Source organism: Ceratotherium simum, chromosome 35 (assembly GCF_057802395.1).
Source record: "Ceratotherium simum simum isolate JZ-2026a chromosome 35, ASM5780239v1, whole genome shotgun sequence".
In the NCBI taxonomy this organism is placed as follows: domain Eukaryota; kingdom Metazoa; phylum Chordata; class Mammalia; order Perissodactyla; family Rhinocerotidae; genus Ceratotherium; species Ceratotherium simum.
Genome location: NC_141934.1, coordinates 21,244,962 through 21,384,873, shown reverse-complemented (window position 1 = coordinate 21,384,873; position 139,912 = coordinate 21,244,962). Strand labels below are relative to the sequence as shown.

The window sequence follows — 139,912 nt, the reverse complement described above, 5'->3', positions numbered from 1 at the left end:
CAAGGAACACTGTCTCATTAAATGAGTCAGTCTTCACATTCAGTGAGGTGGGATTCTTGTTCCCGTTTTATGGATGGGTAAACTGAGATTGGGCGTGGTGAAGCCACTGCCCCAGGCCACTTTTTGTCACTTAAATGCCACACTGTCCCGTGACCTCAGGATGCCCACAGACCAGAGAGGAGACAAGTGTCAGCTACCCTATTCAGGGTAAACCCAGGGGGGCCAGGTGGATGAGGGGGCCTGGGAGGATGGAGCTGGAGATGGCCTCAGAGCAGCTAGTGGTTTCCTAGGGCTGAGTCTTAGCTTGGGAGGTGGAAAAGGAGGAGGAGAGACTTGCAGCCTAGGAGATGTGGAGGCAGATTTCTGCCTTTGAGGTGGACAGGAGGAATTTCTGCCTAGCAAGAGTTTAAGGATCTCTAAAGCTGGCATCCTTAGCTTCCAGGAGAACCTGGAACAGCTCTCGTGCTTGAATTTAGCTATGGCCTTCCGATTATTCGAGGCCTTGAAGGAGGCAGTGGTGAAGTGAGTAGGGCTGTGGGCTTCTTTTCCAGTCTTGAGATGCCATTCCCTGCTAAAAGGGCTCCTTGGAGGAATGGCTGGTTTCAGGGCTGGAGCGAGATGTACAAGATGAGCCTGGGGCTTCTGGTTGGACCAAAAAGCAAAGAAGGGGTCACAGACCTCTGAAGTCACATCAGAAGGACATCCCCCCAGGGCCAACATGAAGGGGCTCCCCTGCCCCGGTTGTGACCACCAAAAATGTCTCCAGACATTGCCAAATGTCCTCCGGGGACACAGTCACCCACACTGGGAATCACCATTTTAGAGCTGCCCATGAAAGTGTGTGGGGCGAAATGACACATTGGCTGGAGTTTCTTTTGGAATCACATAAACAGGAAAAAGACGTCGAGCAAATGTGGCAAAGACTTCTACAAAATCCTCTCTTCTTTTGTGTAGGTTTGGAAACTTTCATAATAAAAAGTGTTTTTAAGTGAATTAATTTATGGAGAAAAAAAAGAATGTGGATTTGGAGTCTGACTTCCTGGGGTCAAATCACCACCCTGCCTTTCCTGGCTGGGGGATCGCGAGCAGGTGGAACTTCCCTGCACTTTCGTTTCCTGGTTTGTAAAGTGAGGAACCAGTCCTGGTTCTTGCCTCTTCCTGGCTGTGTTACTCACTTTCCTCTCTGAGCCTCACCCACGTCTGTAACTGTGTGTAACCACATCAGGTTCTTCCCTGTTGTAATCGAGATTATATGTGTCAGATATTTGACAGGGCATCAAGCACAGAGCAGAGACTCCGATAATGTGAGTTTCCTTCTCAAATCGTCCAGCTGGCAGCTTTACAGAAAGAGACACTGGTCAGACAGGTCTCAGAAATTCAGTGAATCATATCACAGTTTTGTATTGATCCTGGGCAAAAGTCGTGAACATATGTTCTGCAAACCAGAATTTGTTTCACCTGCAGTTTTAATTTTTTTTAATGTTAGTTGCCAACATTTAGAAATCATGGATTTACATATAAAAATTGCTTTTCTTGACAACTCAGACCTGGCTGCCCTGGGCCCTCATTCCTGCATGGCATCAAATGCCGGGAGCTGGGTGGCCACAGTCTCCACCCAGCCCACTTGCCTCACCCAAGTTGCCTGCCAGCCTGTGTGGGCACTAGAATTGGAGAGTGCGGAATTCTGAGTTCTTTCTTTCTTCGTAGGGAGGCTCCTCAGGCCGGGGCACGGCTCTGAGGGGTGGCTGTGATTCTGAACTTGTCATCTTCCTCGACTGCTTCAAGAGCTATGAGGACCAGGGCGCTCAGCGTTCAGAGATCCTCAAGGAGATGCGGGCACTGCTGGAATCCAGGTGGCAGGACCCGGTGCCCGGTCTGAGCCTTGAGTTTCCTAAGCAAAACACGCCCGGGATCCTCCAGTTCCGACTGGCATCCACAGACCTCGAAAACTGGATGGACGTTAGTGTGGTGCCTGCCTTTGATGCCCTCGGTGAGGGGCGCCTGGCCCATTCCAGGGTTGGGGGCAAGATCATTAGGAGCAAGACAGGGCTTCCGTTTCTTGTCCTCCACCAACCTGCTGTGTGACCTTGTATTTTACCTTAAAAGCACTGATGTGATTTTTGCATTCTCCTTCATAATGCACCCATGCTTGATTTCGCTTAATAATATGCCCCAAGTCCACATCTGTAAAATGAGGCTAATAATAATGGGATGATAGTAATCTGTCTTACAGAGTTGTTGGAAAGGCAGTGTGCATATATACATGTAATGAACTTGGAACAGAGCCTGGCACCTGATACGGCTACATGAGTCTTTGCTTTTATTTCTATTATTCTCATTACTATTTTTTCAATCATTATTATTATGGACCATGATGCTCTGGGAGATTGCTATCTTGAGTTTGTCCAGGGTTATGATGTCCTGACAGACAGCCTCACTCTCCCACACCTGGTATACCCACCCTCTGGGTACCCATATATTAATCGCAATAACTACTACTTATTAAATGCTTAACTATTCCAAGCACATGACAGGTTTCATCTTATTAACTCCTCAAAACAAATCTATGAGGTCAGTACTGTTTTATCTTCCATTTTACCAATAGAGGCACAGAGACGTACAGTAACTCGCCCAAAGTCACACAGCAAGTAAGTGATGTCAGGAACCTAGAAAATTATGGAGAGTGTTTATTTTCCCAACCAAGCCCATGGGAAGTGGTGGAGGAAAAGATACATACTGTAAGTCAGCCGGCTCTGAGTTCCAATCCCGTCTCCGTCACTTGCCAGCTGTGAAACATTGGGCAGAGCGCTGAATTCCTCTGTGCCTGTTTCCTCTGCTATAAAATGAGGTGAAGGACTGTACTTGCCTCAGAGGGTTCTGGTGGGGATACAGTGAGGGGATTCGTGTCAAACTTGCAGCACAGTGCCTGGCATGTAGTAAAAATGTTAGCAATCCCTGCTAAGGAATCAGAACCTCTCGCCGTATATTTCTCTGGCATCATGCCCTCCCCCCACAGCACTAATTAATTAAAGAGATGTACAGTGGTCCTTGAGTACTGCCTGAGGGAGCCTCAGGGAGGAAAGCATTGCCATCTTCTAGAACTGCTGACTCAGCTGGAAGCACCGTTCCTGTTTAACCATCTTGGAATGAGGCTGCTCTTCTTCAGCCCGACCCCTGGAGGGTCTAGAGCTTTCCTCCTTGCCTCCTGAGAAGTTCCAGGCTCACTTCCTCATCCTCCGACCCCGATGCGGGTGGATCCCCCGCAAATTCCCCCCACTGTCTCCCAGTGCCCCAAGCTGAGCTCCGCACCAGCACTGCCCTCCATCCTGTGTCTTCAGCACCCTTCCTGATCACAGAACTTCACACCCACAGGACAGCTCAGCTCCAATGTCAAACCCAGGCCCCAGGTCTACTCCACCCTCCTCGACAGCGGCTGTCAGGGGGGCGAGCACGCGGCCTGCTTCGCAGAGCTGCGGAGGAACTTCGTGAACACTCGCCCGGCCAAGCTGAAAAACCTCATCCTGCTGGTGAAGCACTGGTACCGCCAGGTGAGGCCTCTAGCGAGGGTCGTTGCTCCAGGCATATGACTGTTTGAATTTCTGCTTCCATGATAGAATAGTTTCTTATGTTTAGTGGCCATTCGTGTTTCTCTTTCTGGGAATTGCCTGTTGATATCATTTGTCCATTATTTTCTACTGGGTTGGCTGTCTTCTTGTTGATTTGTTGGCACTCTTTATATATTCTGGGTGCTAATTCTTATTTAGTTAATATAATGCAAATCTATTCTCCCAGTCTATGGCTTATACTTTCACTTTGTGTATAGGTCTTTTGTCACAGGAAATGGTTGAATTTTAATGTAATCAGATGTGTTCATCTTCTTCTTATGTGATTTGTGCTTCATGTGTCTTATTTAAGAAGTCTGCCTATCCTGACTTTCTCAAATTATTCTCCCATGTTTCCCTCCGAAAGGTTTTAAGATTTCCTTTTCATATTTAGGGCTTTGAAACTATCTGGAATATTTGATGTATGGTATGAAGTGATGTGGAGTTTGTACACCTCCCACTCCAGCCTCAGGAATGTCCCCCTGCACTGTTCATGCTTGTTGATAGACTCTTGTGTATCGGGGAAGGGGTCCCCAGCCTGTGCCTGGAGGGGAGTGAACAGGCTTCCCAAAATCTTAGGGCACATGGCTTGGTTCTTCTTTTGGACCACTCATCATAAAGCAGGTCTGGTATGAGGAGCCCCTGGATTCTGATTCTTGCTCAGCCACCGACTTGCTGTGTGACCCTGGGCAAGGTCACTGGGCAAGGTCTGTCTGCTCCCCCCTCCTGGGGGCTTGACTCTCATACTGCTCCCTCCCCCCCGAATATGAGCCAACTACCTTGCTGAAGCCCCAGCAGTGAGGGCAGATGAGAAACACCGGATTCCTCTTGGCACAGCCTTGGAACACAGGCTCTCGTCCCAGGCTCAGCCTGCGGGGTCCTTGCCCCAGAGACTGAGGGATCCAGCAAAGTTCCACAGAGATCTAGCTCTCCCCTGGCTCCATCCTCTGAGCCCCTGCCCTGCCCCCTCACAGGTGTGCCCACAGGAGGTGAGGAGGGAGACGCTGCCCCCCGCCTACGCTCTGGAGCTGCTGACTATCTTTGCCTGGGAGCAGGGCTGCGGGAAGGAGGCCTTCAGCCTGGCCCAAGGCCTCAGGACCGTCCTGGGCCTGATCCAACAGCATCAGCACCTGTGCGTTTTCTGGACCCTCAACTACGGCTTCGAGGATCCGGCGGTCAGGCAGTTCTTGCGGCGCCAGCTTGAGAGACCCAGGTACCTCCTAATACCCCGCCCGTCCTCCTGTGCCCGGGCCTCGGGGAGATAATTAACATTGACAAAACAGCTCACACCCACTGAGGGCCTGCGTGGGCGCCAAAGCCAAACGCTGCACGTGCACTTTCTAGTTCAGTGGGTTCAGCGCAAGATGCAAATTAGAATCACTTGGGGAGTTTCAGTATATTACATGTTTTGTGCGTGAACGTTTTAGTGACGTGTAACATACACATCCAGAGTGCACATTTTGATGACTTTGTATAAAGTGAACAGACCTGTGAAACCACCACCAGATCAAGGTAGAATGTTCTAGCAATCCGGGAGCCTCCCTTGCACCCCTCCCAAAGGTAACCCCATTCTGAGTGTTATCATTACAGTTCTGTTTTTAAAATCATCTCACTGGCATCATACAGCGTGTGCTTTTGTGTCTGGTTCTCTCTCTCAACATGAAGTCTTTGAGATCCATTCATAAAGTTGCGTGCAGTTGTGGTTCATTCTTTTTCATTGCTGAATAGTGTTCCATCGTGTGAATTTATGACAGTATGTTTTCCATTCTGCTCATGGTGGGCATTTGGGTTGTTTCCACTCCGGGGCTATTACAAGTAGGGCTGTTATACATAGTCTTGGATGTGTATTTCAGTGCATATGCATATGTGTTGGATATCTATCTAGGGATGAATTGCTAAGTCATTGGGAATAACTCAGGGTCTTCAGGGAGCGGGGGGCGGGGGGATCCTGCTATCCTATGATTCCAATGTGCAGCCAGAGTTGAAGACCGTTGCTGCAATTTAATCTCCACAACAGCCCCTCAGAGCAGGCACGGTTGTTGTCCCCATTTTGAAAATGAGGAATCTAAGGCTCAGAGAAGGGAAGTTGTCTGCCCCAGGTCACACAGCTGGAAAGGAGCAGAGTTGGGATTGGAACCAGGTTCTGATCTTGATCTTGACCATCTTGCTAACCAGAACCTTCTTGTCCCTCTGTATTTGCAGGCCTGTGATCCTGGACCCCGCTGACCCCACGTGGGATGTGGGAAACGGGGCAGCCTGGCACTGGCATAGGCTGGCCCGAGAAGCAGAGTCGAGCTACGCCCACCCGTGCTTTCTTCAGGCGGCAGGGGACCCTGTGCAGCCCTGGGAGGGGCCAGTGAGTGAGGGGCTCCCCGAAATCCTTGGGTTCGACACCTAATTTATGTGCTCAGTGTTTCCTGAGCATCTACTGTGTGCCAGGGGCCATGGGGTGTGGACAGAGTTGAGAAGGCGAGGGCACCAGGCATGTAAACAATCTAACCGCCAAGGCAGGCCTGCCTGGAGGAAGGAATGCCCTTGTCTTCGTGGAGTTAGTGTCTGCTTACCAAGCTGTGTCCGCCTGCCACAGGGGGACCTTCTTATAATTCACCCCCTCTACAAGGGCACCTTTTTCTCATCTGCACGAAGGCGCCACATGGGCTAGCGGTGGCCCTCCCACTCCCCCTCTCAGCCTCAGTCGCCCTGACTGTACAAATGGGAGGGGGCTGGTGAGAGAAGGGGCATAGCAACCTCGGTGCGTGGGTAAGACAGCTCCTCCAACAAACTTCCAGGGCCTCCCACGTGCCGGATGCCCGGGTTTGGACCACCCCATCCAGCGAGACCCTGCCCAGAGGACCCCTGCGGACAGCGGGAGTCTCAGTGGTGTGCACCCAAGGATAGGGAGCAGGCAGCCCTCATGCCCCGCTCCTGGTCCCTCGAAAGTGGTCGGCATCGCCCCCGCTACCCCGGAGATGGTCTCAGATCTGTCTCAGATCCCTGCCCCCGAGCTGGACCGCTTCATACAGGACCACCTGATGCCGAGCTCCCAGTTCCAGAGGCAGGTGAGCAAGGCCATCGATGTCATCTTGCGCTGCCTCCGTGAGCGCTGTGTCCACAAGGCCTCAAGAGTCAGCAAGGTGAGTCGGGCAGGTGGAGACACGGATGGGACCTATGGGGGACCACAGTGGGGAGGGGACGGAGCCACAGCAACGCAGCTGAGGGCAGACGGGGGACTGGCCATCTGGGGAGGGGCAGTGTGCTGGCCAGAGACATATATTTAAGTGCCAGCTTTTTTTAAATGATACATTAAAAAAAAAAAAAAAACAAAACACTGTTAAACCGTAATCAGACCACTTCCCTCCTCAGCTCAAAGTCCTCCATGGTTTCACAGAGTAAATTGCCTCAAGCCTGTAGGACCTGGCCCAGGTCTCTCTCTGACCTTGACTTACTCCACATTGGCCTTCTGGCTGCTTCTGGAACTCACCCGGCACACGTCCCCACTGCCTGTTTTCTCTTTCTGGAATGCTCTTCCCCCATCCACTTGGCTCTCCCCCTCCCCCCCGTATGTCTGCAATCCAAGTTGCCTTCTCACTGAGGCCTGACTGCTCGATTTCACATTGCAGCCTCCACTCCCAGGCCCCTTCCTGCTCCGTGGGCCTTCACACAGCATCTGGCACTTTCTGGGCCTATTGTTTGCTGACCGTCCCTCCCTTCCCCTCCCCCTCCCCCTGCTAGAATATCAGTTCCAGGAGAACAAGTAACTTTCATCCACTCGCATATCCTGGTACATGTAAATGCTCAATAAACATCTGTTGAATGAATGAGTGAATGAATGAATGAATGAATGAATTGATTGACACAGGCCAACAGAACATACCTGCTGGCCTCCTGTGGCCCTGGGACCTCCACGTGCAACCTGTGGTCCAGATGTGCGGTGGTAGGTGCTGCAGTTGTGTGCCTGCCGTCTTTGGTCACGGCTCCCATCACCCCCCCACGTTATCTGCTGCTGCGTGTTGGTCTGACTGTGTGCGGCCTTCCCGGGTCAGAAGGCTGTGCAGGCAGGCACGGTCTGACTCACTGCCAGGCTTCTAAGAGTCAGAGGTCACAGGGCTCTGCTGTGGTGGCCCTGGACCCAACATCCACGAGAGAGCAGTTTCAGGGCTGCAGAGAGGATGCAGCTGGTGGGGTCAGAGCCTGACTCCTGGGCTCCCAGAGGGTCATGGCTCTGAGATGTCCTTTCCCCTGCAGGGGGGCTCGTTCGGCCGGGGCACAGACCTAAGGGGCGGCTGCGATGCCGAACTGGTCATCTTCCTCAACTGCTTCAAGGACTACAGGGACCAGGGGGCCCGCCGTGCGCAGATCCTTGATGAGATACGGGCACAGCTGGAATCCTGGTGGCAGGACCCGGTCCCGGGCCTGAGCCTCAAGTTTCCTGAGCAGAGCGTGCCTGAGACCTTGCGGTTCCAACTGGCGTCCACGGCCCTGGAAAGCTGGATGGATGTTAGCCTGCTGCCCGCCTTTGATGCCGTGGGTGAGGTGCCCAGCCTGTGCCTTGGAGAATTGTGTCTTTATAGATGATCTGTGTGTGTGTTTGTGTGTGTGTGCGTGTGTGTTCGTTTTGTTTTGTTTTCCTTTGCAGTAGCTATTAAGACTTTCTCTTGGTTCATAGTAGTCTTCAGTATCTGATACGTCTGCGTGTGGATTTCTTTTTATTTATACTGTTTGGAATTTGTTGTGCTTTTTGAACCTGAGAACTCAATTCTTCATTTAGTTTTGGGAAAATGTCTTCCAATCTCTCTTGGAATACTGCCTCTGCCCTATTTGCTCTAATCTCTGCTTCTGGAATGACTATTAAATGGTGTCTCCTTTCATTCTCCGTGTCTTTCCAACTCTCTCACTTTGCCCATCTCTATCTCTCTCAGGGCTGCCTGCTGCACCGTTGTTCAAATCTGTCTTCCAATTTACTAACTCTCTTCAAATGCGTCTAATCTGCTACCAAGCCTTAATTTTTTATAAATTTCAGTGACTTTATTTTTCACTTCTAAAAGTTCTATTCAGCTATTTCTTAAATCAACCTGTCATTTGTTCATAGGCTTCTGTTCCTTCATTGTGGCTTCAGTTCCTTTCATTTCTTTCATTATTTTAGTCTCTCAGATTGTCCTCTTTTCTCGAATTCTTGAAGTGCTAATTCTCCTAGTTGTTGTGTTGCCTGACTCTCCCTCGTGGTGGATCATTTCCTCGCGTGGTCTGTAATTTTTTATTGTGAGCTCGTCTTTGGAATATGTGGAACTTTTATCTTCTCTCCTTCTCTTACCTTCTCTCCTCCCATGGACATTCCTTCTGCCCTGGGTTGGAGAAACATCCTTTAGGGAACCAAATTTTGACTTTCCTTCTAGCTCGGCTTCGAGAGTTTCACTCCTTCTCAGGCCAGTTTTACATTAACAGCCTGGGACTTCATCATCATACAGATACTGTAAATTTGGACTTCTAGCATAGGATTGGACCTCAGTTTCTTTCTCCTCCCACCCAGAGCCCTACAGCAAGCTCTCTTGAAGCCTCTCTGTTAGTGGGTGACCTTTTTTAGTCAGCTTTTACGGAGAAGGCATCTATTCCAGAGCGCCTTCTCCGTAGGCGGACTGGGACAGAGAGGGAGGGGACTCAATTCCAGCTCCTCTCCACACCTTGATTTTCTCTTCTGGGAGATAATAACGTTAATCATAGCTACCGTTTATGTTTATTGAGCACATGGCATATTCTAAGCACCTTACATGTGGATTTCACTTCATTCTTACAAGAGCCATACGAGGGGAATGCTATTATCCCCCTTTTACAGATGAGGAAACTGAGACCAAAAGAGGCAAGGTCACACAGCTAGGATTGGAACCCAGGCCCATCTGTCTCCAAAGCTCATTCCCTTAACCGCTTTGCCACACAGCTTGTCAGAGTCAAGATTATCCACCTTGCAGAGTTACTCAGTGGATTAGTGAAAATTATTTAAAAGCATACAGCGCATAGTTGGTGCTAAAAAAAAATAATAGTCCTGCTTGTTATTCTCTTATAGATTGTGTATGATTGACGGCAATGTTTTATAATTGATGTTGAAGTATTAATAAAGGCTGGTGAGTGGCTGGGTTGGGAATGCTGCTGTCTTCAATCAGAACTGTGCACTCAGAGTGCTTCGAACATCCACAGGGCAGCTCAGCTCTGGCGCCAAACCCGAGCCCCGCGTCTACTCGACCCTCCTCGACAGCGGCTGTCAGGGGGGCGAGCACGCGGCCTGCTTCGCAGAGCTGCGGAGGAACTTCGTGAACACTCGCCCGGCCAAGCTGAAGAACCTCATCCTGCTGGTGAAGCACTGGTACCGCCAGGTGAGGTGTCCGTACCACTCTCTCCTCCCAGGATGCAGTTGCTGTCATGGCAACTGCCTCAGCCAATCAGCTTGTCCCCTACACAGACATCTCCCCTGCTTCACTTCTTATTGGCCATCCAACTGGAAGGACCACCTCCTCCATCCTACATCCGTTTCCTGCCCAGACCTGGAAGCCCTTGGCTGAAAGAGAATCTTTTCTCCACTGAGTCCACAAGTCCTCGTTTCTTGATTCACCGTTTGTCTCTCGCTCCTCTGTTTCTCCTCTCTCCTCACGCTGCTAATTATTTCCCTGTGCTTTCTCACCTCCAAGCCTCTGCTCGTGCTGTTCCCCCATCACCATCTTCTTTGCAAGTTGTGCTAAATCCTCAGCACCCTTCAGAGCTCCCTCACTAAACACGCCTCTGAGTGCCGGCTCGCCTGCCTTTATTCAGCAAACGTCTACCGACCACCCATCATTGCTAACTGTTGTGATGGATGTCGGGATACCAAGACGAATACATCGCAGCCCCCATTCCTATACAACCACCCCAGACACCCTTTGAGGAAAGACTCTAGGCAAAGACCAAGTCTGAGCCTCTTAGTCTCACCATGTGACCTTGGACAAGTCACTACCCACCTCTGGACCTCAGTTTATCCACCTATAAAATGAGAAGCCTGAGTCAGACCACCTCCAAGTTTCTGTTCTTTCTGTGGTTTTGTTTTTTATATCCCTCTCCTCCTCCAAGTGCGTAGGGCCATCTTAGCACACAGTAGGTGCTCACACTCAGTGACTCTTTGATTGGCTTTGGGTGACATAGGTTGCAGCTCGTAAGAAAGGAGGGCGGCCAGCCTGTGCCTCTCTGCCCCCAGCCTACGCCCTGGAGCTCCTGACCATCTTTGCCTGGGAGCAGGGCTGCGGGAAGGACCGTTTCAACACTGCCCGAGGCCTGAGGACCGTCCTGGGGCTCGTGCAGCAGCACCAGCATCTTCTTGTCTACTGGACGGTCAACTACAGCTTTGAGGACCCAGCTCTCAGAAAACACCTTCACGGCCAGCTTCGGAACCCCAGGTGCACACTTGCTTCCCCACTGCCTGCCCTGCATCATCCCTCTCCTCCCCCCCGTCACCTGGAGTCATGGGACCCAGGAGGGGTCCAGGGTGGGGTTTGGGTGCCCCAACCCTGCTCCTCACTCCGCTTCCTTCTGCACTCTGCTGAGGAAGCCTGGACACAAGGAGCCCCAAAGAAAACCAGGGCCAGTTTTATTAACACAATAAAACACCATTTCTCAAATTAAGGGGCCACCCAATAGCTTCCTGACAGAGGCGGCCAGGCAGGGATCCTACAGCTCTTGGGCAAAATTGGGCCAACCTAAGGTCCTGACAGTCTTCTCCATCTCCCCAGCCCTCACTCCTTCCCAGTCTCTCCCACCCCCCTGCTCCTTCACTGATTCCCACCTTCCCCACCTGCCTGCCCATCCACTCTGCCCCCAGGCCCCTGATCCTGGACCCTGCCGACCCCACCTGGAATGTGGGCCAGGGCAGCTGGGAGCTGCTGGCCCAGGAAGCGGCAGTGCTGGCGACGCAGGCCTGCTTTACGAGCAGAGAAGGGACGCTGGTGCAGCCCTGGGATGTGATGGTAAGAGGGGGGGTCCCCGGGGTGGCGGATGCTGGTGGCGCTCCCTCCCAGATCCCCTTTCCCGGCCGGTGTGCACATCCCCAGACATTAGGAGTGTTGGCTGCTGACAGCTTACAGCTGAGGCACAGATGGTTCCGTCCTGGCCAGGGCTTGAGTGACACGGGTACAAAAGGCCCACCCTTGTTTCAAGGCAGGACCAATTCCATGATGCAGCTCATGCTCCAGAGCCCCCTGTGGGATCAGGAGAAAGCTCTCTGCAGCTGAGCCTGCTTAGCTCCTTCCTCCGCCCTGTGCTGCTTCCCTCACTCCCTTCTCCTGCAAGCGCTCTCCCGCTTAATCCCGTGCACGAGAACCCCCGTCACGGCTCTCCTCCTGGGGCACCCTGCTTAAGACGATAGCCATTTGTGGCTCCCAAAGGGCTATGGCGCTATCGCATTTGCTATTTGGCAGCAGGATCTCGTAACCAGTGCTTAACACTCAAGACAATCCAGTGAGGCATGGGCCTCCTTAGTGCCCCCATTGAACATTGGGGAAACTGAGGCTGTGTGGTGGGGATGGAAGGAGAACTTGAACTCTGGTCCCTGTGACGCTGGGACCTGCCAAGCAGTTGAGAAGAAGAAAAGAGGGGGTAGTGGGAGCCTTGTCCTCACAGGATATCAAAGGGCAGGGCCCGGCGTTCATAGGGAATGCTGTCTCGAGCTGGCCCTGCCTGGCTTCTCTCTGCAGCCCGCTCTCCTTCACCAAACCCCAGCCGAGGACCTGGACAAGTTCATCAGCGAGTTTCTCCAGCCCGACTGCGACTTCCTGGCTCAGGTGAAGAAGGCTGTTGATACCATCTGCTCGTTCCTGAGGGAAAACTGCTTCCGGGATTCTCCCATCAAAGTGCTCAAGGTGGTCAAGGTGAGTCCCCAGAGAGCTGTGGGCAGAGAGGGGCCTGCAGGCTGGTGATGTCTCCCAGGCCCAGCCCGGACCTGACCCATTTCTGTGGCCATTGTGGCAACCAGCGCAAAGCCAAGCATAGAGCAGAAAGCTGGACGTGGTCATGGGTAGATGGCAGAGGGTGGGCTCAGATGCGTCCAGCAAGTTTCTTTTGATTGCTCATGACAGCCAACTCAAAAGAAGCAACAAAAAGTATGTATTGGCTGATGTAAATGAAAAGCCCTTGAGTAGATCTAGCTTCAGGCACAGCTAGATCCAGGAGCCCATGCAGAGTCATCAGGGCTCAGCTTTCCTTCCTACTCTTGGCTCTGTCTTCTTCTGCCTTTGGACAGGCCCTGTCCACATGATGGTCTTTGGCATCTCTAAGGTTCCAGAAAGGGAAATTCTCTTTTCTCGAAATTCAAAGAAAAGTCTTGGAATTGAGTGTCATTGGCCTGGCTATCCATCCCCGAACATCCCCAGAGCATGATGGGGCTAGCGAGACATCATGCTCTGACTGGCCAAGCCTGGGTCTCATGGTGGATTCAGCCACACGTGGACATCATGGGCTGAGTGTGGGGGAAGAGTGAGTCCCCCAAGAAAACCAGGATGCTGACCCCAGAAGGTGGAAAGGAGGCCGGGGGTGTACAAAAATTCACATTATCCACTGCACCAGATAAAACCTCAGCTCACAGCTGGAGTCACAGTGAGACCCGGGTCAGCTCTGGAACCAGCATCAGCATAGAGTCAGCCAATGAAGAGTCCCAGGCCTGCTGATTTGCTGTGTGACCCCAGGCAAATACCCTCCCCTCTGATCCTTGCCTTCCTCATCCATAACACTTGAGGCCGGTAGCCTGACTCACTGTGCTCAACTGTGGCTTCCCACAGAATCACAGGGAGGCTTTTAAAAAATATACTGACGGCCCGGTCCCCTCCCAGGCAGATTAAATCGGTCTCAGGGGCGTAGGAGCCAGGCATCGGTCAGACAAGCTTGGGAACCGCAGTCCTGAAAAAAATCTCTCAAATCCCTCCCAGCCCCCAAACATGATGGAATGAGAAATTTTGCGTTTGCTGAAGGGTTTGAACTTGTGTCTTGCACACTTCTTTTTCTCACAACTATGCCACGTATTAACCCATGTTAAAGATGTAGGACAGAGAGGTTAGGTGACTTGCCCAAGGTCACACAGCGGGTTCCTGACTCAGAGTGCAGAGCCCAGAGGCTCTGGCAGGAGGACGGCAAGCAGTACTTCGGGGTCAAGCCACCTGCCGTGTCCTCCCCAGGGCGGCTCTTCAGCCAAAGGCACAGCTCTGCGAGGCCGCTCAGACGCCGATCTGGTGGTGTTCCTCAACTGCTTCCGCCAGTTCGCCGAACAAGGGAACAGGCGGGCCGAGATCATCTCAGAGATCCGAGCCCAGCTGGAGGCTTGTCAGCAGGAGCGGCAGTTTGAAGTGAAGTTTGAGATCTCCAAGTGGGAGAATCCCCGCGTCTTGAGCTTCACCCTGACATCCCAGACGATGCTGGATCAGAGTGTGGACTTTGACGTGCTGCCAGCCTTTGACGCCCTAGGTGAGGTGCCCAGGCATGGTCCTGAGAAGGGGAAAAGCAGAGGCAGGGCTGCCATGGCCAGTTGTAGAGCTTGTGCACTGCACAACAAGACCCACCTGTTCTCATCGTAGGCATTGCAGATGTGGATGTTTATCACATCTGTCCTGCAAAGGGTACATCTTCCTAATTCACACAAAGGAGCTAAATGGGCTGACAGTGGCCCTGAGCTGGGTTCTGGTCCCAGCAATTCCACCAACGTGCTGGATGATCTTGAACAATGGACTGCTCGACCTTGAGTCCGTGTTTTCATCTGACAGTGAGGACACTGAAGTGTCTCAGAGCATCCCCAGCTTTGAGTATTTGTGTACCACTTCCCCCCCCCGCCACAGACCCACTTGATCAGTCCACTCAATAAATGCACCTACTCTGTGCCCGGACCCTTCCGGGGATGGAGGACAAATCCCTGAATGAAACAGATGCAAGTCTGTCTGTATCTGTTCAGCTCTGAGTTTGGATAGGAGAGTCTGCAGCAGAGGAAATCCACTGTATCTGAATGTATCTGGTTCCTGAGGTTTGGAAAACAAGTAGCAAGGGAGAGATTCATCCAGAAATGTATCTGAATCTATTCAGTGTGCAGTTCAGCAGCGAGAGCTGGGGATCAGGGGTGACTTTAAGTGCCAGGGAACCAGAACAGTGGCATCGGCTCTGACCACATCCAGTTGTGTGAGCTGCAGGAGGCTGTAAGGGGGAGACTCTCCCTTTCTTAGAGAGACATGAGCAGGTGCAGAGAGCATTAAAGACAGATTAGGTCCCAGGCGAGACTTGCTCCATGCTGGGTAAACAGGTGGCTTGAAAGCAGGCAGAAAAGGGAATCAGATCCTCACCAGGGGTGTAATGCGGGCCACGACCCGTCTGTGTTCCACCCAAAAACACCCTGTGGCCTAGCTTCGGGTCCCGGTCCACCCCTAGGGAGATGCCAAGCAGGAGATCTCGAGAAGTCCTTTCTGAGTCGGCCCCGCCGCGACTCTGGGAAGTGAAGTGATGGTTTCCTTCTCCCTGTGCGCAGGCCAGCTGGGCGCCGGCTCCAGGCCCGGCTCTCAGGTCTACGTGGACCTCATCCACAGCTACAGCAACGCGGGCGAGTACTCCCCCTGCTTCACGGAGCTGCAGCGTGACTTCATCATCTCGCGACCCACCAAGCTCAAGAGCCTGATCCGGCTGGTGAAGCACTGGTACCGGCAGGTTCGGCACAGGGACGCGGCCGCCCCCCGGCGGCCCTGGGCGCTCCCTCTGGAGCACTCTCCTGGGAGGAGGCAGGGCCCCACCCCGGCCAGAACCCTGGGCTAGGGGAGCAGGAAGAGGGCTATTTCCTAGCTGTGGGGCCTTAGTTTTCTTATCTGAGAAATGGGGCTGGCAGAACCATGTCGCAGGATTTGATGGGCTAATGCACTGTGACGCATCCGGCATAGGTAGGTGCTCAATAAAAGTTTGGGGTGGGTCTGCCCACTCTGGAAGGGTCCCTCCCATTCCTCTTCACTGCCAGTAGGGACCAACACATCTCCTTTCTCCTCGTTCCCCAGTGCAACAAGATGCCCACAGGGAAGGGCTCCCTGCCCCCCCAGCACGGGCTGGAACTCCTCACGGTCTACGCCTGGGAGCAGGGCAGGCAGGGCCCTCAGTTCAGCATGGCCGAGGGCTTCCGCACCGTTCTGGAGCTGGTCACCCAGTACCCCCAGCTCTGTGTCTACTGGACCGTCAACTACGGCAGTGAGAACAAGACCATCAGGGACTTTCTGGAACTGCAGCTTCGGAAGCCCAGGTTCAGGCCCCCCCTCGCTGTCCCAGATCTGGGGTCACTCACTCCCTCCCCGCCTCCCGAGGGCACAGAGCGGAGACAGGAAAGTCCTCTTTCAGGAACTGAGCGCCTTTCTAACAGTGACACTTAGCATGTGAGGGACAGGCAGGCAGCTTCCTGGTCACCAGTAAATGGGAAATGCAAGATCCAAGTTAAATCTGAATGTCAGATAAACAGCGAATAACTTTTTAGTATAAATGTGTCCCGTGCAGTATTTGGGACATACTTATGCTAAAAACAAAAACAAACAAACAAAAAAAACTAACTTACTCATTTACCCAAAACTCAAATTTAACTGGGCATCCTCTAATTGTGTTTGTGGAATCTGGCAACCCTATCTGGGAACCCACCAGGTAACGTACGCATGTCTCGTTCTTGGGGGTTTTGCTACCTCTGAAATGGTCCAGAGACAGCAGAGGTGTTTTCACAAGTTCATGATGCATCTCCAGGCAGTGGACGATGGCTCCTTAGAGTGATGTGTTGAAGAAGACTCTGAGGTTGCGATTTGGCTCAGCTGAAAAGAGTAGCCTACTCAGTTAGTGACGCCTACCACGGATGCAGGAAGGGAGAGTGGTGGAACCAGTGCTGTGATTGATTAACAGTGCCTGCTTTATGTGCAGAAGGGGTAAGCGTGGCCTGAGCACTGTGGTTGATTGGTAATGTCTGCCCTGGACGCAGCAGGGAGAAGTGGTCCATGCGTAGCTTATTTTCTCTTCCTGCCCTGGAGTGGGTGCCTGGAGCACAGAGGAGTCTCTGAGCCCTGCCCCTGTCTCCTGCAGAGTGTTGGGTAAGGGAGGAGAATAGTCCAACCAGTCCCACAGGTGAACACCTAGAAGTTTCCAGGAATAAGACTGACCCTGGATGGGAATTGCAGGCCCATCATCCTGGATCCAGCTGACCCGACAGGCAACCTGGGCCACAATGCCCGCTGGGACCTGCTGGCCAAGGAAGCTGCTGCCTGCATGTCTGCCGTGTGCTGCACGGGCAGGGATGGCACCCCCATCCGGCCGTGGCCAGTGAAGGTGAGAGATCTGGTGTGGGGGGGGCACCCTTTGTTGGGGGCAGTGTGATCAGGAGAGGGGTGTGAGTCCTCCCAAAGGGGCAGGGCCCAGTCGTGGCCCCAGGTGTGCCCCGTGCCTCCACGTCCTGTCTGTCCATGTGGTCAGCTTCTCCAGGAAGGTTAGGGGTAACCAGTATCTTCTATAACCCTCCCCCAGGCTGCCGTGTGAAGCCCAGAAAATCAGTGGTCATACTGGATGGACAGATGGACACCAGCCCTTGGCATGGGGAGACTCAGGGTCACCTGCCAGATGTGTGCGTGTGTGTGTGAGCGAGAGAGAGAGAGCGATTGATTCAGTGTATCTGTCTCCTCCCTGGTCCAGCGTCCCGACTGATATCCCTGCCTCCCAACCCTGCCCCCTCCTCCAGGCAGCCCCTTCTGCTTTCCCAGCCCAACTGAGCTTCACTGACTACCACCTCATATCAGATGGGCACGTCCCGGCTCACACACGCCTCTGCCCCCATGGCCTGCACACTGGCGTCCAGACTCCATGGGTCGGCCCCAGCCTGGGTTTTCAGCTTCTCCATCATCCTCATGGCTTCTCTTCTCAGACAGCTACTGCTGCATCCCACACTGCATCCCACCCCTGCCGAGACGGTCCTCCTCCCTGACTCCTCTCTGCCTGTCCACACTGCTCACATCCTTCCTCCTGCTGAAACCCTCCCTGACCTCCCAGTGGCCTCGCCCTCTTCCCCAGTCCAAGAACTTTCCACAGGGATGGCAGAGTTTTCATCTCATTCATCAGCCACAGTCAGTTGGTAGTGGCTGCCTGGAGCCCTGTGCTCTGAAGGATTCTGAAGAATGGATACGTAGCTGGGAAGAGTGACCTAATCGATTGGTGATGTCTGCCATGGATGCAGTATAGGAAAGTGGTGACATGAGTGCTACGATTGATTAGCAGTGTCTGGCCTGGATGCAGGAAGAAGGTGCTCGCAGGCCTACAGTATATTTCTGGGCTACTGAGGAGCTCTCTGAGCTCAGCCAGTAGCAGGAGAGCAGGCACAGATCAGCTAGCTTTGTCTGCCACAGACACAGAGGGAGTGGGGGCATGCCTGCCATGAAGTCCCTCTCATTGGACACCTAATTGGATGCCTTCTCATTGGAGGCCTCCTCTTCTCCACCCTGCCTGTTTCACTCATTCTCCCAGTTTGCACGTCTTGATGCCGTGCCTTGTTTGTATTCCTGAGTTTTTACTGGGTTCCTGTCTTCTTTCCTGACCCACTGGAATCCTCCGCCCATGGCATCCTCCATCCACAGAGCCTAAATGTGAGCCAGTGCCCGAACAACAGTGCTCAGCCTATTTCTGGGCCTCCAGAACAAACCCACCAGGTGCTTGCAGGTGGCACTCCTGACCTTCAGTCCAACAACAGGGTCCCTCTTAGTCAAGGCTGAGCACGGAAAACAGAAAGCACTCCAGGAATCATGAGCAGAAAGGGACTACATCTAAATCCCTGGATGGGCTGGAGGAGCAGAAGGCAGGGGCCACCTCTGGACTGTTGGTTTCAAGATTAGACCGCCGTGGCTAACTCAGAGGACAGGAGCTGCTGCTGCTTCTGCCCACACCACTGCAGCCGCCCTCTCTGCCTCACACCCACAAAGCTGGGTCCAGACCCTCGAACGTGGCCTCCGGCAGCCACGAACATCTCTCAGGACTTGCCAGCTGCCAGCGCTGCGCGGAGATGGCTTCTGCCTCCGTCCTTTAGCACAATCTAAAGTACAGCTGGGATTCTGACTGCTGGGGAGTCTGAGAGGTGAATGTTTCGTCTCCCACGCCGTGTAGCACAGGGAGGAATGGATGCCCAGTGCCTGGGGGGCAGCATCCGGGACAGTGTCCCCAGCAGATGCACCGTGAACGTCTGTTGGGTGGGTGATGGAGTGGCCCATCCCAGAGGAGTGGACCAGGGGACAGGGAAAGAGCCACTACTCATCCCCTCTCTGCCCCCTGAGTGTCTTAGACAGTCTGACTCTCTGTGGACCACTGCTGGGCACTGCCTGTCAGGTGCTATCTTAGTCCATTCAGGCTGCTATAACAAAGTACCACAGTTTGGGTGGCTTATAAACCACAGAAATGTATTTCTTAGAGTTCTGGAGGCTGGAAGTCTGAGATGAGGGTGCCAGCATGGCCGGGTTCTGGTGAGGGCCCTCTTCTGAGGTGCAGACTTCTTGTTGTATTCTCCATGGGGGAAAGAGAAGTAGCCAGCCCTCTGGCCTCTTCTATAAGGGCACTAATCCCGTTCATGGGGGCTCCACACTCCTGACCTAATCACCTCCCAAAGGCCCCTCCTCCTAACAGCATCACCTTGGGATTAGGATTTCAACATGGGGGTTCGGGGGGACACAGACGTTCCTTGCATTGCAGGGATGCAGGACAGGGGACCGGGGAGGAGGAGCTTCCCCGTCGCCATCATCATTCTTGGAGAGAGAGCGATGGAGAGCTGTGCCTCTGCTTCAGTCCCCTGCCTTCTTCGGCTCAGCCCGCAGGGACTAGAGCGGGTGAGGCTGAGGCAGAGCCTCCCACTACCTGTGCCGTGTTGGTGCCTCCATCTTGTGGTGTTCTTGCTGCTGAATGGGTGTTAATAAAGTCTTCTTGGACTCACCTCGATGGCTGGCTGGGAATCCAAGTCTGGAGCTCTCAGGACCCCAAGTTACACCTTCTGGGTTGGCCCTGGCTGCTGCAACACACAGTTCCTAGAGCTCTTGCGGGCAGCAGAGACCTGCCCTGCCAGGTGTCCAGCAGCAGATGCGGACCTGGCCTGGGCATTGAGAGCCATTAGTTCTCATCCTGGGTGGAGTCGGTGGTGGGTCCCAATTTGGTAACTCCCATCCCCACCACATGGACTCTAGATCTCCCTCTCGAAATGGCTCTAGAACTAGGATAACTGTGAGCTGGTGGGAAACGGGGCAGCATGGGTGTGTGGGAGGTGAGGGGTGGCTGTCATGTGGGCCCAGTGGAGAGGAAGTCCTGCTGATCCAAGCAGGGGCGTATTTTATTCGAGCCCCTGGGTCTTTGTCAGTGGCCACCTGGTATTGACATCGTGGCCCCACTGTAACTTTTGGGGGCTTCCTGATGCAGCCACACCCTTAGATAGATGCCAGTTCTCCCTAAGTTGACTTATACATTCAATGATCACCCATAAAGTACCCACATGCACTTTTCTCTGAAACTAGACAAGTTGCTACTAACGGTCTTATGGAAAAATACACGTGCAAGAAAAACTAGGAAAATGCAGAGAAAAGAGCTTTGAGGAGGGACTAGCCCAATATTAAAACATACTGTGCAGCCTCTAGTATTTAAACAGCATGGCAGTGGCCTGTAGATAAACAGGCCAGTGGATTTGGGTGGCTACTGCCACGACGCTGGGGGAAAAAATAACAAAAAGATAAATGTGATCCATCAGCAATTGAAAGCTCAGTGTGAGAGCCTGAGGGGCCTCCTTGGTTGCATATGAAGAGGCTCTTCCCATCTCCTGCAGCCAGAAGGCAAAGGAAAATGAGGACCTAGCCCAGAAGTGAATTGCAAGGGATGCAGGGCCCCAAAGAAAGTGTTGGGGTTTTTTTTTAATTTTCAATTTAATTTAATTTCTAATTTTAAACATTTTTTATTGAGATAAAATTCACGTACCATAAATTTCCCCTTTTAAAGTGTACAATTCAGTGGTTTTAGCACATTCACAAGGTTTATATTTGGTATATTCACGAGGTGAGCCATATCACAAGGTGCACTCATCATACTAATTCCAGAACATTTTCATCACCCCCAAAAGACACCTGAAACCCATTAGCAGTCACTCCCCATTCCCTCCAACCCCTTCCCCGCCTAGTCCCTGGCAGCCATCAATCTGCTTTCCGGGGGCCGGCCCGGTGGCTCAAGCGGTTAAGCGCACGCGCTCCGCTGCAATGGCCCGGGGTTTGCCGGTTCAGATCCCGGGCACGCACCGAGGCACTGCTTGGCAAGCCATGCTATGGGGGCATCCCATATAAAGTAGAGGAAGATGGGCACAGATGTTAGCCCAGGGCCAGTCTTCCTCAGCAAAAAAAGAGGAGGATTGGCAGATGTTAACACAGGGCTGATCTCCTCACAAAAAAAAAAAAAAAAAATCTGCTTTCTGTCTCCATTACAGATGTTTCATGTACATGGAATCCTACAAGATGTGACCTTTTGTGTCTGGATCCTATCACTTAGCACAATGTTTTCAAGGTTCATCCGTGTTACAGCATATGTCAGTGCTTCTTTCCTTTTTGTTACCGAATAATATTCCATTGTATGGATATGCCACATTTTGTTTATCCATTCATCCGTTGATAAGCATTTGGATTGCTTCCACTTTTTGGCCACTAGGAATAATGCTGCTATGAACATTTGTGTACAAGATTTTATGTGGACATATATTTTCATTTATCTTGGGTATGTACACCTAGGAATGGAATTTCCGGGTCATATGGTAACTCTATGTTTAACCGTTTGAGGAACCACCTTACTGTTTTCCATAGCAGCTGCACCGTTTACACCCCCACCAGCAATGAACGGGGTCCCAGTTTCTCCACTCACCAACACTTTTTATTGTCCGTCATTTTGATTATAGCCATCCTAGTGGATGTAAAAGAAAGTTATATACTCTCAAAATAATCAGGTCTGCTAAACAAGGTCAGACCCTGCTTGGGGAAGAATGGGACCCTGACACAGACTGGGCATGTAAGGGTTGAAGCCCCTGGAATTCTTGAATCCCCAGATTCCTCTGAACCTTCAGAGCTGCAGAAATAGCCCACCCATCCACCTTGTTAAAAGTTACCACCTCCCACCTTGCATGGAGACCCTGCAGAGGCCTCTCTTCCATAAGACCGGTGCCCACCTTCACTCCTGCCCACTAGGCCTATGACTAGGGTTAAGTCCCAAAATAACCCAGCTGAGGACGTGCTGGGCCTGATAAGGGAAGGAAGGACCTATATCCCAAATAGCCATAGAAGTGTCATCATCATGGCAGCATGGGAGGTTCCCTTTGTCTCTCTCCTTCAATCTACAGTGACTAAAATATCCATAACCCAATAAAGGCCACATTGCCCAACACACCAGGATGCTGGAGAGAGCGACACATCAGTACATATAAAGGTGGGTGGATTGCAGTACAAAGAGGAGGTGAACTGGAGGAAGAGCAGAGGCAGCACCCAGGATCCTGGACCCCCAGCGGCAGTGGCTGAGGCAGCCACCCCCAGCCCCAGCGAACCTGGTGGGCAGCAGTGGAGGCACAAGTACAACTCCAACCTTCCCATCACAGTGGCACATACGGCCACAAGGAAACAAACAACAGCAGAGGCGGTGCCTGTGAACCCAGCTCCCTCCCCCACTTCTCCCCCCCACCCCCACCACCGCAGTGGAGCTTCCGACCCAGGTGATTCTGGACAGAGGTGGAGGAGCATCAGCCATCACTGTACCCCCAGGAGCGGAGCCAGCGACCACAGCAACACCAGCAACAGCAAGGCATCAGTGATGAGAGTACCCCCGACACCCCTAATAGAAGCAGTGGAGGGTGGGGTGGAGGGTGGAATGTGCTGATCCTCAAATATAGCCTGAGGCAGTTAAGGGAAGAGAAACCAAAAACTAGTGCTATAGTGTCACCTACTGAAAAACAAAGAAAGGCCTCTAATCTCCATCACCTACTGAAAAACAAAAGAAAGGCCTCTAATCTCCAATCAGTTAAATAGTTAGAATCAAAACAAACAAAGCTATACCTAAATAAGAAAAGTGTTCACTATGACAAGGGATCAGCAGAGGAAGAACTCAGCAAGCACCACAAAAAATTATGGTAACACAGCATCACAAAAAGAAAATAACAATTCTCCAGAAACCAAACATAAAGTCATGGAAGATTGTGACCTAACTGATAAAGAATTCAAAAGAGCTGTCATGAAGAAACTCAGTGAGCTACAAGAAAACTCAGAAAGACAGTTCAGTGGGCTCAGGAATAAAATCAATGAACAGAAGGAGTACTTTGCCAAAGAGATTGAAACTCTAAAAAGGAACCAAACAGAAATTCTGGAGCTGAAGAAGTCAATGAGATGAGGAATGCATTAGAAAGCACTGGAAATAGAGCAGACCATATGGAAGAGAGAAACAGTGAGCTTGAAGATAGAAAACTAGAAATTTTGCAAGTAGAAGAGGAGAAAAAACTAAGATTTTTAAAAAATGTAAAAATTCTATGAGAATTATCCAACTCCATTAGAAAAGACAACACAAAGATAATGGGTATACCAGAAGGAGAAGAGAGAGAGAAGGGAGCAGAGAACTTATTTAAATAAAGAATAGCTTAGAACTTCCCAAACCTGAAGTAGGAACTGGATATACAAATCTATAAAGCTAATAAAACACCCAATTATCTCAATGCAAAAAGGCCTTCTCCAAGACACAAGATAATAAAACGGTCAAAAGTCAATGAGAAAGAAAGAATATTAAAGGCAGCCAAGGGAAAAAAAACAATAACCTACAAGGGAACCCCCATGAGGCTATCAGCAGATTTCCCAGCAGAAACTCTACAGGCCAGGAGAGAGTGGAATGATATATTCAAAATATTGAAAGACAAAAACTGTTAGCCAAGAATACTCTATCCAGCTAAGGTATCCTTCAGATATGAAGGAGAAATAAAGGCTTTCTCAGACAAACAAAAGCTGAGGGAGTTCATCGCCACTAGACCTGCCTTACAAGAAATGTTGAAAGGAGCTGTCCTACCTGAAATGAAAAGGCAAAGGTTTACAAAGCTTTGAACAAGGTGATCAATAGACAGACAGAATCAGAAAATTGCAACTCTATGTCAGAATAGGTTAGTAAACACTTAATCATAACAAAAAGGCTAAAAGGAAAGAAAGCACTAAAAATAACTACAACCACTTCAATTTGGTAAAAAATTCACAATACCAAAAGGGATAATTTGTGACAAGAAAAATATAGAAGGGGAAGAGGAGAAGGACAGAACGTGCATAGGCTAATGGAGATAAGATGCTATCAGCAGATAAAGGACTATCTCATCTATGAGATCTTTTATACAAACCTCATGGTAACCACAAAACAAAAATTCAAAGAGTCATAAAACATAAAAAAAGAGGAAACTGAGAAACACATCACAGAAAACCACCAAACTGAAATGGCAGGTGGAAACACAAGGAAAAAGAAACAATAGAAATATAGAACAACCAGAAAACAAAAGATGAAATGGCAATATTAAGCCCTCATATATCAACATATATCAATAATCACTCTAAATGCAAGTGGATTGAATTCACCAATCAAAAGACACAGAGTGGCTGGATGGATTAAAAAACAAGACCCAAGAATACGCTGTCTCCAAGGAGACTCATCTCAGCACTGAAGACAAACACAGGCTCAGAGTGAAGGGACGAAAGATGATACTCCAAGCAAAGGGCAACCAAAAGAAATCGATGTAGGCATACTTATATCAGACAAAATAGACTTCAAGCCAAAAAAGATAAGAGACAAAGATGGACATTATATAATGATAAATGGGACAATCCACCAAGAAGACTTAACATTTATTAATATCTATGCACCTAACATAGGAGCATGAAAATATATAAAGCAGTTATTAACAGACCTAAAGAGAGGTGTGACAACAACACAATAATAGTAGGAGACTTTAATACCCCACTTACGTAAATGGATAGATCACCCAGACAGAAAGTCAACAAGGAAACATTGGCCTTAAATGAAACAATAGACCAGATGGACTTAATAGATACATAAAGAACATTTCATCCAAAAACAGCAGAATACACATTCTTCTCAAGTGCACTTGGAACATTCTCAAGAATAGAACATATGTTGGGAAACAAAACGAGTCTCAATAAATTCAAGAAGATTGAAATTATATCAAGCATCTTTTCCAACCACAACAGTACGAAACTAGAAATTGACTACAATAAAAAAGCAGGAAAAGTCACAAATATGTGGAGACTAAACAACATGCTACTGAACACCTATTGGATCAGTGAAGAAATCAAAGGAGAAATCAAAAAATACCTGGAGACAAATGAAACCAAGTAGCCATAAGACCCAGCCAGCGAGTACCAGCAAAAGTCGGGTGGGTGTGTGTGAGTGGAACCAACGATGCTTGATCAAGGGCTGCAGTGTAATTGGATGGGGAAGAGTTTATTGATTTGGAAGTCCCCCCCCGCCCTGGGATTCAGGACTTCACACCCTGGCAAGGACCCCAGGAGAAGGTGCAGACTTGCTGCCAGCAAAGTTCCTAGAAGGATGGGAGAAGTGAGAGCCTGTGCTGAGTGAGATCAAATGCCAGTATTGCCATGGGGATGGTGAAAGATGGGGTTAAAAGATCAGGGAAGAGGGCATGCTGGGATGGGTGTGCTATATAGGGTCAGAAAAGTCACCAAATTCTCTCCCGTGGAAAAGCAGAAAACGCACCTTTACCAAGGCCATAAGGAATAGGCCTGTGAGAAGACCCAGCATCACTAAGAAACTCAGGCGGCCTCCTCCATAGGAAATGCTGTTACAAGCTCCCTAACGGCACTGGGGATGGTAGAACCCTGAAATAATAGCAGCCACGAGACAACGCTTACCCTCAGATGGACACAATTCTCCTAATGAGTGGTGGGGTGGAGGGGCAGCCAGGAAGGTCTGACTCACAGAGAGTTAAGGAGCTGGTCATACAATATAGTGTCCCTAGGGGCAGACTAGATGGGCCACAAGCCAGGGAACTACTCAATCTGCACATCAAAATACTTCAAGGATGGACAATTAGGACACAGGGAACTTCCTCCGAAAAAGTCACCATCCCTTTCCCAGTGGCCTCCCAGGAAACCCATCTGTGACATATGACAGCTAAATGTAACATATGATCCTAGATTGGGGAGAGGGAGGATGCTGTAAAGAACACCATTAGAACAACTGGTAAAATTTGAATATAAGAATATATTCATTATATATGCTATGAGAAATGAGAACATTGTATCAATGTTACAATTCTGAATCAGATCATTGCTCTGTGTTTATGGAACAAGATACCCATGTTGTTAGGGGATACATATTGAAGTATTTAAGAGTATGGGGTATGGATGATTATGGTTTGACCATGTAGGCTCATCAGTTGTAACAAATGTATCCTCTGGTGGGCAATGCTGATAATGAAGGAGGCTGTGCACTGTGGGGGCAGGGAGTATATGGGAACTCAGTAATAATAAAACTGATAAGAAGTACCTATAGGGAGAATGAGGCACAAAGGTGGTGAAATGGATACAAGGATACAATGAATACAACTTCTTTGTATTCATCTTGCAAATTTTCTCAGTGTTTCAAATTATTTCTAAATAAAGTGTTTAAAAAATAATAATAAATAAAGCACGGGCTTTGGAATCAGGCAGTGTTGAGTTAGAACCTAGCCAGACAACTTACTAGCTGTGTGACCTTGAGCAAATCTTCCCACCTCTCTGAGCCTCCATGTTTTCATCTAGAAAAGGAGGCTTATGACCCCCGGCCCAGCCTACCTCTAGGTTTTGTGGTAAAACGCAGATAAGGGCAAGGAAGGACCCATAATGGGCAGGTGTAGTAGTCAAAATTCTCCAGAGAAACAGAGCCAATAGAATGTAACTAGATTGAAAGAGAGAGAGATTTATTTTAAGAAGTTGACTCACACGATTGTGGAGTCTGGCAAGTCCAAATTCTGCGGGGTAGGCTGGCAAGCTGGAGACCCAGGGAAGAGGTGATGTTGCAGCTCGAGTCTGAAGGCTGTCTGCTGGCGGAGTTCCCTCTTTGTTGGGGGAAGTCAGTCTTTTTTCTATTAATGCCTTCAACTGACTGTGTTACCAAATTGACCTCACTCCCGTGGGACTCCAAGCCACATTCAGAGGAGCTCCAAGGAGGGCCCCATGGGTGGGCCTCATACCCACAATCCATCCCCTCCCCGGAGGGTTCTTTTCTGTTCGGAGTCGCGGATTTGAAATGAAACCAAAGCTGAACAGTCAATGTCACAAGCTTTTATTCAATGGCCAAAGAACGGAGAAGTGGCAGCTGGGTTCACAAATCAACTTCTCAGCTCACCGGGCACATAGGCAGCTGTTATAAGGGGTCCAGGTAATGACGGGGAGAAAAATTCATAGTTTTCAGAGAAATGGGCAGAGTTTTCTGGGAATCAAGGATGCCACCTCTTTTCTTTCCTTATTTGGTCATATACTGCCATTGCCATGGCAATTGGAAACAGTCATGGCGCTGCTGGGTGTGTTACGTAGCAGGGTAACAGATTACAACGAGTGTACAATGAGCCGTGGGGTCTATGTCAGGTCAAGTCAGACTGCCATGTTGCCTTCAACTGGTTTTAACTGGTTTTGACTGTATGTCTCAGCCGCCTCCTCCTTCCTCTCTTGATGGTTTCCTGGAAGCTAAAGAGAACATGTCAGGCTTGTCCGAGCAGGGCTGCGGTTACTGGTTTATGGCGTCGGTGGGCCAGGTAACAACTAGATAAGGCCCACCCATATTATGGAAGGTAATCTGTTTTACTTAAAGTCTACTGATTTAAATGTTAATCTCTTCTTTAAAAAATACCTTCCAGGGCCAGCCTGGTGGCACAGCGGTTAAGTGCGTGCGCTCCGCTTCAGCGGCCTGGGGTTCACAGGTTCGGATCCTGGGCGCACACCAACGCACCGCTTGTCAAGCCATGCTGTGGTGGTGTCCCGTATAAAGTGGAGGAAGATGGGCATGGATGTTAGCCCAGGGCCAGTCTTCCTCGGCAAAAAGAGGAGGATTGGCATCGGATGTTAGCTCAGGGCTGATCTTCCTCACAAAAAAAAAAAAAAAAAAAGTTCCCAGAAAGATCTAGAACAATGAGCAAATTTCCAGGTACCGTGGCCCAGCCAAGTTGACCCACAAAATTAATCATCACAGCAGAGAAGGACCCTTCTTCCCACACCTTAGGGATCTCTGCCGTCTGTATTTCTTATTACCGCTAGACAGAGGCAGCCCCTGGGAGCCCTCTGTGAGTTTCATTTTCATAGCGTTGCACATCTGTCTCCCTCCAGCCTGTGCTCTCCTGGGCCTATTTTCCATCCTTGCTGGGGGGTGGGAGGGTGGGGAAGCACCTGATGAGGCCCTGCAGGTGTCCACACGTGTGCTGAGGAACTGGGCACACAGAAGCTCCCCTGCACTGACCCCTCCGGGACCTATTCGCCCAGTGGCAGAACTGAAACCTGAGTGTAGCTCAGCCCTTGCCTTGCTGCGCGTCCCTGAGCAAGTCACTTCCCTCTCTGGGCCTCTTTCTCCTCGCTGCTCTCATTGACTCTGAGTTTCCAGGCCACTGAGGACAGGGGAAAAGGGAAAGAACCTCCGAGAACAAACTTCGCCCCTTGTAAAATGTTAATTACTTAACAAACACAAAGCATTCGCCCATTCTAAGCGCTCTGCAGGTGTTACGTAATCCTCACATTAATCCTACGAGAGAGGTACCATTGTTATCCCCTATTTAACAGGTGGGGAAATTGAGGCACAAAAAGGGCAGGCAATGTGCTCCAGCACACAGGTCTGGTGTGTATCGAGCCCCCACCATCGGGCTCCAGAGGCTGCGAGTTGACTCAGAAGGCTTCTGGGAACCGCTGAGAGGCTAACCCCAGCTGCGAGGGCAAACTCGAAACCAAGGAGATGGAGAGCTGGGTGAGTTTCAGTTTCCTGGCTCTCAGCACAGGAGTTTCTCTTTCTCTTCTTCCTGCTCAGCCATTAGCTGTCAGCCCAGCAGCCAGCAGGAGCCATGGGAAACTGGGAGTCCCACCTGTACACAGTGCCTGCTCATAAACTGGACGGGCTCATCCGGGACTCGCTGAGGCCCTCTGAAGACTGTCAGAAGCACATCGACAGCACCGTGAACACCCTCTGTGCCGCCCTGCAGGAAGCCGAGCCGCTCTCCCTGGAGAAAAGTGTCGCCAAAGTGAGTCGCGGGCTGGGCTCTGGGTTTCTGGGAGCCGGGAGATCTCACAGCCACTGGAAGGCAGAGAGACTTGGTGCTGAGCAGCTACGGTGTGCCAGGCTCTGAGCACACAAGACATCAGCTCGTGCTCCCCACACTCGAGTGAGCTGATGGGAGATGATGTACAGCTTAGGAGCACGGGCTAGGAGCCGGCTCTGTCTCTTCCTCCTGTGTGACCCGGTGCAGGTTGCTCACCCTCTCTGCGCCTCAGTCTCTGAATCTGTAAAATGGAGGAGGAATAATACCCACCTCGGGTATTCTTAGCACAGAGCCTGGTACATAGTTAGTGCTCAATAACTTAGCCGTGATTACTCACTGTTATTGTTTCCCTCTGCCCCATATCACAGAGGAGTAAACTGAGGTTAGGAGACTTCAGTCAAACTACCAGAAGTTGCTCTGTGGTTTCTCAACAGCAAGGAGGCGGGGAGCTCTTATCAGTCAGAAATGTATGGTGCTGTGGCCACAAATCCCAGGACTGAGGCTGATGATTCGGGGTTAGAGATCTGCGCCCCCGCCCCCCACCCCCCACCCCACCCGCCCCATGCTCTCTGGCACCAGCTTCCCTCTTCTCAGCAGACATGTGTCTTCTGGCCTCTGCCTTTAGGCACACTCAGGATCTCTAGCAATAAAGACACCTGGACACTTGGTGGCCCCCCGCCCTGGCCCAGATGGGCAAACTGAGGCATGAGGAAGTTATTTAATAGCTGTAATCAGAGCTGGAATTTAAACCCAGGCAATCTGCTTGGGAGCATGCGCCCTTAACCACTATGCCATCCTGCCTCTCAATATTGTTAACTTTTTTCTAATTAAAATAAAACATACAAAAAGAAAAGTGCACAGATCTAAGTGTACAGCCTGGTGGATTGCCACACACAACATACATGTGTAACCTGCACCCAGATCAAGAAATAAAACATTCCACCTGCCAGAGTCCCTGGACCCCCATCCGGTCACTACCTCCAACCCCAGGCAACTGATCCTGACTTATAACAGCATAGATTCATTTCGTTGGGTTTTTAACCTTTCTAAATGTAGGGTGACCAACCGTCCAGGTTTGTCCGAGACTGAGGGGTTTTCTGGGACATGGGCCCTTCAATGCTAAAACTGGGACTGTCCCGGGTAAACCAGACAGGTTGGTCGCCCTCTATAAGTGCAATCATGCACTGTGTGGTTTCTGTGACCATCCTGTTTATGAAATCTATGTTGTTGTGCGCAGGTGGTGTTTATCATTGTGTTGTTGTATGTGTCTCCACTGTGTGGGTACACCACGTTTGTCCATTCTATTGTTGATGGCCATCTGAGTTGCCTCCAGTTTGGAGCCAGTATGGAAAGTGCTGCTATGGGCATCCCGATTCAGGTCTATGGGTGGACGAATGGACGCCTGGTCACTCAATTTTAAGAAATGGTGACATTTTGGACTTTTGCTTGAGTTGAGAAATACTACTGCCTGCTGGGGTGCCCTGTGACCCCAAAGGACCCAGAGTCTCACATCTTTTTCTCTATCGCTGGCAGGGTGGCTCCTATGGCCGGAAAACGGTCTTAAGAGGCAACTCCGATGGTACGCTCGTCATCTTCGTCAGTAACCTTGAAAAATTCCAGGATCAGACGAAAAGCCAACAGGAAATCTTCAAGAAAATCTGGGAGTGTCTGAGAGCCTGTCAGGTCACAGGCCTGGAAGCCAAGGTGCAGATCCAGAGGCCCAACAGTGGGCTCACCATCCATGTGTCCTCAGGATGCCAAAGCATCACTTTTGAGGTGCTGCCTGCCTTCAATGCGCTGGGTGAGCCCTCCTGGGTGTATGGGGGTGGGTTCAGATCTGGAGGGGTTTGTTGAGAGAGCAAAGCCAAAGAAAGGGGTGGCAGACAGCCATGTGGGTCCTCTAGGCTGGGGATGGGATAGATACCACTGGTGCTTTCCAAAGTGGGGGACCATAGACCTTCAAGAGAGGAAGTCTCTCCTACCTGGGCTTACTCTCTTCTCTAGAACTTTTCTCTCATCTCTTAATTGACTTTGGCGAAAATGTTCTAGATTCTAGACTCTAGAGAAGAGCTTCTCAAACTGTGACATGCCCACAAATCACCAGAGAACCTTATTAAAATGCAAGTTCTGATTCAGGAGATCAGGGGCAGGGCCTGGGATTCTGTATGTCTAACCTGCCGTGATGCTACTGCTGCTCTGTGGACCACACTTGGGGATTTAGACTAGAATAAACATTGGTTAGAGGAAGAGGATGAGGCAAACATCTGGGAAAAGTTCAGCTGGGGCAGGCATTTGGAGTCTGCCTTCTGACCAGGTCAACATCAAGGCAAGGACCATCCATGGGCAACTGGTTGGATGAATGGATGGATGCGATTGTTGGATGAATGGATGGATAGTTGGATGGATGGATGGATGGATGGATGGATGGATGGATGGATGGATGGATGGATGGATGTTTGGTTGGATGGATGGACAGATGAACAGAGAGATCATTGGATGGATGGTTGATTGGATGGATGGATGGATGGATGGATGGATGGATGGATGGATAGTTGATTGGATGGATGGACAGATAAGACTCAGCATACAGTTCAGTCTCAAGCCCAGGTCCATATATAGTCACAAACTTAAATGCTAGGGCTGAAATTTAACCTCTCATTAAACAAATGGGGAAACTGAAGGAAAGGAATATTCCCAGGGCCACTGAGCCAGTTACTGACACAACTAGAATAAAACCCCAGTTCTTCTAAGCCCCAGGCTAGGGGTTCCTTTAAGGTGGTGACACACACACACCTTGATGACTCATATTCACAGAAAAGTGACCCAGTTCAGAGAAAAATGCACCAGTTTTGAAGGTAGGCAGCCCCGAGTTCTTACCCTGGTCCCACTACTTACCCACTTTTGCCAACTGTAAGATTAGACTAGAAACAGCTAGCTTGCAGGGCCTTTAACATGATAAGGTTTAGAGTAGGTGCCTGCCTCAAACCAGGGCTGGAGTCAAGGTAAAGAGACAAAATGTGACTCAAAATCTTTAGGAAATCCTCTCCTCTTTTTCAGAGCGGGGCGTTTGGAGACTAGGCCAGAGCGCCCTCTGCTGGGTGGGTTCACCCCCTCATACAAGGATGGTGTGAGCCGGAGAGATAAGCTCCTCCTTACATGTAGTATCCAGAAGCTGCCACCAGATGGTAGTAGAGCTGCACATGCCAAACAAAGATCCCTTTTCTAGAAGGAAACAATAATAGTTGCTTTCTGAGAAAAATAACCTACTGGGGAATTCTTAAATTACTTTCTTTACTAAATAGTAGCCTAACTGGTCTGGCCTGCTCTCCACACCAGGTCCAGGCAGACCTGCTCCAACTCCACATCTCTTTCCACTGCTATGTGCCACCGCTGCTCTCTCCCCAGGGTCTTTGACCCCAAACAGGACTCTTCTATTTACCTGACTTCCTGGTGTGTCAGCTCCCTCATCTGTAGATTAGCAGTTTATTGCAATAACCACCCAAGAGTAGTGGGAGGCTTGTCTATTTCTCTGTACCTGAGGGGTTTGAAAGTGCCTGGCATGGGAGAAGCACCCAACAAACGTTAGCTACATTATTACCCTTATTGAGGGGGACAGGATGCTCTTTCCCTCAACCTCCCTGCATGCCAAGGGCCCAGAACTGTGTCAGGCTAATAGTGGAAGTCAGTGAATGTCTGTCGGGTGAATGAAAAGAACAAGCTGGCTACTGTGTCCTATTGTTTACCTAAATGTGTCTGTGAACAGTGGAGCTCAGCTAGCAAGAATGGGAACCCTTAGATTAAATTCTGTGACCTACTGACATCTCCCCCATTGCGTTTGCTTCCTCACCCCCATACCAGTGGTTCTCAAACTCCCGCGGATAACAGAATCACCTGAGGAACGTAGGGAACAATACAGAGGCCCAAGCTCTCTCCACTTGGGTATCAGATCTCCTGCAGAGAGGATCTGGAACTCAGAGGCCTGGGTTCATGGCTACAGGAGGCTCCTGGGCCTGTGTTCCTGATTACGTGTGCAGGATTCTGACAGGCACCCCAGTTTTGAGAACCACTGTGCTGCGTCACCCCACATCACGGGGTCCAGCTCTGCAGAGCGTGCGCCTGCCCACTGGGCTCCATCCCCAGCCTCCAGGGCCCGGCCTTCCCCTGGCCTCCCTCCTCCAAGTGCCTGTGTCCTGGACTCTGAAATAGAACATTCACTGGATGGGCTCAATAGCAGAACACATTGTATGTGATATATAAACTTTATTTTCTTCCAGGTGTATACCAGCTGTGCCAACACCATTGTTAAAGAAGCCATCCTTGTCCTACTAATTTGGAACACCCCCTTTTTCATTCATAATTGTGTTTCTCATCCCTCCTTTGGGTTCTGCTGGTCTTGTCCTAAGCCAGCACCGTATCGTTTTCATGACGGTCATTTTAGACTACATTTTCTTGTCTAGCAGGGCAAGCCACCCCTGACCTTTCCTGTAAATACACCAGTCCTCGTACAGATGAAGCCATAGGTGTGGGCCATCAACCCCCAACCGACCTTCCCTGAGGTCACTGAGGCCGGGTGACATGGATACCAAAAGTTGTTTCTCTTTCACACCAGGCTTAAGTGAGAATCCCAGCCCCTGGGCCTATCGAGAACTCAAAAGATCCTTGGATATGACAAACGCTCAGCCCGGTGACTTCTCAGTGTGCTTCACGGAGCTCCAGCAGAAGTTTTTTGACAACCGTCCCAGAAAGCTGAAGGATTTGATCCTCTTGGTAAAGCACTGGCATCTGCAGGTAATTTTCCAATTGTATGTCTATTGCTGTCATCCCTTCCTTTACACTGGGATCATTTACATTCAATAGAGTACAACAATCTTAAGGACACAGCTCAGTGCATTTTTGTATCCTCTAAAGCAACACCCAGATCAAAATAGGGCTCATTTCCTGCACCCCAGACACCCCACAGCCTCTGCCCACTCCCGGTCAATACTTCCCCCAAACGAACCATCATCCTCACATCCGCCGCCACAGAGCAGTTTTGCTTGTTTTTAAACTTGATATCGGTGGAATCGTGCTCTATGTACTTTGTGTGTGCCGTCTTTTGCTCAACGTGATGTCTGAGAGATTTGTCCATGTTGCTGCGTGTAGTCGTAGTTTTTCATTGCTTTGTCGTATTCCATTGTATTAATATACCACACATTTATCCATTCTACTGCTGATGGACATTTGGGTCATTTCCAAATTGGGGCTATTGTGAATTAGGTGACTATTGATATTCCCCCACAAGTCTTTTTGTGAATTTAAGCACTTTCCCCTTTCCCCTTCTCTTGGGTAAAGGTGCAAGAGTGGACCTGCTGGGTTATAAGGTATCTGCATATGTATGTATACGTGAATACATATGCACATGGCATATACATGTATGTATATGTGTGTACATAAGGAATATATACATGGATATATATATTTTTTTTAACTTTAGTAAGTACTGCCAAATAGCTTTCCCAAATGGTTGTACCAAATTACACTGCCGTCAACCACATATGACAGTTTCAGGCACTCCATGTCCTTGCCAACACTCAACATTGTCAGTCCATCAAATTTTAGACGTGGTGTCATTTTAGTCACTGGTGGAGGACAGCGACTTTTTATAGACTCTGGTTTCTTGATTTCAGACCCCTGGCAGGGGAGGATCTGGGTCCCCAAATTAGCCACTACCCTTTTCTTCTCCCACAGTATGTGATAAAGCAGGACAATTTCCCCCTGGCGCCCTCATATGCTTTGGAGCTGCTTACAGTCTACGCCTGGGAACAGGGGTGTGGAGCAGAAGACTTTGATATAGCTGAAGGCATCAGAACAGTTTTGGGGCTAATCATGCAGCAGAAGAAGCTGTGTGTCTATTGGACAATCAACTATAACTTTGAGGATGAGACTGTCCGGAACATTCTGCTGAGCCAGCTCCGATCGCGGAGGTACAAACCTTCCCGTGGCCCTCTCTCTTTACCTCTTCCTCTGCATGCCAGGCTGTACCCCCTTAGAATGAGGACTCAGCCCTGTCCTTTCCTGCCAAGGATACGCCAAAAGAATGCCAGCAGCAGGGGCCAGAATGCCAGGAGCCTGATCAATGCCGCTCACCTTCCAAACTGTTGTCACATTTTGTCGCCAAAACAAACACTAGTTAGGTGCTTCCCCTTATAGAAGGAAGGGGCTAAGAGAGAAGAAGGGGTTGGCGGGAAGAGGAGACACTTGATTATGTTATTAATGGAACATCGCTGTAAAGCAGAGAACCAGCAGGACCAGAGAAGCTAGACATCTTAGACGAAGCACCACAGCAACTGAGAGCACCCACAGGAGTTAAAACCCAGGTTACCAGATGCCCGGTCTAGGCCTCTTTCCCCAAAACGGATTTCTTCTCCCACAGGCAACCCAACTGATTTTTTTTTTTTTAATCTAACGGAATTCATAGGCCAGTAATCTTGGATCCAACCGACCCAACCAATAATGTGAGCAGAGATGATGTGTACTGGCAACAGCTAAAAAAAGAAGCTGAATGCTGGTTGTCTTCTTCCGGCCTGAACGAGCCACCTGGACCATCTTGGAATGTTCTGGTGAGAGGGTTTTCGAAATATAGCTTGTGTCATGCTGCAGGGAGGGTCCCGCTGACATGCAGACTGCCGTCTTATCCAAGATCAGCAGGGGTTTCCTAGGGCTGCTGTGACAAAGTACCACGCACTGGTGGCTTAAAGCAACAGAAATTTATTCTCGCACGGTTCTGGGGGCTGGAAGTCCAAGAGGAAGGTGTTGGCAGGGCCGTGCTCCCCCGAAGGCTCTCGGGAAGAAGCCTTCCCTGCCTCTTCCAGCTTCTGTGGGTGCCAGCAGTCCTTGGCTTGCGGCTGCATCACTCCAGTCTCTGCCTCCAGTGTCAGGGGGACTTCTCCCCGTGTGTCTCCACGTGGGCTTCCCTCGGTGCCTATCTGCCTCTCTCCTCTTCTTGTAACGACACCGGTCATATTGGATTAGGGCCCACCCTAATGACCTCATCTTGATGACATCTTGCAAAGACCCTACTTCCAAATAAGGTCACATTCACAGGTCCTGGAGGTTGAGACTTCAACATATCTTTTAAGGGGACACAATTCAATCCATAACACACCATTAGGGGCCTCCCCTTCTACTAAAATGACAGCAAAGGGCAAAATGGAAGAAAAAGGATGGGGGCACCTGAAGATGAGAGATTTCAATTAATTTCTGTCAGACAAAAAGCCGATGAGAAGGTGATGACATGAAATGGAGCAGAGCCCAAGAGGAAGGGGGTGGCAGTCACTCCTGCAGGTGCCAGGACAGGCTCTGAGCTCTGCCCAGGCAGGTGTGGGGACAAGAGTGAGAAGTGGGCTGGAGACAGGAGAACCAATCAAGGGACCAGCTGTGCACCAGGTGCATCTGACCCCCCATCCCCCATCCCCCAAAGAAGAAGCAAACCTGTCCACGTGGAACCCCCTGCACTCTCAGAGCTGGTTAGAGGAGGGCAGTCCAGCAGGAACATTCTCAGGTTAGACCACCGAACCCATTCAGCTTTCAGAGGGGGTCTCAGAGTGGAGTGGGGGGACAAATGCATCATTTGAGGCCAGATGAGTCAACCAGATTCCACATTTCACAGACACGGGACTAATTTATATCCCAATCATGGGAGGCAGAGCTCCACATTCTATTTGCACAGAAATTTGCGGGCCAATTTATCAGAAATCTAGGATGTAAATATAGATGTCAATGAGCTTACTCAGTTCACAGGGCCCTGGAAGTGACTGCACCTGTGAACAGGGACATCCCCTAATTGGATCCAGAAGGAATAGGATGCTCTGAGCAGTTACCCTGTGCCCCCCGCCCCTCCTCTCACTGGATCCTGGTCTTTGCTCCCTAAGCCCAATTTTCCTAGCTGCCTAAGAAAGCTTTTTGAAAAACTATTGCCCCCAGTACGGGCCAGCCCCATGGCGTAGTGGTTAAGTTCACGTGCTCTGCTTCGGCGGCCCGGGGTTCACAGGTTCAGATCCTGGGTGTGGACTGACGCACCGCTTGTCAAGCCATGCTGTGGTGGCGTCCCACATAAAGTAGAGGAAGATGGGCACGGATGTTAGCCCAGGGCTAGTATTCCTCACACACACACACAAAAAAAACTATTGCGCTCCAACATTTTATTCTGAAAAGCTTTCACATGTATAGAAAAGTTGCAAAAATGGTTCAGTGAACTTCTGTGCGCCCTTCCCCTGGAGGCCCAAATGTTTAACATTTTACCACATTTGCTACGTACAGTCTCTGTGTGTGTGTGTATACACGCTTATCATCACCGTCATTACTATTATTGTTATTGTTTATACTGAGCCGTTTGAGAGTCGGCTGCCAGATATCTCTCCTCTTTACCCTTACGTGTTGTCATAGGCATCTCAGAGAACAAGGACATTCTCTTAGGTAACCGCGAGCAGTGATCAACTTCTGGAGATTCAGATTAATATATTGTTATTGTCCAAATACAATCCGTTTTCAGATTTTGCCAATCATTCCAAGAATGTCCTTTATAGCCATTTTTTCCAACCCAGAAGCACACACTGTATTCAGTTCTCATGCCTCTCCTACACTATCTTTTGTTTGTTTGTTTTTTTTTGTGAAGAGATCAGCCCTGTGCTAACATCTGCCAATCCTCCTCTTTTTTTTTTTGCTGAGGAAGACTGGCCCTGGGCTAACATCCGTGCCCATCTTCCTCCACTTTATATGGGACGCCGCCACAGCATGGCTTGCCAAGCAGTGTGTTGGTGCGCACCCGGGATCCGAACCGGCGAACCCCGGGCCGCCGCAGCAGAGCGCGCGCACTTAACCGCTTGCGCCACCGGGCTGGCCCCTCCTACACTATCTTTTGATATGTGCTTTCGTCCTTTTGTCTTGCAACCCACCCCATCAACCTTTATTTCCAGATCTATGAAACCATCCCTCTTACAACAGCTGTTGGAGGCAATCCCGGCCCAGGAACCGCTACATAAGGGGGTTCAGGCGCTGGAGGGCGCATGCACACACACATATGCACACACACACGCGCACATGCATGCACACACACACACCACAACATTCCGCCCAGTGGAAGGGGCAGTACTGGCAACGAATCTGCCTTCAAGGGGACACTGTCCTCAGCAACTGTGAGGTCCACTTACATCTGGGGGCCACCAAGGTCCACCTTCAACTTTCAAGCTGAGCACCCCTCCCCCGCCCCCAGGTGAGCTGGCCCGTCTTGTCTGTGCTCGCCAGCAAAAAGACAGCATCTGCGTAGAGCCGTGTGTTCATTTCCTCTTACTGCTGTAAAAAGAAAAAAAAAGCCACAAACTTCATGGCATAAAATAACACGAATTTATTATCTTACAGTTCTGGAGGTAAGCCGTCCAAAATCAGTCTCATTTTGCTGAAATCAAGCTGTCCACAGGCTCTAGGGGAGAATCTGTTTCCCTGTCTTCTCCAGCTTCCCGAGGCCGCCCACAGTTCTTGGCTCGCGGCCCCTTCCTCCATCCTCCAAGCCCGCAGTGCTGTGTCTTCTCTCCGTCTGCCCCCTGCTTCCCTCTCCATAACGGTGACACTCCTGCCTCTCTCTTATGAGCAGCCTTGTGCTGACACTGGGCCCACCTGGATCATCCAGGATCCTCTCCCCATCTCAAGAGCCTTAATTTAAGCACATCTGCAAAGTTCCATTTTCCATATAAGGTAACCTATTCACAGGTGCTGGGGGTTAGGATGTGGACATCTGTGGTGGGGGTGTCACGATTCTGCCTACAACAACCAAGAAGCAGACTTCCTCTGCAGACTGAGACCTTCAGGGAGACCAACCATTAGCAGGCAGAACAGGGAGCGGGGTGTCATGACCTCATGGTACATGGAGCGGACCCCACCATCTGAACTTTTCTACTGAAGAGGAGACAACTGTGCTTCTGTGCGGGTTCGGACCCCATTTAGAAATCTGAATGTGGTTTGTTTCCAGAAGTAACCGCAGGTGCAAGAGAGTGAACAGGTCCCACCCTCCATGGTCCCGTTTGATTAGAGAGCAGAGAATTGGCCCTTCAGACTGAACACACAGCCCCTCTGGACCCAGCATAGCCCCTCTTCAGCACACTTAGAGAGAGCAGCATCCTTGGGGTAGTGAGTTAAATAGTGTCCCCCAAAATTAATGTCAACTTGGATCCCCAGAATGTCACCTTCTTTGGAAATAGGATCTTTCTGGTGTCATTAGCTAAGATGAGGTCATCCTGGATTAGTGTGGGCCCTGAATCCAAAGACTGGTATCGTTATAAGAAGAGACACTGTGACACGGAGAGGAGATGGCCATGTGACAGCAGAGGCAGTGATTGGAGTGATGCTGCTACTTTGGCGGGAGCCACCAGACACTGGAAGAGGCCAGGAAGGCTCCTCCCCTAGAGCCTTCAGAGAGAGCATGGCCCTGCCAGCTCCTTGACTTCAGACTTTCAGTCTTCAGAACCGTGAGAGAACGAATTTCTGTTGTTTTAAGCCCCCCAGTTGTAATTTGTTATGGCAGCCCTGGGAAACCAATCCACCTGGGCCCCGTGTGTTGAACAGAGGCTGATAGAACCTTGAAAAAGGGATTATTGTGATCATCAGAAATCCACAAGGCTACAGTAGAAGGGAAAATAAGGAAGGAGCAGATGAGTAAAAGAAGCTAAAAGGTGCTGGACATGAGCAGATGATGCCAAAACTGGCAGTGGAAACCAGAGAGCAATTCAGTGTCAGGCATTACCAACCCATCGGGAGAAGAATCTAGGTCTCTCCTAGGACGTAAGGAGGAGCAACTAGGAGAGGTTTTGTTTCTGGCAGGTCTTGGGTATTCACCCTAAACTCTCAGGTATGTTCTTGGGATGTGTCAATGCAAGAACTAAAGATGACAAAGGTACCAGCAGGAGGGTTGGAGAGTGGGAGGGAGAGGCAGGGCAGGGGCCCCAGAACAGGCGGGGTCGCTCACAGCGGGCTCTTGCATCTTCCCCAGCCAGCCCCGCTCTTCACGACCCCAGGCCATCTTCTAGACAGGTTCATCATGGACTTTCTCCAGCCCAGCAAAATCTTCCTAGATCAAATCAAGAAAGCTGTTGACATCATCTGTACATTCCTTAAAGAAAAATGCTTTCAACATTCAACGACAAAGGTTCTGAAGGTTGTCAAGGTGAGTACAGGTCCTTCTCTTAAGGGAATTACGGGCAGGGAAGGTGAGTACAGGCCCTTCTCTTAAGGGAATTACGGGCAGGGAACTAAGTGGTGACTGTACCTCTAGAAGACTCGTCTTCCATCAGAAGGTAGAGGGCAAAGGGATGAGGGAGGGAAGCTGGGGAGATGGGCAACTAGGACCTGATGTTCAGTGGTGGGTGATAAAGCACTGCTTATGTCACTACAACATGCTTCTGATTCTGTATGAGCTTCCTAGGGCTGCTGGCAATCCTTGGTGTTCCTTGGCTTGTAGGTGTGTCACTTGGACCTCTGCCTCCATCTCCAAGTCACCTTCTTCTCTGTGTATCTTCTCCTTTCTCTCCTCTTCTAAGGACACTTGTCATTGGACTTAGGGCCCACAGATCCCTAACTTAATTACATCTACAAAGACCCTTTCTCCAAATAACGTCACCTTCACACATTCCAAGCAGACATAACTTTTGGGGGACCACCATTCAAACCACTGCAGATTCTGAGCTCAGTGTGACCTGAACCAAAAAGTGACCTCTTTCCTGTTTCAATGACTAGAGCCCGATTCATCCCATCAACTGAGATAGAGATTCAGTAGATTGGACCATTCATGTCCATGGCTCAAAGGCCACAGGCTGACACGTTTCCCTCCATCTGTTGAAGACGAAACTCTCTGCTCTGGACTCAGCCCTAACTGGACCCTAACTTGGAACCTACCCTTGGCAACCTCATTAATTAGCCCAACTGGTAGAGCCCACAGGGCTGAGAGGCTCACGGTCTAGAAACCGCTGTATCTCAACTTGCCTTTCTTCACCAGGGAGGGTCGACCGCCAAAGGCACAGCTCTGAAGAGCGGCTCTGATGCCGACATCATCGTGTTCCTTAACTCGTTTAAAAACTACGCCTCCCAAAAAACCGAGAGATGCAACATCATCAAGGAAATCCGCAAACAGCTGGAAGCCTGTCAGCAGGAGAAGGAGTTTGAAGTGAAATTTGAGATTTCAAAATGGAAGGCTCCCAGGGTGCTGAGCTTCTCTCTGAAATCCAAAGTCCTCAATGAAAGTGTTGACTTCGATGTGCTGCCTGCCTTTGATGCGCTAGGTAAGACTCCCCAGACCTCAGCCTCTGGAGGAGGAAGGCGGCTTCTGGAGGGATGGGGGAAGGGGGTGGAGGGAAAGCCATGTGACTTAGTAACAGGTCATGGGTCCAGCCCCCCCTGCAGGGGGCGTGAATAATGGCAGCGATACCTTACACCTGTATCCCAACGACGGCCAAGACCCACATCTTCCACACCCGTGTTATCGTTCACAGTATCTGTCCAAGAATCGGGTACCCAGGAGTTCTGTACGCATTTATAGATAAAATGCCTCAACTATTAGTGGAAGAAATTAAAGAACAGACTGTGGGAGGAATTCTGAGGAAAATACAGGAAATCAGAGTGTTCACCTTCAATCTTAGGCAAAAATCTCCTTTAGAAATTCAATTCATGGGTGACAGATTCGTAAGGTATATTAAAAGAAACCAAGACTATTTCAGACATTTTCCAAATCCAAATCAGGAAGATATGGTACCGTCCCTCTGAATGGTTCTTAGTGTCTCTCAGAGAGGAAATAACAGTATTGATTGTGGGTCGGCTATCTTTTTTTGTAAAAGGTAGGATAGCAAATATTTTCAGCTTTGAGGGCAATAAGGTATTTGTTACAACTACTCGACACTGCCATTGCAGCCTGAAAGCAGCCATGGATAATACATTAACAAATGGGCACGGCTGTGTTCCGATAAAACTTTATTTACAAAAACAAGCAATGGGCCAGATTTAGTCTGGGGGCCATACTTTGCAAACTCCAGATCAGCACTGTCCAAAGGTCTTTCTGTGATAACGGAAATGTCCTATAATCTGTGTTCTATATCCATGGAGTACTTGAAACGTGGCTAGTGCTACTAAGGAACTAAATTTTTTATTTTCCTTTAATTGATTTGAATGCAAACAGCCACATTGGCTGGTGGTTACCATATTGGACAGTACAGGTCTAGATAATACTGTAATAGTACCACCTGGACTCATATCGATCATATTATCTCATTACTTTGGAGATGCTCTCAATATCTTAGATGTCAGTAATTCAAACACACTAACAGAGTTCAAAATAATTTCCCAGAATTTAATTATATTTGTCAACAATGTTTTGAAATCTGTTACTTTCTATATATATTAAGGCGTAATGTAAATATCTCCCCCATACTAGGTCAACTGAATTCTGGCTCTGCGCCCAGCCCCAGGGTCTACGCTGAGCTCATCCACCTGTATAAATCCTCAGACGCCGTAGGGGGAGAATTTTCTACCTGTTTCACGGAGCTGCAGCGTAACTTCGTGGAATCCCGGCCCACCAAAGTGAAGAGTTTAATTCGCCTGGTGAAGCACTGGTACAAACAGGTATGAGAGCTCTTGTTCCAGACGTCTGGGTCTTTTTTTGGTTTTTATCAGGACTCTGTGACCATGAAACCAGCACTTCTGGATTGCTCCACGTGCACGCAGTCTCCCATGTTGGGGGCTGAGCCACTTTAGGGAATCTGCCCAATCTTTATTCCCAAGTATCTTGGTGGAATTCCCATCACCCACCCCATTAAGGTGAGTCGAGTGTAGAGCCCCTCCTACCGTCAGAGCTGCTACACGTGGTTGATTTTGCCTTTGCTCTGACCAAAGAATTCTGCAGGAATCCAAGTTATCCTGCCTAGGAAGGGCAGGTGAAGATGGGATTTGCATGCCTACAAGTCACCGGCCTGGTTTATCTGCTTCTCGGTGCCCCTAATTAGTAGACACAGATGCTATCTCTTGGAAGGCAAGTTGAAGCCACACGCGGGACCAGAGGCTGCATTTTCTATATTGGTTACCCTCCCTTCACTTCCATCAACGGTCTTACACACAGAATGTTCTCAGTATTTTCAAGACAGCAAACATCCAGCACAATCTCAGCTCATTCTTGAGATGTCTCCTTTCTGTGTCCAGCTCCCTGAAGCCTGAGATGGAGACTGAGCTCTCTGGTTTCCATCCCAGAAAATCAGAGAAATGGCTCTACACCCCAGGGTGCTCAGAGCGTTCAGGGCTATGGCGTGACCTTGAGCATGTCACTTCACCTCCCCAAGCCTCAGGTCTTCATCTAAAAAGGCAATCTCTGCCTGCTTGGTAACTGTTGGAGGATTAGGAAGGACATAGGTAAACTGTCTGGCCCCATAATTAGCACGCAGGGGGGTTTAGTAAATGGCAGCTATGTTATAACCTGGGGAAGTCATATATGGCCAAAGGAACCTGCATGGGCAGCCTACGAGCTGCCAAGTGAGCACCCACAAACCGGCCTGCTCAGACCTCCCTCGGACCAGTCCCGCCAGCGCTGCATCTCGTGACTCAGTTTCCCAGCTGTGACCCCACCAGTCTTTGATGTGCAGTCTCCGCGGTTCTTGCTGACCTCATTGTACCTCCCTGCCTTAACCAGTATCATCTGGTGTTCCCGTTCTTTCCTCAGTGTGAAAGGAAACTGAAGCAAAAGGGATCTCTGCCCCCGAAGTACGCCTTGGAGCTCCTCACCATCTACGCCTGGGAGCAGGGCAGCAAGGTGCCGAATTTTGACACGGCCGAGGGTTTCCGGACGGTCCTGGAGTTGGTCACAAAGTATCAGCAGCTCTGCATCTTGTGGACGGTCAATTACAACTTTGAGGATGAGACCACGAGGAACTTCCTCCTGACCCAGATGCAGAAAACCAGGTGCCCCAAACCGACCCACCTCCTTTTCGTAACCTGATTCCCTCCAACAGAATGTCAGCGACCTGGATTCTCCTCCCGTGGGGTCAGGACTCATTATTCCTCACGTGACCCCGAGGGAGGACCGTGCTCACCACCAGAGCCTCCCAGAGTCTCCAGGGATAGAGTCCTAGGGAGGGGAGAAAATGACATCCAGGAGGAACAGGGAAGGAAGGACCAAGGGGCTGGGTCACTGAGTTGCTTTCGTCTTTCTAGGTTGGAAGGAAAAGCATGGATTCATTAGCAGGTCTAAGAGCTGTGGGAGTTGGACGTGCGTTCCTGAGAAATAACGCTGTCATTCACAACCAATTTAACCCACAGGGTTTTTATTAGATCAGCTTTTATCTACCCTTTCAGACCTGCATCCCACAAAACCTTCATCCTTCAAGTATAGGAAGGAAGGGACCGGCCCGGTGGCATAGCGGTTAAGTTCTCGCACTCCGCCTCCGTGGCCTGGCGTTCGCAGGTTCAGATCCCAGACGTGGACCTACCCACAGCTAATCAAGCCATGCTGTGGTGGCGTCCCATATAAGGCAGAGGAAGATGGGCACGGATGTTAGCCCAGGGCCAGTCTTCCTCAGCAAAAAGAAGAGGATTGGCATCGGATGTTAGCTCAGGCCTAATCTTCCTCACACAAAAAAAAATAAGAATAGGAAGGAATCTTAGTGTGTCTGCTCCATGCCACCAGCAGGGGACAAAAACAATGGAAGCAGAAGAAAAGACAGGAGCATTGAGAAAGAATAGAGAAGAGGAAAGAGACAATAGACGCTGTGGGTTGCCTACCGTGGGTGTGGCTTGCTTAAAGTTATAGTTGATTAAATTATACATCCTATTTCAGTTGGCCTAGTGGAGGAGATGTTTATATTACACCTCCATGTGTATAATAATTAACAGCTCTCAAAACTTTTTTGACAAATATAATTTAATTCTAGGAAATTACTTTGACCTGTATTCATACATTTGAATTACTGACAACTCAGATATGAGGGCACATTGTTTTACTGCTGAGAATAGAATGGCCCCCCAATTCTGAGGCCACTGGTTCTAAAAAGCACCCCTCTAACACCTTCTAATCCCTCATGTAGGCCCGTAATCTTGGACCCAGCTGAACCCACCGGCGACGTGGGTGGAGGGGACCGGTGGTGTTGGCACCTTCTAGCAAAAGAAGCTACCGAATGGTTGTCCGCTCTCTGCTTCAAAGACGGGAATGGACATCCTGTACAATCATGGAAAGTGCCAGTAAGAATAATCTAAAAGAAGTGTCGTCTGGAGATTGCCCTGTGACAGGCTTAAATCAAAGAGCTTCTCCTGCTGTAGCTTGAACTTGGGATTTGTTCAGCCACAAATAATGAAAAACCCAAGTCACAAGCTTGCACAATTGGTTTTTTCTGCTCATTACAAGAAATTCTAAGGCGGGCAATCCAGCACTCGCACAACAGCTCCATCCAGCTTTCTCCATCCACCACAGCACTACCGGCATTTGGGGCTGGAGAGTTCTTTGGGGGGGGGGCTGTCCTGGGCAGGGTAGGATGCTGAGCAGCATCCCTGGCATCTAGCATCCCCACTAGATGCCAGTAGCACCCCTGACCCATGTGACAACCAAAACACTATGTCCGGATACTGCAAACTGTCCCCTGGGGACACACTCATCCCCAGCTCTTTCTGGTTCCACTCTCTTTAGGTATCAATTTTAGTCCTCATGGCAATGAAAGTGGCTACTGCACCTCCAGGTGGTGGTTCTGGGTCCAGGCAGGAAGAACAAGAAGGGGGAGGATACCTATTAGAAGCCTCATGCAGCAAATTCTCTTACATGTCATTGCCCAGAACAGTCACATGGCTACCCATAACTTGAAAGTGGCTCCAAAAAGGGGAGTGAAGACACCTGTGGATGGGGGTTGATCAGCCAACCAAGTGTCTGCCACACCTGTCCAAAGCTCCACCTCCCACCAAGATACCTGCGACCAGGTATACGTGGTTCTCCCGCCAGGTTCTTTCTCAAGGTTCTTTCAAAGTAGGTTTTCTCAGCCTCAGCAACTATTGACATTTTGGGCCACATAATTCTTTGTTTGGGGGGCTGTCCTGTGCATTGCAGGATATCAAGCAGCATCCCCAGTCCCTACCCACTAGATGCCACCCAGTTTGACAATTAAAGATGTCTCAAGACATTGCCTCTTGTCTTATGGGGAGCAAAATCGCCCCCCGGTGAGCACTCCTGCATTAGAGGGACACCCCGCTCCAACTCCGGGGTCAGCTTTAGTTACCAAGATGTTCACTGTCAACAAGCACCCAAAAATTGTCCCTGGTAATAGTTACCCTCTCAGATACACTTCCTTCCCTTTTTTTTTCTGACTCTTTTAACCAATGGTTTTCACTGCTTAGGATACGTATTATTCTTGCACATGTATTTTTCTTTCTAGACAGCTCAGACACCAGGAAGTTGTGCAGCTGGGATGCATCCTATTACCAATGAGATGTTCTCACTCAGAAGTCGTAGAATCCTGGCATAATAATGCTAGGAGAAATTTCTAGAGGTCACCTGGCAATTGCTTTTAAAGAATCAGTTCACTGTGTAAAATAGTAACCAGATCCATTCTTCCATTGACGGTCTGCACAACCCCTTCCCATGTTTCTTCAACTCCTCTTAAAATCAAGACCACCGAGTTCTTTTAAAGTCTAGCCTTACTGAAGTCGCACTCCACGAGGGACCTGACTTAATTGAAAATATTTGCTTTCCGGGCTGGCCTGGTGGCATAGTGGTTGGGTTTGCACGCTCAGCTTCTGCCGCCCGGGGATCACGGGTTTGGATCCCGGGCACAGACCAGCGCACCGCTTGTCAAGCCATGCTGTGGTGACGTCCCATATAAAGTGGAGGAAGATGGGCATGGGTGTTAGCCCAGGGCTGATCTTCCTCAGCAAAAAGAGGAGGATTGGCAAAGGATGTTAGCTCAGGGCTAATCTTCCTCACACACACACAAAAAATTTTTGCGTCATCTAGCTTTATGGGCACCTTATTTCTGTCAACCATTCTGTATTTAGCTCCTTCCTTTTCCTTCAAGTCTTAGAAGCGCAATCTCTCTATTCCCAAAGTGAAGCCCCTTACCTGCCCCTTGGTTCCCATAATTCCACGATCTTGCTCTCAAACTCCTCCACCTCGCCCACCTCCCATCTCTTTCCCTCTGTACACAAAACCCTGTCTGTCCTTGCCCAACTGAAGGTCTCCTAAGCCAGAAGTGAGCCAACCTCTTCTTAGACCTGCAAATTCTCTAAAGGCTTGGATTATAACTGTTGCCATATGTGTATATACATATATATATCTCTCTATGTATCTATATAGATATTAGCCTGTTGTCTTTCCCTTCTGAGCCTACCTTTTTACCCCTATCCATGAGTATCTTCTTGCCAAATCTAAAGGCTTTATCCTCTGGCTTTAGCTTAAAATATACTTGAAGGTCTAAGTGTTTTATCCTCATATATCCACTTAACATTTTGTTACCGCCACATATACCAACTGTCATAAAATCAAGAATATATCTGGTCTTTGTCCCCAGTTCCTGGCACAAAGCTTCAAAAACCTTTGGAATTTCCTGATAGGAGGGTCCTTTGTATTCATAATGAGCCCCTTCCAACCGTCCCTGAGTTTATGCCAGTGAGGTGTGGGCCCTTAAATAGTGTCAAGGGAGGGGTTGGCCATGCCAGAAATGCCAAGCATGTGATGAGAGGGTTGCAAATTTCAGCCCCACTCCCCAACCTCGCAAGAGGAGAGGGAGCTGGAGAGGGAGTTCAAGGCCACGGCCAATGATTTAATCAATCGTGCCTTTGTAATGAAACCCCAATAAAAACCCTGGAAAACAAGGCTTGAGGGGCTTCCTGGTTGGCAAACATATCAATGTATGGCGAAGATGGCACTTCCTGACTCCGAGGGGATGGAAGCCCCTGCACTCAGAACGCTTCCAGACCTCGCCCCCTATGTTTCTCTTCATCTGGCTATTTATCTATAGCTTTTATAATAAAACGGTGATTGTAAGTATAGTGCTTTCCTGGGTTCTGTGAGTTACTCTAGTGAATTATTAAACTTGAATTTGTAGCCAAGTTAAACAGAAGTACGAGTAGTCTGTGGACCCCCCTGTGACTGGCATCTGAAGTGGAGGCAGTCTTGTTGGGACCTTGCCCTTTAACTTGAGGGGTTTGCAGTAACTCCCCGTGGTGTCAGAATTGAACTGAATCGTTGGACACCCCGTTGGTGTCAGTGAGTTGGTGTTGGAATGTATCCCTACGCTTGTCCAGAACAACAACAAAGGAAATAGCTACGACTTGGGGTTGAAGAATGAAAGAATGACTCTATGTTCATGTTGACTCAGTCTACATAATTACCAGACCCTTCTAGATGCCCAACTTGCACTAGATATGTAGATAGGAAACTATAAGCCACTGGCCCATCCTCACAGGGCTTATGACGTACCTAGAGGAATCCTAAATCCCTTAAAGAAAAATGAAGGGCATTTACAACCATGTGCTAAGTGATATGTATGTAGCGGACTAAGACCAGTAAGAATGAAGTGAGCAACTCAAAGACAGGAAGGGACTATTTCAGTCCCTTTCATTGATGTCTTCTCAGTATTCAGTAGACATTTAAGTTCATTAAGAGCAAAGATAAGAGAAAGCTCACAGTGATCAGGAAACGTGTGGTCATTGGTCATCACTGGAGGGAACTAGGGCACCAACCTCTTTTTCAGAAAATTCGCAAATAACAGCAATGAATTGGAAAAAATTAAACCCACCCTCTCTTGTGCAAACTATATTAACGAACGGCCATAGCTGATAAGGAAAAAAACTTTTTTGACAGAAGAATTCTACTTAATAGATGTTGAAAGGATGACAAAATAGAAACATCACCCTTTGCCAACCTCTGATGAAATAATGATTTAGGCAGAGATAATCAACGGGTGAAACCGTTAGATGAAACGCGGATGGGGAACTCTATAAAAGAAGGGGGACAGACTGTCACCTCCCAGATCCGCGGTTTAATCATAGCCTCAGTAGGAGAGGGATGGCCAGACATGGCATGCCTGCTGGTGTGGGGCGGTCTGGAGCACACAGCGCCGTCCACTAAGTAATTTTGCCAAATAAAAAAAAAAAATGGCTATAAGTAACAAAAGGAATTGAGTAAATTCCAGAGAAAATGTGTAGGCCAGAGAGACTTCATAGGAAGAGAACAACAAAGTCAGGAGACACAAGGACAAAAATGTGGAAGGGTGGGCATTCTTACAACCCCAAAAAGGAAATGAGCCAATTCAGTGGAGTTAGCGGTCAAGATGCGAGGTCCATAGTCCACCCCGGTTACCCTGGCAACAAGGTCCCCACATCCATCAAAGGAATTAAACAATGATTAGAAGCAGGGCTACACTTGGCAAGTGACCAATCACTTGGGGGAGTTCGGGAAGAATTTGAGTGGCAGACCGCGAATGAAGCCACCAGTGGGGAGTATTTGTGGGTGAAAGGATTATCTGGAGCCTGCGTGCTGGAGGGCTTCAGCTGCTCTGACCTGAGGCTTCTCCAGCTGAGTCTGGTCAAATCTGAGCAGGTAAAATGTTATCACTCATTGGTTCTATTTCTTGGCATCAGCGTCTGGGATGACCCTCCAACAAGGAAAAGGTGAAAAGCTCTCCCTGTGGGAGCTGGCCTGGATCCACCTGGAGTGGGGTGTAGACCTGTGTGAGCCAGCCTGGGTCCACCAGAGTGGGCTATAGACCTAGAGAGAAGAAGTTGGCACAGGAAGTAGGATGTGAGGATCCCAGTAACCCAACCCAACTGAGAGGTTCCGTCCAAGCACCAACGGTGCCTCACATGCTCACCTTGGATGGGGTTCCTCAAAGAGGTGCCAAATCCAAGCCACGCTCCCTTTATTGTAGGGCCAGGCTGTGAACTGGAAAGGAGAACGTCTCGTGTTCTGAGGAACCAGGCTCCAGTGGACAGAGCAGGAAGTTATCACCAGGAGAAGCAGAAAGGCTCCGTTGTTGGGGGCTGGGAGGTCAGGAAAAGGGATGGTTCCCAAGGCTTGGCCACGGTGTGGCCAGAACAATGGGAGAATGAGATAGCCAGCAGGTGACCACCGTGAGCTCTGACAACAGGAGAGAAAATGCCAGTAAACCCACAGGAGGCCTGGGAGACAAGAAGGGGTGTGGCAGGCAGAATGTAGCCCCCAAAGATGTCCACGCCCTGATCCCCAGAACCTGTGGATATGTTACCTTACGTGGTAGAAGGGACTTTGTAGATGGGATTAAGTTAAGGATCTTGAGATGTGCCGGACAGCTCATCTCCTGGGTGTCTCGGGGGGGTCCAGGAGCCCTTAAAGCAGAGAGCCTTTCCCACCTCACGTTGGAGAGATTCAGCTGAGGAAGAGGCAGCAGAGGGACCCGAGCTGCTGCTGCTGGCTTGAAGATGCAGCGGGCCATGAGTCAGGGAGTGTGGGCGTCCTGGAGGAGCTGGAATGACCCCCAGCTGACAGCCGGCAAGGAACCAGGGACCTCAGTCCTACAGTCGCGTGGAACTGAACTCTGCCAACAATCTGAGTGAGGCTGAAAGCGATTGTCCCCCAGAGCCTCCAGTTAGGAATGCAGCGGGGCCAACACCTTGGTTTCAGCCTCATGACACCCAGAGCAGAGAAACCAGCCAGGCCCACTGGGCCTCTGACCTTCAGAACCGTGAGATGATCAACTTGCACTGTGTTAAGCCACTAAATCTGCGGTGATTTGTTACAGCAGTGTACGGCTCACAGGGGCAGGTGGCGATGAGCAGCTTGGGGACAGGGCCCATGGGGGAGTCAGCCTCCCCCACTCCAGGACCACAGTCGCTCCGTGCCCGCCCAGCCTGTGCCCAGGGAAGGCAACTCACATGTGAAAGGGGAAAGTCTGTTTTTCTCCTCTGACCTCAATGCTTCTGACACCAGATGTGGGGGGTGGTTCCCCACACTGCCCGATTCTCCGACCCCAGCTGGTTGTCCTACAGTTCAATGCAATTCTGATGCTATCTACCTGGAGTGAGTGTCAGACCCCGCAGGTGAGGGGCTCAGATCCACAAGACCACCCCCACCTCCACTTCAGATGGCCAGTCGCAAATCCAGGCCTCCGGTCCTTCTAACCAACCAGTTACAAGTCGGGGGCTTCCCATGACCCCCTCCTTAGGTTAAGCAATTTGCTAGAGTGGCTCACAGAACTTAGGGAAACAGTTTACTTCCTAGACTATCAGTTTCTCATAAAAGGCTGTAACTCCAGAACAGCGGTGAGGGCTCTCTTCCGGGCTCGCAGGTAGCTGCCTTCTCGCTGTGTCTTCACATGAACGAGAGAGAGAGAGAGAGAGAGAGAGAGAGAGAGAGAGCTCTTTGCTGTCCCTAAGTTCCCCACGCTTCCTCTATTCCCGCTGTTAAAGGGAAATACTGGTTTCCTAACAATTTCATGTATATCTTTCATGTATACAATTTCATGTATATCTTTCATGTAATCTTACTCTGAGCAGGTCAGCCCACCCGCATGGGGTGGTTTCGCGCCCGCAGTCAGTCCCCCGGGCCCGCCGAGTGTGCGGCTCCAGGGGCCCCATTCACACGGAGCTGTGTCTGTCCTGCTCACCCCTTCATCCTTCTTTCTCATTTCTTCTCCCCCGTCTCCCTCCTTTCCTTTCTTGCTCCTGGCCTTCTCTTCTACTCCTGCACTCTTTACGGCCCGCTCTTGCTGCCACCTTGTGGTATTCGAGAGAGTGAAATTAGCCTGAGCAGGAAGCATGAAAGTCCTAGAAGATGGTGAGGATGCTTAAAGCCACTGTAACGTGATTAGGGGAGGGAGGTTCATTTTGAATCATGATCCACGCGATAAGGCATCTTGAAGCAATTTGGTATTTCCACCTACTGTTCATTAACTAGTCACTATGAGCAGAGAAGGAAAAGACGACCAGTGGCTCTGAGACAACTTTTTTTCCTTTTAATTCGGCTTTCCAGAAGCCTAGGGACACTGGACAGACTCTACTGAATTAATCTACTGTGGTATTTCTGAAATCATTCTATGCTGTATATTCGAGAAACAGGTCTTTCCCATTGGCCTCAAATTTAACCATCAGGTATTCAAGTCTTCGAGTTCTGTAGGCATTCCCAGTTTTAAGAATCCCCTATTGGGGCTGGTCCTGTGGCATAGTGGTTAAGTGCATGTGCTCTGCTGCTGGTGGCCCGGGATCGGATCCCGGTCGCCCACCGAGGCACCACTTGTCAGGCCATGCTGTGGTAGCGTCCCATATAAAGTGGAGGAAGATGGGCACAGATATTAGCCCAGGGCCAGTCTTCCTCAGCAAAAAGAGGAGGATTGGCATGGGTGTTAGCTCAGGGTTGATCTTCCTCACTAAAAAAAAAAATCCCCTATTAAAATGTTAATGCAAGAGATCCTCAAAAATAAATGGAACTGTGTTCATAGATTGGGAGATTTAATATTGTTGACAATACTATCCAAAGCGATATACAGATTCAATGCAATCTCTATCAAAATCCCAATGGTATTTTTTACAGAAATGCAAAAATTCATCCTAAAATTCGTATGGAATTTCAAGGGACCCAGAATAGGCAAAACAATCTTTAAAAAGGAAAAAAAAAAAAAAAAAAAAACAAAGATGGAGGACTCACATTTCCCAATTTCAAAACTTGATACAAAGTTACACTAATCAAAACGTGGTATTTGCATAAGAATAGACAGCTAGACCAATAAAATAGAGTTGAGAGCCAAGAAAGAAATGTTCACATCTACAGTCAACTGGTTTTCGACAAGAGTGCCAAGATCGGGGCCGGCCCCGTGGCTTAGCGGTTAAGTGCGTGTGCTCCACTGCTGGCGGCCCGGGGTTCGGATCCCAGGCGCGCACCGACACACCGCTTCTCCGGCCATGCTGAGGCCGTGTCCCACATACAGCAACTAGAAGGATGTGCAGCTATGACATACAACTATCTACTGGGGCTTTGGGGAAAAAAAAAAACAATGAGGAGGATTGGCAATAGATGTTAGTTAGCTCAGAGCCGGTCTTCCTCACAAAAAAAAAAAAAACAGCGCCAAGATCATTCAGTGGGGAAAAACTTGGTCTCTTCAACAAACAGTGCTGAGAAAACCAGAAATCCACATGTGAAGGATGAAGTCAGATGCTTACCTTACACCATACACAAAAATTAACTAAAAATGCATCAAAGACCTAAATTTTAAGAGCTAAAACTATAAAACTGTTAGAAGAAAACACAGGGGAAAATCTGCTTGACCTTGGATGTAGCTATGGTTTCTTAAATATGACACCAAAAGCACAGGCAACAAAAGAAAAAATAGATAAATTGGACTTCATTAAGATTAAAAACTTTTGTGCATCAAAGAATACTATCAAGAGAGTGAAAAGACAACCCACGGAATGGGAGAAAATATTTGCAAATCACATATCTGATAAGGGGTTAAAATCTAGAATATATAAAGTCCTACAACTCAACCACAAAAAGAAAAAACTCCAGTTTGAAAATGGGCAGTGGGGGCCGGCCCGGTGGCGCAAGCGGTTAAGTGCGCGTGCTCCGCTGTGGCAGCCCGGGGTTCGCTGCGTCGGATCCTGGACGCACACCAATGCACTGCTTGGCAAGACATGCTGTGGTGGCGTCCCATATAAAGTGGAGGAAGGTGGGCACAGATGTTAGCCCAGGGCCAGTCTTCCTCAGCAAAAAAAGAGGAGGATTGGCATGGATTTTAGCACAGTACCGATCGCCTCACAAAAAAAAAAAAAAATGGGCAATGGACTTGAATAGACATTTCTCCAAAGAAGATATACAAATGGCCAATAAGCACATGAAAAGATGCTTAACATCATTAGTCATTAGGGAAATGCAAATCAAAACCACAATGAGATACCACTTCACATCCATTAGGATGGCTATAATTAAAAAAAACACGGAAAATAACACTTGTTGGCGAGGATGTGAAGAAATTGGAACACTTGTACATTGCTGAGATCACAAAATGGTGTAGCTGCTGTGAAAACAGTTTGGCAGCTCCTCAAAAAGTTACACATCGAATTTCCATATAACCCAGCAATTCTACTCCTAGGTATAGACCCAAAAGAATTAAAAACAGACACTCAAACAAATGCTTGAACAGGAGTGTTCATAGCAGCACTGTTCACAACAGCAAAAAGGTGGAAACAACCCCACTGTCCATCAACAGATAAGTGGATAAACAAATTGTGGCCTAGCCACACAATGGAACATAATTCAGCCATAAAAGGAATGAAATGCACGTCCTACATCATGGATGAACCTTGAAAACGTGATGCTAAGTGAAAGAAGCCAGACACAAGAGAACAAATATTATGTCATTTCACTCATATGAAACATCTAGATTAGGCAAATTCAGAGACAGAGAGTAGATTAGAGGTTACCAGGGCTGGGGAAGAAATAACAGAGAGTTATTGCTTACAGGGCACAGAGTTTGTGTCTGAGATGATGAAAAAGTTTTCGAGGGCCGGCCCTGTGGCTTAGCGGTTAAGTGTGCACACTCCCCTGCTGGCGGCCCGGGTTCGGATCCCGGGCGCGCACCGACGCACCGCTTCTCCGGCCATGCTGAGGCCGCGTCCCACATACAGCAACTAGAAGGATGTGCAGCTATGACATACAACTATCTACTGGGGCTCTGGGGGAAATAAATAAATAAATAAAAATTATTTAAAAAAAAAAGAAAGAAAAAGTTTTGGAAATAGATGCAGGTAATGGTTACACAGTATTGTGAATGTAATTAAGTATAACTGTACACTTAAAAACAGTTAAAATGGCAAAGCGTATATATATTTTACCACAATAGAATAATAATAATCAAAAATAAATGGAACTGGGAAAAGACCAAGAACGAAATTCTTCGTTCTTTCGTTCTTAAAACAAGAACGAAAATTGTAATAATAAATGGGGACAAGAGGACAGGCTTGATTATGGAAATATCTTTAAAAATATCAATAAGAATTATGAAAAGAAGCTTATTTTACATGACGTTTAACACGTCTTACATTATGTTCCAATTAATTAATAACTCTCAAAATAGAGACAAGGGGCCCGCCCGGTGGCGCAAGTGGTTAAGTGCACGTGCTCCGCTGCGGTGGCCCGGGGTTCGCCAGTTCGGATCCTGGGCGCACACTGACGCACCGCTTGTCGAGCCATGCTGTGGCGGCGTCCCATATAAAGTAGAGGAAGATGGGCACAGATGTTAGCTCAGGGCTGATCTTCCTCACAAAAAAAAATATAGAGAGACAAAATCAGGTCTTTCTCTTTTCAATACAATGGTATCCTTCACTTTGAAACACTTTGAAACACGCAAGGCTGAGCACACACATACGTTGAAGTATTTAGGGAAGTTTGAATACAGACTAATTTCGTAATGGTCAGTTCATTAGGGAATGATTTTGCATCCTGAGGCCTTTTGCTTCCCAAAGATCATAAATATATGGGAAATCAAGGATACCCTGGATAGCCGCCTTAGCACCAATGGGCAGTAGACAAGATTGGCTCCATAATTTGCGAAGACCAGTGCAAAATGAAAATGCAGCGCCCTTTCTACAAAAAGCATTAAGAGTTTCAAGACCGTGACATCAGAGCATTAGACCAAGTACACTGCTGAGTGAGGGGCCCGTGATGCCGGCCCTGGCACAGCCGAGAGCTAGCAGGTGCCGGGCAGGAGCTGGGAATCTGAGTTCCCGGGGGGATGTACAGAAGAGACAGAGGGAGGTGGAGGACCCCAAGGTGTCGGTGGGCTGCGTGTAGCTGAGACAGACATCGGCGCTGACTGACCCAGCAGCCATTCCCAATTCCTCCTCTCTTGCTGCTTTGTCACTGCTGAAAAATGGAGACTCTTGCAGTCTCCACGCTGACCAATGGGACTTAAGAAATCTGCTGGGGGCTTCAGAAACTTTTTCTTCTCCTGACAAAAGGGACAGCCTAGGTTGACTAGCACCACCCAGGTTTCCCCTGCTTTGCCTCGAACACTCTGTCAGGTCTGTAGCTGCAATAGCCATTTAGCAAATCTGAAACTGAGGCTCAGAGCAGCTCTCTCGCCTGAGGTCGCTGCTCGGGTCTTGACAAAGAAGCACCCCCATGCTCTCACCGGGGACTCCCCAGGAGGAGACTCTGGACTCACGCTCAGCTGGGTGCCAGGGAGCGTCACTATCTTCCCTCGCCTTCACAGGGCTCCTGCCAGCAACTGACGGCTCCAAGTCCTTCTTCCCCCTCCTGCTCTGCGTCCTGCAAGGCTCCCGCGGAAAACAGCCCAGACAGGCCCGGTGCCGAGGCAGAAACTCCATTAGCAAATCTTGTTCTAGGGGCACTGCCCGGCCCTGCTCTTTCAAAGCTGCTCTGAGTCAAAATGTCCCCATTAATAGGCAACCCATGCCCCACTGCTCAGCTTGCTTTAGAAGCCCCGAAGCCTGGAAGCCACCTCGCTGCAATATAACAGCTGAGCAAACAGGGAGGGCAGGGGAGGGACCTGCTGCTGGCTCCAGTCTGGCCCAGGTGAGAGGACGTGATATGAGCTGCTACTATGTTCTGAGCACTCACATCTCAGGCCAAGAAAAGGGGTAAGTGCCCTGTCGCCCTCAGTCCTCAAAACTGCCCTCTAGGTGGATACCATTGTTCCCACGTTACAAATAAGGAAACTGAGGCTCAGTGAAGTCACATCCCTGGCCCAAGGGCCTGCAGACAGTAAGTAGCCTGGTGGGATCCTACTCTGGGCCTCTCTGCCTCCAAATTCTAAGCTTTTAACTCCTTAGCTATAAGGACTCCTGAAAACCCGGCTTTGGGGTCTAGTGAACCATAGTGGATCCCGGCTTGCCCAGAGAGAAGCTTCCAATGGCCACGGGTATCAAAAACAAAAAGATCCTCCTTGAGTGATAAGAAACCTCCCGAATACTCCAGCTGAGTCCTGAACCAGGCTGCAGCCCCCCACCCCACCTGGCCAGGTGATCCTCACTGCAGCTGTAATGATCTGACCCCCGAAAAAAGACCCTCACCCACGGGGGTCACCAGTCCCACCCAAGAGCCTGGCAAACTCATTAAGACCCCTCAGCTGCAGCTCCTCGGGGCCCCCACCGATTAACCCAGCCTTGGGGCATTGGTTAAAATGAAGCTTCCAGTCTAATACTATCATGATTTCCCAGCAGTGATGAGTAAAAGACATTTTTTGAGATAAGGAAATGTGATACGAAATGATCTACTCCTTCTCCTGACGCCACGGTGTCACACACTACAGTTACCACTGTGGTTTGTTGCCTGTGTTCACAGTGGAAGGAAATGCTACATTTCGGTTAAAGGTTGATGAGAACAAAGGTATAATTTTTTTCCATCCAAGTTCAAGGGGTCTGTGGACCCCAGGTTAAAAACACTGGTTTACAGGGTCTCCCGACCCACCAAATCCTCAAGAACTCACCCCACTCCCGCCCCATCCTTCTTTCTCCAGATTAAACCCAGATTCAGTTTCTCGCCCTGAATGTTGAAACCTGCACCTCCTACAAGGGTTATCCTCGGGCCACACCAGGATCATCATCGGCAAGTTCCTGTTCAAGTCTCCGGTGGGTGGACACCTCCTCCCTGAAGCCTCCCAGACCCCTCAGGTTGCATCAGGTGCCTCCTCTGTCCCTCCCCAGACCCCACCTTCCACCCCAGCACTGACCACCCCATCCCGGGGCTGCGCCGGCCCAGTTCCAGCCAACGGACTGGGTGAAACTCACACATCACCTCCGAGCTGAGTCAGTTGAGAGCTGGTGTTGGGAGATGGAGAGAGCTGTTGCATCTCTGTCTTCCCCGCCACACTGATCCTGGAGGCCACGTGCTCTAAATGGAGGAGAACTGCCTGCCCTCGCGAGCCTCTAGGTGAGTGAGAAACCAGACTTGACCGTGTTAGCCACTGCGACTCCAGGCTTGTCTGTTATGGCAGCTGGTGTTAAATATCCTGACACATTCAGACCCCAAAGTTAGAAGAGAGGAATACAATTTGGTAGATGGTAAATGATGGAATGTCATGCTTTCAATAAAAAACAAAAGCTAGCTAACGTTTAATGAAGGTATTATGGACCAGAAATTATTCTAAGAACTCAACATTCATTAAATCACTTAATGCTCATACTCCATACCTGTGGGACAGGTATCTATTATCATCCTTCCCATTTTACAGATGAGAAAACAGAGGCACAGAAAAGTGAAGTAACTTGTCCAAGATCACACATCTGGGAAGGGTTGAAGCCAGGATTTCAGCTCAGACAGCCAGACTCCAGGGCCCACGTGGTCATTCCTTACCTAAAAATGGCAAGTGCAAGACCCACTGAAACGCTGCTGCAGAGGTGTGCACGGCACAGACAGGATCCGTCGGGGCCTGCAGCCACAGTGAAACTGTGGAAGGGAAGCGCAAAGGGGCAACGGAGGGGCTCAGAAGGTCTCAGTCACTCCTCAGCTAGGGAACTGTGACAGGCTGAATAATGGCCCCCAAAGATGCCCTCGTCCTGATCCCCACAGCCTATAAGTATGTGACCTCACATGGCCAAAGGGACTCTGCAGATGTGATTAAGTTAAGGATCTTGAGATGGAGTGATTATCCCATTGACGTTAGCCCAATGTCATCACAGGGTCCTTAGGAGAGGGAGACAGGAGGTCAGAGTGAGAAAAGGTGATGCGACAATGGAAGCAGAGGGGGAGGTTGGAAGATGCTACGCTGCTGGCTTTGAAGACAGAGGAAGGGGCCGCAAGCCAAGGAATGCAGGTGACTTCTAGAAGCTGGAAAAGCCAAGGAAACAGATTCTGCCTTGAAGCCTCCAGAATGAACGCAGGCCTGCCAACACCCTGGTTTTAGGACTTCTGACCTCCAGAACTGTAAGAGAATAAATCTGTCTTGTTTGAACCCACTACGTCCGTGGTCATCTGTTACAGCAGCAGGAAACTCATACAGCGGTCTGGGGCAAGGCCCATTGACTTTGTGGGCCTCGGGGGCCTCATCTGCACAATGAGGAGAGTGATGCCTGTCTCCCTCGCCTGTGGGGAGACTCAAACAAGATAATAAAGTGAAAAGGCTTGGAAAGTGTCCGATGAATTTCAGTCCATTTCAGCGTGTCCTTGACCCCTTTCTGGCTGTTATCTTTGGGGTCAAGTGCTCCTCCTCCTCCTCCTCTCCTTCCACCGCCCTCGGTGCTGGGGAATCTCGTGGTGTGTCCTCTGTGGTCTCCCCTGCAGACTCAGCTTCTAGATGAACAGAAGGTGACGGCCAGGGGTCAGTGGCCTGGCCAGAGCCCAGGCTGGGAGGCGAGGGACAGAAGCAGACTGCCACATTGGAGAAGACAGCAGCTCGTGGTGGCCACTTCCTCCTCTGCAGCTGGGCCGCCCTGTCTACCTGCCCAGCTGGGTCCCCCAGGTAGCCTGTTAACCACCAAGGGCACTGGGCAAGCCAGGAAAGCTAATCCCACGAAGGGACTCAAGCCAACTCTCTGCACACTTGCGTTTCTTTACGGGACTCCTGCCTCTACCGAGGTTCAGTCAACCACTTGTTTACTCCTCAGTATTTGAGCAGCATGGAGCACAGGCCCACACTGTTTGCCTACCCGGAAGTCATTCCTCCCTTTTTCCTTGCTCCCCCAGATCCACCCAGGCCCAGGGGGTGAGTCCTGATTGGTCTAAGCCAATCCTGGCATCCCGTGCCCTTTGCCAGTGATGGGTCCAGAGGTGGATGTGTGACCCAGTTCTGGCCAATTAAACAAAAGAGAAGTCTGTTAAGGGATTCTGGGAAGACTGTCTTCCTATTCAGAGAGAGATGGGCAAGGAAAATACCTTTTTTATCTTCTTTCTCCCCTCTGCTCTGGACACTGATGTCTGATTGTGATTTCTGGAGCTTCAGCAGCCGTCTGGAGACCTTGAGGTGACAACACTAAGGCTGAAACATCAACGTGTCAAGGATGGGACAGCAGAAGGATGGGACAGCCTTGATAGTTGAGGTGTTCCCTTGAGTAGACTATGGTGCCCAGATGTTTGGTCAAATACCAGTCTAGATGTTGCTGTGAAGATATTTTTAGATGTGATTAGCATTAGTAGACTTTGAGTAAAGCAGATTACCCTCCATAATGAGGGTGGGCCTCATCCAATCAGTTGAAGGCCTTAAGAGAAAAAGACTGAGGTCCCCCAAAGAAAAAGGAATTCTATCTCCAGATTGCCTTCAGACTTCAGCTGCAACAGCAACTCTTCCCTCAGTCTTTAGCCTGCCTTGCAGATTTTAGGTGTGCCAGCCTCCACAGTCACGTGAGCCAATTCCTTAAAATAAATAAACAAATAAATCTCTATACACACATACATCCTGTTAGTTCTGTTTCTCTGGAGAATCCTGACTAATACAATGGCTTCAATGGGACTGCCGACCTTAGAACTCCTTGTTACGTAAAGAACAAGTGTTCTCATGGTCTGAGCCACTCCGAGTTGGATTTCTGTTACTTGCAGCCCAGAGCATCCTAGTATCCTGGTTGGTGCACATTGTCTATCAATTCTATTGCTGCATGAAAAACTACCCCGAAACTAGGTGAGTTAAGGCAACAGCCATTGATTATTTCTCATAAATCTATGGGTCAGCTGAGCAGTTCTGCTGATCGTGGCTGGGCTCACTCATGTATCTGCCTCAGTTGGTGGGTTGGCTGAGATGAATGGTCTAGAATCACCTCAATGCCCTACATGAGCCTGGGATGATGATTATTATTATTATTATTATTATTATTATTATTATTTTCTATCTATAGAGGACATTATTGGGACAGTTGGCAAAATCTGAATAAGGTCTGTAGATTAGATAATGTATTGTATCGATTTCCTGATTTTGATAATTGTGCTGTGGTTAGGTGGAAGAATTTCTTTGTATCGAGAAACACATATTGATATTGTAAAGGAATATCAAGTGTGCCACTTACTCTCAAATGTTTCAGAAAACAAACATATACATGTTTCAACTCACTCTTAACTGTTTCAGAAAAAAATAATAGAGGGATAAAACAAATATGGTAAAATGTTATCATTTGAAAAGTCTAAGTGAAGGGTATACAAGAATTATTGCACTCTTTGCAACTTCCCTGTAAGCCCAAAATTAATTTAAAACGAAAAATTTAAACCAAAAACAAAGGTGGCAAGGCAGCCCCGTGGTGTAGTGGTTAAGTTCAGTGTGCTCTGTTTCAGCGGCCCAGGTTCGCAGGTTTGGATCCCAGGTGCGGACCTACACCACTCGTCAGCCATGCTGTGGCAGCAACCCACATATAAAATAGGGGAAGACTGACACAGGTGATAGCTCAGGGTGAATCTTCCTTGGCAAAAAACAAAAACAAAAACAAAAACAAAGGAAAGGAACCAGGGTTCAAACGTGGTTTATCTAATGCAAATACCTGGCCTTTCCGTGAGAGCCCAGCATTGGAGTTCCAGCTCCCGGGAGCCCAGAGGTTACCTCAGGTCAGTCACAGGCCCTCTCCTACTTAAAACCAGTACCTCCTCGACAAAAGTGGTGTGAGGATTAACCCCGCTGAGCCGTGAAAGTCCTTTGCAAACAGTCCAGCATCCCATACACACCAGGAGAGTTATGGTCGCAATGCTTTTATTGCAGCAAATCCTCCCTCATTTTTCCTTTGGGAGAATTTGGATTTTTGTAGGTGGGATTTGCTTGAAGCTATGTGTGCCCATATGAAGGCAGAATAGGACGCTGGATTCAAATGCTGGCTGTGCCATTTAGTGGCCGTATGACTTTGAGCAAGCAACTTGAGTTTTCTGTGCCTTGGTTTTCTCATCTGTAAGATGGGGATAATAATAGTACATATCTCATAGGGTTGTTACAAAGCTTAAATGGGTTAAAATAGATATAAAAAGTGGAGGACAGTTCCTGACACAAGGATAATGCTCCATAACCACTAGCTGTCATCATTACCACCATCATCACCAAGATTAATAGGATTTCTGTTAAGATCCTGGGCTGTAGAGAGACACACAGCCAAGTTTGAACCCTTGACGGACCTAGCACTTACCAGCTGCTGACACTAAGTTAGTTACTTGTCCCTTCCACCCTCAGTATCCTCTTCTGTGAAATGGGGATGATGCTAACACTTTCACCATCAGGCTAACGCAAGGATTAACTGACAGCAAGTACGTGACGCACTTAGCCTGGGGCTGGGCACGCAGGAAGGCCCCACCGAGTGGTCAGGAGAAGAATTACCCAGAAAATCCATTAGGATGGCTACTATCAAAAAACAGAAAATAGCAAGTGTCAGTGAGGATGCAGAGAAATTGGAACCCCAGTGCACTGTTGGTGGGAATGTACAATGGTGCAGCTGCTGTGGAAAACAGTATGGAGGTTCCTCAAAAAATTAAAGATAGAATTACCATATTGTATTAGTCAGCTCAGGCTGCCATAAGAAAATACCGCAGACTGGGTGGTTTAAACACAGACATGTGTTTTCTCGCAGTTCTAGAGGCTAGTTATCCGAGATCAGGGTACCGGCGTGGTTGGGTTCTGGTGAGGGCTCTCTTCCCGGCTTGCAGACGGCTGCCTTCTCGCTGCCATGTCCTCACATGGCTTTTTCTCAGTGTGTGAGTGAAGACAGGGGAGGAGACAGACACAAAACTCTGTCTGCTCCTCTTTCTATAAGGCCACCAATCCTATCAGATTAGGACCCCACCCTTATGACCTCCTTTAACCCTAATCACCTCCTAAAAGCCATGTCTTCAAATGCAGTCACATTGAGGGTTAGGGCTTCAATGTATGAATTTGGGGAGACACAATTCGGTTCATAGCACATACAATCCAGCAATTCTACTTGTGGGTGTACATCGAAAAGAATTGAAAGCAGGTTCTCAAAGAGATATTTGCACACCCATGTTCATAGCAGCACTATTCACAACAGCTAAGAGGTGGAAGCAACCTAAGTGTCCATCGACGGATGAATGGATAAGCAAAAAGTGGTGTATACATACAGTGGAATATTGCTCGGCCTTAAGGGGATTCTGACACAGGCTACAACATGGATGAACCCTGAGGACATTATGCTAAGTGAAAAAAGCCAGTCACGAAAGGACAAATACTGTATAATTCCATTTATATGAAGTATCCAGAGTAGTCAAAATCATAGAGACAGAAAGCAGAATGGTGGTGGCCAGGGGCTGGGGGAGGGAGGAATGGGGAATTGTTTAATGGGGATAGAGTTTCAGTTCTGCAAGATGAAGAAGTTCTGGAGACTGGTTGCACAACAATGAGAACACACAACACTACTGAACTATACACTTAGAAATGGTTAAGGTGATAAATTTTATGTTATGCATTTTTACAAGAAAAATGAATTATCTGGAAATCCCTCCAGCATTAGAGCCTCAGCCCAAATATAGGCCACCAGGGGGCGGTGTGCACCCACTCCCATTTTATCTCACAGCCCTCCCCATCTTCCCCCCATTGACCGAGCTGGCGGTTTCTAGAGGGAAAAAAAGCCCTAGGGTCCTGGAGAAAGTTAGAGCTCCTCCTCCTCCCTGCCCCCTCCCCAGGCGGACCAGCTCTGCGTAAGCCCCCCGGCTGCACCGCACTCTCCTCATCCCCATCACACCTCTCTGAGCCCTGTTCTTTCTCTGGATCCCTGTCCTCTGTGCTGGGGACACAGCAAGGGCCGGATGGAGTGCACCCACTTTGCCTGGCTGCCCACAGGCCTCTGGATTGCCCAGAGGCCGGAGAAGATGGACAGGCAACAAAGACTCACCTGCCCCCAGGTTACCCAAAGATGAGGGGACACAACAATGGAAATGGATCAGAGACCTCTCATCCCAGGTGCAAGAGCTTCAAGGTCTACCAAACCTGGGCTTTTCCGGCTCAGCTGCTCACCATGTATGTCATAACCTCCCTGGCCCTCTGTCTCTTCATCTGTTAAATCTGTAATAATACCTGGGAGGATTGAAAGAGCTTTAAAAATCCCTGATGCCTAGAAAGCACTCACTGAATGGGCTACTTCCCATTTCATGCCCCTGATCGGATGCTGGCCCGGGTCTGCTTCCATCTCCTAGTGGTTTCCTACCGCACAGCATCCACTCTCTGGTTTGCACTTTCTCTTAAGAGACCTCTCTCGAAGAAACCAGCACCAGGACCTTCTGGACACAGGGTCAGTGGTTGAGCCAGTTAGGACTCCCTAGGTTTCGAGTCACAGAAACTCAGTTAAACTGCCTCAAGGCAACTGAAGGGTCTCATGGAATCTAAGGAAAAGTGGAACAGCAAATCGCTGAGAAGAGCAGACTCAGGATCTGAGCTCTTCGCGGAGCCCTGGAATGTCCTCCCTCTCCTTCCCCATCTCCCTCTCCCCCTCCCCAATCCTGATTTCTCCCTCCCCTCCCTGCAGGTCATCTCCAAGACACATGCCCCCACTCACTCCCTCCAGCCCCTGACCCCCCCATTCTTAGAGCATGCCACGCACACTCCCACCTCAGGGCCTTTGCACTTGCTGTGCCCTCTGTCTGGGACGTTCTTCCCTAATCTCCCCCACTACCTCCCTCCTTCGAGCCATGGCTCAGGTGTCACAGGCTCAGTGGTGCCTTCCTAGACCAACTGATTGAAAATTGCAACCCAGCCCCAGTGCCCGCATGCTCCAGCCCCTCCCCTGCTTGCTTGCTTTTCTCCTTTAACCTTGGTTCACAAAAAATTGGGTTAATTATAATCCTTGCTTCATAACCCACTCTCATCAGCTTTTAATGATTAATTTTCGTAATGTAATAAACACCTGTGAAACCACTGCCCAAAACAAAAACTAGAATCTTGACAATGACCTCCCTCTAACTATATGGTCCACCCACCGCAGCGTCACATCCCCCACCATGATCCCCCTCCTGAATCCCGTATTTAATCTTCCCGTGTTTCCTTCTTAGAGTTGATTATTGCATATGTGTGTACAATTTTAGTTGCTTTTAACTCTGTATTAAGGGTGTCATGTTTCGTCATGGGACGTTTTTCACTGGCTATTATATTTTAGAGATCCGTCCGTATTGTGGGGTGTGGCTCTAGCACCTTCGTTTTGACTGCCATGTAATATTTCATCATGGGAATTTCTTCATCTGCTCTCCCATGGATGGGCATGTGGGTGTTTCCTAATTTTGGCCACTGTGAACAGAGCCCTGTGAATACCCTTCCACACGATTCCTGTGGTCGGCGGGCAAGAATTTCTGCAGGGAACATATTTTGCAGTAGAATTGCTGGGTCATAGGCCGTGCACATGCTCAGCTTTAGGAGATAAAGCCAGGCCGTTTCCAGCCGGGCTGCCCCAATTCACATCCCACCAGCAGTGTTGCGAGGGCTCTATTTTTCTCTATAGCATGCACACTATGACTGACTATGTATTTTACTTATGCACCTGTTTACTATCTTCCTCCACCCCTCCCCCGAATGTCAGTACCAGGAGGGCAGGGACTTCTGTCTCTCTTGCCCATTATTGTATCCCCAGTCCCTAGAACAGTGTCTGGCACACAGTAGGTGCTTAATAAACATTTTCTGATTGAATGAACAAGTGGACAGCCCACACGAGACCTGAGAGCTCATAGGATGTACTATCGGCCCAATGACTTGGAGATGGGCTCTCATTCAACCCTCTCCCAGTTTCTATCCCCCAATCCAGGGAAAGCACCATTGGCTAAAAGCTACTGATACCTGGGCCCTCAGGCCAACTAAGTCAGAGTTTCGGAGGGTGGGGCTTCCTCTTGGTAACTCCCCATGGCTCTTAGCATGAAAAACTCAAACCCGCGCTGGGCTTACAAGGCCCTGCATGGTGGCCCTGCCCACTTTGTCTTGCCCCAAGCTCACCCCTGCTCCATTCTCAGTGGCCACTCCAGCCTCCTCTTTGTTGCTGTAACACACTAAGCTCTTTCTCCCTTCTGGGCCTTGGCACACCTCTGTTCCCTCTGTTCCTCCTCCCACCCTGCTTAGCTGTATTAAGATTATGGATCCTTCATGGAGTAGCTGAAATGTCACCTCCTCTGAGAAGTCCTCTCTGGCTCCTGAGACCTGGTGGGACCCCTGTTAAAGACCCTCATGGTATCCTGAACTTCTCCTTCATGGCTCTTGCAAAATTGTGTAATCACACTCTGTGTGATTCTTTGATTCATGTCTCACCCTCTCACTAGACTCTGAGACACAGGAGAGCAGGAACTATGCTGTTTTGGTTATCTCTATGTCTCAGCACATAGTCCAGTGTCTGGCACATAGATGGGGGCTGGTATTTTTTGGATGGATGGATGGACAGATAGATGAGTGGATAGATGGATGGAGGGATGGGTGAGTAGGGGGAAGGAAGGGAGGGAAGGAGAGAAGGAAAGAAGCAAGGGAAGAAGAGAAGAGGGAAGGAAAGGAGGGAGGGAGGAAAGATCATTTGCATGGATGAATGTATAGATGAATGGGTGAATAGATGCATGCATGCATGGATGGATGGATGGATGGATGGATGGATGGACGGATGAATGGATGGATGGATGGATGGATGGATGGACAGATGAATGGATGGATGGATGGATGGATGGACGGATGAATGGATGGATGGATGGATTGTTGGATGGATGGATGGATGAATGGATGGATGGATGGATGGATGGATGGATGAATGGATGGATGGATGGATTGTTGGATGGATGGATGGATGGATGGATGGATGGATGGATTGTTGGATGGATGGATGGATGGATGGATAGATGATGGATAAGAGAACAAACAAATAAGTTCATCTCTTTCCACCATGTTTCCCTGCCACCATAATGGTGCACATAAACATCCTGGCCGATGCTCTCAAGAGCGTCAATGACACTGAGAAGAAAGGCAAACTCCAGGTTCCTCTAGGTCATGCTCCAAAGTCATTGTCTGGTTTCTAATTGTGACGATGAAGCATGGTTACATCGACGAATTTGAAATCATTGATAATCACAAAGCTGAGAAAATCGTTGCTAACCTCACATGCAGGTTAAATAAGTGTGATCAGCCCCAGATTTGACATGTAACTCAAAGACCTACAAAAGCGGCAGAATAATCTCCCATCCCATCAATTTGATTTCATTGTACTGATGGCCTCAGCTAGTACCATGGCCACGAGGAAGCAAGACAAAAACATATGGAAGAGAAAACCCTGGGATGCTTTTTCTAGGGATACAATACACACATACAAATAAAAAAAAAAAGAGAGAGTTTGTGTTTGATGGCTTTTGCTCTCTTGGCTTCTCCATTGGTGTTTGAGCCATCTCCCCAGTGGATTGTGGGCTCCTTGAAGGCCAAATTCCTTTCCCCTCCTTAGAATCCCTTTCTCCCAGAGGGCCCTGGAAGCAGGCCTTTGCACTTCCAGACCTTCCAAAGCCCAATTGAGAGGGGCCATTAGGATCCGCACCAGATCCTCAGCTGGATGCCATTCCAATGTCCCCAAACAAACAGCAGCAGCATGGTGCTGGGGGAGGTGCAAACGGGTTTGGGATTCAAATCCCAGCTCTGCCACTTACTCCCTGGGGGAACATGGGCAAGCCACTTAACCTCTTTGAGATTCAGGAGTTTTTTACATCTGTAAAATAAGACAATATCACCTACCTTGCGGGGCAATTGTGCAGAGTAGTGAGTACTATGTAAGCGGCAGGTAACAAGCACTCAATAAACGATAACCTTTATGTGACGAGCACCAGCCTCACCACACAAAGGTGAATAAGACAGGCCCTGATCTCATGGATATCTCACTCTAGCACGGACAGAGTCCACTGAAGTGGCCAATGGCAACACAGGGTGTCACATCCAAGTGTGGGCAAAGGAACACGGGAAGATGGGATGAGTTCACAGAAGGCTTCCTGGAGGAGGTGACATTTAGTTAGACCTTAACATTACACAGTGTGGAGTCCTGAGTTCTTTCCAACTTGCTGCTAAATTTCCATGTGACCCTGAGCCAGCCTCTTCCCCACTCTGGGGTCCCCAGATCCCCTTCTGTAACATAAGGTTGTTGAGCAGCAGCTCTGAATTTTTTGGGTCAGAACCTCCTTGGAGAAGAATCTCTGAAAGCCAGAGCCCTCTTCCCAGATAAATGCAGACACATAAGTTTGTCTGTAACGGGGAAGGGGGCTTCATGGACCCCCGGAAAGCCATCAGTGGACCCTAGGCAAAAATCCCAGAGCTCAGTGATCCTTTTGGAGCATTATCCCTGCAGAACTGGCCCTGCCCTCAGATGGAGCCTCTCGCTTTAGTCTGCGGCAGGCGCAAGCAAGCCGAATCATCGACCCAATCTGGAAAGCCCATGAGGCTGCAGGACAGAGCAGGGGCCCGGGGGGGGCGGAGGTCGCTCCAGCTGGCTGGGGAACCGGAGTTTTGGTTCTGGGAAAGCGCCCTTGAGCAGCCTGCCCCCGACCCCGCCTAGTTTATCACCATCTGTCCGGGGGAGGAAGAGGAGCGTGGGCCGCTCTGGGCAGGCTCCCAAACAGACCGCTGACCCCCGTCTGCCGCCCAGGCTGGAGTTCCCGGACGCATCCTTCATCTTCCCTAATCTAAACACCCGCAGGCCGCGGGTGGTCCATCCCTCTCCCAGCTGATGTGTGTCTTCAGCTGCATCCAGCTTGCCAGAGCAGGGAGAGCTGGCCATCCCATTAACGCCTGAGCTGCTGCCCCCACCTGCCTCCCTTGCCATCCAGCCAACCCTCACCCAGCATTTATTGAGCACCTATTGTTTACAGGCTTCTGTGAATGAGATGGCAGAGGGCCTGCCTTTACCGGCCTCCAGGCCTAGGTCCCTCCCACCTCCCTGGGAGGCAGGATGCTGTTGCTAGCCCCCTCACCTGAGCAGGTGGGTGCTTGGGGACTTGGGCTCCAGGTACTGGAGGAGAAGCAGCTCCAGGCTGGTGTCTGGCCACTGGGCTATGCTGCTATGTGATCCTGGGCCTGTTTCTTACCCTCTCTGGGCCCTGGTCTTCCCATATGTACACTCGGATCCATGATTCCATTTGGCTCTGAAATGGGCCTTGCCTGCCCCTCCTCACCCTTCTCCTTCAGAATAGTGGAAGGAGAAGAGAAGGTTGCCCTAGAATGCTGTAAGATCTTTCTTCAGACAATCTCTGGATCTTATTCATTCATTCAAGCATTTATTGAGCACCTATTGTATGCCATGCCCTGGACTGGGCAGCTGGAATGCAAAGAAGACTAGCATTCAAACAGGCGAGCTGCTTGAATAGACACCCCACTCCACGCCTTGCGCCCTGCTTGGGGTCGGGAGGCGTCCTGGGGTTTTGGGGCGCCCCGGGACTCACGTGGCGGCGCCAGCGGCGCTTAGGGCCTTCATCTGTCTCCTCCCCTTCCTCCTTCCCCGCCCCCACCCCCTCTCCTCCCCTGAGCGCGGCCGCGGCCGCCTCCCACCCGCGGGCTCCCGGCGCCCGGCAGCCGGCTCCTGCGTCCGTCGGTCGGCGGCGAAGTCTGTCCGCGCGCGGAGAGCCCAGCGCCCCAGCGCGCGGCGGCCGCCGGGCCTGGGAGGGAAAAGGCGCGGAGGCGGGACGGCGGCTCCCTCCCACTCTGGAGGGAGCCCAGGAGGCGGCGGTGCTGAAGCGCGAGCCGAGAAGGAGGCAGAGCAGAGGACAGGCGGTGAGAGCGCGGGGGCTTGGGGACCCCACCCCCGGCTCCCGCGGGGGACCCGCGCGCGCTTCGCGGAGGTCTGGGCTGGGGAGGGGGCGCTGTTACCCCCAGGGCGGGGAGGCAGCGACGATCCAGCTCCCGGCCTCACCTTCTCGGTGACGCGACCCCCGAGGGGCCTTGGGCCGCGCCTGCAGCGCCGCGCATCCCCGCGCATCCCCGCACGCCCTGCATCCCCGGCCGGGCGCGGGCCCCAGGGGAGGGGAGCGCTCGCGGAGCTGAGGAGGGGGCGCCGCAGGTGAGGAGTCTCGGCAGATCGCGCCCCCAGCCCCAGCCCTCCCTTCAGGCCTGCCCCAAGGGAACGTGGCCGGGCGACCCCCTTTAGCCCCCCTTGCGCCCCCCCCATCGGTTCCCCATTGTTCTCAGCCATCGCTCTCCCGGGAAGGGGGGAGGGGGTGCCGCGCTCTATTCTTAAAGGGCCCTCTCCCCTTCTTGTCTCCAGGCAGGTCGCGAGCACGAGTGGGGTGGGGCGTGCCCACGGGCCCCCGCCCCCCTCGTCCCCTCGCCCAGCTCCGGAGCCGCAGCCCGGCCGGCGGGCCGGAGGTGGGCGCCGCACCCCTCCCCGGGCGTTCTTCAGCCACCAGGCCTTCCAGGACAAGGGGGACAGGGACGCCCCCTGCAGCAGGAGCCGTCGGGGAGGCGGACCCGAGACAAGGCAGGCAACCCCACTGGAGCCAGGCGCAGGGTCTGGGACGCAGCTGGGAGCGCAGAGGGCTGGCTGGGCGCTGCGGAGAGCAGCAGGCTGGGCCCGGCCTCCTGGGTGACAGGCCCTGCGCGGCCGGCAAGAAGGACGGGAGACCAGCAGGGAAGAGACTGGACCTAGAGTAGAGGCCGCTGCCTGTCTCCCTTATCTGAGCTGAGGGAACCAAGGAATTTAGAGCAACGTTTCCCCCGTTATAAGAAAGACTCTTGCTTTCCGGAACAGCACCCTTTATCTGAGCCAGCTCTGCTGGGAACAGATCCTTGTAGCCTGGAACACCCCATACTCCTTTAACTGAGGCCTCTGGGCCTCCCAGAGGACCAGGAGTTAGAAAGGAGGTCGGACAGTCCTTGCTGCCCCCCTGGGGAGAGAGGAAGTTCCCTGCCTGCTCCCAGGCCCAGGAGGAGCTGGGCCAGTGGTAGTGGGGTCCTGGCCCCCGAGGCAGCAGCGGCCATGTCACGGCCAGGCCAGGGTGTCATGATGCCCGTGAACGGGCTGGGCTTCCCACCGCAGAACGTGGCCCGGGTGGTGGTGTGGGAGTGGCTGAACGAGCACAGCCGCTGGCGGCCCTACACGGCCACCGTGTGCCACCACATCGAGAACGTGCTCAAGGAGGACGCCCGTGGTTCCGTAGTCCTGGGGCAGGTGGACGCCCAGCTGGTGCCCTACGTCATCGACCTGCAGTCCATGCACCAGTTTCGCCAGGACACAGGTGAGCAGACTCGCTCCCCGCCCCGCCCCACCCCACCCGCCGGGCCGGGCCGAGACACAGACACCACTGCCATCGCTACCCCACCGCCACCTTTCATGATCGGACGCTGAAGTGCCCCCTCCATCCCTGGGAGGGAGCCTGGACCTGCCAGAAGGCCAATGTGCTGATCCAACCTCCCTGCCCCCAAAAAAGGGAGAGCCTAGCCTAGTCCAGCGTACGACTTGGGTTCCAATCCAGCCTCTTATATTAGTTGTAGGGCTGTGGGCAAGTTACATCACCTCTGAGCCTCAGTTTCCTCATCTGCAAAATGGGGGGATCAGTGTCTCTCAGCTGTGTGAGGAGTGAACAAAATTGTGCTCATCGAGAACAGAACCTAGAAGAGCATTAACACTCAGTTATCGTAGTTAAAGGCTCTCCATGCATTTCCTCATTTGATTTTTTCCAATCCCAGGCAGTAAGTCTTAGTATTGTGTTATCATTATTAGTCCCATTTTGCAGATGAAGAAACTGAGTCTTACAGAAGCTGAGTGATTTAAACTCAGAGCTGGAATTGAAGCCCAGGCAATTGAATTTCAGAGCCAGAGCTCTTGACTGGTATCTTAGCCTGGCTCCAAGTGTTGGTGGTTTTGGGGGCGTGTGATGATGGGGGTGGTGTTGGGGGTGTCTGATGGCGGTGGTGATGATGGGGGTGGAGGCGGGGTGGTAACGATGGAGGAGATAGTGTTGGCAGAGATGTCAGTAGTAGTATTGATTGTGGCGTAGGTGGTGGTGGTGTTGATGGTGGTGTTGGTGGTGGTCTTGGCAGTGGTGTGACGGCGTGGTAACGATGGAGAGAATGAGGTTGGTGGCAGTCTTGGTGGTTGTGTGATAGTTGACGATGGTGACAAAAATGGGGAGGGCCCACTCAGCATTTTCGTTCGCCATCCCTGTGGCCATCTCCCTGAGTCACTGTTCCCTGGTGGTCTCTGTGACAAGCCTGGTGGGCAGTGGAGGATGGTGAGGTCCTGCCTCGTGGAAGCTGCAAGAATCCTTGGCATGTTTGACCCCAGGGACCAGCTGATGAAGGTTGGGGCAGTTCCTGTGAATCCTTGGATGACAGAACTGCATGTAGGCCTTGGACTCAGTAGACACTTTCTTTCTCTCTAAAGCTGTGCCGTCCAGTATGGTAGCCACTAACCACAGGCAGCTATGTAAATTTATGTGACTTAAAATTAACTAACATTTAAAATTCCATTTCTTGGTCCCACTAGCCACATTTCACATGCTCAATAGCCACGTGTGTCTCCTGGCTACAGTACTGGACAGCAGAGATCCAGAACACAGCTTTCATTGCAGAAAGTTCTAGTAAATAGCTCTGCTCTGGAACATTGCTTGGTGCCTCCAGAGTGGTCACCAAGTGTGGAAACACAAGCGAACTGATAACAAATGGTTTATTGATGTTGCTTTTCAGTACATCTGTTTCCATAGCTCCCAGCACTGACTGTGCTCACTCAGTGCCAGTCATTCATTCATGCCATCATAGGGTCATTTATCAATCTCCTGCTGTGGGTCAGACCCTGGGCTAAGCACTAGAAGACTGCAAGGAGCAAGACAGCCAGGGTCCTTAGTAGAGGTCTAGTACTGGACGACCTATGCTGGAGACCTCGGTGTAGTCGGGGAGCAGGCAGGCGCACAGTCACACAGGTAACCAGTTGCAGGTCTGAGAACACAAAATACACCTGGTCTGGGGGTGGTCACAGAAGGATAATCTGAGGAAGTGATGATTGAACAGAAATCCGAAGAATGAGTGAGGGGGGCAGTGTTCCAGGCAGAGCGAACAGCCAGTGCAAAGGCCCTGTGGTGGGAAGGAGCAGAGTACATTCCAGTCTGTTGTGTTTGCAGTGCAGTGAACAAGGGGAAGGCGGTGCAAGTTGAGGTTGGAGCAGGGACCAGACTGACAGGCCTGGACGGCCATGTAAAGGGCTTTGAATTTTATCCTGAGTAGAGGAAGTCACCATTGAGTCCTCGTGCCCATTCTCCCAGAGAGGCACTGAGTCCCTGACGGACAAATGAGAAGTGCTAGGCGTCGCCGGCCCCATTCTCTCTGGTTTATCCCAGAACCTTCTCTGGTGGAGGGCTGGGGCCTGACAGCGGCAGGAGGTGGTTTCCTCCTTGGCTCCAGGGTTGGCATTCTGCAGGCTCGGAGCTAGTGCGGGGCCCGGCTTATGACCCTTAGAAGCAGGGCTGCCCCCCACCAGGGTGCCGAGTTGGCCATTTCGCCTTTGATTCCCCCCCACCGTTTGGGGCCCCATTTCTATTCCCAGCACCCCCACTTGGGTTCCTAGCACCCCAGACTCCCTCCATTCCCCCTTTCGGCAGGCCCCTATTCTCGGCGGCACCCCTTTTGTGCTGCAGCCCTGCTGGATCCCCCAGAAGTTCAGCTTCGCTCACTTCCCCACAGCCCCTCCCCGGAGCGGCTCTCTCCACACCTGCCCCCTGTTTACCGGAAAAGGGAAAAATCCACTCATCCCTCCTGGGAGCCTGCCAATACCCCCCAGCGAGAGAGGAAGGCCTGGAAACCTCTGGGGCTGGCAGGGGACCTGGGACTCCCGGAAAACTGCCAGAGGGAGGGGCAAGGTGCCTCCCACCAGACATGGTACAGGGTGCTCCCCCACTTCTCCCAGGAGCAAAACAACCTCGAGAAAGGAGATCTTGTCCTCACTGCTAATGGTCCAGGGAAGAGCCTCGGGCAGGCGTCCTCCCCTCTCCAGGCCTCAGTTTCCACATCTGTGAAATGGGCAAGAGCATCGCTTTGCTAGCAGGGTTGTTGGGTTGATGGAGAGAACCCAGCCTGTGATTTTATCCTACAAACCTTGACTCATCACTTGCCATGTGCCTATCCTGTGCTGAACACTACGGAGGTATGAAAGATGAGTAGGAGACCCTAAATCTTGAAAAGACTGTGGTTCTGTCACACACACACACTAAAAACAATAGAAGGTTGTAAAACCCAAAGTTCGCATACATGTACTGAAATGAACACAGCTTCTATCTAGATTTGCCCGTTGTAAAATTCTTGATAAGTTCATTGAAGCTGAACTTTGATTTTGGGGGGAAGTAACAACATGCACCGGCTTTGCTAGTGCTCTGACATAGGAGCCGGCAGACTTTCCGATAAGGTCAGAGAGTAAATATTTTCGCTTTTGTGGGCCCTGCAGTCTCTGTTGTAACTGCTCCACTCTGCCATTGTCACGTGAAAGCAGCCATAGACTTTATGCAAATGAATGTGGCTGTGTTCTAATCAGACTAGCTATGGACGCTGAAATTTGAATTTCCTATAATTTCCACGGGTCATGAAATCTTTTTTTTTCATTTAAAAATGTAAAAACCACTCTTAGCTCGTGAGCGCCGCATAAAGCAGGCGGCGGGCGGATTTGGCCCGCGGGCCACAGTTCGCCAGCCCGTGCCCTAGCGTGTCTTAACCTGCCCACGGGTAACACAGCGCTGGTGCCACGGCACGCCCAGCAGGTCGTATACTGAAATACACACCTCGTGGCGTGTGCCGAGGTGCACCTGGGTGTGCGTACACGCACACGGCACCAACCCGCATGTTCGCGGCTGACACACAGATGTCTTGTCTCTGTGCCTCTCGTGCAGCCAGCAGAAGAAAGCCCAGGTGTCCGGCCAGACCGCAGGGGAGAGGCCGGCCCGGTCCCCTGGGGGCTGCTGTTTGTTCAGCTGGTGCCCCCTCACCTCTCCCCTGCGGGGCTGTTTTCATCGCTCCCCGCAGGGGGTGAGGTTCCCTTTGAAGCCCTGCAGGTCCAGAGCCCACGTGGAAGGGAACACTGTGACCCTGGGCCACGTGATGTCAGATCACGCCCTTCCCGGGCATGTGTGCCGCGACAGCCATGGTGTCCTCTGTGGTGGGCCCCGTGCTGTTCCCCCAGGCTCTCCTCTGCTTCCTTTGTCTCCAGCCGTCCCTACCACAGGCAAACCCAGATTTCACAAATGGGAAAGCCAGGGCTGAGGGGCCTGTGGGCACAGCCGCTGGTGGCGGAGCTGGCCTAAGGAGCCATTGGGGTCTGGGGGAGGGGGTTGGCTCCACCAGCAGTGGGGGAAAGATTGGGGAGCCGTTTTCCGCCCCCTGTGAGGCCCCAACTTCCCTGAGGGTCCCTGGGGCAGTGCTGTGGGGGCCTCGGAGGGCCTCACCCAGCCCCTGGATCCAGGCCCCACAGCTGGACAGGAATGTGACTTAGCTACTTGCCAGGCAATTTCCAGATTCCTCCCCGGACTCACATGGCTGGGGGTAAAGGGGGGGGGGCACCTTTCTGACTGTTGTCGCCCGTTCTCCTCTCGCTCTGCTGCTGGGGGCACCATGGCTGCCATCTGCCCATTCTGCAGATGGGAGAGCTGAGGCCAGGGGAGGCCAGGCTGGGGACTTCCACAACTGCTGTCCCCGAGGCTGGAGGCGTGGCTGTGCCTAGCACTCCCAAGCTGGCGGGCTGGAGCGACAGGTGGCAGCTGGTTTCAGCCTCCCCCAAGCCTACATCATCCCTTCTCTGGGTGGCTGGGGCTCCCCTCAGCCCTGGTCCCTGCCCTTATGGGAAACGTCCTGTCTGGGGACACGCTTAGGCTGTTGGAGACCAGGTGGGGCCACCCAGAGGGGGGAGCAGCCATCACCAGAGAAAGCACCATCAGAATTTACACTCCTAGGCAGGTTGTTCAGATGGAGAGACGGAGGCCTAGAGACGGTGAGTGACTTGCCCAAGGTCACACAGACAGTCAGTCCCAAGCTGGAACCCAGGCCTCTCAGATAGGTCTCAGGGATGGAGAATGAGGTGACCTTCAGTGCCCCGGTGGAGAGAGTCCCCTCCCCCTTCTCCCTGGAGAGCTCTGCTGGGGCTTGTTGTCAGGGTCTGTACCAAGGCAGGAACAGCCTGTGCAGCCCCAGAGGCCTCCAGGGCCAGCTCCCTGGTTACAGGACCCCTTGGGACCTGTAACCTCCCAGCCCATCTGGGAGGCCCCTGGGGCTGGGCCTGACAGCAGGGGCAAGAAGGACGATGTGCATTTGGGCGGGGAGGGGTCCATCCTGTGGTGGTGGCAGGTCCACCTGATCCATACGTGGCTGCCACCCGTCACACTGCCTATGTTTCCACCACTACAGGCCCACCCTGCTGGCCTCTGGCCACTTGTCTGGCTCCAGGAGCCTCTTCTGATACCATAAACTCACGGTCACTTTGATTTCACAGTCAGTAGTGCCCGCTCAGTAACAGGCCCTGGCTGGGTCCTGGGGACTCAGAGAGAAGGACAGGGCCCCTGCCAGATTGCTTTCGGAGTCTAGTGGAGGCAAAGGCAGATAGATATAGAGGGAACAGCTGTTGGACCCTCCAACTCAGATATGGATCTGAATTCCAGCTTGGCCCTTTGCTGGCTGTGTGACCATGGGCAAGCCCCTTAACCTCTCAGAGCCTCAGTTCCCTCCTCTGAAATGAGAATAAGAATAGTCCCTACCTGAGAGGCTGTGGTGAGGATTAAATGAGATAACGTAGGTAAAAGCATGGAGAGTGTTGCTTTGCACATAGTTAGCACTCGTGCTCAAGGAGGCAATAGATTTCAGTGCCTCGTAGGAGGAGTACAGGTTGCCTTCGTCCAGGTGATGTGGGCGGTGTGTGCCTGGGGGCTCTGAGCAGGGGCACTTCCTGGAGGAGGAGTCCTCTGAGAGTCTCTGTGGTTTGAGGAACACTTCCAGGTGGAGGAACCAGCATCCGCAGGGTCCTAGAGGAGACCCCAGGCCTGGGTGGAAAAGGAAGGCTGTGACAGAAGAGAGGGGAGGCAGGGAGGGGGTAAGGGAGGCCTCTTGGGTCCCACCGGGCCTGGCTGGGCTGCCAGCTGCTCTCCTTTAGCAGCCAGGCCCCGGGGGACCCACAGCTACACTACGCTGCAGGACCAGCCTCATTAATCACGGGCCCTGGAGGCCAGAGCTGGAGCGGGCTGGGTGGGGGCTGATGCAGGCATCACCTTCCAGTCCGTCTGGGCTCCCTCCACCCGGTCAGCAGGCATCACCCCATTTTACACACAGCAAAGCTGAGGCTCAGAGGCTGGGGAGCCACCTGCCCAGGCTAGGAAGAGAGGGGTCCGAGATTCAGATCCAGGTCTGCAGCGCCCGCCCCGTGCCAGGCCGGCTGTGGCAGCACCTTGGACAGCGCCCGCCGGCGCCCTGCCTGCTCCTGTGGGGGTGGGGGTGGGGGATCCCAGGTCCGATCCTCCTCAGAGCCACCCCCTTCCCTCTCCTCCCGTCCCCTGCCCCTCCTGTCCCTTCTCCATCCTTTCCTGCTCTCTCCCAACCCCCTAGCCTCCTCGTTCTAAGGGAGCTGCAGAGTCTGACTGAGAGATGAGGGAGGTGATGGAAGCTGTGATGGGGAGGTGTGGGGGCTGGAGTTGGGGGGGTGACGGGGAAGGTGATGGGAGCTGTGGTGGGGGAGGGGACGGGGAGGAGAAGGGGGAAGGGGGCTATGCCGGAGCTATTAACAATAAGGTGGAGTGAGGGGCGTGATAAGGGGGGAGGGGTAATAGCGGCTGTCACGGGGGAGGTGATGGGGGAGGCGATAGGGGCGCTGTGGGGACTGTGATGGAGGACGGTGAAGAAGGCAAGGAGTGAAGGGGGAGCCACGGGGGTGCTAACGGGGAGGTGATAGAGGACGTAATAAGAGGTGAGGAGGGGCCAGGATGGCGAGGTGATGGGGCAGGACTGGTCACAGTGGAGGCGCCCTTCAGGCCGTGGGCAGTGGGGTCCCTAGCTCCCTCCCAAGCCTCCCTGCGTCCACCTCTGTGTCTCCCTGGGCCTCCCTCCTGCTCACTCCTGCATCAAAGCCCAGGACAGCCTCTAGGCCCCAAGACAGTCACCCCCTTGAGCCCACCCAGCCTCCTGGTTGACACAGACACCCCCACCTGCCCCTGGCTGCCCCTGGCTAATGCCAGCCACGAACATGGGGTCCAAAATCTGGAACTGGCAGCCTCGATGCCTTGTTGGGGGGCCCCTACTCCAGATGCCCATCCCAGAGCCTCCCTGGTAATCGTGGGGGAGGGGGGCTGTGACTTTGGGTAAACCACACTCCCTCTCTGAGCCTCATTTCGTCCTCTGTCATATGGGCCAACAGCAGGACCTGTCTCATGGGATTGCGGTCAGTATTCGTTCGTTCCTTCACTCAGCAGGAATTTAATGAACACCTACTGTGTGCCAGACACCGTCCCAGGCCCTAGGGATGCAGCAGTGAACGGGACAGACACAGATGCTGCCCTCAGGCCCTTCTCTCTGGTGGGGGGTGATGGGCATGATACAGGAGGCCAGACACTGAGGAGGTCCCGGGATGAGGGGCTGTTCCTGACCTTGGGGCCCCAGGAGCTGCCAGGCTGGGGGCTGAGTCTCCCCCAGGGCCTGTGTGGCTGCGACCTTGCTCTGCCGCCCTGGCCAAGTGCCTGTCCCTCTCTGGCTCCTCCCACTGTCCCTCTGGAGCTGCTCCAGGCTGCCACCTCCACCTGCACGGCAGTAGTGGCAGGCGGGTGGCGGGGTACGGGAGGGCATGTGGCGCCGAGCCCTGGATCTGAATGCCCTGAAATGCAGAACAAAGGAGGCGGCAATCAAAGGAGGCAGCGCCGCGGCCAGGACGGTCCTGCCAGCAGCCGCAGCACAGTCACCTCTTCTCCCGGTGACAGGCTGGGCCCTACCTCCGCCGAGCCTTTGTCCCCTCTCCCTCCGACTGCAGGCAGAGCTCGCCAGGGGAAGCATCGAGTTTACCCGAAATTGCACCATTATGGAGCCCTCCCCATGTTCCTCTCTTCTAGGGAACAAAGGTTCCTTCACGCCAAGGTGTTAGTCCCCTGGTCCTGTGGAAACAGAGCCAAGGGGCCTGGGGTCAGGAGCTGTCTCTGCTTTTTAACAGATTTGGGCCAAGTGCCGTCCTCTCTCTCTCAGGCCCAGTTTCCCCATCTAGACAGAGGCTGAAAATTCAGATGCTTACACGGCCTGGGCAGCTAATAGAAGCATGTGCAGTGGCTGGGAAGGCAAAGGTTTCAACTGTTGTTCTCTAGGGCCTGGTACACAGTAGGTGCTCAATAAAAACTTGAAAACATGAAAACACGGCTGACCGTGACTCAGCTTCTGCTAACTGTTGCCAAGAAATTGTGGCCACATCTTTGGATATTGGGGGATTTTTGAAATCCAGACTTGAATGAATGCACCCCCAATTTTTAAATGCCTGGTCATCATATTTTTAAATATAAATAACACGTGGTCCAAAACAAAATCGCATCCACCAACAGCTCGCAGTCTCCAGCCTAGCCGTTTGTAGCACTCGGTTAGGTGTGTATTTGGTCATTCATTCATTCGTTCAGCTCGCATTTTCAAGCACCTCCCTCCCTGCGCTCCTGGCTGTGGAGGGATGGTGAGTGAAAGGCTCCCAGGCTGGAGGGAACACAGATGCCTCAACATTTAGCGAGCGGTGTGCTTTAACGGGGGTACTGCAGGTACGCAGTGCCATGGGAGCCCCAAGGAGGGAGTGATTCTCCCTGAGGATGGCAGAGAAGATTCCAAGAGGACGGTGCTCGAGCTGAACCATGAAGATTGCTTAGAAACTCAGCAGGGAGGAAAATGGTGTGGATGGGTGGAAGGACATTCCAGACAGAGGGAGGAGCATGTGCAAATATGCAGAGGCATACCACACATGATGGGTTCAGAGAATAATTGGAAAGTTTGGTGTGGTTAGAGTGTGAGGCTGTGCAGACAGCTTGTGATGGGCCTCAACGATGAGCTAATGAGCTTAGACTGCTTCCTAAGGGCACTAGGGAGCTACTGACGGTATTGGGCAGGAGTGATATGGTCAGACTTGAGTTTGTGAAAGATCCCTCTGGCTGCCACGTGAGGATGCATTACAGGGTGCTAAGGGTGGAAGCTGGCACACAGGGCAGAGGTTACTGCAGTCCTCTAGGCAAGCACTAACGGTGGCCTGGACCAGGGTCATGGCAGTGGAAGTGGGGAGAAGTTCAAACCGGGCTGGGTTAAATCCTGGCTTAACGACACAGCAGCTGTGTGATTTGGGGCAAGCCACTTCCCGTCTCTGTGCTTCTGCATTTGTACAAGGCAAGCATAGTAATGGTACCTGCTCTGTAGAGTGCTGTGTGAACTAAGAGTCGGCTTATGTAAAGCACCTAGACAGTGCCTGGCACATAGTAGGCCCTCACGAGTGTTCACCACTATGATGCTGCTGCTGCTGCTGTCTATTTCACAAGTGGGGATGGAGAGGGAGGGTCAGGTCACTTGCCCGGGGCCACCAGGGGCCCCAGGAGATGGAGGACTGTCACTCCTATTCTCTACCCCCCATTTCCCACTCTCAGCTGTTGCTGCTGTGCCGGGGGGTCTGAGCCTGAGTGTGTCAGAGCCAGGTGACCGGGAAGCCCCCCACAGCCCATAAAGCAGGCACAGCCAGCTTCCAGCTGCCTGCAGCCTCTGCGGTGATGGCCTCTTGAAACCCATTTGAAGGTGGCAGCCGCTCCGCGTGCCATGCAGACCCTCAGCCTCCCCCAGGTAGGCTGGAGACCCCCTCCCCTCCGCTCCCCGCCCCCCCACTGCCCTGGCCTGGCTGCCAGCAGACTCTGGGGAGCCCAGGCCAGCTTCAAACATGCAGAAACCGCTAATGGGCCGCAGCTGAGCTTGACGAGTCCCCTGGGAGAGTTTGGAGGGAAACAGAACACTGCGGGATTATTGATCACAGGCCAGGAGGGGGAGGCGCCGGCAGACTGCAGTTCGAGTCCCCGCCCGGCCACCACCCCCAGCCGGACTTACCAAGGAACCTCAGTTTCCCCCTCTGCCAAATGGGGCTAACAGTGCACAAAATCCCCAGGGCTGTGGTGAGGACGGATGTACATATAAGCCCTTAGCACAGCAGCTAGCACAGCAGAAGCCTTTGATAAACCAGGATGGTTATCGCTATTGCTGTCAGAGGGAGTGGGCCACTCCCCGAAGGGGAGTGAAGGGAGAGGGCCACCATCCCGGAAGGTCACATGGCTGTCTGGGTCTGGACCACGCTGTGTAACCTCCGTGCCTCAGTTTCCTCCTCTGGAACATGGGCTAGTGGGAGCAGAGCAGAGCAGTAAAGAGAATGGACCAGAGCCGGCAGCCTGGGATGGCCTCTGGCTGGGCCACTTACTCGCAGGTTACCTGGGGCGTGTTCCTAACCCGCTCTCTGCCCCCTTCCCCTCGCCTCCACAATGGGGAGTAATATCCCACCTCACAGAGCTGTTGTCAGGATTAAATGAGTTACGGAGCCTGGGCCACAAGTGTGTTCTCTGCGTGTGAACGCTCGTTATGACTTCTTCTGGGTTGGTGGAGGATTCAGTAAAGTCCCTCCCTGGGCCTGGCATCCAGTGGGTGCGCAATTCACACCCAGCCCACTGCCCAGTCTCCAGCCACAGGCCACAGCCTGCAGCGGGACTCCCCCAGCTGACAGGATATCCCATGACTGCCTCCCACGGCCCCCCTTCCTGTCGGGGCCTGGGTGCCCCCAAACTGAGCTCACTTCCCTCCAGGAAGCCACCTCCAGAGGGAGGGGTTCCCTGCTGGGCCTCGGGGCTGGCCCAGCCCAGGGAGGAGCCCTTGGGAGGCTGAGGGGCAGGCAGGAGGGCTCAGGGCTGTCCCCTCTCTCTACGGAGTCAGCTTCTTCTTAAGGCCAAAAGCTGGGGGCTGGGACACCCACACACCCCACCTTCAAACAGGGGTCATCAGACCAGGACACACTCTCAGGGCAGAAACCTCTTACAGGGAAACCACTGAGGGCAAAGCTGAGGTAGTGAGTTCCCCGTCACTGGAGGTATCCTAGGCTGGGCTACCACTTAGCTGAGTTGAACCCCTGAGAACTAGTCCAACCCGGCCTTTCCTCTACTCTATGAGTGGAGCAGCATTCCTAAGCCCTCCCAAGATGTCACTTCTCTGGGCCTCAGTTGCCTCATCTGTAAAATGGGAATAATTCTAGTCCCTCCCTGGAAGGAACCATGTGAGGATAAAATGAGTTAGCACACAGAAAGTGCTGAGCACACCTCTGACACAGAGTGAGTGCTCAGTAAACCTTCGCTCTATTGTTATTGCTGAAGCTACTGTCTGTCCCCAGCGTCCCTCCTGTCTGCTCTCCTGTCTCTTGGCCTTGCTCTTTTTTTCTGTTGTTTCTTTGTCTCTCATCTCGTTCTGTCTCTCTGCCCCAGCTCTCCCCGTATCTGCCTCAGCGTTTCCCATTTTGATCCTGGCCTCTGTCTGGCAGTCTCTCTGTGCCTCTCTCCCCCTGTGTCTCCATCTCTCTCTCGTCGTCTCTGCCCCGGGCATGAACTGGTCCCTGGCTGCAGCGCCGTGGCCGCCCCCACCCCCGGTCTCCGGGGCCCAGCTCCTGCCGGCCTCCAGCTGACATCTGGCCAAAGCCCCTTTCCCCGCAGTTCAGCTGGAACAAGATTGGAATTTTTCAACCAAACATTCTTAAGAAACTAAGGGGGGTTTGGGGGACGGACGACAAAAGCAGATGCACAAAAACAGGCCCAGGGGACCTTTGACACGGGTTCCTAACTGCCATGGGGCGCAGAGCCTCGTGGGCAGCGCAGCTGGGTGCCCGTGAGGCCCAAGGGGGGATCGGTCTGCTCAGGGAGACCCAGCAGCCTGGGTCGTAAAGAAAGACCAGCCGTGCCCTCGGGCCCCCAGCCTGAGACCCTTCCCGTCTCCCAGGCTGAAGGACCTCCAGCCCATCTTGGACCCATTGTTCTGGCCGCAAATCTAGGCCAAGGCCGCAGGGGAGGACAAGGCGTGTTTCTGCTGCTGCTCCCTTGGAGATCTTGAGATCGCAGCCCAGGCGGGTCACCAGGGAACCAGCCGGCGCCCTCGGCCTGGTCCACGGCCAGTGGGAGCCAGAGAGGTGGACGGCTGGGCAGGCAGGCAGCAGTGGGCGCTGCGGGGTGCGGGGCCCGGCAGGGAGGATGGCAGCTGCCCTGATTACGCCAGCTCTCCGGGCTCCAATCTCGCTTGAAAAGGACCCCAGGGATGCAGCCTTTAATAACTACCAGTAAACAGGCAGGAAAATCGATCCCTGGCAAATAGAGCCCTGGAGAGAGGGACGCCGGGGCTGGCCGGCCCCGACCTGGCCCAGAAAACTCCCAGAGTCCTCTGTCGCAGAGCTGGCCAACGCTGAGCTTTGGAACTCTGTCCCCACCCACCCCTAGGACCCCGTGTGCCCCCTGGCTCCTGATCCAGTCTCCCCTCCCTCTCCATCAAGACCAACCCCTGCTCTTTCCCACTCCTTCTGAGCCCCAACCCGTGCCAAGCAGGTTGCCCATTTCAGTTGCAGATGCCTCCTTGGTGCCAGCCTTTGTGCCTGGTGCTGGAAACACAGACGTGGATCTGACTGGGTCCTTGTCCTCCTGAAAGTCATCATCCAGTGAGGGAAATTAAGAACAAAAACGAATAATTTAATGACAGTGCAAGGATAGACAGGCAATAAAAAGCTGCATGTGCTAGCTATAGCTGCAGAACAGAACAGCACTTCCTGGAGGCGGCGGGCATGTGGAGGGTTTTGTTGGATGAATAGGAGTTTGCCAAGTGAACAAGGGCTGGGAGAGGGTGAATGTGGGTGATGTATGTACTAATAACAACCGTCTTAGCTACCATTCATCAAGCATTTACTATAACCAAGTGCTCTGCCAAGCCCCTATGACGTGCATTATCTTCCTTTGTCCCACAGTAATTCTCTGGTGTGGGTATTAACACCCTCATTTTACAGATGATGACACAGAGGCTATATCTAGAGCCAAGATTTGCACATGGCCTGTGAGACTGCTGAGTTGTTTCTCTCAACCACTTCATCTGCACCTCCCACCCCTGGCCCTGCCCTGCCCTGTTAGAGACTTGGCACATGGAGGTAGTTAAGTAAAGCAGCCTCCCCTTCCTTCCCTCCCATCCAGGGTCACACCTTCCAGGTAACACAGCACCTTAACCCTCACCAGGCAGCTAATGATGGCTCTTCAGGCACGTGAGACCTGAAGACCATCTCTCAGGAGCTCTCATTGTGCAGAGGGGGAAACTGAGGCCCCGAGAGGAGAAGACCAGCACTCAGGAGCAGAGCAGAACAGCTTCCAGGGTTTTCCCCTTAACTAACCCCCTCTCAGCCTGCCCTGGAAGAACCATCGTCAAGGAAAAAATCAATGGGCACACACTCAATTAAAATGATGAGTCAGGCATCAGGATGAGGCTGCCCCGGAGGCCCCGGGGAAGTTTCCATATGATTGGCTGGGATGTTACAGGAGCCCAGGGACCCTGCCCCACCCTGCCTCTCTCATGTCGACAGCTACAGCTCTGTGCCTCGATTCCCCCAGCTCTCGGGGTCTGGGCAGTTCACGGGGGCAGGTATAGTCCAGAGCCCTCGGGAATCTAACAGAGGAGAGAGCAGAGGAAAGCTCTGTCAGCCTGGATAGGGACCCAAGTGGAGGACAGAGAGTCTGTGGTTGGGAGAAAGAAGCCTGAGCAGGCCAGGGAGGAGGGGATGGATCCTCAGGAAAGACTGTGGTGGGCCCACCCATCTGGCCGCAGATCCAGGGCCAGGCACCCTGAGGGATGCCTGTTAGCAATGGAAACCCCCTCCCCGTACTCACAGCTGCTGCGTGCCAGGTTCTGTGCCAGGCGCTGGGGAGACAGCAGAGAGCAAAGAAAGTGTGAGGGTTAATGCGTCGCATCAGAGAGTGCAGACTGCCAGGAAGAAGGTAAAGCAAGGTGAGAGGATGGGATGGAGGGCAGCCGTGGGAGAAGGGCAGTCTGCCAGGGTCTTTCCAAAGAGGTGACATTTGAACAGGGACCTGAGAACAAGGAGGGCGGGAACTACAAGAACATCTGGGGGTGGCTAGGTGGTATTCCAGGTGGAGGGAACAGCCAGTGCAAAGGCCCTGAGGCTGCACAGTGCTTGGGACGTTTAAGGGTTGGCTGGAGTGGACTGAGGGGGGGGGGCTTTATAGACAACGGAGGGGGGGTTTGTAGGTCATGGCCAGGATTTTGGCTTTTTACTCCAAGTGAGTGGGGAGCCATGGGAGAATTGGGGGCAGAAGGATGTGATCTGACTTGTGTTGAACAAGATCCCTCTGGCTGCCACGTGGGGCACAGACTACAGAGGGCACGGGCAGAAGTGGAGACCAGTCATGAGTCTGCTGCAGTGGCCCAGGCAGGAGAGAGCGTGGTTTGGACCGGGTGGAATCAGTGTGGTGGGGAGAAGTAGTGAGATGTGGGGCAGATCTGAAGGTAGAGGGGACTGGATTTACTGATAGATTGCACCTGGGGTAAGAGGTAGGAAGGCAGGGATGAGTCTAAGGTTTGGGGGATTCAGGGCCCGAGCAGCTGGAGGGATGGAGCTGCCAGTGACTGCAAAGAGGAAGACTTCAGGAGAAGCAGGTTTGGGGGGAGGAGATCAGAGCTCCGCTTTGGCAGAGCAGAGTTTGAGAAGCCTGTCGGACCTCCACCAGCTGGGTACACAAGGCTGGCTCTCAGGGGAGAGGATGGGGCTGGAAATGACAGATTTTGGAATCAGCAGAGACGAGATGGTTTGTCTTGATGGGTCCTTTTAAGCACCCCACAAGGAAAGTCTGCTTGTGCCCATTTTAGAGATGAGAAAACTGAGGCTTAGAGACGTTGAGTCATCTGACCACAGTCACAGAGCTGGAAAGTCGGGCAGTCAGGACTTGAATGAGGTCTGTCTGCCTCCCAGCCCGGGTGCCCCACCCAGCCTGTGCTCTGTGGTTATTCTCACCAAGTCTTCCCGGCAGCCCTGTGTGAGGGGAGAGGTGGGACATGGATTAGCATCACCCTCATTTTCGAGATGGGGCCACCGAGACCTGGGGAAGCTGAAGGGACTTGCCCACAGTCGAGGAGCAGTCAAGCATGCAGCCTTCCTGCAGATGTGCCAAATGAACCCAGCAAGAGAATCTCCCCACACTGGCCCCAAGGCCCAGAGCAGGCTAAAGGCTCTGAGAAGTCCTGCAGCCTGGACCTTGGTTGTCTCCGTTTAACCCAGTGTCCCACGGAGCCATGCTCTCGGGGAGCACCTAGAGCTTAGGGAAACACGGAGCAGTGGTGGGGAGCAAAACCCCTCACTTTTAAAATGGGGGTGTGAGTGCCCCCCTAGCTGAGGTTACCACGGGCTTATGTTCATTTTGAGTGAGCACTCAGCATGGACCCTCCGAAGAGCAGACAGCACGGCTGTCAAAGGAAGGAGCAAACAAACAGATGAATGAAAAACGAAAATAAGTGGAGGAAGGGAGGGACCCGTGCCGGATAAACAAAAGGCCTGGAGGACTAAAAAAATCACCCAACCCCAAGTTGATCAATGTGCGAACAAATGAATTCATTCGTACATTCAGCAGATATCTATTGAGCACCTACTGTGTGCAGGCGCTGGGGATACAGCAGCGAATAAAGGTCCCTGCCTTGTGGGGGTGATATTCTAGGGGGAGGAGACAGAGAGAAAACAAGACAAATAGGGAAACTAGCAAGTATACCAGATGAGAACACGGAGCAGGGAAGGAGAGAGGGAAAAGCAAGTGTGTGGAGGGGTGCAGGTATTTAAGTGGGATGGTGGTAAATGAAGGAGTGACTGAATGCTTGAGTGAAGGAGAGCGCTAAGGAGCCAGAACAAATGCAGGGATGAATGAAGAGCGTCGTGGGTGACTGCAGGCCTGGGCGATGAACGAATGCAAGACGTGTTGAATGAATCAACCAACTTGGGCTTGAATTAAGAAACTGATGAATGGCTTGAGAACGAATTATGGAACGAGTGAACGAATGAGGGAGAGCACCGCATGGCACCCGCATGTCTGCGTGGTCGCGGCCTCTGTGGATCCCTGCCCCCACCCCCACCCCGCGCTGCTCTGCTCCCCCCGCCTTGTCTGAACAGCCCCCAGCCTCCCTTCGCCCTCCTCCCTCCCGAGGCCGGTGCCGGCCACTGCTTCGGTGCCTGTGTTGACCCCTGAGAGGTGGGGGGAGCTTGCCTCTCCGTATCCCGCCCCCCCACCGCCCACGCCTTGCAGATTTGTGTCTCCATGGGGTCTTGATGTCCCCTTTGTTGACCCCCCGCCCCGTGCACCTCTCAGCCCGACGCATATGCGCTGACCCTCCTGCCCCCGCCCCGCGCCCCCCTCCGCCTGGCCCCTGCCAGCACTGACGCTCGGGCCTGTGCCGACCCCCTGGCCGCGGGTGCCGCCCCTCCTGCGCTGACCCCTTCCTCCTTGTGAGCGCAGGCACCATGCGGCCCGTGCGGCGCAACTTCTACGACCCGTCGTCGGCGCCGGGCAAGGGCATCGTGTGGGAGTGGGAGAACGACGGCGGCGCGTGGACGGCCTACGACATGGACGTCTGCATCACCATCCAGAACGCCTACGAGAAGCAGCACCCGTGGCTCGACCTCTCGTCGCTGGGCTTCTGCTACCTCATCTGCTTCAACAGCATGTCGCAGATGAACCGCCAGACGCGCCGGCGCCGCCGCCTGCGCCGCCGCCTGGACCTCGCCTACCCGCTCACCGTCGGCTCCATCCCCAAGTCGCAGTCGTGGCCCGTGGGCGCCAGCTCGGGCCAGCCCTGCTCGTGCCAGCAGTGCCTGCTGGTCAACAGCACGCGCGCCGCCTCCAACGCCATCCTGGCCTCGCAGCGCCGCAGGGCGCCCCCCGCGCCCCCGGCCCCGCCGCCCCCCGGAGGGCCACCCGGCGCGCTCGCCGTGCGCCCCAGCGCCACCTTCGCCGGCGCCGCGCTCTGGGCCGCGCCCGCCGCCGGCCCCGCTGAGCCCGCGCAGCCCCCCGGGGGCCCTCCGCGGAGCCCGAGCGCCCCCGGCGGCGCGCCCACCCCGGGGCAGAACAACCTCAACCGGCCGGGGCCCCAGCGCGCCACCAGCGTGAGCGCACGCGCCTCCATCCCGCCGGGGTAAGACGGGCCCCGGGCGCGAGGGTGGCTGCCCAGCAGGGCTAGGAGCAAAGTCCAATAGTTATCACAGTCATAAGTAATGTCTACAATCTATTAAGCACTCACTTTGTGCCAAGCATTAACTAAGCACCTTAATGTGTTCCCACTCATTTATTTCCATGCCTAAGGACCCGCTGAGGTAGGTACCATCATCTTCCCAAATTTACAGATGAGGAAACCCAGCGGGGAGGGTTAATAAGTTTCCTAAGATGGGCCCACAGCAGAATAATGGTGTCCGTTTCATGTTTATTATTTGTTAAACCTTATCTGCATCACCCCCTCGTTACCCCAGACAGTTCTGTCCTGCCCACGTTGCAGATGGGGCGGCTGAGGCTGGGAGAGGCGTGGTGCTTTCTGAAGGTCACCTGGTTGGAGAGCAGGGATTGGAACTCCCCAGACCTGTGGGCTGGTCTGTGCTGTGTCATCCTCGAGTGTGTGTAGAGGATTTCCCCTGCCCCAGTCTGTGCCGGTCTCGTGTGGAGGCTCGTGCGGGTGCTCGCCGCTGTCCAAAATACTTCCCTGTGGGCCACACCTGGACTGTCGCCGTTACTTTGGGGGAATAATCTGGTTTTCACGCTGGGCTCCAGGGACTCCTGGGGTGACCTGGAGAGTGGCAGGGGGTTGATGGGTAAGAAGTCAGTGCACAAGAGCCAGCCTCTCTGCCGTTGTTTAAACCCGAGCAGCCCTAGGGGCATCTCTTTATGAGTTGGCCTTCCCAGCAGGATTTCATTGAGGAAGGGACCCCCGGTGATACCAAGTTTGGAAATCTCTGGGTTAGCGTCCCAGGGCCCAGGAGAGGGACCCAGTGAGCCTGACAGCTGCCTGTGCTGGAGCCCGGACTCGGTCAGTCTCGGCGGAGGACTGGCCGAGAGGGAGGAGCAAGTCCTTGACCTCGGGACAGGCCAGAAGGGAGGAGACAGATACAGCGCGGGTCACGGTGCCCGAGAGGAGGGGTGGGCACCCAAAGCCTGCTCTGTTGGTATCACTGTGGCATGGCCCAGGGATTGACCGTGATGACCTGAGACCAGCAAAGGTCAGATCTGGATATGACCTTTGAGGTCACCCCATCCAGGCCTCCCCTTTCACCAAGGGAAACTGAGGCCTGGGGAAGGGAAGGGAGCCTGAAGTAGGCTGCCCTCTGTGCCTTCTGTCCCTTTGAGGCTCTGACCACTCCTGAGCAGTGAGATCTGCCCCTCCCCTTCGTTCAGCCTCAGTTTCATCATCTGTCAGATGGAGCAGGACTCCCCATTGTGTGGAGATGCTCACTGATGAGGAGGCGCTCAGTGAGGGAGGCGAACCAGCGTCTACACATCACGGTAGTTCAGCAGTGGCAGTTAGGACCACTTCCCGTATCCAGGAGGAGGGTTGGGATGGGGGCAGGAGCTGTAACGTTCCGTGGGAAAGACCCCAGCAGCTGCCACCCGCCTGCCTCGCCCTCCCCTTTCCTCCAGGCCATTCCTCTGGGGCGGGCCCAGTGCCAACAGAGAGGAGGCCTGAGGAGGTCGGGGAAGCGTTGGAGGAGGAACCCGCCCGTCTGGGGAAGACGGGGGCTGCTCATCATGACTTCTCGTAGGTGGCACCTATGCTGGCGCCCTTATGAAAAGGGAGGGCTGCAGAGCCTCAGAACCACAAGAGGAGTGAGACAGGCTGGAGTGGGGGTGGGAGGGGGCAGAACCAGCAAAGTTCCGGAGACCTCAGCAGCAGGAATTCCAGAACCTTCTCTCTTGGGCTGCATCATAACCCACTAGTGGATTACGAAATCAGAAGGTTGTAACCAGAATTTTCTTGGAATGGAATGGATAGACTAGAATAGGAAATATGGGTCTGCATTGTACACAGTAACAGTAAGAATTGTTCTGTGAATCTTCTGCTTCATTTCTACGTGTGTTTAATGGATTGCCAGGTGAGATTAATTTCTTAGTCATTGATGAAATTTGTGCAAGCTGCTGTTTTAGAGCAGGCTAGGAATTACTCAGCTTTTGTTGCTCAGTATTAATTCTCCAAATCTGTACTGTGGGTGTGTGATCACAGAGCCGAGCAAGACAAACGGGGTTCAGGCTGACGAGGAGACAGACATGTAGCGAGCAAACGAGTAAGTGAACACAATCACTGGAGAGAGAGGGAAGTGCTGGGGAGGGGGCACAGGGTGGTTTGTCGAGAGGGAACGGGGTGGGCAGGGAAGACGCCTCCGAGGAGGTTACCAGATCTGAGAAAGGCTGTTCCAGGCGGAGGGAACAGCACCTTCAATGGGGCTTGAAAGACATGGCACGTTCAGGGAAGGGCTAGAGGTGTGAGGAGGGCTGGAGAGTGAGGTGCCAGCCAGAAGGGGAAGGGCCTCGCGGCAGGGGCACTGCAAGTGCAAGGGGCTGGGAGTGGCAACAAATCCAGCAGGTTCTGGAGACCACACAGGGGTGGGGTTCCCTGCTGAAACAGTACGGGCTGAGATTTTTCCCAGGTGGGGACACAGAGCCAGGGAGTCTGGGCTTGGCGCTGCCAGCAGTGGGGAGCTATAGAGTGTGCTTGAGCTCAGGAGGGCTATGGGGGGAAGAAAGATTTCTCCCTGGGGGTGCCGATCATTAAACATGTCCTCCTCTGGCCTGCGGGAACTCCATTCTCCCCAGCCATGTGCCCCCCACCCACTTTCCATCACTGCCCCTCCTCCTCCCCCGGGGGGCTGTCTCTGACCTTCTCTGAGCCCAGACACTGGCCTGGAAAGGGGGGTGGGGGACTGACAAGTGCTCCCTCGTCCCTCCCCAGCCACGCATACCCTGCCCAGTCTCACCTCTGCCCCTCTAACGGACCCCCCCCAGCCAGACAAGCCTGTGTCGAGGCCCCCCAGCCCTCATCTGTGAGGAACCCCAGCTAAAAGTACCCCTGGCTCAGAGTGGGAGGTGGGCACAGGACCCATGGAGTCTGCTGCTGGGTGAGGGGAGAGGAGGGAGGAGGGTGGGGGTGGTAGACCCTGGTTCCTCCAGGCTGAAGCTTCCCGTTGCCAAGGCAACTGAGGCGCGGGTGCAGCCTACGAGGGGAAAGGGATGGGGTCTCTGAGGAGCCAGGCCCCCCACCCCCACCCTGGTCCCCAACACCCCAGAACCCTCATGGGCCTTCCCACAGCCGCTCTGCCTCTGTGTTTATGGTGTCCAGATTTCCTCTTTATAAGGACACCTGTCACATTGGTTAGGGCCCGCCCTGTGACGTCATTTTAGTCACCTCTGCAAAGACCCTGAGGACCGGGCTTAGGACTTCAGCATGTGGGTTCTGGAGGGACCCACTTTTACCCATAACAGTGTCTCTAGGAGTCTCCTTTTTCAGCTCTCTGAGTCTCGGTCTCTCTTTCAGTCTCTCTTTCAGTCTCTCTGTCTCTGTCTGTCTGTCTCCTCTCTCCTGCCTTTTCTTCTCCTCCCAGTAGCTCTCTCTCCCTTCCCCGGCTCCCTTCTCTCCACCTCCCTCTCTCACAGGACTCAGACAGACCCAGAGTCCAGTCTTGCCTCTGTCCTTTCCCAGTTGGGTGAACTTGGGTGCATGGCTTTGCCTCCCTAGCCTCAGTTTCCCCATCTGCCAGTCAGCTAAAACCACCACCACTGACGCCAAGCTGATGGGCGCGCAAATGCATGTAAAATCGCTTGTAGGGTCAGCGTGCAAGGGAGGCGTGGACTCTTTAGGGCTCTGACGTCACTCTTCTCACCTCCCATCCTCATCTCAGCCCTGGGTGGGAACACAACGGAGGCCCAGAGAGGGGCACTGACTTGCTCAAGGCCACACAGCCAGCGGGGCCAGAGTGTCCCCCTTGCTGGGGTTGTTTCCACTGGCCCCTGTGGCGCGGCGGGCAGCCAGCTGGCAACTGGGGCCTGGGGGACACGAGGGGTGGGAGGATCCGCCCTGTCTCCTGAGAGGGCAGCGTCCAGCGCTTTGGAACACAGCTGTGGGGCAGAGGAGCCAGACTCAGAGTTTCCACCCCACGTGGTGGGGGGGAGCGGGGGGGGGTGGGCAGCTGCAGGCCTGTTTCCATTTTCCGAGCGTTCACTGCGTCCCAGGCTCCATTTCACGGCTTCTGCGTGCCTCGCCTCTCTAATTCCCACAGAAACCCAGGGTGGCAGGTCCTATATCCCCATTTCTCATATGAGGAAACTGAGGCTCCGAAGGGCTGGCCTGGCTTGAGGTTACGGGATTAGGACTCTGATTCAAAACCCCCGTCAGCCAGGGTCTCGGGGCGCCCAAGGGAGTGGATGAACCTGCAGAAGCTGAGTTTGCTCCCAGACTCGGCGTCTCCTCTCCCTGTGTGGCCCCAGCTGAGCTCATCGCCCTCTCTGGTCCGCAGTTTCTGCACCTGTGAAGTGGGGCTGGCAACACAGGCCCTTGTCCAGCCCGAGGCTGGAGGTCGAGGTGCTGCATTTTCAGTGTGCGCCCTTCACACCCCCGGCAGTGGGAGAGGGGCTTCTCTCTCCCTCCCTATCAGGCTGTGCGGCGTGGCCGACCCACTCGGTGCCCTAGATGCCGGTTAAGTCCTCAGACCTCCGGTTCTCAGTGAGCCGGAGCCCCGCCCCTGTGCCCCGCCACCGGCGCGTCCTTGTTTTGCCAGTTACTTGTTTCTTTCTTTGGCGGATCCTTCTCTTGGGCTGTTTATTGCTTCCTTGTTGACTTGCGATGCTCCTTCTGCATTAAGGACGTTACCCCTTCATCTGGCAGCTTTTCCGCAGCCTGCTGTTTCTTTTTACCTCTTTATAGCCCACGTTCATCTGTTTTTTAATTAATCAATCCATATGTATTGAGGGACCACTGTGTGCCAGGCGCTGTTTGCGCCCTAGGGACACAGCTATGAACCAGACAGACAGTCCCTGCCCTCCTGGAGCTCACGTTCCACTGGGAGACAAACAAGAAACAAAATAAATAAATTCTAGAAGGTGGTGGAAAGTAGTAACCGCTACAGAGGACGAAAAAAAGAACAGAAGGGGTGTAGGGAGTGAAGAGAGGGATGTAATTTTAAATAAAGAGGCCTCCCTGAGAGGGTAACAGCTGAGCAAAGATTGAAGGAGGTTAAGCAAGCCACATGGAGAACTGGGGGAAGAGGAAACAGCTTGTGCAAAGGCCCTGAGGCAGGAGTGGGCCTGGTCTGTTTGAGGAGGCCAGTGCGGCCGGGGAGGCTGCAGGGGGTGAGCAGTGGGAGAGGGGTCAGAGATGAAATCAGGCCAGTCCTGTGGGGCCCTGAGGGCTGTGGTAAGGACTTTGGCTTTTACTCAGCGTGCGACCGGAGCCCGCGGGGTTGTGAGCCAGAGAGACTGGCGTGGCTTTGTTGTAACAGGTTCACTCTGGGTACTGAGAAGAGACGGCAGGTGGGGCTGACGCAGGAGGCAGGAGCCAGGGAAGGTGGGCTTTGATGCCGTGTGTGTGTTTGGGTGTTTTTCTTCTTCTTTTAAATTTCTAGCAGTGATTTTACGTTTTTACTTAAAAGCGTCCACATTTTGTTTCTCCAGTTCTGGAATAGGTGTTATGTTTAATGGCTTCAAAAATAAAAAAGTGTTGAGAGGCACAACATGAAGAGTGTCGCCCTGGCCGTGTCCCTGTCGGGGCTCTGGCCTCCCGCTCCCGCTTCCCCTGGCCTCGCTGGCTGGCGTGCGGTGGCTGCAGCTCTGCCTCCCCCCTCACTCCGGGGCGGGCGCCTCACCACAAGGTCAAACCCAGCACCCCCACCCCCACCCCCAGACCTGAAGCACTTCCTGCCCTGCTCCCTGGGAGGCCAACCATGCGCTCCCGTCTGCACGTGGCTGCCCCGGGCCGTGGGAACCGCCAGCCCAGCCCTCCCTGTCTGGCTCGCCCTGCACATCCCTGGGCCGCCAGGCGGGAGGAGGGTGGAGGGGAGTGACGCTGAGCCCCCAGGGCTCTGGGGAAGTCTGACCCCTAAATGGCAACCACCCCTCAAAATGTCCCTCTAGGGGACTCCTGCCCCCTTTAATCCCTAGGAGTGGACGGGGCCAGGGGTGAGAGGTCCCGTTGGACAGAGGGGAAACTGAGGCCCATAGAAGCTGAGTGGCTTGTCCAGGCAGGTGAGGGCACTAGACCAAGGAAAGGGGAAGTGAGCTAGGCCCCCAGACAGCAGCCGTTGACGGCTTGTGGGTTTTTCTGGGCCCATGGGGCGCCCGGGCTCCCCAGAGCGGGCCGTGATGTCCTCAGCCTTCTGGGCTCCCCAGAGGGCTGCGGGTGGGGACTTGGCTGGCCCCAGGCTGGTTCCCCAGGCACAGGTGGAGTAGACACTGAAAGGGGAGAGGTGACAGGAGCAGGCCCCGGGAGCACGAGGGCCCCCCAAGTGCTGTTCAACTTCCTTCTCCCCGTGACATGGCAGTCTCACTTCTGTCACCCCTTCACCCACTCGGACCGAAATGACTGAGGTCCGAGCATCCCGGGGCCCCCCAGGGGGCTTCGGGGTGAGGGCCAGGTATCCTGAGGGCGCTGAGGCCAACTGGGGGACGTGGAAAGCATCATCAGAGAATGTGACACGCCTGGGGCCTGCCCGGAGTGTGTGTGGGGTCGGGGGACAGGGAGGCCAGAGTTAGCAGAGGAATGGAAACGCAGCTGCCCTAATGAGAGTGTCAGCGTGGCGTCCTGCCTCCTTGGGGTCCTGAGCCCCCGTGACGGACCCCCGCGGCTGGAGCAGGCAGAGCACCCGCTGTACAGCCCCTGATGTGGCCCCGCTCCGGGGTCCGGGTCACAGGCTTCAGCCCACCTCCAGGGCCCGGAGGGCTCAGACGGCTGGCTCCACCACACGTGGCCCCACAGATCAGCCAGGTGGGGTCAGCCCTGGCCTCTGACTGGGAAACTCCAGGACCCGGTGCCTCCTGTGCTGCTCACCAGCTGGGTGACCTTAGTGAAGTCACTTCCCCTCTCTGGGCTTCAGTCCCATCATTTGCAAAATAAATGACAAATAGATTTCATCTCATTTGCCATCTCTGCTTGAATGGTCCTGACTTCCTGGAGCACCATGTTGAGGAGGATTCTGAAGGTGCATTTTGGCTTAGTGGAAAGGAGTGCTGAATTGATTGGTGATGCCTGCCACAGGTGCTGGGTAGGAAGTGAGACTACGCGTGTCACATATGGCCATCTCTGCTTCAGCCTTGTTTCTGGGGGGACATTTGGTATTAGAATTGCTGTTTCTAAGGACGCCAGGCCCCCCTCTGAAGAGACCACAGAGGTCTCCCCCTCTTCATAGACCAGTTTCTTATTTGGCTCAAGCCTCCATTCAGTACTTACCGAGAACCCGTTTTCACTGAGTTTCATCCTCCATCCTAGGGTCACAAGGCTGGCTCAGACACGTTTCCAGAGGCTCACAATCTGCTGGAAGAGAGAGGAGTGGAACCACACAACTAGAAAGCAAGACAGAAAATGTGTGTCCTCAGAAAAAGATTCCCACAGTCCCTGGGGACTTAAAAGGAGGGCCATGAATTCGCTTGAGGTAGATCACAAAAGCCCCGTGAGGACAGCGACCTTTGAACCTGCCTTCACGGGGCAGGTGTGAGTTGGGAGTGGACAGTATGGGCAGGCAGAGGGAACGGTGTGGGGAAGGTACCCAGGCAGGAGAGGGCAGGGAACAGCGTGAGGAACAGCAAGTAGGCAAGTCTCCCTGCATCGTCTCCTCCTGCCTGTGAACATTGCCTTCCAGCCAGGGCAGGTCCGAGGCATCTCTGCTTTGCTCTTCCTCGGCAGGAAGGAGAGCCCAACACCCATCCCCCTTGCCCACACTAATCCTGGGGAGACTTTTCTCTGTCAGAGCCTCCCGCCTCAGCCTCTGCACCGTGGCTAGAGGAGGTGGTTTAGCGTAGCGTGGCTCAGAGCACAGACCCTGGAGGCTGACAGCCTGGGCTCAAATCCTGGCTCCACTGCTTCCTACAAGTTACTTCCCCTCTCTGTGCCTCAGTTTCCCTCTCCATAGAATGGGAAATCACGGACTTGTTGGGACGACTAGGTGAGGGGGTGAAGCGCTGCCCCCGAGTCGGGGACACCGTGGGCACTTGGAATCATGACCGCCGAGAGCGCCCCGCGGCCGACTCCAGCGGCTCGTTCCCCTAGACCGTCCTGTGAAATGTCTGATTCCCCAAAACCTCACCGTGGAATTTCTGCCCCGAATTGGATGGGGAGCGTCTCGGTGAATTTCCTAGAGGAAGTCCACCTGGGCTGTCCCACAGGACGCCCCGGAGCACGCTCACTCTAGAATGAATGTGGCAGAGGACCTCCGGGGACCCGGGGCTGCCGAGGGTGTTCCTCTGGGATGTTGGCTTCAAGGCGCCCTTCGCACGTGTGCAAAGGATGCACGGGGAGAACGTGCCTGAGCATGTGCACACGAGTCATCTGCTCGGAACACCCCCGCAGAGTCCAGTCTTCCTGCCTTCCTTCCTCATTCCTGCCTTCGTGCAGCCAGTGTTTGTTGACCATCTGCTGTGTGTCACAGACGAGTGCCAACGCCGGGGTCAGGGAAGGGCTCTCGACGACGTGGCGCTGCCGCAGAGACCTGAGTGAACCGTCAGCCTCTGGGGGAGAAGCCTCGGGCGGAGGGCACAGCCAGTGCACAGGCTTGAAAGGAGACGTGCTGAGCACGCTGGAGCAACAGCAGCTGTGTCTGGAGTAGGGAGAGGGAGGGGGTCGGAGATGAGGACACACAGGCAGGAAGGCCTGGTCATGCCGAAGACCTTGGAATAGCAGGTCGTGACTAGTACTGTGACAAAACAGTTAGGTAAGCTAAGGCAAAGACAGGGGCTTCTCTGGAGTGGAGCGGTGGGGAGGGTCTCTGGTGAGGTGACATTTGAGCAGAAACCTGTGTAAAGGGAGGGAGCAAGGCTTGAGGATGTGTTGGAAGAGCATTCTGGGAGAGGGCTCAGCAAGTGCGAAGGCCCTGGGGTGGGAATGTGCCTGGCATGTTTGAGGAACAGCAGGGAGACCAGGGTGACTGGGGTGGAGTGGGTGAGGGGTGAGCGCAGGGGAAATGGAGTTCAAGGGGGAGGTGCTGGCTATGTCGCGAAGAGTAAGCAGGTCGGATTTTACTCTGAGCCAGGTGGGAGCCACGGGGGGTTGAGGGCAGAAGGGGAGCAGGATCTGATGCAGGGTGGGAACGGCAGCAGGAAGACCAGCATGGCAACGGGACCCATCCCTGCCCTGGGGTAGCCGGGTCTGGTTCTGGTCGGAGCAGATTCCAGGGGAGCCTGAAGGATTCCCCTGAAGCTGTACCAGGCTGGGCCCCGAGAGGGTGGTGCAGAGAGTGGAGGCCGGCCCCCCTTCCGGGAGGCCTGCGGGCAGCGGTCTCTTGTCCAGGGCAGGAGGATGTTCTCACTGACTCGGAGGAAACAGCACACCCCACATCAAAAGGGGGCTGGGTGGCTCCCACGCTCGGGTGTCGTGGGAACCCTGCCTCCTCGGGTTCTCGCGGGGGGCCTGCCGATTGCGAGAGGCTGGAGCCGCCTCGGGGCTGTCCCCCAGCTCGCTGAGGGTAAATAAAAAGCAGTCCCGCCCTCGCGCCCCACTCAACCCTCTTCCCAGGAGCAAGACTGGCTCTTGGGACCCAGGGCTCTGTGGTTTTTAAGGGGTGCCAGAAATTGTAAGGCAGCCGAGAGCTAAAACCTTCCCTTTCTGGGGTACCCCGTTGCCTAACTCCCTCCCAAAGGCTCAGCCAGACCAGGGCCACAAGCTGGACCAGGCTTGGGCACCATAAGACCTGGGGTAGCAAACTGTCCTTACTAAATGGTAGAGACAGCCTGGAGAGCTGCTGAGGATTCTGCTCGGCTTGAGGGTACGGTGATGGATTAGTGATGTCTGCCACAGGTAGGAGCCAAGAAGTGGTGGTATGCACGCTAGATAGTGTTCTTTACACCCATTTTAAAGATAGCCCTGGGGAGAAGGAGGGATGCTTTCTTATGAGACAGAAGGGAAAGAAGGGGGTGGGGAGACCTAGGTATGTTGAGGACCTTAACAGTGTGTCTACACTAGAAGTGTTTTGAAGGACAGGGCAGGGAAGAGGTATATACCTCTGTGCTTTCCTGTAAGAGTATGGGGAGGGGTGAGATTAGGGTGGTGATACCCCCCCAGGAAGGTTCTGGAGGATTATGCAGACCCCGCGAAGGGTCAAATGGATACTCAGCCCTCATCTCTTGGGTCCCAGCTGCTAGAAGCAGAAAATCAGGACATGTCCACTCTCAACCAAACTATAAGCTTTACATGTTTTAATTCATTGAACCCTCACAAGACTCTATCCCCGTTACAGATGGGGAAACTGAGGCACTGAACCTTCCCCCCACACCTCAACTGACCAGGCCCTGGGGGGTAGCTGCCCCCCCATTGCACCTCCCTCAGGAGCTGTGTTCAGTGACTCCAGGCCACCAAAGTAGTCAGTGGTTCTGATGTCCGCTCCAGACCCCCCGTCTCCTCAGGGGCATCTGGGAGGAGAGTCCCGGCTGACCGGGGGTCAGCCTCTGCTGCTGAGCAGCCAGAGTGAGGGGCTGTGTGCAGTGCGTGTCATTGTGCGTGTGACTCTGCAAAGTGTGGGCCTCCCCGGCTGAGCGTCTGTTTGTCAGTGTGGGGGAGTGTGGGTCCTAGTGCGTCCGCGTGTGTCCCCATGTGCGAGTGGCGGGGTCCCTTTGCAGGCTGCAGAGTTCTCGGTGCTTGGGGGCTCTGCGGTGCATTCCCTCCACATTTGCTCTCTGCTTTTCCACAGCAAAGCGTGTCTGGGGACGGGTGGCTGTGGCCGGGCTGCACTGCTCTGCACGAGCTGCCTTCTCTTGTCCAATTGCATGTCCTCGCAGTGTGTGCACATGTATCTCTGTGTGTGGCATGCTCCTGGAGGGTGTGTGTACGTGTTTGTTCTGCAGCAGTGTGTGTGTCTGAATCTATGCATGTTCGTGTGGATGTGTTCCCTGAGGCTTGTCTGTGTCTCTCTGTGTCTGTATGTGTTCATGCTGTGCGTCCCTGGTGCGCGTGCGTCCGTGTTTGTATGTTTGCGTGCAAATGTGTGCGGCATGGTCTCCGAGTATACGTGTGTCTGTCTGTATCTGTACGCAGAGGGGGCTTCCGGCGTGTGTGTGTGCCTGTGTGCGCCTTTATCCATCACGTGTTCCTGGCGGGGGTGTGGTGTGTGTGTCTGTATGTGTACGTGTGTATATCTGTGTCTGTGTACTTGTGTGTGTGGCGTGTTCCCCACGTGGATGTGTGCCTGTGTATACAGGGCATGTTCCCGGTGGGGGGGGGGATGTTTCTGGACCCACCGCAGTCCCCCCAAGCCTGCCAAGTGTACCATTTGCTTGAAGCTGCTTCCCAGCCAGCTCCCTGGGGCCGACTGCGCCTGCCGGGGGCCGGTGACCAGGTGGCGCTGGCCGGGCAAGGGGGGCTGGAGCAGCTCCCTCCCCAGCTGTCCCTGCCGCCACCCTCCCTGCACCCCTCCTGGCACATCCCTCAGCCCCCAGGCTGCGCCCTCCTTCTCCTCGTCGGAACGTACCCATCCAGGGTTCCGTGCCCATCAGCAGCAGGACACCAGTTCCCCTCATAACCAAGCCCTGAGATCCGTGGAGACCCAGGCGGGCACACGGTACAGGTCAGAGTGGGCTTTCTCAGCCAGCCCTCCAGCAACACTATAGGTGAGGTACTGTTATCCCCATTTTACAGAGGAGGAGACTGAGGGTCATAGGGGTTAAGTGACTTGCACTGTAATACTTTGGTGGTTTCCTCTCCAGGATGGAGAGAATTCACACCCTGACTTAGTGGGCCGAGCTGCAGAGGGGAAATTACTCAGCCGGGATTACACGGCAGCAGTGATGACAGGGATGAGGACGGTTAATGCTCGTCGTGTCTTCATTTGGCACCAGAAATTGTGCTTTGGCTCTTGACGTGGAGAATTTCATTGACTCCTCACAGCGAACATGAGGAAGGTTCCATCTTATCCCCATTTTACGGATGGGGAAACTGGCTTAGCAGAGGTGTGGTCACCTGCTGCGTGTCACCCAGCTGGTTAGTGGTCGAGCTGAGGTGTGAAAGCAGCTCTGGCTGATGCCAAAAGCCACAGCTCTTTGAGGGGAAGGGCAAAGAGGGGAAGCAGGCTACGTTTTCCTCGGGCCTCTGCATTTGAAGAGGGGACAATACCTTAGGCACAGGAACTGACATCAGTAGATACTCCGGAGGGGAAAAAAGGTCATTATCAAATGTCTTTGGAAGACCTGGATGTACCATCGCTAACCGTATTTCCTTATGCAGGACTTATCAGAGCCTTTAATATGCTCATGTGTGTTGTGAATTTCCAAAAGGGAGACAGTGAAGTGTTTCCTAAATTATCTGGTCCCTGAATCCTCCTCTCCCGGAACCTTTTATGGGGATTAGCACTCTGTGTAGCAAACTGTGAGAGACACTAGAATGGCGAAATCACTAATAGTTGGGGTTCGGGCACAGCAGCCCATGAAAGGGAGCTGTTGGAACCGAAGTGCTCTCCCTACGAAGGAGGCCGGCTGCGGATGGGAAGAGTCGGTACCAAGTGTAGGGACCCATTCCGTTATAACAGGGCCAGAGGTCCTGGTCACACCCCACCCCATAATAGAAGGATGTCAGAGTAAGGATGGAGTTCCCTGGTGGTCATTCTAGGTGACCAGGAAAGGCCCAAAGGGGTCTGAGTATGCCCAGGAGCCAGAGCCAGATTGCTAACGGGGTCCCCGGATCCTTTAGTGTGGGGGGTGGGGTCCACCTGCGGCCTCTTCTCCTCTCCCCTCAGGGTCCCTGCGCTCCCGGTGAAGAACTTGAATGGAACCGGGCCGGTCCACCCGGCCCTGGCAGGTGAGGTCCCGCCCAGGGCGGGAAGGAAGGGGGGCCCGCAGCAGGCAGCCGCACCTGTCGGCCGTGACTCCGCCCCTTCCCGAGCTGGTGGGCGGGGCCCACAGAAGGCCCGCCCCTTGGCTCAGCCTAGTGGGCGGGGTCTGGGGAGGGGCACCACGTGTCCACCCAATGGCGGGAGGGCCGGGTGGGTGGGGCCTGGGCGGGCGCCCCACCCCCGACCGCTGCCACCCCGCCCCCAGGGATGACTGGGATCCTGCTGTGCGCGGCCGGCCTGCCCGTGTGCCTGACGCGGGCCCCCAAGCCCATCCTGCACCCGCCGCCCGTGAGCAAGAGCGACGTCAAGCCGGTGCCTGGCGTGCCCGGCGTGTGCCGCAAGACCAAGAAGAAGCACCTCAAGAAGAGTACGCCGTCCGCGCGGCCCCCGACCCTGGAGTTACCCCCACTAACCCTCGACTGCCACCCTGACCCCTCAATTCCAGTTGGTTCTTAGACTTACCGTCCCACCTGCATCTGAGCTCAGCTCCCGGCCCCTGACCCCATCCGCCACCAACTCCTATTACCTCTGACCTCCAGCAGCCCCTGACGTGGGCCTCCTGCCAGCCCCTAAGCTTCTGACCCCACCCCTCCGACCCCTGACCCCTCCTGAGCCAAGCCTTCAGGGGCAGACTCGGGACCCTCAGGCCCGCCCCGCTGTGTTCTTGCAGGTAAGAACCCCGAGAATGTGGTGCGAAGGTACATGCAGAAGGTGAAGAACCCGCCTGATGAGGTAAGCCCCGGGGGCATGGGGGGGTCCAGGCCTGACTGCTCCCCTCCCACGATGTGAATTCCTTGCGGTTCTGTGTGTTAACAGCCTCTTCTCCCAGTGTGTGGGTTGTCTTCTCACTTTCTTTACATGACTTTTGATGAACAGAAATGCTTAAGTTGAAAAGAATCATATTTATCAATCTTAGGATGGTCGACAGTTTTCGTATCTTATTTTCACCCATATTTTCCACCAGACGTGTTCAAGTTTTCCTTTTGATAGTTAAGCCTGTCATCCCCCTGGAGGGGTGTGAGGGAGCCGCTGCCATACATCTGAACTCAGTACCTGGGGTGCCGTCTCCTTTTGACAGATGGGTGCCAGCAAGCGGGGTGGTTTGGTGGCCTGGGGGCCTGGCTCCCGCTGAGGGGCAGTGCTGAGTGGGGGTGTCCGCCCCCCCCAGTGCTCAGTCTCCCCTTCTGCCCCCAGGACTGCACCATCTGCATGGAGCGGCTGGTCACAGCCTCTGGCTACGAGGGTGTGCTTCGGCACAAGGGCGTGCGGCCCGAGTTGGTGGGCCGCCTGGGCCGCTGCGGCCACATGTACCACCTGCTGTGCCTCGTGGCCATGTACTCCAATGGCAACAAGGTGGGCGGGGCGGGGCCGTGGGGGGGGAGCAGGCGGGGGGGGGCGGGGCCGGGACCCCTGGGGACCTCACCGCCAGCCCCCACCCGCCCAGGATGGCAGCCTGCAGTGCCCGACCTGCAAGGCCATCTACGGGGAGAAGACGGGCACTCAGCCGCCCGGGAAGATGGAGTTCCACCTTATCCCCCACTCGCTGCCTGGCTTCGCCGACACCCAGACCATCCGCATCGTCTACGACATCCCCACAGGCATCCAGGTGCACCCCCTCGGACCCCCGACCCTGCTCCTCTGACCCCTCCAGAGGCCCCCACCCCTGTCCCCTGTTCAAGCCCTGCTCCCGCTCCCCACAGGGCCCGGAGCACCCCAACCCAGGCAAGAAGTTCACCGCAAGAGGCTTCCCACGCCACTGCTATCTGCCCAACAACGAGAAGGGCCGGAAGGTGGGTGCCACGAAGGTGCAGGGGTGTGGGTGGGAGCGGGCCAGGGCCTGCGGTTCCCATTAGCCCCAATCCCTGCTCTCAGATGCCTCCCCCATCAGCATTGACCATAACCACCTGTGTGCCGAGCCCTCATCTCATTTACCAGCCCACTGAGGTCAAGGTCTCGACCCCATTTTACAGATAAAGAAACGAAGCCTCGGAGAGGGCAAGTAACTTCAACTAGGTCACACAGTTAGTAAGTGGTGGAGCCCAGATTTGAACCCAGGCTCTTCACTACCACACTATAGATTGTCTGCTTTTACTTTTTGTTTTTCAAGAGAAGTCAGAAATTCAGACATTCACGTGAACTCTCCAGGTTTTTGCATATTGCCAAGGAAGCCACAGAGTGGCTATTTAACACCTTGTGGATCCAAACCAAACACAGCGGAGGGCCGTCAGTTTGAGATCCTTCCTTCCTTCATCCCAGAAGAAACAGGCAGATAACTTGGAGCGAGCTTTTACTGGGGAGTGAGGCCAGGGAAGGAAGTGGCCGGCGAGGGAGGGAGGCTGGGCTGCCCGTGACCTCGGCCGCCCCGCCTGGTCCCGGGGCCCCGTCCTCCAGGTGCTGAGGCTGCTCATCACAGCCTGGGAGCGGAGACTCATCTTCACCATCGGCACGTCCAACACCACGGGCGAGTCCGACACCGTGGTGTGGAACGAGATCCACCACAAGACGGAGTTTGGGTCCAACCTCACGGGCCACGGCTACCCGGACGCTAGCTACCTGGACAACGTGCTGGCTGAGCTCACGGCCCAGGGCGTGTCCGAGGCTGCGGCCAAGGCCTGAGGCTGCCCACCTTCCCTCCTGCTTTGCCAGCATACACGTCCCTCTGCCGGGTGTGTCCTGGCGGCCCAGGGTCAGGGCTGGGGAGGAGCCTGCGGAAGGAGCCAGAAGCATTCCAGGGATTTAGCTGGTGGCAGTTAGGGTGATGGGAGGCCGGCTCGGACCCGTACCTCCCTGAGAGGGGTGGCAGAGAGGGTACTGGAAACCACGGCAACCTCCGTCCTCCCTCACGCAAACACACGTGTCCTGGTGAACACACGCACGCACACCCACGTGCCTCTACTTACCCCCAAGCTGGGGGAAGAGACAGGAAGACCCCTGTGACACTCCGTGTGGACCCCATCTGTGTCTCTGTCGCATCTGTACAGGCTTGTCTGCCAGCAGGAGGATTCAGGTCACGCACTCGGGCCTGCTGGGGCTCCCGGGGGGGAACGGGGTGCTTGGGACGTTCAGCCTACCCCCATCTCTGTCACCGGTCTCTGCCACCCACTGATGGGCAGTTGTGGGCCCATGGGGTGGAAGCCTCAGATGACTGAGCAGTTTTGCAAAGGGGCAGGCCACGGAGAGGGGGACTAGAGGTATCTTATTTTGTGCTTGTGTCTCTGCATCCTCCTGGGACCCTGACCTCCTCCCCTCCCCTCCCATCCCCACGCCTTATGTCTGTCCCAGATAAGGCCCTGTTCTCCCCCCCGCCCCCAACTCTATCCCGCCATCAAATCGCTTCCAACGTCGAGACCCGAAGGCTGGAGCTTCCGGCTTCAGGAGCGAGGAGGCCTCGCTGAGCCAGCAGGTCTAAGAACAGCTCGGACAGCAAGGAGTCCGTTCCAGTCCTTGGGATTGGGCAGTGGGCGGCTCACGGTCTCGGCCAACCAGGGGCCCGTTGCCCCGGCAACTCACCAGCTCCGCCTCTGTTGATTGGCTGCCGCGGTGGAAGTCAGCCAAGACTTAAAGGGCCGCCAGCGACTGCTCTTTTGAAAACCTACCAGTCCCACTGTGGGTGGAGAAATAAACGGTCTTTCTCCTCCTCCTCCGGGCTTTTCCTGCCAAGGGGGGGGGGCCTCCACCCCATCGGGGAGCTTGCAGCAAGATGACGACCCCAGGACCACCGTCGCTCTCAGCCTGGGGCAGCTGGAGACGGATGGTCCCCATAATTCTCCTGTCCTGGGGCAAGCAGGGGCTGTCATGGGGGCAGAGGCAGACCCTCCAGGCCTGGACAGTGCTCTAGAAGCTCCCTGGGACAGTTACTGTGAGGAATGAGGGCCGCGGGCTGAGAGCCGCCGGGAGAATGTGCAGGAGCTGGGAGACACCGTGGTGGGCTCATTTGGGACCTCAGAGCCCCAGCCTCTCCTCGAGGAGGAGGGCCAGCTTCCGTCTAGAGAGAGAGGGACAGATCCCAGGATCTGCAACAAGCCTCGTGTCAGTCTCTGCAACATCCCAGGATGCTGGGTGGCTGTGGCGGATGCTGCGGCTCCAGGCGCCCCCTGCTGGCCACGCGCGGGATGGCGCCGTGTCTTTCCTGGTCCACCCTATCCCCAGCCAGGCGGGTTCAGTTTCTGTCCCTCCCTCTGGTCACACAAAGCCGGAAACGAGACCTTGGTGGCCTTTCCAGTTCTGCCAGTTGGGTGTTCCCAAACATCTTACCTTCTGTGATTCATTCTCAAACAAAATCTCATCTCAAACCCTCATTATGATCGCTCAGCCCTGTGATCCTCAAATGGCATGTTCATCCACGTCCCTTGAGGAACTTGTTAAAAAATCCCGACTCCTGCCCCCACACTCCCTCAGGTCGTTCGGTGGAGCTGGGTGGGGCCCAGGAATCTGCACGTCTAGCAGACTTGGGGTGGGGTGGACCACAGTCTGAGAAGCCCCTGCCTGGCTCCAGAGCCACCTCTGTGGAACCCAGTTTGAACACCACACATCTGAACTCACTCCCTCCTCATTTTATACAGGGTAAACTGAGGCCTAAAGAGGAGAAAAGAGTCTGACCCAAGGCCTCCCAGGCTCCAAGGATCTGAGTCTGGCACACTGGGCTCCCAGCCTCAGTTCTTCCTGAGGGCACCTGATTCTGGAAACTTGTGGTTAGGACCCTCGGCCAAGGGCAGGGTTCGGGAGGATCAGTGAGGTCACAGGGACTGGCAGACACGAAAACAGGAAGGGCTAAGCCCGTTTAGTGCTCGTCTGGGGCAATAAGACCACATGGGCATCGGGGATTCAGGTACAGCTGTATCCAGCAGCTCAGGGCCAGGCTGGCCTCATTGGTGTGGGCAGAGGCCAGTCCGGTGAAGCAGAGACCAATGAGTTAGGTTCCTCATCCCATCCACTCCAGTCTGCCTCAACCCAGAGAGCGAGACTCATTCAGTGCAAGGCTGACCCCCTGCTGAAGGGCTTCCATGCGCCGGGTTCCGGGCTTAGGGCACATGGGATGAGGATATTTCCAGAAGCCTCCAAGCCACAGCATCAGCGAGGTACAGGACAGCCACAGGGCACTCCCGGACCAGGGTACGCTGAGAAAAGCCCAACAGCTCCTTACTCCTCCTGCCAAGCTGGCTCTGGGATCTCCTCAGGGCCCGAGGGGGCCGGGGGCCGCCTTCCCCTGCTCCTGCTGCCGGAACTCCTCGTGGGCTCGGTCCAGATCTTCGAGGACCTCCAGCAGGCGGGCGGCTGCCTCTCTCTGCCGGGCCAGGGCATCAGGACCAGCCCCTGGGAGGGAGACAGGGGGCCACGGGGGCTCAGCCAGGCCAGGGCTGCCCCAACCAGACCCCAGGGCTTTCCCAGGCTCCAGATTAGTCTTGTGCCCTGAGACTCCTAAAGTGTACCGGAGCCACACCCACAGCCCCCGGGCCTGCTGGTGGACCGGAAACAGGAGAGTGGGGGGGAGGGCATCGCGGGGTGCTTGGCAAGTTGTGGGGAGGTGTCAGAGGGGCCAAGAAAAGGGACCTTCTAACCCCTTACCTTCCACGGCACTGGAGCCCTTCCCTGTGTCTGCCTCCGGGGTGGTATCCACGTTAGAATTCTCCAGGAATTTCATCCTGGAAGTTGAGAGGGAGACAGACCAGGCTGGGCCCTGATTCCCAACCCTGCTCTCCACCCTAAAGATTCTCTGCTGGTGGCAGGAGAAATGACAGGCTCTCCCTAATCATCACCATCATCACCATCACTATCACCATCACACAGACATTTACAGGGCGTCAGACTCTATTCTAAGCCCCTAACATGTATTAAGCCATTTCATTATCACAAAACACTTATCTGAGGAAGGTACTTACTATTAGCTCCATTATACACATGGTCACTAAGACACCAAGAGGTAAAGTAACTTGCTTAAGGTCACACAGCGTAATAATAATTGTGAGCATTTATTGAAAGCTGACTATGTGGCCAGCCACCTACAAAGTGCTTTACTTGTATTGGCTCATTTGACTCTCAGGACAATCCTGTGAGGTAGGTTCTCTTGTTATCCCTATTTTCCAGATGAGGAAACTGAGGCACAGAGAAGGTAAGCAACTGGCCCAAGATCACACAGCCAGTAAGTGGCCAGGCCACTTGGGCAGGCCAGCTTCAGAGCCCACTCGATAATGAGTTGGAACAAACCTCTGTCACTGAATGACACTGATCCCGAGGCCAGGACGGGGAAGGGACACACCCATCGTCCATGCCTGTGTCTCTAGATCCCCAGGTATTAAATGACCCCAAGATCCAGTTCTGCATGAGGGCCCGCCTGAGGATGCTCCCCAGTCCTCATCTGGAGCTGCCCCACCCAGGAGGCTCAGCCGATGCGCACAAAAAGAATGAATGAATGAGCATGGGAGGCCACAGTGGGCTGCCCAGCTGGTCACGGGGTGAAGTGGGACGGGTGGGGGCACCCACCTGAGCTGGTCCCGGCCCAGGAGCAGCTGCCGATACACCATCTGCGTCTCAGCATCCGGGTCCAGCGGGTCACTCCAGTCCCCCAGGGTGACGGCCGAGTGCGTGCGGCTGCAGCCGGTGGCTGGGGAGACACGGCATCGTCAGTAACTCCTCCCAGCCCCTTCCAGAAGCCCATGGCCAGGCAGTCACCAAGCCCCGCTCCTTCTGCCTCTAAAATCGCTCTTCAAACCGACTCCTTCCTTCAAGCCCGGCTGCCTCCACCGTCTGCCAAGAGAGCAGCAGCCTGGCCCCTCTCCATGCCCCTCCCACACTCCGGGCTCCAGCCACACAGACTCCTCCAGGCCTGCAGACCTCTCTGCCTCACCTCCAGGCCTTTGCTCTGCCTGAAACGCTCTTCCTTACCCCAGCTTCGCTGCCTAACTTCTCAGGTCACATTTAAGCAGCACCTCCTCCAGGAAGGCCTCCTTGCTCTCCTACCCTGGGGCTGGATCATCTTGGTACTTATGACACTGTATTTCACTTGTCTTCCTCCAGAGCACGCTCGATATCTGTCTGTGTACACTAGACACCTGGCACATAGTGGGTGCTTAAAAAATCATAGCTCCATTCAATGAGCATCATGTGCTGGGCAGTGTTCTAAGCGCTTTGCTCATCTATCAACTCATTTAATCCTTGCAAGAACCCTAAGCACTATCAGCAACCCCATTGCACACCTGAGGAGACAGGCAGAGAGAGGTTAAGTGACTTGCCCAAGGTTGCACAGCCAGCCCGGGCGGAGGCGGGACACCGCTGATTGACAGGTGGGCGGGCGGACTAGGCTCCGCCCCCACGAGTCCGCCCCGCGCCTCACCTGAGCGCTCCGCCCGGAGGCAGCAGGTCCAGCGCGCGCCGCGGAAGGCCCCGGGGTGGCAGGCGGCCAGCTTGTCCGGGTTGGGCGCGCTGGCCTTGCGCAGGGCCGACAGCCACTGGCTGAGCTCGTTCACGCTCTGCAGGGAGTGGGGGCGGTCAGGCGTGGGGGGCCCCGGGCACGCGCTCCGCCCGTCCCCGCGGGGCCTCACCTTGCACTGGAGGTAGGTGGTGCGCAGCGCCCCCGCGCCGTCCCGCGTCACCACTTGCATCACGTGCGGCAGCTGGAAGGCGCCCTCGTCCACGCGCTCCACGGCGCGGATGTGCGACACCGGGATGGAGGAGCGCGTCTGGGAGAGAGGACCGTCGCTGCTGGGCGCGCGGGGGGCTGGGCCGGGAGGCGCGGCCCAGGGGCAGCTCTCCTGGGGGTGTGTGCATCAGGTGCGTCCCCGGGGGTGGGGACATTCAACTGTGTGTGTCTGTGACCTGCGTGCATGTCCCCTCGGCTGGCCCATGAGTCCCGCAGTCCTGCCCCATCGCTAAGTGACAACTTCTCTAGGCATCAGTTTCCTTCTTAACGAGAATAAGAGCAACCACTTCTATGGCACTTGGGATATGGTTCCAAGCACTTTGCATCTATCGACTTATTTCATCATCACAACACATTTCTGAGGCTGGCTCCATTCTTCTTCCCAATTTGCAGATGAGGAAACTGAGGCACAAGAAGGTAAATGACCCTCCCTCGGTCCCTCGGCTGGTGGAGCGGAATTGGAAGCCAGGGATCTGAAGTCTCGAGTGGCGCTCGGCTGGTACAGCAGTGCTCAGTGCGGGCACCCCCTCCGGGGCTGGCTGTTATTATTTGTGGATGTGTGCACTCAGAAACGGGTGCATCTTGACTGGCCGCCCCCCCGAGAACACGGATTTTACATCTTGTTACTGCTGTGTCTCCAGTGCCTAGAACACTGCGTGGTACCCAGCAGGCACTCAATAAATGTTTGATGACTGAATGAATGAGTGAATGAATGAATGCCTGGATGTGTGTGCCTGTACAGCCGGGCACGTACCCCTGAGCCAGCAGACCCAGTTTTATGTGAGTCTCATGTGTGGACGTGGGTGGGTGGTTGAGCAGTGTCCACGCGCTGCCCGTGTCCACCTCTGGGAGGGTATGTCCGGCCCACCAGGGCACATCGTGAAGGACATCTGGTGATGAGTATGTGTGGGTGTGTGGCTGTGCCACAGGGCGCAGAGGTGTGAGCAGAGCCCGGCCCGAGAGTGTGGACTTGCTAAGTTGCTACGGGGCCTTGGCCAAGTCCTTGCTCCATCCTGGGCCTCAGTTTCCCCCTGGGTACAAAGAAGCCACTCTCTGGGGAAGCCACCTCTGGAAACCCTCCCTGTGGGCTGGAGCCCCACCTGCCACTCAGGACCCTTGGAGTAGGAGAGGGTCTCCCCGCTGAGCCGGAAGTAGCGCTTCTTGAAGGCGAAGCGCGTGGCCAGGCTGCCGGGCTCGTCCTTGCGCTTCAGCAGGTAGCCTTCTCGAACAATCACCGAGGGCGGGACCAGGGCCCTGGCGGGGCCCCCAGCCTCTGGGAAACAGGGAGGGGGAACAGTGAACCCCTCCGATCCAGGCTCAGCCCGCCCTGCCGGCGTGCCCGGAGACCCCAGGATGAGGCGGGAGGACAGAGGGGACGACCTTGGACCCCACTCCTCTGCGGGGATGGACTCGCCGACCACCCAGCAGGAGCACAAGTAGGCCTTGATCCCTCTCCTCCCTGGGACCTGCAGGCAGTGGTGCGGGCGGCCAGCAGGGGGCGCCACGCCTGATGGAGTCAGTCCAGGGATCCAGCCGCCCCGGGAAGCCCAGCACCCGGGACCCCGCTGGGCCACAACTGGCGCTCCGCATTTTGACAGGTTGCTCCTAGGTGACAGGGACCCAACTATCTCATGACCTGGGCCCCACACTGTGACACGGACTCAACCCCAACTCCTCTGCTTAAAACTGTCCCGTGGCTCCATGTCACTCCAAGTCAAAGCTAAACTCCTTCCAGCTGCCTACAAAGCCCCACACGATCTGGCCCCTCACCTCTCCTTCGCTCCCCCTCATTCACTCTTCTGCACTGGCCTGCTCACTGGTGCTCTCTGTCCCCGCCTCAGGGCCTTTGCACATGCTGTTCCCGGCCTGGAATGCTCTTCCCCAGGATCCTCATGCTCTCTGTCCTCCTTCAGGTCTTTGCTCTAATGTCACCCTAATGAGGCCATTCCTGGCCACCCTATCTAAAAGTTCCACCTGCCACCCCCACCTCGACATTCCCTTCCCACCTTTATTTCTTCTTAGCACTCATCACTCCCTAACACACCGCGTGATTTGCTAATTCATCTTGTCTATAGCCTGTGGTCCCCACTAGAATAAACCTTCCGTGAGAGCAGGGGTTTCTTCTGTCCTGTTCACTGCTGTTCCCCAGGACCTGGAACAGTGTCTGTTACACAGTCGGCACATATTTGTCGATTGTGTGCAGACCGGGCCACAATCCCCACCCACCCCTCCACATTGGCTAGAGTGTCCTGGAGGGCAGGGCCCGAGCTCTGTTCATCTCTGAGACCTAGCACAGCGGGTGCCTGGAAATGTTAGTTGACTGACTAGCTGACCCAGAGGTCCGTAGTCTCAGTGCTGGGGTCGGGGAGGGGTGGGGGAAGAGCAGGCCCAGAGGGTCCAGTGGAGCAACAAGCCAGATGTGGCAGGGGCACAGGAACTCACCCTCCTCCTCATCCACGTCCACCAGCTGGTCCAGGAAGTCCCTCACGCGCGAGATGCTCTGCAGCAGGAAGGGGTGCAGGGGGGCCATCCACAGCTCCTTGCCCTGGCCCAGCTGCTGGCCCAGGTTTCCGATGCTCTGCACAGCCTGGAGCAGAGGAGCAGGGGACGCCAGGGCCACGGTCACCACGGGGGGAGGGGCCCTCTGTGACATACACCCCCGGAGCCCTCACTGTGTTCCCCCCCGAGCCCAGATCCCCCCACCCAGAACTGCCTGGTCATAGCACGCACACTCTGGAGCCCATCGGAACCTCAAAATGTGGCCCCTTTGCCAAGGATGGCCTAATTCATACTAAGGTGTAAATGACTGCTAGCCTGCTTCCCACTTTCCTCCCAGAAGGGTAGGGTTTTCATATCAAAAGAGGAAGCCGGAGGGCATGGCGAATGCCTCCACACTCAGGGCGGGAGGCTGGCGGCGGGGTTTCAGACAGGTTTCCTGGGTCTCCTGCGGGCCTGGCCTCCCGGCTCTGTTCCCACCACGCTCTTCCCTGGCTGAGAACGCCCAGGACGGGGCTCCACTGCCAGCACCTTGGCAAGCAGCAGCAGCGAGCGGCTGGTCTGGGGGTCTGCGTGCTGGTCCCGGAGGTCAAACAGCTTCGGGGTGAGGATGGCAGGCGCAAAGAACCGCAGGAAGAGAAATCCGCTGATGGCCAGGTACTTCACGTCCTGGCGAGGGGAGCAGCCCGTGAGAGGGGCCCCCACACCCACTTCCCAGCTGGGGAAACCGAGGCAGCAAGGACCATAGATTGGTGGTGCAAGCGAAGTATCAAGTGGTCTGCCAAGGGGGCTTTTCCTCTCTGGGCCTCAGTTTCTCCAACTGAAAAATGGAGTCACAATACCAATCCTGCACAATCAGATTTAGCCAAACAGCCTCAGCGTCTGCTTTGTGCCAGGCACCGTGCTAAGGGCACAGCCCTAAGAGGGAGGCACCATGATTCCCATTTTACAGATGAGGAAGCAGAGGCCCAGAGACGTCAAGTGACTTTGCCAAGGTCACACAGCGGATGAGTAGAGGAGGCAGGATTCAAACCCAGATCTATGATTTATGATAATAATAGCAACAGGCCAGATCCTCCTCCATACACTTGTATATTTAATAGTCACCGTATTACATGTCCATTTTACAGAGGAGGGAACTGAAGCCCAGAGAGGGACGGTCATCTGCCCAAGGCCACACAGCTGTAAATGGCAGAGCTGGGTTTGAACCCAGGCTGGACTGAACTCTCTGCTCGTCACCACAGTCTCCTGCATTTGTCACCAGCTCCCGTGGAGCGCTCGCTGAGTGTCCGGAACTAAGCCTGAACTATCACGTTTAATCCTCAAACAATCCCGTGGGGTGGGTACTATTATCCCCATTCTCCAGATTAGGAAACTCAGGCCCCTGAGCCTGTCCCGGGTGCACCCCAGCCCCAGCCTCTGCCCTCCACACACTGTGAAGTGGGGTGCCTGTCCGTGTGAGGCCCAGGCCCGGCCTCCCTGCAGGTAAGGCATGTCCCTCCAGCTCCCACAGAGGGGACTCAGGAGAGGGTGGCCTCCGTCCCGGGGACATCTGGCTCCCCCGGACCGCTCCCTCCCCACCCCTCACACCCGCCCGGCTATGTTTAGCCCGAAACTGTGCTCCGTCTTTATTTAGGGGCTGGATTCACACATGAGACCATGCCCCCCTGGGTGCATGCCAACGTCCTAGGGCACCTCTGCGATGACAGCGAGCCCCGCCGGGAGCTGGTACCTGGAGCTGCCCCGAGGGAGGGTCTCTGCCCCCGCCCTGCCATCTGGAACCCTGAACTGCCCCCACGGCCACCACCCCCTCCCCCGCCACGTCCCAGGGTAAGTTTAGCCTTTGACATGAGCTCGTTAACTTCCTCCTTTCTTGAGAAGGAGGAACAGGTGTGAGAGCGGCAGAGCAAGGGGCTCCCTGGGTTCCCCCAACCCATCCTCCCTCGAGGGCCTGAGAAGGTCCCTGCTCCCTGCCCACGGCCTCGGCCTCCCGGGGGCCGGGAACTGGGGGACGCTTGGGCGTCACTGATACTGCCCCCCCCACACGGGCCAGGCTGGCTGGGGACCGGGCCCCCCTTCCCTCGCCTCCTCCCTGCCAGCTGTGTCCCACTTAGCACCTCCGCCGGCAGCCCAGGCGAGAGCCCGGCAAAGCGGGGTGTCATCAAGGCACGTCCCAGTTTGGAGGCCCGAAGCTCACTCCTCAGCGGGGGATGAGGCGGCGGGAGGGAGAGACCCCAGCTGGGAGTCCAGACGCCTAGGTCTGAGTCCACCACCCCTGGCCAAGGCCCTTCACCTCTCTGGGCCTCCGTTTCCCCATCTCTAAACAGCAAGTGAGGAGAGATGTGGCATAAATCAATTGAAAAATGAGAGATGGCACATAAAATCCAGAATGTTGGCTTAAATAAAAACAACTCTGCAGATTGGCAATCCTACATGGCAATAATTGATTGTCCGGAGCGGCCCCCTTCAGACAAGCCGTGGGAGTCCAGTTTGCCACAGTCCCCACCACTCCCTACTGCCCCACACCCAACTGCTTCGTTCATTTCCTCACCTGCCTGAACCCTGTAGCCCCTGAGTTTTCAACTTTTGTATCAATATTGGTAAAGCCCTAGCACCTGCAGGGACTTATTTCTAGACTTTATTTTGGGTATCTGCCACTGAGCACCTACTGTGTGCCAGCTCTCCCTCTCTCAGAGCTGGAATTTAAGGTGCACCTACTTTGTGCAGACTCTCTTATTTGGTGGCTATGAGCACAGATGCAGGAGCATGCCTGCCTGGATGGTGCCCATCCCAGCACCACCCCTTCCTGGCTGTGTAAATGAACCTCTCTGGCCTCAGTTTCCTCCTCTGTGAAATGAAATCATAGTGGCACCCACCTCACAGGGTGGATGTGAAGACTAGATGAGGTAATAAATACGTAAAGCACCTGAAACAAGGTGTGACCCGTGGTAAGGGCTGCATACAGTGTTAGCTGCTGTGATTATTATTATTATTATTATTAATGATTATATTACCCCTGGGGCCCGGACCCTGCCAGGAACACGGCCCCCACTTCTGCCGGGACACACAGGACTTAGCGTGGGCAGCCCCGGTTCTGTCCCACCTCTGCCCTGACCCCGTGAGACCCCGGACAAGCGACTGCCCCTCCCCAGCCTCGGTCTCCCGGCGGCCCACCTCGTGCTCCGCCTGGGGGAAGCGCTGCTCCACGCGCCGGCGCAGCTCCTTGAAGGCGAGGCGCATGGCAGGCGGGCAGCGCCCCACGGAGCCCACGATGGCGTCCACGATGGGCCCCAGGTAGCCGGTCAGCAGCCCCAGGCTGGCCTCGCGCACGTGCTCCTCCGAGGGCGCGCCCTTGAAGGAGATTCTCCTGGGGAGGACGCGGAGCGGCTCGGCCTCGGAGCCCAGCATCGGCCCCTCAAACCTCCCCGGCCCCCGCTGAGCTCAGAGAGCCCCGCCTGCCCATCCGCCAACATCCTCCCCTCCCACCATTCCCACCCGGCTTCCCGGATGCTTCAACACACTGAGCTCAGAGCCTCCGTACACGCTGTTCCCTCTGTCTGGGATACTCTTGCCCCCACGTTCAGCTTAAACGTCACCTCCTCAAAGAGGCCGTCCCTTCCCCATCGCACGTCATCATGGACTCTGGTTCAGTGCATTTTCAGCATGGACATGCCAGACACACGCTCCCACCTCAGGGCCTTTGCACATGCTGTTCCCCCTGCCTGGAACACTATTCCACCAGATCTGCACACAACTCCCTCCCTCACCTCCTTCAAGTCTCTGCTTCATCTGGTCTTCACATCCACCCTGTGAGGTGGGTGCCACTATGATTCCATTTCACAGAGGAGGAAACTGAGGCCAGAGAGGTTCAGCCTCGTCTGTGAGGCTGTCCCTGTGGCCACACTGTGGAATGTCACAAGCCCTCCTCTGCTCCTGGCACCTCCCGACCCTCCCCTGCTTTGTCTTCCTTGTTCCACTGATCACCTGCAACAGCCTTCCTCTTCAGTTTATTATCTGTCTCCCCCCAGAAGAGGTATTCCTGTCCATTTATTCCTTGCTGTGAACAGCGTTCAGCCAGTGCCCAGCACAGTGGGTCCTCAACACTTGTTCTGTTGAGTGGATGGTGGACTAGCACTCTCCCATCTGCAGCTGTCCTGTTCCTTTCTTTCTTGTTCCCATACAGGTGTAGGGTCCATTTTGCCCACCCTCAGACTGCAGACTCCACGGAAGCCAGGCTGGGGTTCTCGGCACCCCTGTGTCCTGGACCCAGTGAGCTAAGCCCTGAACTAGTTGTCTCTGGCCTCGTGTCATTTAATCCTGATGGATTAAACCCAATGGATTAAGAATCCTGATTGTTCCCACTTAACAGATGAGGAGACTGAGGCTCAGAGGGATTCCCCTTGCAAATAGGTGGCCGAGTGAAGATTAGAACTCAGGACTGCCAGCTCCAGAGTCTGCCTGCCACCCTGCCCTGCCCAGGTCCCCGGATGCCCCTGCTCCTTGCAGACACCACGGAGTCTCTCCATCCTCGCCAGACGTGCTGGGAGTTTCACAGACGGACTCCGCCCTGCTGCTCAGGCCTGGGTCCAAATCTCCGCGTTGCGACTTCCCAGCTGTGCAACCTGAGGCGGGCGACCCCCCTCCCGGAGGCTCGGTTTCCTCGTCTGTAGAAAGGGGTCCTGAAGCCCGCCTCCAGAGTGGTCGGGAGGTGTGGGCAGCACTGCTGGGCAGGGCCCAACGTGAAGCAAGACTCTCTCCTGTCCCCACCACGGGCCCTGAGGGACTGCCCACTGCCCAGCTGCCGGCTCTGATGGCCTGGTGGGAACAAGCCCGCCCGCCCCGGCTGGAGGGGAAGGTCCTGGAAAGAGAGGAGGATCCCAGGAGCATGGAGTGACCCCCACACTCCCTCCCCGTCTCCGAGTGCTCCAGGATCCCACCTCCGCACACAGGCCGCCGCCCGCCGGCAGTGGCAGAGCTGGGGTCTAGGCCCAGGGAGCTCGGGGTCAGACCCTGCCCGCAACCTCTACAGCGCGCGGCCCGAGGAGCGCGGGGCTCCCGGGGAGGCTGGGAGGCGGAACGCGGGCTCCCGAGCAGCCGGCCCCAGGGGCTGGTAGAGGCGCGGGCCCAGCCCGACAGGCTCCGGGTGGGCAAGGGGGCGGTCGGGGCTCAGGGCGCACCCCAGGCTTCGCTCACCTGGCGCGGCTCAGGTCCATCTTGCAGGGGTCCAGCTCCATGTACTTCTTCTCCTCGAAGACGCGGTGCACCACCGGCCTCAGGACCGCGTGCAAGTAGGGCATGCCCACGAGCTGGGGGCGGGGCAGCACAGGGGCGGCGCTGGGGCCCGGCCGGCACCCGCACCCCGGCTCAGCTACCCAGCGCCCTGCGGCCAGCCAAGCTCTGGGGTCCGGGCGAGCACTGGGAAGGGAGTCCCCTTGCGGAAGCTGCCGCCAGGCCACACCGGGCCCTCGCCTCCTCACCTTCATAAACTGTTCCATTGACTTCGATGCCAGGGAGTTAGAACGGAAGAGGGTGTTGGGGTCGGCTGGGAGGACAGAGGGAAGTGTTTGCTGGGATCTGGGGGGCTGGATCCACCTCACCCCACCCACCCAAGGTGATGGTTCTTCCAGCCTCAGGAATCGGGGAGACCTGCCACATCGACTCTGTTCACGGTCCAGAGGCCCAGAGTGGTTAAGCGAGCTGCCTAAGGTCACACAGCTCACGAGCAGCAAAACCAGGGCCTGAACCAGGACTGCGCTCCAGCTGGCTGCGTGCACGGCACAGGGACCCCCGAACACACACACCCATTCCTCCCCGAGAGACCCTTCTGCAGACCCACCCTGGGGGAGTGATGCACGGGGGTCACGCGGGCAACTCACTGGTCCGCGCCACCTCACGCCGGGTGAGATAGTCCAGGAAGGGCCCGGCCAGGCCCCGGCCGAGAAACAGCTTCACCAGCTTGGTGGCGAGGTCCTGGCGGCAGTCCCCGGAGGCCAGCTCCTCCAGCACGGCCAGGGGGCTGGCGGCATCCTCCTGGGCAAGGACGGGAGGCTGGAGACGTGGCCCGGGGCCCTGGGACCCCCAGATGGGGCTGCCTGAGGCGGAAGGAGGCGGTGACCCAGACCCCCTCACCCCCGGCAGGAGTGCCCGTCTGCCGCACCCACCTCCGCCGGGCCCAGCACGGACTCCACGAGCAGCGCCGTGAGCGGCCGGTAGCACGGGGAGGGCAGGACGCGGTCCTCCAGGAGGCGCACCTTCAGCCGCAGGGCGCCCAGGCTGCCCCTGCGGGCAGAGCACAGGGGAAGGGACGGAAGGACGTGAGGGCAGGCGTGGGCAGCCAAGACAGCCGGAGGGACACAGTCAGGGGCGTGGATATTCGCAAGCCAGGACAGGTGTGGGCAGGTGTGAACAGGTGTGGGCAGGTGTGAACAGGTGTGGGCAGGTGTGAACAGATATTGACAGGTACAAACAGGAACAGACAAGTGCAGACAGTGTAAACAGATATGGCCAGTGTAAACCAATGAGTACAGGGACCGACAGTGTGGACAGGTGTGGACAGCTGTGAAAAGACCCAAGGTTCTGAACACACACCAAGTGTGAACTGACACGCTCGCAGGGGGATGGGTATCAGGCCAACCATTCAGAGACACGTAAACACACACTGTGGGCCACTCAGCAAACATTTGTGAAATGAAGAAAGGCAGGCACACGGTGACAGCTCGTGGGCTGACGTGGGCACCGGTGAGGACCCGCCCACAAGCTGAAGATGGTACCAGCCTGGCCCCCTCCCTCCGCACCCGCATTTACCCAGAATCCTCGTCGGCTCTGGGGAAGGGCAGCAGGCGGAACCAGCCATTGGGCGGGTTCTGCTGCAGGACCTGCGGGGGGAACTCCACCTGCGGGGGGACACGCGGACCCTCAGCCGAGCCCCGCCCTGCTGGGCCCAGGCCCCACCTGGCCCTGGAAGAGGAGCTCAGACCACCCAGGCACAGGGCCGGCACAGCCTGCCAGGGGCCACCTCTTCTCCCCACCACAGCAGCAGCGACGCCCCCGCCCCCACCCCAAATTACGAGCTCCTGCCAGGGCACGGGGGACCTCGGGGGAACACTTCATCCACAGCTGCGGAAACTGAGGCTCAGGGAGGTGGAGTGACTTTCCCCAGGTCACACAGCTGCTAGAGACAGCATGTCTGGACTGAGCATATCTTCAGCTCTCTTTAGGGACACAAATTGCACCCATCAAAAGCCTTACAGACAGTCCAAAGGCCCCGAGCCCCACCCCCTGTCTTTTTAAATAACTTTATAGAGAGAAAAGTTGTATCCCATTCAACTCACCTATTTAAGGTGTATAATCCAATGGTTTTTAGTATATTCTCAGAGTCGTGCAACCATCACCACTGATGTCAGAACATTTTCTATCAGCCCCCGCAAAAAGCCTGCTGCACCCATTAGCAGTCGCTCCCCATCCCCCACCCCCACCCCCGCCCCCGGCAACCACTCATCTACGTTCTGTCTCTATGGATTCGCCTATTCGGGACATTTCATATAAACAGAATCACACATTTGTGGCCGTTCGTGTCTGGCTTCTTTCACTTAGCGTGTTTTCAAGGTTCATCCATGTCAAAGCATGTGTCAACGCTTTGGTCATTTTTATGGCTGAATAATATTCCACTGCATGGATGGACCACATTGTGTTGATCCGTCCATCTGCTGGTGGACATTTGGGTTGTTTCCACGTTGGACTATTACGAACAATGCTGCCATGAACATCCGTGTACTGGTTTCCACGGGTCCACGTGTTTTCACCTCTCCCAGGTACGCGCCTATGTAGGTACATGAACTGCTGGGTCATGTGGTAACTCTATCTTTAACCGTCTGAGGACCTGCCAGCCCGTTGTCCATAGGAGGCGCAGCATTTTACACTCCCACCAGCGGTGCACGACCCGGCCTCCCTCTTATCTGCTCTGATCTTCCCTCCTTTTAAAAACTGTCAGCCCTGAGTATCCATCCACTACGACTGCGAGGTGGGAACAGTCACACCCATTGTACAGACGGGGAAACTGAGGTTCCAAGAGAAGCCAGCTGAGCCCAGTGCTTCCAGGGGCAGGAGTTAAGGGCTTAGATCCTGGAGTCAGAGAGACTGGAACTCAAATCCTGGCTCTGCCCTCTCTTAGTCATGTGACCGTGGGAGAGACACTTAACCTTTCTGAACCTCAGTGTCCCCATCTGTAAAATGGGGACGACAACAGTCCCAGCCTCACGGGGTGGCCATGAGGGTTACATAAATGAGGTTGTGCTGGAGAAGCACTCTGCACAGGGCCAGCGCTCCCTCCCAGAATAAGAATCGGGCCACCCTGTGACCTGGGGCAGGTCCCTGCACCCTGAGGGCCTCAGTCTCCTCGCCCACAGTGGGGCAACGGGCCTCCACCACCCAGGCCGCCTTCACATCAACCCTCCCGAGCCCAGGATGCCCAGCCACGCTCCCTCTTCCCTCCCACTTGGGGGCAGTGGGGAGCCACAGAGGGTGTCGGGGGGTGCTCACCATGCCCAAGAAGTCATTCTTGCCCACCATGTCCCAGTCCCAGAGCTCCACCCGCAGCGGGGACGGGGCCCCGGGCGTCTCCCGCAGCTCCAGCACCTCGTCCCAGCGCGGGAAGCGAGTCCTCTTGATGGTCTGGGGAGGAGGGGGTGGGGGAGACGGCTGATGGGGACCCCCACCGCCAATGCCCCCCTCCTCCCCGCTCCACCCCACCACTCACCGCAGTCTCCAAGCTCTGGCTGCCCCAAAACACGCGTGCGAATGGGTCAGACGTGCCGGAGATGTCTCGGGGGGCCAGGTCCCTGGGGACAGATGAGGAAAGGAGTAGGGGACACGGGACCCTTGAGGACCGAGACCCCAGCTGGAAAGGGGGTTCAGGGGAGACCACTCAGAACTCAATGAGGAGCACCCCTCACCGTGCCCATCCAAACCCGGCATCTTCCTGTGATTAACACCATCCTATGAGGAGGCACCACTATGCCCCTATTTCCCGGATGAGGAAACTGAGGCACAGACAGGTCAAGTCCTGCATCACAAAGCCTAGGAGGTGAAGGTGCAGGGGGAAGAGGGAGGGAGCCTCAGTTTCCCTGGAGCCCCTGGATGGGAGATGAGATGCCAGGGTTCAAAGCCTGGCTCTGCCATTCACTGGCTGGGTGACACTGGGAACCTCGGTTTCCTCGTCCAGCAAATGGGAGTAATAACAGACCAACCTCACAGGGCCAAGGGTTAAACGAGATGGAGCGTGGTGAGTGCTCAGCTCACTGATTCATTCAACAAACACTCATGCCCACACCCTGCCTAGGACCCAAGAAAAGGCATGAGGCAGAGACCCCCTGCCTCTGGTTGCCATGACAACCCAGTCAGGCTCCCCATCCCTCCTTCCTGAGGTCCCCCAAATCCAGGGACATCTCCCCCCGCCCCAGGGGCTGCTTGCTTCTTCCTGCTGCTCCTCTCCCACCCCTGCTCAGCATCCAAAGCCTTCCTCGGTTTCCTAGGAGCCAGCCAGTTGCTAAGCGACAGCAATCGGTCCCTCTCCTGCTTACAAGGATCCTGCACAGCCTTGTGGCTGGGGAGGCGGCCATGGGCACAACGAGACGAGGAGGAGCCCCCGCCCCACGCTGAGTCCTTCTGCCTGTCCTCTACCCCCTGGTACTCCATCCGGACTCCAGGGAGCCCCAGCTGGGGGCAGAAATCTGGAGGTGGTGGGAGAGGCACAGAGAGGGCAAGAAAGGGCCTTAAAGTCACACAGCAAACTAGAAATAGAGATCTTCCCCAGCCGGGGCGAGAATTGGCCTACAAGTGAGGGTTGGGGGAGTAAGGTGTGAAAAAGAGGCAGAAAGACAAGATGGGAGATGAGAAGGAAAGAGGGTGGAAGTATTTAAGGAAGCAGAATGATGGGGGTGCTGAGGAAGAGGGAAGGGGAGTGGAGAGTGATAACACGCAGGAGGGAAGACGGATATCCCATGAGCTCGGGCCACCGGCGGGTCATTGTGGGTTCTGCTGGTCCTGCATCTCTCTCCCTTCTGATGTTTCTTTGGGACAGGATCTACCCTTCCCTCACTCCCAGCCCACGTGACTTAGGTGGACTGATCCCTCCCTCCACTCCAGGAATGGGCTTGCGACTCAGGCCTGACCCATCAGAGTCAGTTCAGAGATGGGGATGTGCCCCAGAGTGAGCCAATAAGAATTAGTCCCAGGACATTGGTTGGAAATGGTGAGAGAGAGTTCTTTGTCAGCTGGAGCTGCCAAGTTGGTAGGACACCATTGTGGGGCTGCTGGGGTCCTCTTTGCCCCAACCTGGGGAGAGACTGTCTGAGATGGAAGCTAACGTGAAAGACAGCTGAACAATCTGTATCTACAGATTTCTGGTATCACTGTTTGAGCACCTGGATCCAGCCATACCTGAAGCTACATGTCATTCATCTGAGCCAATCTGCTTAAGCCGGTATGAACTGGGTGTCCACCACTTATAACTTGATTAATACACCTCCACATTCATCTGTCTGGCCATCCTGAGTGTCTGACCTTTGCTTACTGATCCCTGGGGACCCAATAAGGATTTTGCTTGTGTTTTGACACCAGAAACTTGAGACCCAGTGAGCTTGGACTGTTTGCATACAAGGGATCCTGGTTGTGAGCCCAGAAGTGCCCCAGGAGTGAGGTGGTCCCAAGGCCAAGGCAGCTGGGCGTACCCAGTGGATTCCTGTGCATTCTCAGACCACCCCCACAGTGCCCCCATCATGATCATACCTGGCCTGGAGCACGTGACAGCGAAGACAGCGGCCCAGCACATCCTCCAGCATCTGCACGGCCAGGCAGATCTCCCCCTGCACCTCCGCATCCGGGTCCACGCGGCTCAGGTTGATCCAGCTATCAATCCCTAGAGGCCACAGGCGCTAACGTTTATTAAGCACCTACCATGTACAAGGCACTGTGTTAACTTAAAAGTTCAATTAACAGGAAAAACGTAAGCCATGGACTTCTCGTGTCAGCCTTCTGACGTCAGTGCTGTAATTACCGCCACTTGCAGACGAGGAGCATGAGGCACAGCAGGCAGGAGCTTTGCCCATGATCCCACTCGTAAATGGCGGAGCTAGATTTGAACGCAGCCGGAGAGTTCTGGTGCCACCGCCCTTCATGCTGATGTATAAAGCCCTCCACCAGTTAGTCCCAACAGACTCTCCCTTCAAAAACATCTTGGGCCTTCCTATCTCTGAGCCTCCGTCCAGACCATTCTCCCGGCCCAAATCAGTCAAGTCAACCTCATTCTCACCCTCTCCCTTTCTTTCTTCATTTCTCTCTACACTGCAATTATTGGGAAGTCATTTCAGCCTAATAATCGATCTTGTGTCAATGGTCTATCTTTTCTAATTGTAAGGACAATGTCTCTCTACAGTTTCACGACAATGTGTCTAAGGAAGGATGTTTGTTTACCTGCTTAGTACAGGTTACGCTTCTTCTACTTATGGAATCATGTCCTTCCTCGAGTTCTGGAAAACTCCAGATCATCAATTATTTTATCATTTCCTTTCCCCAATTTTTATATTATTATTTCCACTCCCCATTTTTTTTCTATTCGCTCCTTCTAAGACTCCAATTAAGCGGATGTTAGACCTTCTCGGTTATTTTCTAGGTCTCTGAACTTCTCTTTTTTATTTGCCTTCATGTTTGTCTGGGCTAAAGTCTAAATATTTCTTCAGATCTCTCTTCCAGTACTCTAATTCTCACTTCAGCTCTGAGGGATCTGCTGTTGAACTCAGTCATGTGATTTTTAATTTCAACAATTGTGCTTTTTATCTTTAAAAGCTTGATTTGGTTCTTTTTCTAGTCTGTTTATTTTCTAATGTATTGCTTTAATTTATTGTGGTTATTGCAGGCTCTTTCTGGTGATTCTATTTTTTATTTATTTAAATATATAGTTTTTAAATTCTGTACATCACAATTACAAGATCTCAAGTCTTTGTGGGTCTAAATCTGATGGTTATTGTTTCCACCGGTCTTGCTCATGGTGGCCATTTCCCTGAGTGTGTGGTGATCTTTGATTGCGAATTCATGTTTGTTTGAGCTCCCTCTGTGGGAAACCTAACACGAGGATGCTCATCCCCGGAGAAAAGTGGTGGTTGCTTATTCTGGGGGTCTCGGCCCCAGTAACACCTGCCTTGCCCCTGGCCCAAGATTTAGCCTCTTCATTGACTGCAGATTTGATATTGACCTTTACTTTCGTGGAAATCCTCCCTTACTGCCTTGCTATGGCTCACTCCTCCCTGTTAGGTTTTGGCTCGTGATTAGGGATGGAGGGGAGACTGAGGGTTCTTCCTTCTTTACAGCAAGTCCACCAATGCATGAGGATCCTGTCTAATTCAGGATCTCATTGTTAGCTGGAAGGAGAGCCCTTCTGAGGACCTAGTCCCCCTGCTGCCCTAACTGTAAGCTCCATCTCACCTCTCTCTGTCTCCTCTGCTACACGCAAGTCCAGGATGCCATCAGCTTTCTCTGAATTATTGCCATAGACTCCCAATTGATCCCCCACATCTACCCAGTATCCACAAAGCAATAAGGGAACTTCTGAAAATGCATCTAATCTCTCCTGTCACTCCATCCTCTGATGATATGGCTCCACTCTCTTCACTGTCTTGCTCAAGAACCATCAATGGCTCCCCAGTGCCTCCACAAGAAAGTCCAGACTCTGGCCTGGCACCTAGGGCCCTCTCCAGCAACCCCACCAAGTGCTCCATCTGGCCTGGCCTGTGCCTGATCCTAGAAGAGAATCCATGGAGAGACATCTTAGCATCTTTGCCAAAACACCTTTAAGGACCAACTCATTCCCCTTCTTCCAGGAAGTCTTCCTTGACTACACTAGCCCTCACTGCCCTCTTCTCCTCATCCACTGTCATGCCAGTGACGTTCCACATACCTCCACCCCCACATTTCTGTCCTGTTTAAAAAATAAAAAGCACCCACATGCAGACACATGACAGTTTCATTTTTTCTTCCTCCCTGTTCTGTGTGATTGTGTTTTGTTTTTCTATCTGGCCCATGAGCTCCTTGAAGCTAGGCCCCATACTCCAGTCATTTAATTCCAGCCCCGTGGGTGGATGTTGGAGGCACGTTGGGTACAGCCCAGGGGATGGGTTAAGAACACAGATGTTGGAGGTGGGCACAGCCTGGGCTCGGTTCCCACCTCTACAGCTTCCAGGAGGGGCAAGTCACCTTGCCTCTCCCAGCCTCACTGCCCATCAGCCATAAATTCGAGACCATTCTGGCATGCACTTCCCTTGGTGTTGTTGGGACTAGATGTAAAGTGCTTATCATCATGCCTGGCACACAGTAAGCCCTCATTAAATAGAAACAATGATTATGATGATTAGCACATAGTAGGATTTCAACTAATTCCCACTGAAGAAAAAATACATTATTCAATAAATGATGTTGAGAAAATTAGTAGTCATCCAGACAAAAAGTAATAAAGTTCAATCCCTACCCCATACCTTGGATCTGGATAAATTCTAAATATATCAAAGACTTAAATGTAAAAAAGACGAAACAAACTGTTGCTGGAAGGAATTGTGTAAAAAAAATTTCTTAGTCTTAGAATTGGAAAGGCCCTTTTAGGTATCACAGCAAATCGAGAGCCAAAAAAAAACGATGAAGTTGACTACAGAAAAGGAAAGAAATTTTATACATGGAAAAAATTATAAGCAAAGTCAAAATATAAGCCACAAAGGGAGAAAAAATATTTGCAGCTAATGTGACAAAGAGCTCTAATATGGAAAGAGCTCCTACAAATCAATAAGAAAAGGCACACAACCCAGTGGGCGGGAATGCACACACAATATGAATAGACAATAGACAAAAAGGAAATAAAGTGACTCTTAAATATATAAAAAGGTTTTCAATCTCACTCATAGAGAAATGCAAACTAACCTACACCAAGAGGCAATTTTTTACCTATCAGATACAAGATCAAAAACTTTGGTAACTGTTGGCAAGGGTACAGGGTGGGTAAATGGCTACGTCCTCCATGAAGGGTAATTTAGCAATATCTGTCAAACGTGAGTACTCTTTGAGCCAGCAAATCAACCTCTGGGAATTTATCAGGTCGATTGATAAAACTTGCATACGTGTGAAACCACGTTTGTACAAGGCTATTCACTGCAGCATTGTTTGAACTAGGAAAGACTGTAAACAATCCCAGTGCCCATCTGGGATTTTGCCCAGTTCCACTAGGGAACTGGGCAAATCGGTGATGGCACATCCACACAATGGAGCGCCATGAAGTCGTAGGAAGATCAGAGGATGGGGAAGCTCTCAAGGCACCGATACGGAAAGACCTCAGGGATACACGGTGAAGTGAAGACAAGGCACAGAACAGTGAGCGTAACGGGCTATTATCCTATAAGCAGAGAACAAAACACACAGGGCGCAGTGTTACGAGCGCAGACCAGAGCCAGACGACCTCGGTTCCAATCCTAGCCATCCCACTCCACAACTCTGTGATCTCGGGCAAGTCATGGAACCCCTGTGCCTCAGTCTGTTTCCCTATAGAGCGGGCACATAAGAGTACCTGCCTCATGGGGTTATTACTGTAGTCAAGTGAGTCCATACATGTAAAGCATTTAGAAAGTGCTCAGCATACAGCAGGCACTATATAAGTGCTTGCTGCTATTACTATTGTTACCGGCTTATATATGTTTGAAACACCTCCAGAAGAGAGGCACATCCAAGAAACTGACAACAGGGGATGAGGACAGAGCCGCTGGGGTAAGAGAGAGGTTCACTGCAATTTTGGATAGTGAATGATGTAAATGAACGAACTGCTCAACAAATGAGCGACATTAAAATTAACCTAAATTAAAGACAACTGAAATAATTGCCTGCTGAAGACTCTGGGCTTCCCGGCGCCGCCCGCTACGCCCCTGCAAACGCCCACTCTGCACACGGCCGCCCTCCTCCCTCCGCCCTCGCCCACCTCGGGGGTCGGCTGCAATCTCGTCCCTGCTCAGCGACACCTTGCCGATGACGTCGTCGTGCCTGCGGAAAGGCGGGCGGGGGAGGGTGCAGTTAGGGGCTGTGACCCTGGAGTAGCCAGGGCTGGGGGACGGGTACGGTGCCTCGGGGCTTCCCGCCGCCCCTCAGGCGCCCGGCCTGAGTCCCCTGCACACTCACCCCACCGTATCCTCGTCCAGCACGTAGAAGGCCAGCTGGTGGAAGTCCAGGGGCAGGTGCACGGTGTACTCCTCCCCCCAGAAGGGGCTCAGGCTCCGCCAGACGGTCGCTGTCCTGCAAAGGGGGCACAGGGGGCGGGGGACTTGGGCCACACAGGCGGCAGGCACCTGGGGACCCAGACACACACACGCGCGCGCGCACACACACACACACACACACACACTCCCAGGGGGATACACACTGAAACACTCAGCTACACCAAGGAAGCCAGAGACACAAAGAAACGCATTCACACACACAGATACACCTATGCATCCTCAGAAATTTCTAGAAATACACATCTATGTGTTTCTACATACAGACACCTGCAGATACACACAGAGAAAACAGACACAGACACACAGACAAAAGAAATGCCCAGAACACGGAGACACACACAGAGACCCACAGACACACGCTCACATACATACAGTGATACACACAGATATGCACACACAACCGCACAAACACACAGTAACTGAGAGCACACACAATTCCATTCATTCACTCCATAAACACTCACCTCCTCTGTGTGCCAAGCCTGTGGGCTCTGGGGAATCAGAGGAAGAGGCGCCAAGGTCCCTGCCCCCACAAAGCCCCCTCAGCGGGCAGGTGCCCTCTCCTGAGCTCTTATGACACAGTGAGAGAAGTCTGCGATTGGGGTTAGCTCAGGGGCACCTGGTTGGGTCTGGGGGTAGGGTAGGAGTGGTCAGGAAACGCTTCCTACAGGAGCTAGTCAGGCAAAGGGGGAAGAGAGGATGAGGACAAAGTATCCCAGATGAGTGGAACAGCACGTGCAAAGGCCCTGAGGCAAGAACGAGCTTGGTGAGTTTGAGGAACAGGAAGGTGCTACGTGGGAAAGCGGACAGTGTGAGCGGCCAGAGCACTCAGTAAGCAAGGGGGACCCACAGGAGGATGGGCCCCAAGGCAAGCCCAGAACCAGACACACACGTAGAGCATCTTCACCCTCACACCCTGCACACGCACTTCCCTTTACCCAACAGGGAATAAATTACCTACTTTGCCCAGTGAAGACACACCCAAATTTATGGCTGCAAAATCTGGTTCACACACCTGCCCCTCCCTTCCTCCTCCTCCCTTTCACCACACTCTGCCCTGACAGAGTGTGACCATGCACACACACACACCCTCACACACACACGCACACACTCTGCCCCCTATCGCAGCCCAGGGCAGCACCATCAGATGGACCCTCCTTCCCAAACGCCTTCTTCCCCCTGCCCTGGCCTTTTCCCAGCTGCAAGTCCCTCAGGCCCCCCAGCCCCTGAGCTGGGAGGCTCCTCAGAGCCCAGAGAGGGGAGACAGCAGCCTAGAGACACACAGAAAACCAAACTGCAGGTTTGGCAGCGGTATCACAGAATGCGGTAAACGGACAGCAGGAGGACAGAGAGAAGGGTGGAGGGGGTCAGCTGGGGTGCCGCAGGCTGACACTCCCCCATGCGGGCTCCTCGCCCCCCAGCTCCCAGCCCATCTGGACCAGAACCGGCGCCAGGAGCATCCTGAATCCTGCCGTCTCCATAGGAACGGAGGCTCAGCTGCCCGCCCACCCGCACCTCTCAGGCCTTCGGGCCAGAGCTGTCCCTCGGCCTGCGGGGGTGGGAGCCGAGCACAGCCAGCCCCATGTCCCCCCGAGACTCACACACCAAACATCCTCACATCCTCACGTATGCTCACACCGGCGCCTGTGCACCCAAATACGCAGGCACTGGGGCACACATGTGTGACCAGAGCAGCCCAGCTGCACACGCATACACACACACACATACACACGTACACAGCAAGAGCCTGTGAGCCTGCACACCCACAGGACACACATATGCAGTCACAGGCGTTCACACCAGCCCTCCAACCCCCCCCACACACACTCACAAGCAGGCCCAGCTGGGCGCACGCGCGCGCGAACACACACACACACACACACACGCCGGTGCCCGCAGCACCCAGCAGGCCCGGAACCAGCAGCCCAGCCAAGCGTGAGATGCCCGTCCCCAGGGGGGCCCCCGTGGGAGGCACAGGCTGGCAGCGCTGAGTCAGCCCCTGGGAGCCGCAGGGACGTCACCAGGTCCAGGGGAAGGTGTCGGCCAGTTGGTGGGGCTGCATGGAGAGAGGGGCCCGCAGCCCCTGCTGTCCGGCCCAAGGCCAGGGCACAGGCACCCACCATCACGCAGCACATCCACCACGGGGTGAGCATCGCCCCCCCTTTCCATGTGAATTCTTGTGCCTGGGCTCCTAGGTCCAGAAGGAGCCCTCCCCTCCCCCTGCCCTGCCCCTCCACCCCAGGCCTGGCCTCCCCCCTCCTCACCTGGCCACCACTTCGTCGTCCACCTTCACTATGCAGTAGGGGTCACTGCTCCCAGACCTGCGGGAGGAGGGGGGGGAGGGGGTCTGAGAGGCAGCCTTGGGTGGGGTTCAATCCACCTCCACTACACAGAGTGGGGGAGACTGAGGCCCAGGGTCACACGGCGAGTCCCACGAAAAGGCAGGACCAGCTGACGTCACAGCTGCACAGCCCACCCCCCACGTGCCTGACCCCCCACCCATGGGCTCCCTGCACGTCCACCCTAGAAACAGAACATGGGGGCACGAAGCCGGAAAGTTCAGAGTCCCGACACCAGGAAGCCTGAAGGAACCATCAAGAGTGCGTGCTGGGGACTCATCCCTGGGGTGGTGGCTGGTGTCCCTGGTGTCACCACCTGCCGGCTGCAGGACCCTGGCAAGTCCCCTCCCCGCTGTGGGCCTCAGTGTCTCTGCTCCACGAGTCGGGTATAATCTGAACACACACACCCCCAGGGCGGCTGGAGGAACTAAAGGGGACACTGCGTGGGAGGACGCTCCCCAGAGCCCTCCCCACAGGTGCCTGAAAGCCACCCTGGGGGTGAGCACTGCCCTCTCCAGCTCGTAATTTCAGTGGGAGTCTCCCTGGGAGGGGGCTCCCCATGGCTCAGCCTTGAGGGATGGCCCTCAGCAGACTCGCCCACCACTGCAGGCCCAGACCAGAGCGCCCAGACCTCAAAACCCAACCAACAGGAGAGATGTGCTGCATTCCCCTGAGCAGCCAGGAGCCACCGGCCAACCAACACCAGCTCCATCCCCCCTTCATAATAAGAGTCTCCAGTCCATCCCAAGCTGTTGGGCAAGGTCCCTCCCCCGCTCCCATCTGTTCCCCCAGTCCCACCACACAGGCCTCCTTTGTCTTCCACCAAGCTCAGGCCACCCTCAGGGCCTTTGCACTGTTCCATCCACCTAAGACACTCTGTCCCTGATCTCGTCATGGCTGTCATTCAAACCTCAGACCCAAAGTCACCTCCTCAGAGAGGCCATTCCTGACCTCCACTGTCCTGTGTGCAATTGGCCTCCGATCCCTCTGAGCCCCTGGAATCAGCTTGTTTCTCTCTGTGTTTACTGTCTGTCTCCCGGCTCCCCGAAACTTCGGAACTGCGAGCTCCAGGGGGGGACCTGTATCCCCCGCCCCACCCCCGCCCGGCAGAGAAGGATTGGAACCCAGGTCTCCGGGGCTCAGCACACATGCGCAGAACCAAGGCCGCCTACACCCCGGCTCACGATCCCTCCCCCAATGGCTCCTCCCTCGACGCCCGGCCCCCACCCTCTCTCCCCGCCACCTCCTCTCGGTCCAGTTTGTCACAGAGCCACAAATGCCTCAGGGACTCCGGGGAAGAGGCACGCCGGCACCAGGAGCGGGGTCCAACCTGAGCTTTGTCTGCAGCCTGGGCCCTCCCCGGGCCTCAGTTTCCTCTCTGGACGCCTTCCCTCACTGCCTCTGCTGGATGCCCCAGGCCTCCCTCTCCCCCTCTGGCCTCCATCCTGGAACACCTCAGGCTGGGCAGTGTCCTGTGTCCACGAGTTCCTCTGTGGGTTCCATCTCTGAACGCCCTTCTGTGCAGCTGCCTAGGCCTCAGTTTCCCCTTCTGAATCTATCCCAAACCCACTGGGCTGAGTAACCCCAGGAGCCTCAGTTTCCCCACCTGGCTCCGCCCCCTAGATGCCTGTGGCTGGGTAACCCCCTATATCTCATTTCTCCCTCTGGGTTCTCCATCCCTGAGCCCCCATTCCTCAGTTTCCCCAACTGCAGATGTGGGGGCAGACTGGCTGGGGTCCCCCTGGCGAAGGGCTGGGAGACACGCCCCCTCCCGTCCCTCGGCCTGACCCCGGGCCCTCCTGGGAGCCGAGCTCACACGTCAACCAGGGCTCTGACGCACAGGGGCCTTATCAGGCTCCTATCAGCTACGGGCAGCGGTGGCCGGGGCGCCGAGCCTCCAGACCCTCCATCTCTCCGGACCCTCGGCCTCTCCCACGGCCCCTGCCCCACCTCAGGCGTGGGAAAAGCAGGCCCCTCGGCCGCTGCCTGCCCAGTCTGGTTTGTGCATGAGAGCAGTCAGGGTTCAAATCCCAGCTGTGGGAACTTGGGCAAGTGACTTTGCCTCTCTGGGCCTCAGTTTCCCCATTTGTGAAGTGGAAGTGCTACTAGGACCACAGAAAGTGTTAAGCACAGCACCTGGCTCACAGTAAGCCCTGGATGCCTTACAGCTGCTCTTATTAATGACAGTAATATTAATTACTGACAGTAATTAATTAATTAATGTAATTAAGTAATTAATTAATTAAGTAATATTAATTAATGACAGTAACTCTAAGATGACAGGCTGAGGCGTCCTCCAGAGCCAGGTCAGACCCCCCTCAAACATGGGGAGGCTTCAGGAAGAATCCGGGCCCTTTCCTTTAGGAGAGGAGAGAGAGAACACGCCCCATGTAAGAGCCCGCATGGGCATGGATACCCCAGCAAGCTCTGAGGAGAGCCGCTCTGAGGAAGAGAGGACAGCTAGGGAAACTGAGGCAGGGTCACTGGCTCCCCAACGGGGGCTTAGCAACTCCTTCCTCCCCTTGCTCTGGGGCGTGGAGAGCTCACCTTGGCCCGGGAACTTGGAGGAGGAGGGGTCAAGAGACACAGGCAGCAGGCACGACTCGGCTCCGTCCCCAGCAGAGGCAGGAGCCCCAAGAGCGGGGTCCGGGTCCAGGGAGGGCACCTGCCGCTCCCTCACAGCCCTCACCCAGGGCTGGTGGCGGGACCAGAGCACAGCAAGATGGAGCCCGGTCTCTGGAAGGGACCCCTCAGCCCTCCAGCAGCTGCCAGGCCCCCACTCCGGGCCTCATTGCCCTGACAGTTCCGGACTCTCTAATTCTCGGGGGCTGTGAGAGGGCATCTCAGAAAGAGGGCGGCGGGGGCTTGTCCAGAGGGTGCATGCGCACAGCAGCTCTGCTCTTTATTTCAGGTGCATGTTTATTTGGGGTAGCTGATGAGGATGGGGGGCTAAAACTGCTCTAAGCAGCCCCCCACCCCGTGACACAGCTGCCTGTTGGGAAGGGGGGAGGTTCATGAAATCAAAGGCAGGATACTCCTCCTGGGGGCCCACAGCCGGGGGAGTTAGGGCATAGCGAAGCCCCAACCTCGCCCTGCGCAAAGGCCCAGAATCCAGGTTCCTGCTCACCTGGCCCCGGGGGAAATCCTAGCAGGTGCTCCACCCCTACAGCTGCAGGCGCTGAGACCCCTGTCCAGAGCGCCCATCGCCCAGGTGGGAAACGGAGACGCACAGAGGACCAGGTTCAAGGTCACACAGCCGATGGCCTGCCAAGGATCCCACACCTGTCCTACATGCTGGCACCCTCAGAGCCCCTTCTGGGCTCCAGGCCAAGCAGGAGGGGGACTCCTCCGGCCTTTCTGCTGATTCGGCAACTGCTGACTCAGCCCTGGGGAAGCACAGCCAAGGACTGGTACCAAGGGGAACCCAAGGGTCCCCCAGCCCCATCACACTTGGCTGTGGGGGGGGGGCGGGGTGCAGGGGGCTTCAGCCAGCTCAGCTCCAGGGAAGGCCCACACTGGGCTGGGAGCTCCGGGACTGGGGAGCTCAGAGCTCCAGGTCAAGAAGACCCGGTTCCCCCAGGCCTGGCCTGTGGGCCACCTGGTGACACTCCGCAAACCTAAACACCAGATGCACACGGAGGAAGGCTGGGGCCATCTGGATCCCGCGCCCTCTGGGGCTCCTCCCCGGGGCTCTCTTGATAGGCGCCCACCCAAACCTGGGGAAACCCCACTTCCAACACCTGCCTGGACAAAGGAAGAGAACCCCCCCAACCCCCTCCCCAGCGCTGACAGAATCTGACCCTCCAATTCCCTCTTCAGCCCAGGAAGACCCCTTTTAGTATATCCCAGGAACAAAGACACCCCTGCTTCCTGGGGGTGGGGCGGGGCATCTTATAAGTCTGGGCGCCCCCTCCCACCAGGACAACCATGGGCGTGGGGCCTCTCGCCCCGTGAAGGCGGATCTGCCCAAATACTGGGTCTTAGACTAGAACCCCAGGCCCACTTCCCGACCCTCCCTAGCACGCAGAACAGGCGACCCCCGCCCCATCCCATGCCCCGTGCGCCCCTCACCCCTGACTCGCCCGGGGTACTCACACGTCCTTGGCGGGCAGCGCCCGGCCCTCCACCACGCGGACATTCAGGGAGCTGCTCTTGGCCATGGCGCCTAGCCCCAAACTTTCCGGGCAGGAGGGCGCCCAGGTTCCGAGGCTGGACCGCGGAGGGGGCGTCTACATGTCACCAGCTGCGAGCCAGGCGCCCTGACCCGGGGTCCCAGCGCCACCTGTCCAAGACGCGGGTAGCTGGGCGGGAGGTTTCCGAAGGAGGAGAAAGGGTAGGTATCCGGGGAGGGGGCGGCCCCTGGACTCTACAGGTAGAAGCCGTGCGCCTAACAGGCAGAGCGCGCAGGGGGCACCGCCGGTTCGTGCCTCCCAGTCTGGAGCTCCTGGTGGGCGGGCGGGGCGGGAGGGGGCAGCCCAGGGCCCTCCCCCCAATCCCGCCTCCCGCGGGGTCCCCCGCCCGTCCCCGGGCCCCCTCGCGCGCCCTCTGCCGGCACCCCAGCCACGCGCGCCAGAGCGCACGGCCGCGGAGACTAGGGCGCGCTGGGGCTCGGACTGCCAGGTGGGGAGCGGCCCACGGCCATAATGGGCGTGGCCGCCGGCTCCTGGTGAGTTGGCATTGGGCTCGGAAGACACAGTCTGTCCCCTGCCTGCCCTCCCTCCAACACGTTCACACCTCCCCGGCCCTCCCCTGCCTACCATCCGGCGCCGCCTCCTCCCTCCGACCCCCATGCCCCGTCCGGGAGCGGGATCCGTGGTCGGCGGGAGGCGTCGCCAGAGACAGAGTCGCACATGCCCTGGGGGTCCGTTCAGAGTCAAGGGAGGGGCCTCGAACGTCCCCTCCGTCTCTTTTAGTTTCCAATGAAACTCAGACTGCGCGAGCGGCAGCTCCCACGTCACGGGCTGGCGCTGCGGGGGAGGAAGACGCGGCCGCGGGGGAGGGGAAGGCTCGCGGGTGACAACCACTCCAGCGGTGATAAAAGTCACCTAGACTTGTTTGAACGCTCGCTGCGTGCCAGGCACTGATCTGTTTTACAGGCGTTATCTCAGCGTCGTCCTCACGATAATTCTAGGTACTATGTACTATTGTACTATTAAGGAAACTGAGGTTCAGAGGGATTAAATAACTTGCGGAAGGTCTCACAGTCAGTAACTGGTTTGCCTTTCTGGATTTAAATCCTGACTCCACCACTTGGTAGCTGTGTGGTCTTGGGCAAGTCACTTAACCTCTCTGTGCGTTGGTTTGGTTTTCTCCTCTCTTCAATGGGAATAACACCGTATCTCACTCACAGGGTTTTGAGAGGATTAGATGAGATAGAGCAGATATGAAGGAAGCAGATACCGGTCTCAGAACAGTGACAGGCACACAGGCTTTCAGAAAGTGTTTATATTAGTAGTATTGTCCTTCAAGGTGTAGCTCAAATGTCACCTCTCCTAGGAAGTCTTCCAGGATGCCCTCCCACCCGGGCAGAGGTTTTCTTCCTTTTTTCTCTCCTCATGTAGCTCCAGGTTTGTACATTTTACAAGTTTTAAATGAGATGATGTGACTGGAAGGGCCTGTCCAGGGCAGATACACACACACTATTTCACCCTGTGGGTTCGTTGTTTACCCGCCTAAGACTTCTTAGAAGGGCTGGCGCTGGGCCTGACTCACTCCTGTCAGCCCAGGGCTGGGCACCAATAGGAAGGCCCCTATTGGCGGGAGCCAACGCCTGAACCTGCGGGACAGGGAAGGCCCTGCCCAGCCACACGTGTGACCTGCTTCCCAGTCTCCCTCCTGGACTTCCTACCTGGCACCCCAGCCAGGGAGCTCTGCCTGGTGAGTCCTCCAACTGCCAGAGACTGGGCCTCAGTTACCCCATGTGGGAAATGGGTCTAGCGAGGTTGGCCCCCAAAGCTAAGAAGTATTGTAGCATCCTTCAGTGGGGAATGAGGCGTGATCCAGGGTTGGATCCCCAACAGTGGTAGCCCCAAGTAGTTAAAGCCCCACATAATCTTTATCAGTCACCCCAGATCCTCACCAGGGGAAAATGGTACTTGCTGTGTGGCTACTATTTCTAGGATAGGTGTCCTGCCCTCCCTCCCACCTGGGTGGGAGCCTTTGGCTGAACTTTTTTCTTCTGAGGTCCTGTGGAGACCTCAGATAGGGTTCCAGCCCCAGGGGACCCCTGAAGGAACCTGGGGGTCTAGCCCTGGGGCCACCTGGGATGTCAGCCAAACTGCCACCCAGCCATCTCGGCCCGTCTTCCGGAGCTGACAGGAAGTCACATTCCCAGACAGCCCTCCCCGGGGCCCCCAGGGGGGTTACGAAGGCTGTGGACTGTGCCGCCCAGGCCTCCCGGGAGCCAGCTCTGTCACCTGTCCCATACCCGGCGCCTGACCCTGCGATTCACCCGGGGCTGTGACCACAGTCGCCAAACTTTCTGAATGGCCTGGTCACTTCCTGTTGTTCTGAGAAGCTGCGACCTGAAACTAACAGAGGGTTTGAGGTTCCCGAGGGCAGCCCCTGTCACGGGACCCAGGGGGAAAGGTGACTCAGAGAAGGAGTTGACCTGCTGGAGGCCACCCAGCTGGGAGAGGGGAGGGCAGGCTCCTGAGCACCAGGCCGGGCTGTCATGCAGGAAGGGCCTCCCCTTTCCCACGGGCTGCGGTGAGGATTAATCAAGCAGGCAGTGTAAGGCAGCTGGCGTCACTCCTGGTACACAGTAGGTGCTCAAGAAATGGTTAGCCCCCTCCCCTTCCCTTTCCTCTAAGCTTCTTAAAGACAAGCCCGTGATCGTCTTCTTGCCAGCTCCCTCCAGTCTAGCACCCGTGGGGTGCACACAGCAGGCGCTTCGTAAAGCCTAAAGTGGGAGGAGATGCTGAGCTCAGGGTTGAAGAGCAGAGGTTCTAGCATCCAGGCAGCCTGGGGCTGAATCCTGGCACCTACACTTACGGGCTTGCTGTTCTTGGGCAAATGAGTCACCCTCTCGGTGCCTTAGTTTCTTCATCTGTGAATTGGGGATAATAATAGTGCTCACCTCCTAGGCTGAGTGTGAGAATGGGTTAAAATAAATATCAGACGTTTAGCACAGCCTGGCATACAGCAAGTGCTCAATAAGTGTCATAGCCATTGCAGGACATCCTGAACCCACTGCTGTGCCTGACATGGAGCCCCGCTTGGTGGCTCAGCTCTGAGGCAGGGGCCTGAGGACGAGGCGGGTTGTGGGGAAGAGCGCCAGGCCCAGCCCTGAACTCCAGGGTTGGATGGAGCGGCCACACTTCAGTGGCCAGTGCAGTTCCGGGTGGCTGAGCTGGGGGAATTTGGGGGTTTGCATCCCAGCTGAGAAATCTGATAGAGATCCCAAGATCAGATTCCTGCGCCCTGATGGGCCCTGCTGCCCAGGACCGGTGAGTCCCCCACTTCATCTGAGATGCTGGGCCTGGGGCCCTGGGGGAGCTCACAGACACAGAATGGAGAGGGCTGCCCGTCCCAGAGGAGGGCTCAGGCCTGGGCACCAGCAGGGGTGCGCTGAAGCCACTGCTACTGGCTCACGAGAGCCACTGTGACCAGGCCCTTCCAACTCCGGGAGCAGCAGTACCGCACTGGGAACTGGAAATTGACTGTGGTAGGAGAATTCATGCCATGGAAATCGGCAAAGGCTACACGTTCGGTTTTTTTTTTTTTTTTGGAGAGTCTGTTCAACAACACACCACTGGGCACAGGCTTCTTGGCCACATAGCCTTCTAGACACCACTCCTGAAGTCAACACCCTTAAGATTTTACTCGGATCCCCCCACACACACTCTGCCTTAGCCCTGTCAGTTCCTTCCATCAGGAAAGCCTTTACATTCCTTTCTCTACCCGTTTCCTTGTCCCAGTCCTACAGATACAATTGAATAAAGATTGGGGGAGGGGGGTGAAATTAAGTACAGTCAATGCAATATCAATATAATGGAATACTATATAGCTGTTAAAAACGATGTTCTCAAAGACTATTGCATGATAGGCAACATTATAAAAAAGAAAACTGTAAGTAGTGGGAAAAACACGGTATATACAACCATCTGATCCTGATGCCATAAAATATTATATGTGTGTATATAGTATTCTTTTTAGTCAACAGATGTGTGTTGAGCGGTTGCTATGTACTAGGCAGTGGAGATATCGTGAGATATAAGACAGCCCAGCCCTGCTCCCACGGGGCTCTCAGTGCAGTGGGAAACAGAGGAGAGTAACAGGCAGCTAAAGAACATCCTCGAAGCGGGAAGTAGGAAGGCACGGGGCAGAGCTGAGCCTGGAGGGCTTTCTTCCACATGATGGCATGTGCTTCTTTTATAATCAGAAAATAATTCGTGCTCCCTCTGCTTTCTGAGAGCACCATCCCTTGCTTGCTTCGCAGCGTCCGGGAAGCCCTGGAAGGCTGGGGAGGGGGCGAGGACCAGCCCCGGCCCTGGCTGGCAGCGATCCGTGACCTTGGTCTCTTGTTCTCTTGTTTCGTGGTGATTTACATGCTCGTCTTATCTCCTAAATGTCAGAGACAATGTCTGATTCATGCCTCGCCTCCACACCGCTTGGCACATACAGACTCACTCAAAACACACTCGCGGGGTAAAGAGAATCCAGTTCCGCTCCAGGGCTGGAGCTGGCCTCTGCCCTTCTGATAATAGCAGCAGTATTTGTTACTTCCTTTGTCCCCACGGTGCCCAGGATGGCAGCTTAACCTTGCCAGCTGACCACCTCCCCGCTACACCTGCACCCCAAACGGAGGCCGACCCCTCCTCTGGCCCCACAGACCTGTCCGCCTCTAGCCCTCAGTTTCCCCTCCTGGGAAGTGGCACCGTCCCTCCTGAGGCCAAGATCGGGGCAAGGCAGGCAAGCTCCGGCCCAGGTTGGGGGTGAGGAGGGTGTTCTTTGTCTCGGGAACACAAAGCCCTGTTTGTGATGACTGGGCTCGACTCCGGGCAGGCAGCCACGTGGGACAGGAGGCGGCGGGGGAGGAGTGGGCAGGATTTCCAAAACCCCTTGCTGCGGGCTGGCTGCTGAGGATGCGGGCCGGTCAGTCCCCTCCTCCCATGGGTCCGTCTGTCAGTCCACACCCCGCTTCCTCCTTCCTCAGTCCTTCTCCCCAGAGTTCCCTCCCCGCCCTGGAATGGAGAAAGAGGAAGAGGGGAGCCGCCGAAGCATGAGACGTGGGGCTGGGAGCTGGGGAGAGGGGATATTTCCAGAGCCTCTGGGTTTGTGGCCAAGGGCAAGGCCAGCTGAGAAGTCTCGTCCTGCTGCCACTCAACCACCCCACCCAACCCATCCCCCAGGTGGGCACGGAGACAGGTGGGAGGCCGGGACCTCTGCCTCGGCAGCATGGCAGGGGAGCCCCAGGAGGACTTGGGAGCAATGCCCCATTTAACAGAGGGGATGCTGAGGCCTGGGGGCTGCCTGGCTGGCCACAGAGCTGATGACGTAGCTCCGGCCTTCTGAGAACGTGTTGTCAGCACCTTCTCCTCTCCTCTAGGCCGTGAGCAGTGCCAGCGCAGGGATGGGTTGAGTTATCTCTGTGTAAACAAACACCAGGGCCCATCACTTCTCAGCCTCGTGTCCTCAAAGGAGTCACTTAACTGCCCCTGGGCCTGGGTCCCCTCGTTTGTCACTTGGATCACGGGTCTGACCCCTCCTTGGCCCTATCCAGTCCTGACCCACCCCATCATCCGAGAATTCTGCACACCAACCTACAGAACTTTGTTCTCTTCTAGGAGGGGCCCCATCATCCTGCCTCGGGGCCTTTGCACATGCTGCTGCAGCTACTTGGAACACTCTTCCTCTCCTGTACTTACCCCTCCTCATCCTTCAGGTGTGGGTTCACACGTCACTGTCCTCAAGGAGGCCTCCCTGCCCCCTCCTTGCACTCTAGACCTCTCCTCCTAACCCTAGCAGAGTGTAATGCCATATTTGTAGGGACTTTTGATTCGTCTGGCCTCGCCATTAGCCTGTAAGCCCCATGAGGGCAGGTTTTGTCTTATCCACTGCTGTATCCTCACACAGTGTCTGACACGTAGTAAGTGCTCAAAAACATTAGCAAAACACTGCCTCTAAAAGAATAGAAATTAAGAAGGGAAGGATGCATACCAGCTCCAAGATGATGGCATTCTCTGGAGAGGGAAGGAAGGGAATGGGCCTGAGGAGGGAAAAATCCAAGAAGGGCTCCCCTGGATCTGGAGTATTGTGGTTAAGAGGGTGGACTCCACACCCAAATGGCCTGAGTTCAAATCCCACCTTAGACTTGACACCAAAAGCACAATCCGTAATGGAAAGAGTGGCAGATTAGACCTCATCAAAATTTAAAACTTTGCTTTGCAAAAGAGCATGTGAAGAGGATAAAAAGATACTACAGACTGGGAGAAAATAGCCAACAGAGGACTATCTGGAATGTCTAGACATATCTCTAGAACACACAGGGAAGTCTCAAAGCTCGACAGTTAAAAAAAAAACAATCGGGGCCGGCCCGGTGGCGCAAGTGGTTAGGTGCGCGCGCTCCGCTGCGGCGGCCCGGGGTTCGCTGGTTCGGATCCCGGGCGTGCACCGACGCACTGCTTGGCGGGCCATGCTGTGGCGGCGTCCCATATAGAGTGGAGGAAGATGGGCACAGATGTTGGCCCAGGGCCGTCTTCCTCAGCAAAAAAAGAGGAGGATTGGCGGATGTTAGCACAGGGCTGATCTCCTCACAAAAAAAAAAAAAAAAAAAAAAAAAAAAAAACAATCCAACTAGAACATAGGCAACAGACATGAACAGAGACTTTGCTGAAGGGGATCTACAGATGGCGAATCAGCGCGTGGAGAGCTGTCATCATCATCAGCCATGAGAGAAATGCAAAGTAAAACCACAGAGAGCTTTCACTGCACACCTCTCCTAATGGCTGAAACAAAGAAGTGATAATAGCCAGCATGCAGAAAAACTAGATCACTCAGACGTTGCTGGTGGGAAGATAAAACGGTGCAGCCGCTCTGGAGAAGAATAAGGCAGTTTCTTAGAACAACTAACCATGCACTTCCATACAACCCAGCAATGGCACTCTTGGGCATCTCCACCAGAGAAGTGAAAACTCATATTCACACAAAAACCAGGACATGAATCTTCATAGTGGCTTTCTTCAAAATAGCCCCCAAACTGAAACAACCCAAACGTCCTTCCACCTGAATGGTTAAACAAACTGTGGTACGTCCACACTGTGGAATGCTATTCAGTAGTCAAAAAGAGCAAACACTGATACATGTAACAAATA

At 53.9% G+C, this 139,912-nt stretch overlaps 4 protein-coding genes and 1 pseudogene across 4 annotated transcripts in view; 4 read left to right on the top strand and 1 right to left on the bottom strand.

Moving 5' to 3' along the window:
* OAS3 (2'-5'-oligoadenylate synthetase 3) overlaps nt 1-19,560 on the top strand; it is a 20,370-nt gene extending 810 nt beyond the window's left edge. Inside the window, exons 2-16 of the mRNA XM_014787094.2 lie at nt 1,708-1,990; nt 3,373-3,548; nt 4,577-4,815; nt 5,805-5,958; nt 6,392-6,736; nt 7,848-8,130; nt 9,792-9,967; nt 10,767-11,017; nt 11,440-11,584; nt 12,311-12,484; nt 13,784-14,069; nt 15,115-15,290; nt 15,629-15,867; nt 16,778-16,925; nt 17,121-19,560. Of these exons, the coding sequence (XP_014642580.1) occupies nt 1,708-1,990; nt 3,373-3,548; nt 4,577-4,815; nt 5,805-5,958; nt 6,392-6,736; nt 7,848-8,130; nt 9,792-9,967; nt 10,767-11,017; nt 11,440-11,584; nt 12,311-12,484; nt 13,784-14,069; nt 15,115-15,290; nt 15,629-15,867; nt 16,778-16,925; nt 17,121-17,132 (3,087 nt within the window). The 3' untranslated portion in view covers nt 17,133-19,560. The remainder of the gene's footprint in view (nt 1-1,707; nt 1,991-3,372; nt 3,549-4,576; nt 4,816-5,804; nt 5,959-6,391; nt 6,737-7,847; nt 8,131-9,791; nt 9,968-10,766; nt 11,018-11,439; nt 11,585-12,310; nt 12,485-13,783; nt 14,070-15,114; nt 15,291-15,628; nt 15,868-16,777; nt 16,926-17,120) is intronic.
* Nucleotides 19,561-28,688: 9,128 nt separating this feature from the next.
* Nucleotides 28,689-46,077, top strand: OAS2 (2'-5'-oligoadenylate synthetase 2). The gene is made up of 10 exons (XM_014787092.2): nt 28,689-28,896; nt 30,448-30,715; nt 33,524-33,702; nt 34,642-34,877; nt 35,372-35,513; nt 39,935-40,108; nt 40,937-41,219; nt 42,365-42,552; nt 43,640-43,878; nt 45,000-46,077. Exons 1-10 carry the CDS (start codon nt 28,720-28,722, stop codon nt 45,166-45,168), a joined length of 2,055 nt encoding a protein of 684 aa, XP_014642578.1. The 5' UTR covers nt 28,689-28,719; the 3' UTR covers nt 45,169-46,077.
* Nucleotides 46,078-66,688: 20,611 nt separating this feature from the next.
* Nucleotides 66,689-67,095, top strand: LOC101393555 (small ribosomal subunit protein uS8 pseudogene; annotated as a pseudogene).
* Nucleotides 67,096-70,043: 2,948 nt separating this feature from the next.
* On the top strand, nt 70,044-104,466 carry DTX1 (deltex E3 ubiquitin ligase 1). Its single transcript, XM_087424188.1, has 9 exons — nt 70,044-71,008; nt 87,290-87,965; nt 100,732-100,793; nt 101,033-101,194; nt 101,498-101,559; nt 102,022-102,180; nt 102,272-102,433; nt 102,528-102,617; nt 103,219-104,466. Exons 1-9 carry the CDS (start codon nt 70,750-70,752, stop codon nt 103,441-103,443), a joined length of 1,857 nt encoding a protein of 618 aa, XP_087280314.1. The 5' UTR covers nt 70,044-70,749; the 3' UTR covers nt 103,444-104,466.
* RASAL1 (RAS protein activator like 1) lies at nt 104,445-133,009 on the bottom strand. The gene is made up of 21 exons (XM_014787091.2): nt 132,693-133,009; nt 128,523-128,579; nt 126,161-126,274; nt 125,964-126,025; nt 121,745-121,874; nt 119,715-119,796; nt 119,498-119,629; nt 117,764-117,852; nt 117,121-117,238; nt 116,836-116,989; nt 116,437-116,501; nt 116,153-116,265; nt 114,134-114,326; nt 111,491-111,628; nt 110,906-111,050; nt 109,564-109,736; nt 108,366-108,503; nt 108,158-108,293; nt 107,308-107,428; nt 106,393-106,469; nt 104,445-106,140 (listed from the first exon to the last, which is right to left on the bottom strand). Exons 1-21 carry the CDS (start codon nt 132,755-132,757, stop codon nt 106,001-106,003), a joined length of 2,442 nt encoding a protein of 813 aa, XP_014642577.1. The 5' UTR covers nt 132,758-133,009; the 3' UTR covers nt 104,445-106,000.
* Between the last annotated feature and the right edge of the window lie 6,903 nt (nt 133,010-139,912).

Excerpts from the sequence above, each read along its gene's own strand:
- OAS2 (XM_014787092.2), top strand. The coding sequence starts at position 28,720 with ATGGGAAACTGGGAGTCCCACCTGTACACAGTGCCTGCTCATAAACTG. Across the intron at positions 28,897-30,447 it reads TGGAGAAAAGTGTCGCCAAA|GGTGGCTCCTATGGCCGGAA; the intron begins GTGAGTCGCGGG and ends TATCGCTGGCAG. Across the intron at positions 34,878-35,371 it reads AGCCAGCTCCGATCGCGGAG|GCCAGTAATCTTGGATCCAA; the intron begins GTACAAACCTTC and ends CGGAATTCATAG.
- DTX1 (XM_087424188.1), top strand. The coding sequence starts at position 70,750 with ATGTCACGGCCAGGCCAGGGTGTCATGATGCCCGTGAACGGGCTGGGC. Across the intron at positions 71,009-87,289 it reads CCAGTTTCGCCAGGACACAG|GCACCATGCGGCCCGTGCGG; the intron begins GTGAGCAGACTC and ends TTGTGAGCGCAG. Across the intron at positions 102,434-102,527 it reads ACATCCCCACAGGCATCCAG|GGCCCGGAGCACCCCAACCC; the intron begins GTGCACCCCCTC and ends CGCTCCCCACAG.
- RASAL1 (XM_014787091.2), bottom strand. The coding sequence starts at position 132,757 with ATGGCCAAGAGCAGCTCCCTGAATGTCCGCGTGGTGGAGGGCCGGGCG. Across the intron at positions 111,051-111,490 it reads CGCTGCTGCTGCTTGCCAAG|GCTGTGCAGAGCATCGGAAA; the intron begins GTGCTGGCAGTG and ends CCTCTGCTCCAG. Across the intron at positions 108,294-108,365 it reads CCACCTACCTCCAGTGCAAG|AGCGTGAACGAGCTCAGCCA; the intron begins GTGAGGCCCCGC and ends CACTCCCTGCAG.